General features: G+C 49.1%; 1 long non-coding RNA gene and 1 pseudogene across 1 annotated transcript; one reads left to right on the forward strand and one right to left on the reverse strand.

The window, feature by feature from the left end:
* Positions 1–3973: 3973 nt before the first annotated feature.
* LOC147109805 (uncharacterized) lies at positions 3974–15296 on the reverse strand. Its single transcript, XR_015080353.1, has 2 exons — positions 14701–15296; positions 3974–4378 (listed from the first exon to the last, which is right to left on the reverse strand). It is a non-coding gene; the product is annotated as an uncharacterized LOC147109805 (long non-coding RNA).
* A 6150-nt stretch (positions 15297–21446) lies between these two features.
* LOC147109806 (histone-lysine N-methyltransferase PRDM7-like) lies at positions 21447–84907 on the forward strand (annotated as a pseudogene).
* Positions 84908–113568: the final 28661 nt, after the last annotated feature.

Genomic DNA, 113568 nt, shown 5'->3' on the forward strand with positions numbered 1-113568 from the left:
TGTGATTTATGTTTTGGACAGTCTCCCGGGTGTGAGAGCCAGTTATGTGCCAATGTATTAGTTTTGCTTTCTGTTGCCATAGCTTTCTCATGTTTGAAGGAACCACATTTTGTGTAATGAAACACTTTCTTCATTTACAATGGCCATGCCTGCTATTTACAAGCATCTTGCCCTTCACAGGCTTGGGGGTATCAGACCGGCTGCAGATCTGGCTGAAGCAGCTGGTACAGCTCAGTCACCACCTCCTTTCTAAATCGCAGCCTTCTGACACACTGCTCCTCCGGCATGTTCATGTAGGAAAACTGCTGTCGGAAAACCCTGCCAGCGTAAGGTCTGCTGTGGCGATGTCTGTTGGCCCTCCTCCGTCTGGCCATGCCCGCCCCCCTCTCCCAGCGCCTCAGTGCCCTTTCCAGATGATTCAGCAGCAGGACGTTCCCCTCCAATGCAGGCCCCATAATAAGTGCCCACAGGAAGGTTCCCCGTTGTCAAGGCTCATCAACAGCAAGGCAATGGTCAGAAGGCTGCTGTTCCTCTGCCAGCGTGGGCCCAGTGGTCAAATGGCTCTCAGTGTGCAGGTCAGCAACTCTTTGTAGCTCTCGAGGAAGTTGTGCACCAGAAATGTGTGCCGTTTTTAAACCACACCAGTCCCCTTTAAATAACGCTCCTCCAGCCCGAAAACGACTTGGTAAGGCCCAGAAAAACTGTCACTAATAGCGCCAGGCGCTACGGAGGGGGGCGCCACTGAATTTCCCGTCTGGGGCGCCGAAAAGGCATTGCACACTCAGATGACATCATAATTAGCCTGCGTCCATGAGCGGGCGCTAAGCGTTAGCGCCGGCGCTAAATGCATACTCAATATGGGGCGAGGCGCTTAACGCCTTGCGCCCCACCGGAATTTGGCTATCGCCCCCTTTATTGCCCTCTTTAGGCGCTAATCCCTGGCGCAACCAACCGAATTTCTAGGCCATTGTGTCAAACCAGCGTTCGACACTCATTGGGCTGGATTTTCCAAGCCCCGAGGAGGCAGGCATGGAGGCAGGACGGCCAGTAAAGTAGCAGAAGTGCCAGGAGGCGGGAAGATGTGCTGCTTCGGGTCCTGTCTCCTGGAGGCGGGAAAGGCATTAAATACTTTTAACTGCCTGTTAACAGGCAGACAAAAGGATTAGTGCCATTTTACCTTCACAGCTGAAGGCTTCCCGACCTCGGAGAACCCCGCCGGGTTGGAGGTGATGTGGAGGAGGTCTTCGGTGGTCGGAGGTACCTGGAAGTAAGATATAGAGGTGAGTGATGGGTGCAAGTGTGGAGTGGTAAGTATGTAAGGTGAGTGACAAGTGTAAAAAAATGGTCACTTACCTTGTTTTCTTCCTACAGCCTTCATCCTCTCTGGATCAGGAGACCAGACATCCTTCTTGTCGATTTCACAGACTGGCTGTTGGATCCTCCGAACCAACAGCCATGTGAAATCCACAAATTGAAAGGTTTGATGAGTCCTGAACACAAGTACTCATCAAACTACAGAGAATGTCAGTGTTTGACAGCTTCACAGAGCTGTCAAACGCTGACATTTCTTCTTCCTCCCTAATTGGCCTGCTGAGCCAGCAGGGCAGGCTTAACAAGGTCAATCAGGGGAAAATCCCTCTGGTTGGTCAGGCGAGGGTAGAGGCGGGACAGCGACACAAGCAACAGTCCCGCCTCCAACTTGTCTCCATTGAGAAAATCCAGCTCATTGATGTGACAATCTGTCTCATCTAACTATCTGGGGCATGCGCAGGCAACGACAGCACTACCGACCTCGTAAAATGGCGGCCACCGCAGGACCCACCGAAAGCAAGACAGCCACCATTTCTCAGCAAAACCAGCCTGACTGGCCAGCGCTGAAACTTCGGAATTCGTGGCCACGGAGTTCAATAATTGCCTCAGCTGGCAGCGGGGTGGGGAGGAATTCTAGTGAGGGATTTTGTTTCAGAATGTGAACATGCTGCCTCAGCTGGGGACGGGGTGGGTGGCAGAGTTTTTATAAATAGTTGGGAGTCTGCTATGGCCTCAGTGGTGTGAGAGGATTTTTCTCTCAGCACTGACACTATCAGCTGTGGAGAAGGCGCTGTGAACTTTGATACACCTTTGGTCTCAGTGGGGTGAATTGCAATTGTTTCCTCTGTGGTGGTGTTTGGTGGGTTTCAGTCAGATAGAAGCATGTTTGCTTTCTCGCTTCCTGATGGTGGTGAGTCATGTTTGGGTAGTTCCGTGGCTGCTCCCAGCCCTACAATAAACACACCCAGTAATCCATTCTTCATTTGTGAACATTTCCATGTGTTGACAGGCTAGTTGAACACAAGAGGCCTCACAGCAAAGACTAATTCTGTCTTCACTCGCTGTCTACTTACCAGTAGGACTCACTGAGTAGCAACCAGGAATGGGAATGTTGGATAATTTATAGAAAATAAATTCCAATAAGTCCTGAACTTTTTTAGAAAATAAGGAACTTGATAACGACAGTAGTCACTTACCGCCCATGAATACCCACTGACAACCTCTGCTTCTTCATTTGATACTATTCCTTCATAGGGTCCAAAGTGAACGCCTTTGGGAATAACCTGCCCTTCATTCCATACACCAAGACCAGCTTTTCGAATTTTTGAAGTCGCTATGCTGAAACCCTCCGGAAGGGTTAAACGTGCTCTGTCTGGCTGACCGAATTCCACCACCGTGTCCTTTATGAACGCTGGAGGACCATGCACAGGGCATTCTTCAATAAAAAATGACTTGCAGTCTTCACAAACTAACACATAAAATACAAATTAAAGATGGATCAGGATCTCAATTCATTATTCAGTGTTCATGCTGGTACTGAGAAAGGATAGATTACCTATCGTAGATTGCAATTCAGTCTGCACACACAAGTATGATATTTCCATGATCTATCAGCTGGGGAAAACACTTGAGGCATCTTCCCTCTATGGAAATTACACCCAGTGCCAGTCAGATCTTCCCCCACTCTGTTGTATATAAGGGCTTGTTCTGGGCGAGATGTTCGGTTCTTTACTCCAAGAAGGCAGTACTGACCACAATTAACAACAGCATTGCAAAAACTGTCAACAGTATCTCCAGGCTGTGCTGCACCAGGTAAGATTGGAGTGGGCAGGAAGGGAATTTTGCACAAGGAGGCTGAATCACCTCCTATAGCTTCCTCATTCTTTGAATGAAGTTCAACCTGTATATCCAGTAACAAAAGTCCCTCTAAACTATCAGGCAAATCACACTAGGGGACAGTGTCACTTCTCAAATTTGCCCTTTCAGTTATGCCATCATCTTCTTCCCACACCCCTTCCCAAACCATGCTGACTCCCAACTTAATTCAGGCTGCACCGTCAATTCTTCAGAGATGGTCATTGTTTGCTGTTCATAAGTTTGAATGCTAGCTGCCGCTTGTCAGCCCAAGCCTGGATTTTGTCCAGGTCCTGCTGCAGGCTGGCATAGGATGCTTCAATATCTTAGACAAGGGGCTGCTATTCCCTGTAATCAGGGGCCATTAGTTTATAATTACTGAAAGTCCTATTCTATTTTATTACAAGATTCCAGAATTATTATCAATAGTTTGGGGATCATATTTGTGATTGTTTTTCCTCAGTCAAAAAGAACAATCGGTGCCTGTTTGTGGGCAAACACAGGCCTGCACTCCTGTCCCACCACTCTGACATGCTGTATTGCTCCACCAATCCTCTGGCCTACCAAGGCCATGTGTCATCACACCAAAACGCCCAATAAATTATTCCTGCTCTGAGGAAATGGATAGGTTACTTTTCACATACACAGGTAATCATCGTCACAAAGTTCCCTTTCTTCCATATAAACTTTTCTCTCTCTATTTCTGAAACTGTATCTTCTGCTTTCAATCTTTTTGGTTGTTTCATTTGCTGACCCCAAGATCTTTCCAGTATAGACAACTATGGAATAAATCAAAAAGATCATGAAGAAAAATTGAACCAATTAATTTTAATATTCTTGCATGTAAGGTTTGTTTCTGGTTGCACAGAAGATGCTGTAGACATTTACATAATAATGCAAGACATTGTGTTAATCTGATTTGAATGACTACGGTAGTGGTCACATTATCAACATAGAGCATCTCTTCCTCATTAAAAAAAAAAATTATTCAAAATAGTAATACTTTACTGAAATCCTTTATTCCAGGACAAATACCTTTATTGGATTCGCTACAAGATTCATTTTCACAAAGCAAGGTGCTCGTTTCTCTTTTGATCTTTTTAACTGGAGCTGTCTCTTCCATCGCTGAGGCATTGTCCTCAGTGAAGCTCCTGGAAACTTCAGCTTTATCCTCTTCTGAATTGCACGCCATCTGTGATGGGGCTTTTTGGTTCTGAAATGCAGAATGTGACAGTAAAACTGTATCTCACCGCTTCTGAATTAAAGAATAGCTGCCTCAAGACTGCCTGTATTACTAAAGAGATTGTGTACAAGTCAAAGTGTTTGTCTATTTTTCCTGTTCATTAGTTGTTTTCGAATATTTAATAAACAATGCTACCCAACTACACATTGGATAAATACAGTTGCTCTCCAGTGTAGTACTGAACCACACATATCAGAAAGTTCCCATGTTTGATACTGTACTCCTGTGTTAAGTTTGCTGATCTCAGCAAATGTGGTAAACTTAATAGAATCATAGAATGGTTACAGCACAGAAGTAGGCGATTCGGCCTGTCGAGCCCATGCTGGCTCTCTGCAAGAGCACTTCAGCTAGTCCCACTCCCTGCCCTTTCCCCATAGCCCTGCAATTTTTTTTCCATCAGATACTTATCCAATTCCCTGTTGAAAGCCACAATGAATCTGCCTCCACCACCCTTTAGGCAATGAATTCCAGAGCCTAACCACTCGCTGCGTAAAACAGTTTTCCTCATGTCGCCTTTGGTTCTTTTGCCAATCACCTTACATCTGTGTCCTCTGATTCTCGACCCTTCCACCAATGGGAACAGTTTCTATCTTCTATGTTTCTATGTTTCTCTCTATCTACTCTGTTTAAACCCCTCATGATTTTGAACTCTTCTATCAAATCTCATCTCAACCATCTCTGGAATGAGAAGAACAACCCCAGCTTCTCCAGTCTATCCACATAACTGAAGTCCTTCACCCCTGGAACCATTCTCTAAGGCTTTCGCATCCTTCCTAAAGTGCAGTGCCCAGAATTGGACTCAATACTCCAGTTGAGGCCGAACCAGTGTTTTATAAAGGTTCATCATAACTTCCTTGCTTTTGTACTCTATGCCTCTATTTATGAAGCCCAGGATCCCTTATGCTTTTTTAACCACGTTCTCAACCTGCCCTGCCACATTCAATGATTTGTGTACATATACCCCCCAGGTCTCTGTTCATGCACCCCCTTTAGAATTGTACCCTTTAGATTATATTGCCTCTCCTTGTTCTTCCTTCCAAAATGTATCACTTCACACTTTTCTGCATTAAATTTTATCTGCCACGTGTCCACCCATTCCACCAGACTGTCTATCTTCTTGAAGTCTATCATTATCCTCCTTACTGTTCAGTATACTTCCAAGTTCTGTGTCATCTGCAAATCGTGCCCTGCACACCCAAGTCTAATTACAATTTACCTCAGCACCCTTTTGCAAGGGAGGGAATAAAATTAGCCAGGATTCCCACTAAATGCTAACTAATAATCAGTTGTGGAAAGGGTCTCTGCGTGTATACAAAAAAGGGACAGATCTTCTCCAACAATGATGAGTCTAACACATGAAGAACAGCCATTTAGGAAATGCCAACAGGGCTGCACATTAAGTCAGCCTAGACTTAGGAAGCATGAATTAGTGCATTCAGGAAAATGGGAGAGGAGATTAGATGCATAGTTTTACTACTTCACCTTTGGTCTTCACAAACCACCCACAATCCCTAAAAGACAGGTAGGGCTCGAAATTCGGTAGCCCCCAAAAACGGGTGGTTGGGTTGTGGAGTGGAGTCACGAGCCAGGTGGTCAAGAGATAGCCCTTGTCGCCCAGTAGCCACCCACTGGTTTGTCTTGGTGTCTCAAAGACTGAGGGAGTAGCGGACTGGCGCAGAACAAAAGCATCATGACTGCTGCCAGGATACTGGGCATTCACCATCATGATATGCTGAGCATGGTCACACACCAACTGCACATTTAGCGAGTGGTAACCTCTGCGGTTGTGGTATAACTCAGCATTATACAGATTATTAAGTTAACGGCCAAAACTGTGGCAAATGGATTTCAATGTGGACAAGTGAGAGGTTATCCTCTTTGGACCTAAAAAGGATAGAACAGGATACTTTCTGTATTGATTTCTTTGTGGGTTCAATGACGAGACATTTATGAAAGAGAATGTCTTTTAATCTAAAGTCTGTTCAACTCTTTATACAGCTTTACAGGAGACACGGTGCTTGTGATGCATCTAGAACGAAACTGAAACTAAACTAAATTGCCTTGCTTGTCTCGGTCACATGCCCTCTGCTGGTCAGGCACAAGCAAATCAATACATGCAAACATGCTGTTAAGGCATCATAATCGAACAGGCAAATACCATCTCTATTTGCTGATATCATTACATCTCCTTTTCTTAAAACAAAAGTATTTTACTTTTAACTAACAACATGTTTTCTTTGTATTAATCTGCATTTTAACTGTAACACTTAATGAACTTACATTATCATTATCATGATCAAGGTTTTTTAACCTTGCTTTGTGTGTTCACATGAAATATGTCAATACACTAGAACTTGAAGAAAGAATAAGATAACATTACTTCCTTCTATAACAATAGTCCTTAAATTTGCTCAATGAGTCTCTCAGGAGGCTTCACGTGTCTTGAGGATTTTCTGATTGATTGTCCTTGAATCGGAGTTGTTGCCTCAGATGATGGTTTCTCAGCTGTGTGATCAGGTTGTTCAACAGTATCAGTCTCTTGACCTGCTGTGGCTGGTCCCATGAGAAGATCTCGACGATTTCTTCTCAGAACAGCACCCTCATCTGTCTGAATGGTGTATGATCTTGGTTGAACTTCACTCAGGACAGTTCCCTTCTGAGTCCATGTGTTTGTTTTGTCTTTCAACCTTACTTGGTCACCACTGTGGAGTTCAGGTAGGTTTTGTGTTCCTCTGTCATAGTAGTACTTTTGCTTTTCTTTCTGTTGTTCTTTGAACTTCCTCACTTTCTCCCCCTCTTTTGTTTTCAGGAGGTTCTCCGGGATGGGTAGGTTTGACCTTAGCCAACGTCCCATCAGGAGTTGGGCTGGTGACATACCACACTCGAGCGGCGTTGTGCGGTATACAAGCATGCTCTGGTAGAAGTCAATTCCACTGTCTTTTGCCTTGTACATCAGTCTTTTCACTGTCTGGACCGATTTTTCCACTAGACCATTGGACTGTGGAAAGTGAGGACTTGACGTTGTGTGGACAAAGTCCCACTCTTTGGCAAAGTGTCGGAAACTTGCATTGTAAAACTGGGGTCCGTTGTCTGTGAAGACCTTGCTTGCCACGCCATGTCTGGAGAATATGGCTTTCATACATGTTATCACAGCATCTGCAGTGGTGGTGTACAGTCTACAAACCTCTGGATACAGGGAGTAATAGTCTGTGACTACAAGATAGTCCTTCCCTTGACATACGAATAGGTCAGCGCCTACCTTCTGGTAAGGTCTGTCTGGCGCTGGGTGTGGCTTTAGTGGTTCTACCGGATTGCTTGCTCGATATTTCAGGCATATTGTGCAGTTTGACACCTCATTTGTCACATCTTGGTTGATTCGTGGCCAGTACATCACCTCTCGTGCTCTTTTCTTACACTTTTCGATTCCCAGATGTCCTCCATGGATCTTTTTTAACATCTCTTTCCTCAGACTCTTTGGGATAACTATTTTACTTCCTTTGTAGATGATGTCTTCGACCACTGATAGTTCCGCCCTGCAGTTCCAGTACTCTGCCATGTCAGGTGAGCAGTCTTGCTTCATGTTGGGCCATCCATCCAAGATGCTTTTTCTCAGTTGTCTCATTGTTTCATCTTTGTTTGTCTCAGTCTTTATGAGCTCCATTTTTGCATCTGCTATGTGCAGTGCACTTGTGATCATGTCCACGTAGGCGTTCACTTTTTCATCCATTGTGGTGTTTGTGGGCTCACTTGGGTCAACAGCTCTGGACAACGTGTCTGCTGTATACATCAGTTTACCCGGTGTGTACGCAACATTCAGTGTATAGCATTGCAGCCTGATCATCATTCTTTGTATTCTAAGCGGACAGCTATTTTGTGGCTTTTGGAACAATGCAATCAAGGGCTTATGGTCAGTCTCTACACTGATTGCTTGTCCTGCCACAAACTGGTGAAATCTTTCACAGGCGTATGTGATGCTGAGCAGCTCCTTTTCTATTTGAGCATATCGCGTCTCCGCGTCTGTCATTGAGCGCGATGCATATGCAATAGGTTGCCAGTAGTCATATTGTTGCAAAAGAACGGCACCGAGCCCACTCTGTGATGCATCTGATGATATCTTGATGGGTCTCGCTGGGTCATAAAACCTCAGAACTGGTTCCTCTGTGAGCAGTTTCTTTAGGTCGCTCCATGACTTCTCATGCTCATGATTCCATTCCCATTCTATGTTCTTTTCAGTTAGTCTTCTCAGTGGCGCCATCTTTTCTGAGAGGTTGGATATGAATTTACCCATGTAGTTGATCATTCCATTAAACCTCTGCATGTCCTTTTTGCATTGTGGCTTTGGCATATTCTCAATGGCGGACACCTTTCTGGGATCTGGTCTGATGCCCTCACTGCTAAGGATATCTCCCACGAATGTCAGTTCTGTCACCCCAAGCTGGCATTTCTCTCTATTCAGCTTCAGGTTTGTTTTCCTTGTTGCTTCCAGCACTTTTTTCAGTCTCTCGTCATGCTCAGTTCTCGTGGTTCCCCATACTATGATGTCATCCATTGATGTATCAACTCCCTCCAGGTGCTCATAGATCATATGGATAGTTTTGTGATACACTTCAGGAGCTGAGGCAATGCCAAATGGTAACCTTAGGAATCTGTATCTGCCAAATGGACTGTTGAACGTGCACAGTCTTGAACTTGCTTCGTCCAATTTCATCTGCCAAAATCCTGATGATGCATCTAACTTGCTGAAATACTTTGCATTTGCAAACTGTGCCATGATTTCCTCACGTGTAGGAAGCTTGAAGTGCTCTCTCTTTATTGCTCTGTTTAGATCTCTTGGATCCAGGCAAATTCTGAGCTTTCCATTCTTTTTGTCCACTACGACGAGGGAACTCACCCACTCAGTTGGCTCATCTATCTTCTGAATCACGTTCAGGCTTTCCATCCTGTCCAACTCTGCCTTCAGTTGCTTTTGAAGAGCAAACGGGACTTTTCTGCATGGATGTATGACCGGTGTCATACTTTTATTGACTCTGATCGTGTGTTCTCCTGGAATGCAGCCGAGACCCTTAAATAGGTCGTTGTACTCTTTCATGAGTTCATCATAGACTGTCTCTCCTTTGCTTTCCACAACGAGGACTCTCTTTACCAGGTTCAGTCTCTCACAGGCTTTTAAACCTAGTATGGCTTGCACATCCTTTGGCACCACGATTAATGCTAGCGTGTGCTCTCTGTCCTTGTGTGTCACTTTGACAATGCATCTTCCTTTCACTGGTATATCAGTACCTGAGTATCCTGTCACTTTCACTTTTATTCCATGTATCTTTGGTCTGGGTCTAATTTTCTTAAAATCAGTCTCTGATATCACATTAACTTGTGCTCCAGTATCCAATTTAAATGGAATGTGTATGTCATTCACTTTTAGTGTCAACATCCAGTCTCTTTCTTCTTTTTTGTTTTCAGACACAACATCTACATAGAACTCCTCTATGTCGCTTTCATCTACTGCATGGACCTTGCTTTGTTGCATTTGGTTCTTACAGCAACGGGCATAATGGTTGTTCTTGTTGCAACTATTGCATGTTTTACCATATGCTGGACACTTTCTTGGTGGATGCTGTGTACCGCATCGACTACATGACTTTCGATTGCCCCTTTCATTTTTGTTCGCTGGCCACGCCTCTTTTTTCACATTGGCGCTCTTTTTGTTAAACGGTTTGTAACCGTTCATTCTCACTGCATCCACGTTGCAGCTATTGTCACTGAACAGCTCCTTTGCCTGCAACTTCACAGTCTCTGTAGCCCTACACAGTGCTATGGCTTTTCCCAGGTCTAGATTGTGCTCTCTTAACAGTCTTTCCCTTAGACCATTATTCGGAATACCACACACCAGTCTGTCTTTTATCAGCGAGTCTGTCAGTCCCCCAAATTCACACGATTTGCTTCTGTTTCTCAGTTCAGTCACATACTGATCAATAGTCTCACTCGTTTTCTGAACACATGTGAAAAATCTGTGCCTCTCAAACGTCACGTTACGTTTAGGTATGCAGTAGGCCTCAAACTGTTCCATTATTTTATCTAGCTTCATTTTGTCTCCATTAGCAGCGAATGTGAAGTTATTATACACCTCCAGCGCTTCATCACCCACGACATGTAAGAACAGTGACGATTTCCTTTTATTACTTTTCTCGTCAGCTCCGATTGCTGATAAATACAACCCCACACGTTGTTTGAACCTTCTCCAATTTTCAGCCACATTACCTGTCAACTGAAGCGTCGCCAGTGGGAGTAAACCTTCCATTTTTCACTTCGTTAGCTATTCTCTAATGGTAAGTAACGATGTTCTCTTTCGGCTTGCTAATCTGTGGAGAGCTGATTTAACTTCAGATTTTTTCTCTTCATCTCTTTCAATCACTTCTGACACCATGTATTGATTGCTTTGTGGGTTCAATGACGAGACATTTATGAAAGAGAATGTCTTTTAATCTAAAGTCTGTTCAACTGTTTATACAGCTTTACAGTAGACACGATGCTTGTGATGCATCTAGAACGAAACTGAAACTAAACTAAACTGCCTTTCTTGTCTCGGTCACATGCCCTCTGCTGGTCAGGCACAAGCAATCAATACATGCAAACATGCTGTTAAGGCATCATAATCGAACAGGCAAATACCATCTCTATTTGCTGATATCATTACACTTTCTAAATGATGAAAAGCTAAAAACAGTGGCGGTCCAAACAGACTTGGGGGTCCAGGTACAAACATCATTAAAATGTCACGAACAGGTACAGAAAATAATGAAAAAGACTTATGGAATGCTGGCCTTTATATCTAGAGGACTAGAATACAGGGGGTAGAAGTCATGCTGCAGTGATACAAAACCCTGGTTAGACCACACCTGGAGTACTGTGAGCAGTTCTGGGCACCACATCTTAGGAAGGATATATTGGCCTTGGAAGGAGGGCAGCATAGGTTTGCCAGAATGATACCCGGACTTCAAGGGTTAAGTTACGAGGAGAGATTACACAAATTGTATTCCCTAGAATTTAGAAGGTTAAGGGGTGATCTGATCGAAGTTTTCAATGTATTAAGGGGAACAGATAGGGTAGATAGAGAGAAACTATTTCCGTTGGTTGGGAATTGTAGAACTAGGGGGTATAGTCCGAAAATTAGAGCCAGGCCTTTCAGGAGTGAAATTAGGAAACACTCCTACACACAAAGGGTTGTAGAAGTCTGGAACTCTCTTCCGCAAACAGCAATTGGTGCTAGATCAATTGTTAATTTTAAATCAGAGATTGCTAGCTTTTGGCAAATTAAAGGTATTAAGGGATATGGGCCAAATGTGGGTATACGGAGTTATGTCACAGATCAGCCATGATCTCATTGAATGGTGGAGCAGGCTCGAGGGGCTCAATGGCTTACTGCTATATTCCTAAGCATTTATATATGGTGCCTGCAAAGCGCCCTGCGCTATGGGGAAATCGTTATCATGGCAAAGTCAAGTGCATGCTCCATTTGCTTCTCTCTGGTCAGGGAGAAGACAATGAAGTCCCCTTTCCTGGTATAAAGAGCTCCTGTCACCTCGCTTGTGCAGCAGTAGACACTGAACTGTGAGATGTTACAGATGTCGCCTGCTCCAGCCTGGCAGGATCCTGATCTCAGAAAGTCACGGTCACCTGCACAGCCACTGCTGGCACTGTCCTTGCCCTGGAGTGAGGCTGCAGGTCTGGCTGCAAGAGGTGGCCGACTTCTGTGAACACCTCCTTCGTAAATCGCAGATGCCTCAAACACTGCTCCTGGCTCAGGTTTAGGTAAGAGAATTGCTCTCGGAAGACCCTAGGTGGTTAAGGCCACCTGCTGAGAGCCCTCCCTCTGTGAGCAGCTTGTCCTCTTCTTTGCTGCCTCTGCTCCATCTCCCTGACATGTTGCAGGCCAAGGGGGATGACAACTAGAGCACCCATGACTGGGAGCAAGTAGTCTGACAAGAACCCTTGAATTCAGAAACAAGGGGCTCGATTTTACCAGCCCCGAGGAGGTGGGTTTGGAGGGGGAACTGCTGGCAAAATCAAAAATATTGGAAGCAGGTCCTGAACCCGCTTCCAATCAATCTTCCCGGTGGTCAGGTCCCTGATTTGTGCAGGGACCCGACTCCTAGCGGCGGGAAGAGGATTATAGCCACTTAACTGCTTGTTAACAGGTAGTTAACAGGCAGTTAACAGGCTTTTTCCAATTTTGCCACTTCTACTGTGGGCTTCCCGACTTCGGAAAACCCCGCCAGGGTAAGTGTGGTGCGCTGTAGGTCTACTGTCATGTTTGTGTATAGATGACAGCTGCAGAAGTGGTGTGAAGGATCCAATGGGACACTGGTGAGTTGCAGAGGTAAGAAAAAGTGGAGAAAGTCATTTTTAATGTGTTTAGAATTTTCTGTAGATGACAAGTTTTGAAGTGCTTGTGCAGTCCCACCTCATTGGGAGAACCTCTCTCACCAGTGACAGATCGCTTCTGTAACCACACCTGCAGCTGCCATCTGTTTTACCCTAAGGAGAGAGTCACTGGAGAGCTTGAGTGCAAGGGCTCATCTTTGTACAGTGATTGTCAGTGTTTGCAGCACCTCAATGCTATCAAACACTGAAAAAATCATCTGTCAAAAAGAGTAGTGGCCCCTTTAAGAAAACTGGCAGATGACGTGTCATCAACTTACGTCATCTGACACCAGCTTTCTCTTAATTGGCCGGCAAGCCCGCAGGGCGGGCTTAACAAGGCCAACTGACGCAAAATTGGGTCTGTGTGTCGGACGTCTCTGGGGGTGGGACAAGAACCCGGAAGGCAGCTGTCCCGCACCCCCAACGCGCCCGAAAGGTAAGATCCCGGCCAAGGCCTTCTCCACTTGCAGCACTACTCCCCGTCACCTCAACAACTTTAAAAAAGCTCCAAACCGTTCCCCAAACTTACACAGTCAGTAGAAATCAAAAAGCAAGTTCCCTGAAAGTGGTTAATGATCCCTTGAAATATCGCTAGTTGGGGGATCCTTCCTGCTGCTGAACGCATGTTCAGCTGTGCTAGCTCCAGCGATGACGACGAAAATGGCAGCACTGGCGTCAAATCAGCATTGCACACTGATTCACGTCACAATCTGCCTACTTACCATACTTCTAGCGCACGCTCCTAACAGCCACACTCCGGCCCTCACCAAGATGGCATCTGGCATGGTCCGCACCAGAAGTGTGCGTGCGCTGCTCGGACGCCATTTTGGTCCAAATTTGGCACCCGTAGCGCCAAACACTGGGGAACTACACAACCAAATTTCTAGGCCGTAATATTTGACAGTGCCTAAAAACTAACATTGTATTCCACCGGATGTACACAAGCAACTGGTAACAAAGATTTTCATTCTGTGGAACATGAAATTATCTTTCCAAACTTTAGCACATCCACTCCACCAAGTGCTTTTGTGAAGGCTGTACACAGGAATTTAGAATACAAAAACAAAATCAGAGATAAGGAATTAACTGTATGAATAAATACCTATCAGCAACCATACTTCCTTTTCCTGTTTTCTCCCTGCTCGCCTGAAGGAACTGAAGTACAGTTCTATAGGTGCTAATTGTCCTCCAGTGCCTTGTCCAAGTGTCTAAACAGCAAGTATTGGCAGGGAACTCAAGTATCAGGAGGCATCACTACGCACAAGTACTTTTCCAGCAGAGCTCAAAACATAATAATCAAGAGCAAGGATCCTGGCTACAAACTAGGAACCTTGAGATCTTAGTGCTGCAGCAGGGACCAAAGAAGTTTGTCCTTGTGAACCAGTTAAATCCATACTATGGAGCCTCGTGACTAACATATAAAGTTTAATCCATGTTCCAATTAATTTGCCAATATTTCAAGCTGCTGGTGTTCACATATTTTGAGATGCTGATGGAGGATTTATCCACAAGCAGTGTTAAGGATAGTTCATTTCCAAATCTCCAAGTCATGAAATTCAAATAGGACAAGTAAGAAAGTAAGAAATATAATTACCAACAGAGCCAAGTTGCCAAGGTCATCGGCCGCAGATTGGGCACTCATCCAACAGAATTAAAAAGAAAATTAATTGCTGGAAATGAGAGATAAAGACAGAAAATGCTGGAAGTATGTAGCAGGTAAATTCATGTCTGAAGGAGAAAGACTGGTTAATGTTTGAGGAGGACCCTGTATCAATATATCTTTCAGATGCTGACAGGCCTGCTGTGAATTTCTAGCAGTTTGTTTCCACCTTGACACATTAGTCTGATAAGAATTTCTGTTCACACTAAATTACCTTTCTGGTGCTCTCTTTCTTAGTCTTCTTGGTATCTTCATTCTTAAAGGGAGGCTTAAAGATTCTCACCTCTTAAAAAAAAAAGTAATGTCAGTGATTTGGATAATCTCAGAATTTAGTTTATTTATGTTAACAGCATGATGATTCTAAAAATATCGAGTGTATTCCAGCCCAAAGAAGAATCAACACATTATGCAGATAAAAATTAGAAAAAGAAAACTTGCATTAAGTATATATTTCAGCCAGGAAAAATATAAGTCAATTTACTTATCTTTCCAGTTAGGCAAAACCTAAAAGTAACTGCCTCCTGACAACAAATTTGTACGAGCTCCTGGCCAAACTGGTTGCAATCAGGTTTTAAAAAATAAACACTTTTAATATTTTAATGAAGAAAACACATTCAATTTACGTGGTGGGTTTTTCACAAGAGGTTTAGGCGTCCAATCCTCATCCGAGTCACTCGATTCATACACACGAGGTTGGCACCCCCTGCTACGTCTTGACATGAATGCTGGCTTTGGTACATTCAATCCTGTGAAAATTAAAATATTCCAATCATCTACAGTTGATAATTGCTTGTATTTAACTTACTGATGTAAGGCATCTGTTGAATCTAACCACTTTAGAATAACATCAGGTAAGAGCAGTACAGAGGCTTTCCTTTCATAGAAACATAGAAGATAGGAGCAGGAGTAGGCCATTCGGCCCCTCGAGCCTGCTCCGCCATTCAATGTGATCTTTGGCTGATCATCCAAATTCATTACCCTGTCCCTGCCTTCTCCCCATATCCCTTGATCCCTTTAGCCTCAAGAAATATATCCAACTCTTTCTTGAATATATTTAATGAACTGGCCTCCACCGCCCTCTGTGGCAGAGAATTCCACAGGTTCACCACTCTCTGGGTGAAGAAATTCCTCCTCATCTCTGTCCTAAATAGCTTACCCCTTATCCTTAGACTGTGACCCCTGGTTCTGGACTCCCCGGCCATCGGGAACATCTTTCCTGCATCCAGTCTGTCCAGTCCTGTTAGTATTTTATAAGTTTCAATGAGATCCCCTCTCATTCTTCTAAACTCCAGCGAGTATAAGCCCAATCGACCCAATCTCTCTTCATACGTCATTCCTGCCATCCCAGGTATCAGCCTGGTGAATCTTCGCTGAACTCCCTCCATGGTAAGAACATCCTTCCTCAGATAAGGCGACCAAAACTGCACACAATACTCCAGGTGTGGTCACACCAAGGCCCTGTACAATTGCAGCAAGACATCCTTGCTCCTGTACTCAAACCCTCTCGCTACGAAGGCCAAAATACCATTTGCCATCTTAACCGCCCGCTGCACCTGCATGCTTACCTTCAGCGACTGGTGCACAAGGACACCCAGGTCTCGTTGCACTTCCCCTTCTGCCAATCTATTGCCATTCAGATAATAATCTGCCTTCCTGTTTTTGACACCAAAGTGGATAACCTCACATTTATCCACGTTATATTGCATCTGCCATGCTTCTGCCCAATCACCCAACCTGTCCAAATCATACTGGAGTTTCTCGACATCCTCCTCACAGCACACACGCCCACCCAGCTTTGTGTCGTCTGCAAACTTGGAGATATTACATCCGATTCCCTCGTCTAGATCATTAATATATATTGTGAATAGCTGGGGTCCCAGGACCAATCCCTGCGGTACCCCACTAGTCACTGCCTGCCACTCGGAAAAAGACCCGTTTATTCCAACTCTTTGCTTTCTGTCTGCCAACCAGTTCTCTATCCAAGTCAATCCCTTGCCCCCAGTCCCATGTGCCTTAACTTTACACGCTAATCTCTTATGTGGGACCTTATCAAAAGCCTTCTGAAAGTCCAAATACACCACATCCACTGGTTCTCCCTTATCTATTTTACCAGTTACATCCTCAAAAAGTTCCAGTAGATTAGTCAAGCACGATTTACCTTTTGTAAATCCATGTTGACTTTATCCGATCCTGTCACTGTTTTCCAAGTGCTCTGCTATTAGATCTTTTATAATGGACTCTAGCATTTTCCCCACTACCGATGTCAGGCTTACCGGTCTATAATTCCCCGTTTTCTCTCTACCACCTTTTTTGAATAGTGGGGTAACATTAGCTACCCTCCAATCCATGGGTACAGTTCCAGAGTCTATCGAATTTTGGAAGATGACCAACAATGCATCTACTATTTCTAGGGCCACTTCCTTAAGTACCCTAGGATGTAGATTATCAGACCCTGGGGATTTATTGGCCTTCAATCCCATCAATTTCCTTAACACCATTTCCCTACAAATACTGATTTCTTTCAGTTCCTCCCTCTCATTAGACCCTATGTTCCCCGACATCTCTGGGAGGTTATTTGTGTCCTCCTTTGTGAAGACAGAACCAAAGTATGTATTTAATTGGTCTGCCATTTCTTTGTTCCCCATTATAAATTCCCCTGATTCTGACTGCAAGGGACCTACGCTTGACTTCACCAATCTTTTTCTCTTCACATATCTATAAAAGCTTTTACAGTCAGTTTTTATGTTCCCTGCAAGCTTACTCTCATACTCTATTTTCCCCCTCTTAATTAATCCCTTTGTCCTCCTTTGCTGAATCCTAAACTGCTCCCAATCCTCAGGTTTACTGCTTCTTCTGGCCAATTTATATGTCCTCTCCTTGGATCTTATGCTATCCCTAATTTCCCTTGTTAGCCATGGTTGAGTCACCTTTTTTGTTTTATTTTTATGCCAAACTGGAATGAACAGATTCTGTAGTTCATTCATGCGATCTTTGAATGTTTGCCATTGCCTATCCAACGTCAACCCTTTGAGTGACATTCCCCAATCAATCCTACCCAACTCTCGCCTCATACCATCATAGTTTCCTTTATTTAAATTCAGGACCCTAGTCTCTGAGTCAACTACTTCACTCTCCATCTTAATGAAGAATTCTATCATATTATGATCGCTCCGACCCAAGGGGCCTCGCACAAGATTGCTAATTAATCCTTTCTCATTACATAATACCCAGTCTAAGATGCCTGATCTCCAGTTGGTTCCTCGACATATTGGTCCAGGAAACCATCCTGTAAACACTCCAGGAATTCCTCCTCCACAGTATTGTTACTAATTTGGTTAGCCCAATCTATATGTAGATTAAAGTCACCCATGATAACTGCTGTGCCCTTATTGCATGCATCTCTAATTTCCCTTTTAATGCCATCCCCAACCACCACATTACTGTTTGGGGGTCTATATACCACTCCCACTAATGTTTTCTGCCCCTTGGTATTTCTCAGTTCTACCCATACAGATTCCACATCATTGGAGCCAATATCTTTCCTTACAATTGTGTTAATCCCTTCTTTAACCAGCAATGCCACTCCACCTCCTTTTCCTTTTTGCCTATCTTTCCTGAATATTGAATACCCCTGTATGTTGAGTTCCCAGCCTTGGCCACCCTGGAGCCATGTTTCCGTAATCCCAATCATATCATATTCGTTTACCTCTATTTGCGCAGCTAATTCATCCACCTTATTACGAATGCTCCTCGCATTAAGACACAAAGCCTTCAGGCTTGTTTTTTTAATGCTCTTAGACCTTTTAGAATGATTATTTACTGTGGCCATTTTAGTTTAAACCCTCCCCCAGAGCACTAGCAAACACTCCCCCAAGGACATTGGTCCCGGTCCTTCTCAGGTGCAGACCATCCGGTTTGTACTGGTCCCAACTCCCCCAGAACCGGTTCCAATGTCCCAGGAATTTGAATCCCTCCACCTTGCACCATTCCTCTAGCCACGTATTCATCTGAAATATCCTTCTATTTCTACTCTGACTAGCACGTGGCACTAGTAGAAATCCTGAGATTACTACGTTTGAGGTCCTATTTTTTAATTTACCTCCTAACTCCCTATATTCACCTTTTAGGACCTCATCCCGTTTTTTACTTATATCATTGGTACCTATATGCACCACGACAACTGGCTGTTCACCCTCCCCTTCCAAAATGTTCTGCAGCCGCTCTGAGACATCCTTGACCCTTGCAACAGGGAGGCAACACACCATCCTGGAGTCTCGTTTGCGGCTGCAGAAACGCCTATCTATTCCCCTTACAATAGAATCACCTATCACTATAGCTCTTACCCCTCTTTTTCCTCCCGTCCTGTGCAGCAGAACCACCCCTGTTGCCAGGAAGTTGGCTGCTGCTGCCTTCCTCTGATAAGCCATCCCCCCCAACAGTATCCAAAGTGGTATATCTGTGATGGCATCTGGATTTAAATCCAACTAGGACTGATCAGATGAAAAGGAGCTTTTATGTTATGCTGGGGTGCTGGGAGCACAGCACTCAGACCCTGGACCTCTAAGAGTCTTCTTTTCACAGTTCTTCTTCAGTAGTATGTCACTGATCCCTGTTGCACCCATTGGAGAGTCCGAAGGAAGGAGCTTTACATTTGTGACAGCTGATGGTCACTCACAGGACCAATAGAAAGGCAAGGCAGTGATGGCATCTGAGATGCAGAGTTCACGTCCTTTATTCCAATATTTATTGATTTTATTCTTGGTTTAGTATTTAATGATAATAATTTAATGGTTTAGCACAAAGAATGGGGGAAAAGCCACACTGGATGGAGACCAGTCACACTTTTTTTAAAAGGGAACAAAAATGCAATCCTTATTTTCCTTCCAGTTTCACTCATTTCTACATAAAGTAAAACAGAACAGTACACTTCTCTCCACTGCTACTGGTTTCACACAATAACTCTGCTTTTGCTAACTCCAGCGATAATGCATTGAACATCAATGTGCTTATGATGCCACTACATATAGCAACCTTTTTTTAATTGATTCACGGGATGTGGGCGTCGCTGGCAAGGCCCGCATGTTGAGCCCATCCCGAATGGCCCTTCAGAAGGTGGTGGTGAGCTGTCATTTCAGAGGGCAGTTAAGAGTCAACCACATTGTTGTGGGTCTGCAGTCACATATAGGCCAGACCAGGTAAGGATGGCAGATTTCCTTCCCTAAAGGACATTAGTGAACCAGATAGGTTTTTATGACAATCCGGTAGTTTCATGGTCACCATTACTGACACCAGCTTTTTATTCCAGATTTATTTAATTAACTGAATTTAAATTCTCCAGCTGCCATCGTGTGATTTGAACTCATGTCGCTGGGTCATTAGTCCAGGCCTCTGGATTACTAGTCCAGTAACAGAACCGCTATGCAACCGTAACCCTAACCAAGGCAATCCCTCCCTTTATGAATGGGAGCATTGAGTTGTGGGCACATTCTCCATTCAGGGCAATTTCCACACAAATATGTTGCCAGGCTGTGTCTTGCAACTAGTTCTAAAGTTTAAACTCATGGTAATAAAGGGTAACCGGGGGCCACTGAATATGGCTTTGTGCTATCTATGAACACCATCATCTCATTGAGATAAATCATTGCTTTTGATTGCAGTGTGAAATCTCCAATATCTATCAGTTAATGGAGATTCTGTTGCAGGGTTGGTTTGGAAACTGTTCTCTCAGGGAAGGGAAAATGAAAGGGAAAAGTGTACGTATTCTATCGCCTGGTTCAAAACAGCAACAACTGGTGCATAGAATGGCACTCAATCGCCATTTTAGCGACATTCATTGCTTGCCTGGGAGGATTAGTGGGACTGGAAGGAATCCCAGAAGCTGAATACTATCAGGCTCTCCAAATAGCTTATTTGGTAAAATGTACCATCTAATAATGGAACAGGGTCAGAAAGACCAGAAAGACCCAGGTTTGATGCCTGACCTGTGCAGTTAGCACATCTCAGCCACAGTGACAACAGAAATGTTAAAAGTGGCCTCACTTCAGGTTAGGAAGGGGTAAAAATATCAGTCAGGAGTTTCACTCTTGGCCACTATCCAGTTTTTCTGATGAAAAATACATGTGTGCTAGTCAGATGAAGGCAGGTTCAGGATCAGCTTTGCTGTCCACCAACTCTCAGACAGGATTTTTTGTTTCAGCAATATTGGAAGGAACGTATGCCAGTACGTATGAAAGTATTCAGGAGAGGAAGGGAGAAATGTAGAAAGGAATTTTAAAAATGGATTCTGTACAAACCTATTGCAAGCATGGCTTCATAGTTCCGCTTCACATTCTTATAACGGATCTTTTCCCATTCACTCAGCTCTGCCCATTCATCTTTGGAAAAATGAACGGCAATTTCTTTAAACTTGTCTATAATCTGAAAACATAAAATGAATGTGATTCCTGATACATCTAGGCATCAAAATCTGTAATCTCCACAAACTAAAGTTCTACAAATGTGGGATTAGCTGCCCAGTCAGATCTGCCATTCTTTACAAGAATATCCTGCACGTCACTAGAGTGTGCTGGCACTACTCGCTGGTAGAAAATCACATAAAGGGCAGCCTCCCTACAAAACACGTCAATGTCATGATGGTGTGGTTGTTGTCCATATGATCTTTGTACTATGGTACACTAAAAATAAAGCTGGACAAGCTCAGTTCATTTTACCCAAAAAGCCTGCCTGGTAGAGAATGATATTATACACTTCATTCATGCAAGGCTCTGAGGGAACAGAGTAGTAGCCAGCTCAAATGCCAGGATGAATCTTCAGTAGTCATCTTCGAAAGGGAAGCATCTGTCACCAGCTATATTTGAGAAGGAAGTGACTACAGCAGAAACCTTTAGAGAAGGTTTTGATGCTCCAATCATCTTCAATTCCAGAGCAGAGGCCACCAGCCCACCTCTACCAGCTGGCCCAATGGAGATGGATGAAGAGACCATGGACAACACAAGTTCTGCTGAAGAGGTATCACAACAAAAAAATTGTATTTATATAGCTCATTTAATGTAGTAAAACATCCCAAGGTGCTTCACAGGAGCATTTTTAATCAAAATTTGACACCGAGCCACATAAACAGATATGAGGGCAGAGCTTGGTCAAAGAGGTAGGTTTTAAGGAGCTTCTTAAAGGTGGAAAGAGAGGTAGAGAAGCGGAGGGGTTTAGGGAGGGAAATCAAGAGCTTAAAACTTTGGTAGCTGAATGCACAGCGACCAACGGTGGAGCAATTAAAATTGGGGATGGCCAGAATTAGAGGAGTGTAGATGTCTCGGAAGTTTGTGGGGCTGGAGGAGAATACAGAGATAGGGAGGGGTGAGGCCATGTAGGGATTTGAAAATAAGCATGAGAATTTATTAAGTCATAGCATTGCTTAACAGGGAGCTAATGTAGATCAGCGAACACAGGGGTGATGGGTCACCGGGACTTGGTCCAAGTTAGGACACAGGCAGCAGAGTTTTGGATGACCTCAACTTTGAGGAGAGTGGAAAGTGCAAGGCTGGCCAGGCGTACGTTGAATAATCAATTCGAGATAACAAAGGCATGGATGAGGGTTTCAGCAGCAGATGAGCTGAGGCAGGGGTAGAGTCGGGCGATGTTCCAGAGGTGGAAATAGGCGGTCTTAGTGATGGCGCAGATATGTGGTCAGATGGTCATCTCGGGGTCAAAAATGAAACCAAGATTGCGAACAGTCTGATTCAGCCTCAGACAATTGCCAGGGAGAGGGATGGAGTCAGTGGCTCGGGAATGGAGTTTGTTTCATGGACTGAAGGCAACGGCTTTGGTCTTCCCATTATTTAGTGGGAGGAAAATTCTGCTCATCCAGTACTGGATATTGGACGAGCAGTCTGACAATTCAAAGGCTGTGGTGGGGTCGAGAGAGGTGGTGGTGAGGTAGAGCTGGGTGTCGTCAGTGTACATTTGGAAACTGACACTATGTTTTCGGATGATGTTGCCGAGGGGCAGCTTGTCGATGAGAAATAGGAGGGGGCCAAGGATAGATCTTTGGGGGGCCACCAGAGGTAAGTGTGGCAGCGGGAAGAAAAGCCATTGCAGGTGATTCTCTGGCTATGATTAGATATATAAGAATGGAACTAGGCGAGTGCAGACCCACCAAGCTGGATGACGGTGGAGAGGCGCTGGAGGAGGATGCCATGGTCAACCGTGTCAAAGGCTGGAGACAGGTCGAGAAGGACGAGGTGAGATAGTAAACTTTTGTCATAGTCACATAGGATGTCACAAATAATAAAGTACTTAGAATGACAAACAGAACATCTTCAGTCCAAGAACACAAAGGAAGCCCTGGTGTAATCTGAGTCTCTTCACACAAAAGCTACATCAGTATCTAAGTAATTGCGTAGTTATGGAGACTAGAACTTTCCTGGGGCTGTCTGATACAAGGCAGCTACAATCATTAGGGCTCTGTATTAGTTCGACGATGTCTCAATTAATAGAGAGTCTGAAATTCCAGGAACTTGTTCGCCTGTTGACATGGTGCTAGTTACAGCTTTATAAGGACTACAAGATAGACAGGCATTTCACATAAGCATAGCTAAATAAAGGTCAAAAAACACCATTGTGTGCTGGTATCTAGGACTCTCGAAACTAAACCCGAGGGATTTGTAAGTGGCAAAGCTAAATGTTATTCAAAATAAGTATCTTTTAGGTCAACTGTGCCCAGCCTGCATTGTAAACTTGCTCTGTAATAAACTTTTTCATAAGTTTAAGATCTAAGATTGGGCTGAAACATTCTGGGATTTTTTTTTGGCAGGGCGGGGAGGGGGTGCAACTGAGTAGAGCCCATTTGCTTCTTGATGGAGCAAACCTCCTCAATTATCACAGTTGACAGAAGACTGTATCTTGGCCACCAGTATTGTCATAGCTAATGCTACCTCAGAGATGTTTGAAATTAGTTCAGAGTAGGAAACAGGTTAACAATGCTTGCTGCACGCTCATAAATAAAGGTGTTGATAGAATAACTCCCACACCCACCAAAATCAGCTCCCGTCATTCAGAATGTACTATGAGAGCACTCAATCCCCTCCCCAGACTCTAGATCATGAAAGCACAGATGGCCCTCAGGAGTTGTAAAGAGCAGACTGACAAAAGGTGCCCATGAAATGGCAATACAAGACACAGAAAGGAAGTAAGCTTGTGAGGATCTTGCACTTCACCAACACAGCAGAGTTCACCATTCAGTAGAAGAAACCACTCAGTAGGACCTGAGAGTTGAATGGGATGTGTTCCCAAGTCACAAGCTTCTGCTGGGATCCAACGGCCCAACATTGGTCAGTTTGACAATGTGGAGCTCTCTGGGGGCAATCAAAGACCCAGCCTTGAATATCTATGGCACTGGGGAGAATCATTTACAGTCAAGATTTGCAGATATGACCTCCTCAGGATGAGACCAAAAGAGTGATTGTCTATTTAAGGGCACTGTCTTGATGGACGATCTGCTGGGGTCAAAGTCTTTGTACAATTCTATCATTCTTTGAGCCTGGTTCTTGAAGACATAATTAACAACAAATCCACTGGCATCCTTTTTGTCCAGTGAAGACAATGACATTTTTTCCAAGGGCACAGGCAATCTTTATTAGGAGCAGAGTAATCATTATTATGGCATCATGATGTTGAAATGTCTTGAAGGGTTGTCTCACAAGACCTTCTACAACCAATTGTGGTGTTAACATGCGCCAGAGGCAAAACAAAATGGCTAAAAATGCTTCCACTCACCACCACTTTTTAAAATTATTCTTCCTCTTTCTTTAAGTGCACACGCACATTCCACAGCCAATTGTAACCAAAATAACCTACAGCAGGATTTTGGTACTTGTTTTTGAGCAATTTAAGGACACCCATAGTGAATGCCTCAGATTCCTCTCAGCTCAGTGGACATTATTCACACTCACCTGAACGTCATGGTCGAGATCACTCTCGTAACTTCAAGGAATACAGGAACAGGAATAGTCCACTGAGCATGTTGTTAAGTATGTTAGATCCAACCCTTTAACCTCATTCATGTTTTGCCACTATCACCATTCACTTAATATCCTGACAACCCAAGAATTTATCACCTTTTAAATACCTGAATTAAATCTGCATCAATGGCCTCCTGTGGTAGTGCATTTCACATTCCCATAACATTTTGCTTTAAGAATATTTTCCTGGATTAACTTTTCAATAGCTTAGTTTTAGTTTTAAATTTATGTCCCTTTCTTACAGATTTCACGATCAGTAAAATTACTTTTGGAAATCATCTATCTTGTCAATTCCCTTTATAATTATTACACAGGATGTGGTCAATGCTAACAAAACCATCTTTAATGTCCATCCCCAGTAGCCTTGAGGAGCTGGTGGTGGACCTTCTTTTGAAACACCTCGATCAGATCACTCCTCGTGTTTCGGAAGATTTGCTCAGTCTCTGATCAGACCTAAGGTACTAAATGGAACAGGAAAGACAAATCCACAGCAGTACTTTCAGTTAAATTGTAACTACAAGACTAGGATAAACCTGGTAAAAGAGAAGTTCAGAACGAAGGTCACAGCAGGAATTATCAGTACCTGAAATGGTCACCTGGGGAGGGTAGTAAAGGCAAAAAACAAAAATGAATTAATTTAAGCAGTTAGATATTGTGATAAAGAAATCTTAAGTTTCTACTGGAAGGATAAGTTCGATGGGCCAAATGGTCTCACTGCTCAATACGAATGTTAGTGATCCAATCTAAACACTGGGGAACTCAGCCACTCCCTACTGACAGTATTAATGTGATTGGTATCTTTTGGGACTGAGCAGCTGAATCTTCCCCATCTCAAGTTGCAAACAACACATTTCTCCAGCATTTTCTTTCTGGTTTCCATTTGAAATCTGCCCTCATCTCACCTCCGATTTGCTCTTCTCAGACATGGCCTTGCCCTCTTCAGTATCTTCCCTGTCACTCTGAGTTTTGCCCATCCCTTCCTGAGGTTGGCCACCTTATTTACTCAACTTTTCCCTCGGATTTTTGTGCCCTTCTCGATCCCTCAGTCTTTTCAATGGTTTTGCCCCCGGGACGATTATTTCTTCCTTTTTTCTGTCACCTCACGGGGCTAAAATGAAGTCGAATCTGAGTGAAAGACTTTCTTGTCAGCAGCAGTGTTTAGTTTATGTGGCACTAATATCTGAAGCGGTCTTTTCTTCTGACTTTCCCTCAGACTAACACGACCTGAGTCGCTTTCTGACTAAAAGTAACACTGCCAGCTCCTGGTTTTCCCTCAGGATATTTTTGTTCCTTTCCTCCTACAGAAATAATTTGTGATCCGATTTTTTTTTAGCTGCAATCCCTCAGCATTTGGTCTAAAAGTGTGAAGTGAGTGAGAATGTGCTTTCCCCGCTCGCCCTGTGAAAGACCCGCCCAGCCTCACACCTCCTGCAGCCTCCCGCTTTCTCCCCGTTGCCCGGCGACGCCGCCTCTATTTATAGCCCCGCCTCCCCCCGGGGGCGGGGCCGACAGAAGGGCGACACGTGGGCGACGCTGCGGCCAATCAGAGCGCTGCGGCTGAGGGTTGAGCAGGGCGCGAGCGCCGGCGTGACGAGACAGCCCGCCTCACGCGCCCAGGGAGGCCGAGCACGCGCCCTTTGAACCAAGGCCCAAAGACAAAGGGCGGGAATAAGACCCCGCGGGGCCTCGTGTTTGCGTCGCAGCGTCAGGCGCGGCCCGGCCCCCCGGGTGAGCGGGGCGACTGTCCGCCATCTTGCTGAAGGATTTCTCCCCGGCGACAGGCCCGGGTTACCCCGGCAACCGGCCGCCATCTTGGTGAAGGAAGGCGGGACTTGTCCCCGCGCCGCCAAATGCAAAGCTTAAGCACGCCACTCAAGCCAAAATCAACACAGTCATCAATTGCTTAAACTATCGGGATCTGAGACTTCTCCCCACACCGCCTTGCACCGTTGCCAAGTTTATGCGCTTATGTATGGGCCAACCAATCCCCATAGCAACGGGGTGCACTTGTGCGACGTGTAGATGGGATTCAACGTTCCAATTGTGAGTTTAGCAGCAGCACATTTAAGTGAGACCTGCAAAGAAATGCCACTTTCGGTTAACAAACTAGCCCAAAAATTAGGCTCCTGCCCAAAGCCATTTTTCCCCACACAGCAAGAAAAAACCTAACCTAATTGTCTTGCCAAATCTGGCAACACTGACCCCAACCTAGTGCCATCAAATCCCAGGCTCATCCACTCCACACTACAAAATCCAGGTTGCTTATATTACTAAAACCCAGGACCTCCCCCTTACCAGTGCTGCTAATCAATTAGCTACCAACTACTATCTTGCTGTGTATACTGGACTTTAAAAAAAAGGAAAAATTGAGAGCATAGGTAAAGGTACATATAATAAAGAACACTGTTTTATAGTTTTTCATGGAAAACTGCAAATTCAATCCCCAAAATACTGGTAAAAATCCTGAAGAAGCCTTGGCGAGTTGCTGCAGTGCATCTTGTAGATGGTACACACTGCAGTCACGGTACGCCGGTGGTGGAGGGAGTGAATGTTTAAGGTGGTGGATGGGTTGTGAATGAAGCGGGCTACTTTGTCCTGGATGGTGTTGAGCTTCTTGAGTGTTGTTGGAGCTGTACTCATCAAGGCAAGTGAAGAGTATTCCATCACACTCCTCGCACACAGGGGCTGTAGAACTGGAAAGCAGAGGGAGTTAGAGAGTGGGAGAGGGGCAACGATATGGTGCAATGTGTAAGGATTTCAGGAGAGGGAGTGTGTGTGTGTGGGACAGGAATGTACAGCTTTTGGTGGAAACACGAGAGGAAAGATTGTTCCATAGGAACTAGAATTGTCTGTTCTGAATTTCTGTCCTGTACTTACAGTGATGACTTTTGTAATCTCCTTTTTCAGGGTATTAGAAGGGGAGGATTTGCAGACAAGAAACTCAAACCAAACATCATGCCAAGATATGACAGTCACTCGATTCATCAGGACCTGAATATCATCGGCCTTTGAATGCGGAAGGAGAAATCTTTCCCTGTTCTTGTGTGCGGGAAAGGATTTTAAACATTATTGTGACTGGGAAAGCACCGAGACCCATTCACACTTGAGCGAGAATGTTCCACTGCACAGACTGTTTAAAGAGCTTTAACCAGTTACACAGCCTGAAACCGTCACACCATTCACAGCGGGAAGAAACCGTACACGTGTTCTGTGTGTGGACGAGGCTTCAACCGATCATCCAACCAGGAGAGACGGATGGACCATGGAGAAACCGTGGGAATGTGGGGACTGATAGAAGGGATTCAATTATCCATCTGAGATGCAAATTCATCAGCGCAGACACACTGGGGAGAGACTGTTCACCCGCTCCGTATGTGGGATGGGATTCAGTCGGTCATCCATCCTGCTGAAACACCAGTGAGTTCACACTGACGAGAGACCGTTCAGTTGCTTTCACTGTGGGAAGAGATTCAGTCATCCCACCTCATTGAACACCAGCATGTTCACACTGGAGCGAATCCGTTCACCTGCTCCGCGTGCGAAGGGATTCACAAGGTCATTCAGTCTGTTGAAATACCAGGGAATTCACTCTGAAAGCAAACCTTATAAAAGTGCTTGTAAGTATTGGTGTGTATAGATTATTAAATAGAATACACTGGTTGACATATAGAATTATATCTATATTAAGATAGAATAACGAGGGATTGTTAGGTTAAAACACACTCCAGATAGACACACATCAGCTGCCGAGCCTGCACATCTGCCAATGCACTTTATTATGGTTATATTTATGTTAATATACTACAAGCCAAATGTATGTTGAATGTTTAAATGTCTTAATACAAATGTACACTCTTGGGAGCCGCAAGCCTACATTTCGTTGTACTGCACTTGTGCACTCACAATGACAATAAAAGTTGATTTGATTTGATTTGATTTGAGCATGGGTGAGTGTGAAGATTGAATTTAATGGCAGCAGGGTGTCTGGAGGACTGCTGGGGAGAGTGCCCAGAGAATCAGTCCCTTTTGTAAAGGACATTGGAAGCTGTGAGGGTTTGAAGGTTACACAAGCAGGTAATGAACACTCCTGTGTGGGAGTGTAAAGAACAAACTAATAGAGATTAATGGGCAAGCACAACGAATGATAACAGCTCACCGCCCCATTAAACCAGCAGCTCACTAGCCCACTAAACCAGCAGCTCACTGGCCCTCTAAACCAGCAGCTCACTTGCCCACTGGATCACAGTGTTACTGTGAGGGCTGTGGGGTATTTCCGTGTGTTACAGTGACAGGTGTCGGGCATATCAGTGTTACGGTGAGGGGTGTGGGGTATATCAGTGTGTTACAGAAAGTGGTGTGGGGTATATCAGTGTTACAGTGAGGAATGTGGGGTATATCATTGTTAATTTGAGGGGTATATCAGTGTTACAATGAGGGGTGTGGGGTATATGAGTGTGTTACAGTGAGGGGTGTGGGGTATATCAGTATTACAGTGAGGGGTGTGGGGTATATCAGTGTTACAGTGAGGGGTGTGGGGTATATCAGTGTGTTACAGTGAGGGGTGTGGGGTATTTCTGTGTGTTACAGTGAGGGGTGTGGGGTGTATCAGTGTTACAGTGAGGGGTGTGGGGTATATCATTGTTACAGTGAGGGGTGTGGGGTATATCAGTGTTACAGTGAGGGGTGTGGGGTATATCAGTGTTACACTGAGGGGTGTGGGGAATATCAGTGTGACAGTGAGGGGTGTGGGGTATATCAATGTTTCAGTGAGGGGTGTGGGGTATATCAGTGTTACAGTGAGGGGTGTGGGGTATATCAGTGTTACAGTGAGCGGTGTGGGGTATATCAGTGTTCCAGTGAGGGGTGTGGGGTATATCAGTGTTACAGTGAGGGGTGTGGGGTATATCAGTGTTACAGTGAGCGGTGTGGGGTATATCAGTGTTACAGTGAGGGGTGTGGGGTATATCAGTGTTACAGTGAGGGGTGTGGGGTATATCAGTGTTACAGTGAGCGGTGTGGGGTATATCAGTGTTCCAGTGAGGGGTGTGGGGTATATCAGTGTTACAGCGAGGGGTGTGGGGTATATCAGTGTTACATTGAGGGGTGTGGGGTATATCAGAGTGTTACAGTGAGGGGTGTGGGGTATATCAGTGTTACAGTGAGGGGTGTGGGGTATATCAGTGTGTTACAGTGAGGGGTGTGGGGTATTTCCGTGTGTTACAGTGAGGGGTGTGGGGTATATCAGTGTTACAGTGAGGGGTGTGGGGTATATCATTGTTACAGTGAGGGGTGTGGTGTAATTCAGTGTTACAGTGAGGGGTGTGGGGTATATCAGTGTTACAGTGAGGGGTGTGGGGTATATCAGTGTTACAGTGAGGGATGTGGGGTATATCGGAGTGTTACAGTGAGCGGTGTGGGGTATATCGGAGTGTTACAGTGAGGGGTGTGGGGTATATCAGTGTTACAGTGAGCGGTGTGAAATATATCAGTGATCCAGTGAGGGGTGTGGGGTATATCAGTGTTACAGCGAGGGGTGTTTGATATATCAGTGTTACAGTGAGGGGTATGGGCTATATCAGTGTTACAGTGAGGGGTGTGGGGTATATCAGTGTTACATTGAGGGGTGTGGGGTATATCAGAGTGTTATAGTGAGGGGTGTGGGGTACATCAGTGTTACAGTGAGGGGTATGGGCTATATCAGTGTTACAGTGAGGGGTGTGGGGTATATCAGTGTTACATTGAGGGGTGTGGGGTATATCAGAGTGTTATAGTGAGGGGTGTGGGGTACATCAGTGTTACAGTGAGGGGTGTGGGGTATATCAGTGTGTTACAGTGAGGGGTGTGGGGTATATCAGTGTTACAGTGGGGGATCTGAAATATATCAGTGTTACAGTGAGGGGTGTGGGGTATATCAGTGTTACAGTCAGGGGTGTGGGGTATATCAGTGTTACAGTGAGGGTTGTGGGGTATATCAGTGTTACAGTGAGGGGTGTGGGGTATATCAGTGTGTTACAGTGATGGGTGTGGGGTATATCAGTGTTACATTGAGGGTTGTGGGGTATATCAGTGTTACAGTGAGGGGTCTGGGGTATATCGGAGTGTTACTGTGAGGGGTGTGGGGTTTATCAGAGTGTTACAGTGAGGAGTGTGGGGTATATCAGAGTTTTACAGTGAGGGGTGTGGGGTATACCAGTGTTACTGTTAGGGGTGTGGAGTATATCGGAGTGTTACAGCGAGGGGTGTGGGGTATATCAGTGTTACAGTGAGGGCTGTGGGGTATATCGGAGTGTTACAGTGAGGGGTGTGGGGTATATCAGTGTTACAGTGAGGGGTGGGGTATATCAGAGTGTTACAGTGAGGGGTGTGGGGTATATCAGTGTTACAGTGAGGGGTGTGCGGTATATCAGTTTTACAGTGAAGGATGTGAAATATATCAGTGTTACAGTGAGGGGTGTGGGGTATATTGGAGTGTTACTGTGAGGGGTGTGGGGTTTATCAGTGTTACAGTGAGGGGTGAGGGGTATATCAGTGTTACAGTGAGGAGTGCGGGGTATATCAGTGTTACAGTGAGGGGTGTGGGTTATATCGGAGTTTTACAGTGAGGAGTGTGGGGTATATCGGACTGTTACAGTGAGGGGTGTGGGATATATCGGAGGGTTCCAGTGAGGGGTGTGGGGTATATCAGTGTTACAGTGAGGGGTGTGTGGTATATCAGTGTTACAGTGAGGGGTGTGGGGTATATCAGTGTTACAGTGAGGGGTGTGGGGTATATCAGTGTTACAGTGAGGGGTGTGGGGTATATCACTGTGTTACAGTGAGGGGTGTGGGGTATATCAGTGTCACAGTGAGGGGTGTGGGGTATATTAGTGTGTTACAGTGAGGGGTGTGGGGTATTTTCGTGTGTTACAGTGAGGGGTGTGGGGTATATCAGTGTTACAATGAGGGGTGTGGGGTATATCATTGTTACAGTGAGGGGCGTGGTGTATTTCAGTGCCACAGTGAGGGGTGTGGGGTATATCAGTGTTACAGTGAGGGGTGTGGGGTATATCACTGTTACAGTGAGGGATGTGGGGTATATCGGAGTGTTACAGTGAGCGATGTGGGGTATATCGGAGTGTTACAGTGAGGGGTGTGGGTTATATCAGTGTTACAGTGAGCGGTGTGAAATATATCAGTGTTACAGTGAGGGGTATGGGCTATATCAGTGTTACAGTGAGGGGTGTGGGGTATATCAGTGTTACCTTGAGGGGTGTGGGGCATACCAGAGTGTTACAGTGAGGGGTGTGGGGTATATCAGTGTTACAGTGATGGGTGTGGGGTATATCAGTGTCTTACAGTGAGGGGTGTGGGGTATATCGGAGTGTTACAGTGAGGGGTGTGGGGTATATCAGTGTTACAGTGAGCGGTGTGGGGTATATCAGTGTTACAGTGAGGGGTGTGGGGTATATCAGTGTTACAGTGAGCGGTGTGGGGTATATCAGTGTTACAGTGAGGGGTGTGCGGTATATCAGTGTGTTACAGTGAGGGGTGTGGGGTATTTCCGTGTCTTACAGTGAGGGGTGTGGGGTATATCAGTGTTACAGTGAGGGGTGTGGGGTATATCATTGTTACAGTGAGGGGTGTGGTGTATTTCAGTGTTACAATGAGGGGTGTGGGGTATATCAGTGTTACAGTGAGGGGTGTGGGGTATATCAGTGTTACAGTGAGGGATGTGGGGTATATCGGAGTGTTACAGTGAGCGGTGTGGGGTATATCGGAGTGTTACAGTGTGGGGTGTGGGGTATATCAGTGTTACAGTGAGCGGTGTGAAATATATCAGTGTTCCAGTGAGGCGTGTGGGGTATATCAGTGTTACAGCGAGGGGTGTGGGGTATATCAGTGTTACAGTGAGGGGTATGGGCTCTATCAGTGTTACAGTGAGGGGTGTGGGGTATATCAGTGTTACATTGAGGGGTTTGGGGTATATCAGAGTGTTACAGTGAGGGGTGTGGGGTATATCAGTGTTACAGTGAGCGGTGTGGGGTATATCAGTGTTACAGTGAGGGGTGTGGGGTATATCAGTGTGTTACAGTGAGGGGTGTGGGGTATTTCCGTGTCTTACAGTGAGGGGTGTGGGGTATATCAGTGTTACAGTGAGGGGTGTGGGGTATATCATTGTTACAGTGAGGGGTGTGGTGTATTTCAGTGTTACAATGAGGGGTGTGGGGTATATCAGTGTTACAGTGAGGGGTGTGGGGTATATCAGTGTTACAGTGAGGGATGTGGGGTATATCGGAGTGTTACAGTGAGCGGTGTGGGGTATATCGGAGTGTTACATTGTGGGGTGTGGGGTATATCAGTGTTACAGTGAGCGGTGTGAAATATATCAGTGTTCCAGTGAGGCGTGTGGGGTATATCAGTGTTACAGCGAGGGGTGTGGGGTATATCAGTGTTACAGTGAGGGGTATGGGCTCTATCAGTGTTACAGTGAGGGGTGTGGGGTATATCAGTGTTACATTGAGGGGTTTGGGGTATATCAGAGTGTTACAGTGAGGGGTGTGGGGTATATCAGTGTTACAGTGAGCGGTGTGGGGTATATCAGTGTTACAGTGAGGGGTGTGGGGTATATCACTGTGTTACAGTGAAGGGTGTGGGGTGTTTCCGTGTGTTACAGTGAGGGGTATGGGGTATATCAGTGTTACAGTGAGGGGTGTGGGGTATATCATTGTTACAGTGAGGGGTGTGGGGTATATCAGTGTTACAGTGAGGGGTGTGGGGTATATCAGTGTTACATTGAGGGGTGTGGGGTATATCAGAGTGTTACAGTGAGGGGTGTGGGGTATATCAGTGTTACAGTGAGGGGTGTGGGGTATATCAGTGTGTTACAGTGAGGGGTGTAGGGTATATCAGTATTACAGTGAGGGATGTGAAATACATCAGTGTTACAGTCAGGGGTGTGGGGTATATCAGTGTTACAGTGAGGGTTGTGGGGTATATCAGTGTTTCAGTGAGGGGTGTGGGGTATATCAGTGTTACAGTGAGGGTTGTGGGGTATATCAGTGTTACAGTGCGGGGTGTGGAGTATATCAGTGTGTTACAGTGATGGGTGTGGGGTATATCAGTGTTAAAGTAAGGGTTGTGGGGTATATCAGTGTTACAGTGAGGGGTGTGGGGTATATCGGAGTGTTACTGTGAGGGGTATGGGGTTTATCAGAGTGTTACAGTGAGGAGTGTGGGGTATATCAGAGTTTTACAGTGAGGGGTGTGGGGTATACCAGTGTTACTGTGAGGGGTGTGGAGTATATCGGAGTGTTACAGTGAGGGGTGTGGGGTATATCAGTGTTACAGTGAGGGGTGTGGGGTATATCGGAGTGTTACACTGAGGGGTGTGGGGTGTATCAGTGTTACAGTGAGGGGTGTGGGGTATATCAGAGTGTTACAGTGAGGGGTGTGGGGTATATCAGTGTTACAATGAGGGGTGTGCGGTATATCAGTGTTTGCAGTGAAGGATGTGAAATATATCAGTGTTCCAGTGAGGGGTGTGGGGTATATCGGAGTGTTGCAGTCAGGGGTGTGTGGTATATCGGACTGTTACAGTGAGGGGTGTGGGATATATCGGAGGGTTCCAGTGAGGGGCGTGGGGTATATCAGTGTTACAGTGAGGAGTGTGGGGTATATCAGTGTTACAGTGAGGGGTGTGGGGTATATCAGTGTTACAGTGAGGGGTGAGGGGTATATCAGTGTTACAGTGAGGGGTGTGGGGTATATCAGTGTTACAGTGAGGGGTGTGGGGTGTATCGGACTGTTACAGTGAGGGGTGTGGGATATATCGGAGGGTTCCAGTGAGGGGTGTGGGGTATATCAGTGTTACAGTGAGGGGTGTGGGGTATATCAGTGTTACAGTGAGGGGTGTGGGGTATAGCAGTGTTGCAGTGAGGGGTGCGGGGTATATCAGTGTTACAGTGAGGGGTGTGGGGTGTATCGGACTGTTACAGTGAGGGGTGTGGGATATATCGGAGGGTTCCAGTGAGGGGTGTGGGGTATATCAGTGTTACAGTGAGGGGTGTGGGGTATATCAGTGTTACAGTGAGGGGTGTGGGGTATATCAGTGTTACAGTGAGGGGTGTGGGGTATAGCAGTGTTTCAGTGAGGGGTGTGGGGTATATCAGTGTGTTACAGTGAGGGGTGTGGGGTATATGAGTGCGTTACAGTGAGGGGTGTGGGGTATATCAGTGTTACAGTGAGGGGTGTGGGCTATATCAGTGTTACAGTGAGGGGTGTGGGGTATATCAGTGTTACAGTGAGGGGTGTGGGGTATATCAGTGTTACAGTGAGGGGTGTGGGGTATATCAGTGTTACAGTGAGCGGTGTGGGGTATATCAGTGTTACAGTGAGGGGTGTGGGGTATATCACTGTGTTACAGTGAAGGGTGTGGGGTGTTTCCGTGTGTTACAGTGAGGGGTATGGGGTATATCAGTGTTACAGTGAGGGGTGTGGGGTATATCATTGTTACAGTGAGGGGTGTGGGGTATATCAGTGTTACAGTGAGGGGTGTGGGGTATATCAGTGTTACATTGAGGGGTGTGGGGTATATCAGAGTGTTACAGTGAGGGGTGTGGGGCATATCAGTGTTACAGTGAGGGGTGTGGGGTATATCAGTGTGTTACAGTGAGGGGTGTAGGGTATATCAGTATTACAGTGAGGAATGTGAAATACATCAGTGTTACAGTCAGGGGTGTGGGGTATATCAGTGTTACAGTGAGGGTTGTGGGGTATATCAGTGTTTCAGTGAGGGGTGTGGGGTATATCAGTGTTACAGTGAGGGTTGTGGGGTATATCAGTGTTACAGTGCGGGGTGTGGAGTATATCAGTGTGTTACAGTGATGGGTGTGGGGTATATCAGTGTTAAAGTAAGGGTTGTGGGGTATATCAGTGTTACAGTGAGGGGTGTGGGGTATATCGGAGTGTTACTGTGTGGGGTATGGGGTTTATCAGAGTGTTACAGTGAGGAGTGTGGGGTATATCAGAGTTTTACAGTGAGGGGTGTGGGGTATACCAGTGTTACTGTGAGGGGTGTGGAGTATATCGGAGTGTTACTGTGAGGGGTGTGGGGTATATCAGTGTTACAGTGAGGGGTGTGGGGTATATCGGAGTGTTACACTGAGGGGTGTGGGGTGTATCAGTGTTACAGTGAGGGGTGTGGGGTATATCAGAGTGTTACAGTGAGGGGTGTGGGGTATATCAGTGTTACAATGAGGGGTGTGCGGTATATCAGTGTTTGCAGTGAAGGATGTGAAATATATCAGTGTTCCAGTGAGGGGTGTGGGGTATATCGGAGTGTTGCAGTCAGGGGTGTGTGGTATATCGGACTGTTACAGTGAGGGGTGTGGGATATATCGGAGGGTTCCAGTGAGGGGCGTGGGGTATATCAGTGTTACAGTGAGGGGTGTGGGGTATATCAGTGTTACAGTGAGGGGTGTGGGGTATATCAGTGTTACAGTGAGGGGTGAGGGGTATATCAGTGTTACAGTGAGGGGTGTGGGGTATATCAGTGTTACAGTGAGGGGTGTGGGGTGTATCGGACTGTCACAGTGAGGGGTGTGGGATATATCGGAGGGTTCCAGTGAGGGGTGTGGGGTATATCAGTGTTACAGTGAGGGGTGTGGGGTATATCAGTGTTACAGTGAGGGGTGTGGGGCATATCAGTGTTACAGTGAGGGGTGTGGGGTATAGCAGTGTTGCAGTGAGGGGTGTGGGGTATATCAGTGTTACAGTGAGGGGTGTGGGGTGTATCGGACTGTTACAGTGAGGGGTGTGGGATATATCGGAGGGTTCCAGTGAGGGGTGTGGGGTATATCAGTGTTACAGTGAGGGGTGTGGGGTATATCAGTGTTACAGTGAGGGGTGTGGGGTATATCAGTGTTACAGTGAGGGGTGTGGGGTATAGCAGTGTTTCAGTGAGGGGTGTGGGGTATATCAGTGTGTTACAGTGAGGGGTGTGGGGTATATGAGTGCGTTACAGTGAGGGGTGTGGGGTATATCAGTGTTACAGTGAGGGGTGTGGGCTATATCAGTGTTACAGTGAGGGGTGTGGGGTATATCAGTGTTACAGTGAGGGGTGTGGGGTATATCAGTGTTACAGTGAGGGGTGTGGGGTATATCAGTGTTACAGTGAGCGGTGTGGGGTATATCAGTGTTACAGTGAGGGGTGTGGGGTATATCACTGTGTTACAGTGAAGGGTGTGGGGTGTTTCCGTGTGTTACAGTGAGGGGTATGGGGTATATCAGTGTTACAGTGAGGGGTGTGGGGTATATCATTGTTACAGTGAGGGGTGTGGTGTATTTCAGTGTTACAGTGAGGGGTGTGGGGTATATCAGTGTTACAGTGAGGGGTGTGGGGTATATCAGTGTTACAGTGAGGGATGTGGGGTATATCGGAGTGTTACAGTGAGCGGTGTGGGGTATATCGGAGTGTTACAATGAGGGGTGTGGGGTATATCAGTGTTACAGTGAGCGGTGTGAAATATATCAGTGTTCCAGTGAGGGGTGTGGGGTATATCAGTGATACAGTGAGGGGTGTGGGGTATATCAGTGTTACAGTGAGGGGTGTGGGGTATATCAGTGTTACAGTGAGTGGTGTGGGGTATATCAGTGTTACATTGAGGGGTGTGGGGTATAACAGAGTGTTACAGTGAGGGGTGGGAGGTATATCAGTGTTACAGTGAGGGGTGAGGGGTATATCAGTGTATCAGTGAGGGGTGTGGGGTATATCAGTGTCACAGTGAGGGGTGTGGGGTATATCAGTGTTACAGAGAGGGGTGTGGGGTATATCGGAGTGTTACAGTGGGGGGTGTGGGGTATATCGGAGGGTTCCAGTGAGGGGTGTGGGGTATATCGGAGTGTTACATTGAGGGGTGCGGGGTATATCAGTGTTACAGTGAGGGGTGTGGGGTATATCGGAGTGTTACAGTGAGGGGTGTGTGGTATATCGGAGGGTTCCAGTGAGGGGTGTGGGGTATATCGGAGTGTTACAGTGAGGGGTGTGGGGTATATCTGTGTTACTGTGAGGGGTGTGGGGTATATCGCTGTGTTACAATGATGGGTGTGGGGTATATCAGTGTTACAGTGAGGGGTGTGGGGTATATCTGTGTTACAGTGAGGGGTGTGGGGTATATCAGTGTTACAGTGAGGGTGTGGGGTATATCAGTGTTACAGTGAGGGGTGAGGGGTATATCAGTGTTACAGTGAGGGGTGTGGGGTATATCAGTGTTACAGTGAGGGATGTGGGGTATATCGGAGTGTTACATTGAGGGGTGTGGGGTATATCGGACTGTTACAGTGAGGGGTGTGGGATATATCGGAGGGTTCCAGTGAGGGGTGTGGGGTATATTAGTGTTATAGTGAGGGGTGTAGGATATATCAGTGTTACAGTGAGGGGTGTGGGGTATATCAGTGTTACAGTGAGGGGTGTGGGGTATATCAGTGTTACAGTGAGGGGTGTGGGGTATAGCAGTGTTACAGTGAGGGGTGTGGGGTATATCAGTGTGTTACAGTGAGGGGTGTGGGGTATATGAGTGCATTACAGTGAGGGGTGTTGCGTATATCAGTGTTACAGTGAGGGGTGTGGGCTATATCAGTGTTACAGTCAGGGGTGTGCGGTATATCAGTGTTACAGTGAAGGATGTGAAATATATCAGTGTTACAGTGAGGGTGTGGGGTAGATCAGTGTTACAGTGAGCGGTGTGAAAAAGATCAGTGTTCCAGTGAGGGGTGTGGGGTATATCAGTATTACAGTGAGGGGTGTGGGGTATATCGGAGTCTTACTGTGAGGGGTGTGGGGTTTAACAGTGTTACAGTGAGGGGTGAGGGGTATATCAGTGTTACAGTGAGGGGTGTGGGGTATATCGGTGTTACAGTGAGGGGTGTGGTGTATATCAGTGTTACAGTGAGGGGTGTGGGGTATATCGGAGTGTTACAGTGAGGGGTGTAGTGTATATCGGAGGGTTCCAGTGAGGGGTGTGGGGTATATCGGAGTGTTACATTGAGGGGTGTGGGGTATATCAGTGTTACAGTGAGGGGTGTGGGGTATATCGGGGTGTTACAGTGAGGGGTGTGGGGTATATCCGAGGGTTCCAGTGAGGGGTGTGGGGTATATCGGAGTGTTACAGTGAGGGGTGTGGGGTATATCTGTGTTACAGTGAGGGGTGTGGGGTATATCAGTGTTACAGTGAGGGGTGTGGGGTATATCAGTGTTACAGTGAGGGGTGTGGGGTATAGCAGTGGTACAGTGAGGGGTGTGGGGTATATCAGTGTTACAGTGAAGGGTGTGGGGTATATCGGTGTTACAGTGAGGGGTGTGGGGTATATCAGTGTTACAGTGAAGGATGTGAAATATATCAGTGTTACAGTGAGGGTGTGGGGTAGATCAGTGTTACAGTGAGGGGTGTGCGGTATATCAGTGTTACAGTGAAGGATGTGAAATATATCAGTGTTACAGTGAGGTTGTGGGGTAGATCAGTGTTACAGTGAGCGGTGTGAAATATATCAGTGTTCCAGTGAGGGGTGTGGGGTATATCAGTATTACAGTGAGGGGTGTGGGGTATATCGGAGTGTTACAGTGAGGGGTGTGTGGCATATCAGTGTTACAGTGAGGGGTGTTGGGTATATCAGTGTTACAGTGAGGGGTGTGGGGTATATCAGTGTTACAGTGAGGGGTGTGATGTATATCGGAGTGTTACAGTGAGGGGTGTGGTGTATATCAGTGTTACAGTGAGGGGTGTGGGGTATATCAGTGTTACAGTGAGTGGTGTGTGGTATATCAGTGTTACAGTGAGGGTTGTAGGGTATATCAGTGTTACAGTGAGGGGTGTGGGGTATTTCAGTGTTACAGTGAGGAATGTGGGGTATATCAGTGTTACAGTGAGGGGTGTGGGGTATATCAGTGTTACAGTGAGGGGTGTGCGGTATATCAGTGTTACAGTGAGGGGTGTGCAGTATATCAGTGTTACAGTGAGGGGTGTGGGGTATATCAGTGTTACAGTGAGGGGTGTGGGGTATATCAGTGTTACAATGAGGGGTTTGGGGTATATCAGTGTTACAGTGAGGGGTGTGGGGTATATCAGTGTTACAGTGAGGGGTGTGGGGTATATCGGAGTGTTACAGTGAGGCGTGTGGGGTATATCAGTGTTACAGTGAGGGGTGTGGGGTATATCAGTGTTACAGTGAGGGGTGTGGGGTATATCGGAGTGTTACAGTGAGGGGTGTGGTGTATGTCAGTGTTACAGTGAGGGGTGTGGGGTATATCAGTGTTACAGTGAGGGGTGTGGGGTATATCAGAGTGTTACAGTGAGGGGTGTGGAGTATATCGGAGGTTTCCAGTGAGGGGTGTGGGGTATATCAGTGTTACAGTGAGGGGTGTGGGGTATATCAGTGTTACAGTGAGGGGTGTGGGGTATATCAGTGTTACAGTGAGGGGTGTGGGGTATATCGGTGTTACAGTGAGGGGTGTGGGGTATATCAGTGTTATAGTGAGGGGTGTGGGATATATCGGAGGTTTCCAGTGAGGGGTGTCGGGTATATCAGTGTTACAGTGAGGGGTGTGGGGTATATCAGTGTTACAGTGAGGGGTGTGGGGAATATCAGTGTTACAGTGAGGGGTGTGGGGTATATCAGTGTTACAGTGAGGGGTGTGGGGTATATCAGTGTTACAGTGAGGGGTGTGGGGTATATCGGTGTTACAGTGAGGGGTGTGGGGTATATCAGTGTTACAGTGAGGGGTGTGCGGTATATCGGTTTTACAGTGAAGGATGTGAAATATATCTGTTACAGTGAGGGTGTGGGGTAGATCAGTGTTACAGTGAGCGGTGTGAAAAAGATCAGTGTTCCAGTGAGGGGTGTGGGGTATATCCGTATTACAGTGAGGGGTGTGGGGTATATCGGAGTCTTACTGTGAGGGGTGTGGGGTTTATCAGTGTTACATTGAGGGGTGAGGGGTATATCAGTGTTACAGTGAGGGGTGTGGGGTATATCGGTGTTACAGTGAGGGGTGTGGTGTATATCAGTGTTACAGTGAGGGGTGTGGGGTATATCGGAGTGTTACATTGTGGGGTGCGGGGTATATCAGTGTTACAGTGAGGGGTGTGGGGTATATCGGAGTGTTACAGTGAGGGGTGTCTGGTATATCGGAGGGTTCCAGTGAGGGGTGTGGGGTATATCGGAGTGTTACAGTGAGGGGTGTGGGGTATATCTGTGTTACAGTGAGGGGTGTGAGGTATATCGCTGTGTTACAATGATGGGTGTGGGGTATATCTGTGTTACAGTGAGGGGTGTGGGGTATATCAGTGTTACAGTGAGGGTGTGGGGTATATCAGTGTTACAGTGAGGGGTGTGGGGTATAGCAGTGGTACAGTGAGGGGTGTGGGGTATATCAGTGTGACAGTGAGGGGTCTGGGGTATATCAGTGTTACAGTGAGGGGTGTGGGGTATATCGGAGTGTTACAGTGAGGGGTGTGGGGTATATCAGTGTTACAGTGAAGGGTGTGGGGTATATCAGTGTTACAGTGAGCGGTGTGGGGTATATCAGTGTTACAGTGAGGGGTGTGGGCATCTCAGTGTTACAGTGAGGAGTGTGGGGTATATCAGTGTTACAGTGAGGCGTGTGGGGTATATCAGTGTTACAGTGAGGGGTGTGGGGTATTTCCGTGTTTTACAGTGAGGGGTGTGGGGTGTATCAGTGTTAAATTGAGGAAAGTGGGGTATATCATTGTTAATTTGAGGGGTATATCAGTGTTACAGTGAGGGGTGAGGGGTATATCAGTGTTACAGTGAGGGGTGTGGGGTATATCAGTGTTACAGTGAGGGGTGTGGGGTATATCGGAGTGTTACATTGAGGGGTGTGGGGTATATCGGACTGTTACAGTGAGGGGTGTGGGATATATCGGAGGGTTCCAGTGAGGGGTGTGGGGTATATTAGTGTTATAGTGAGGGGTGTAGGGTATATCAGTGTTACAGTGAGGGGTGTGGGGTATATCAGTGTTACAGTGAGGGGTGTGGGGTATATCAGTGTTACAGTGAGGGGTGTGGGGTATAGCAGTGTTCCAGTGAGGGGTGTGGGGTATATCAGTGTGTTACAGTGAGGGGTGTGGGGTATATGAGTGCGTTACAGTGAGGGGTGTGGGGTATATCAGTGTTACAGTGAGGGGTGTGGGGTATATCAGTGTTACAGTGAGGGGTGTGGGGTATATCAGTGTTACAGTGAGGGGTGTGGGGTATATCAGTGTTACAGTGAGGGGTGTAGGGTATATCAGTGTTACAGTGAGGGGTGTGGGGTATATCAGTGTTACAGTGAGGGGTGTGGGGTATATCAGTGTTACAGTGAGGGGTGTGGGGTATATCAGTGTTACAGTGAGGGGTGTGGGGTATATCAGTGTTACAGTGAGGGGTGTGGGGTATATCAGTGTTACAGTGAGGGGTGTGGGGTATATCAGTGTTACAGTGAGGGGTGTGGGATATATCAGTGTTACAGTGAGGGGTGTGGGGTATATCGGAGTGTTACAGTGAGGGGTGTGGGGTATATCAGTGTTACAGTGAGGGGTGTGGGGTATATCAGTGTTACAGTGAGGGGTGTAGGGTATATCAGTGTTACAGTGAGGGGTGTGGGGTATATCAGTGTTACAATGAGGGGTGTGGGGTATATCAGTGTTACAGTGAGGGGTGTGGGGTATATCAGTGTTACAGTGAGGGGTGTGGGGTATATCAGTGTTACAGTGAGGGGTGTGGGGTATATCAGTGTTACAGTGAGGGGTGTGGGGTATATCAGTGTTACAGTGAGGGGTGTAGGGCATATCAGTGTTACAGTGAGGGGTGTGGGGTATATCAGTGTTACAGTGAGGGGTGTGGGGTATATCAGTGTTACAGTGAGGGCTGTGGGGTATATCAGTGTTACAGTGAGGGGTGTGGGGTATATCGGTGTGTTACAGTGAGGGGTGTGGGGTATATCAGTGTTACAGTGAGGGGTGTGGGGTATATCAGTGTTACAGTGAGGGGTGTGGGGTATATCAGTGTTACAGTGAGGGGTGTGGGGTATATCAGTGTTACAGTGAGGGGTGTGGGGTATATCAGTGTTACAGTGAAGGGTGTGGGGTATATCGGAGTGTTGCAGTGAGGGGTGTGGGGTATATCAGTGTTACAGTGAGGGGTGTGGGGTATATCGGAGTGTTACAGTGAGGGGTGTGGGGTATGTCAGTGTTACAGTGAGGGGTGTGGGGCATATCGGAGTGTTACAGTGAGGGGTGTGGGGTATGTCAGTGTTACAGTGAGGGGTGTGGGTTATATCGGAGTGTTGCAGTGAGGGGTGTGGGGTATATCAGTGTTACAGTGAGGGGTGTGGGGTATATCAGTGTTACAGTGAGGGGTGTGGGGTATATCAGTGTTACAGTGAGCGGTGTGGGGTATATCAGTGTTACAGTGAGGGGTGTGGGGTATATCGGAGTGTTACAGTGAGGGGTGTGGGGTATGTCAGTGTTACAGTGAGGGGTGTGGGGCATATCGGAGTGTTACAGTGAGGGGTGTGGGGTATATCAGTGTTCCAGTGAGGGGTGTGGGGTATATCAGTGTTACAGTGAGGGGTGTGGGGTATATCAGTGTTACAGTGAGGGGTGTGGGGTATATCAGTGTTACAGTGAGGGGTGTGGGTTATATCGGAGTGTTGCAGTGAGGGGTGTGGGGTATATCAGTGTTACAGTGAGGGGTGTGGGGTATATCAGTGTTACAGTGAGGGGTGTGGGGTATATCGGAGTGTTACAGTGAGGGGTGTGGGGTATATCAGTGTTACAGTGAGGGGTGTGGTGTATATCAGTGTTACAGTGAGGGGTGTGGGGTTTATCAGTGTTACAGTGAGGGGTGTGGGGTATATCAGTGTTACAGTGAGGGGTGTGGGGTATATCGGAGTGTTACAGTGAGGGGTGTGGTGTATATCAGTGTTACAGTGAAGGGTGTGGGGTTTATCAGTGTTACAGTGAGGGGTGTGGGGTATATCAGTGTTACAGTGAGGGGTGTGGGGTATATCAGTGTTACAGTGAGGGGTGTGGGTTATATCAGTGTTACAGTGAGGGGTGTGGGGTATATCAGTGTTACAGTGAGGGGTGTGGGGTATATCAGAAGGGAATTGGATAAGTGCCTGAAGGAAAAACGAATTGCAGGGCTCTGGGGAAAGGGTGGGGGAGTGGGACTTGCTGAAGCGCTCTTGCAGAGAGCTGGCACGGGCTCGACGGGCCGTAAGGCCTCCTTCTGTGCTGTAACCAGTCTATGATTCTATAGAGCCAGAGATGTCCAACAACAATAACTTGTATTTAAATAGCGCCTTTAACATAGTAAAATGTCCCAAGGCGGATCACAGGAATATTTTAAGACAAACAATTTTGACACCGAGCCACATAAGGATAAATTAGGACAGGCCACTAAAAGCTTGGTCAAAGTGGGAGGTTTTAATGAGCGTCTTCAAGGAGGAAAGAGAGGGAGCGAGGCGGAGAGGTTTAGGCAGGGAATTTCAGAGCTGCGTGCCTGGGTAACAGAAGGCACGGCCACCAATGGCTGAGCGATTATAATCAGGGATGCACAAGGGGGCAGAATTAGAGGAGCGCAGATATCTCGGGGTTGGGGGGGGGCGGAGATGTGGGCTGAAGGAGATTAGAGATAGGAAGGGGCGAGGCCATGAGGGGTTTGAAAACAAGGATGAGAATTTTGAAATCGAGGTGCTGCTTAACCGGGAGCCAGTGTAGGTCAGCAAGCACAGGGGAGATGGGCGAACGGGACTTGGTACGAGTTAGGACACGAGCAGCCGAGTTTTGGATGACCTCCAGTTTACATAGGGTGGAATGTGGGAGGCCAGCCAGGAATAGTCAAGTCTAGAAGTAACAAAGGCATGGGTGAGGGTTTCCGCAGCAGGTGAGATGAGGCAAGGGCGGAGACGGGCGATGTTACGGAGGTGGAAGTAGGCGGTCTTTGTTGTGCTGCGGATATGTGGTCGGAAGCTCATTTCAGGGTGAAATATGACACCAATGTTGTGAACAGTGTGGTTCAGCCTCAGACAGATGTTAGGGAGAGGGATGGAGTCAGTGACGAGGGAACGGAGTTGGTGGCGGGGACCGAAAGCAATGGCATCGGCCTTCCCAATATTTAATTGGAGAAACTTTTGCTCATGTCGGTCAAGCAGTCTGACAGTTTAGACGCCGTGGAGGGGTCGAGGGAAGAGGTAGTGAGGTAGAGCTGGGTGTCGTCAGCGTACATGTGGAAACTGACGCTGTGTTTTTGGAAGATGTCGCCAAGGGGCAACATGTAGATGAGAAATAGGAGGGGGCCAAGGATAGATCCTTGGGGGACACCAGAGGTAATGATGTGGGAGCGGGAAGAGAGGCTAACTGATATACTGATCCTTTCCGCACAGTATGATCCCAGCCCCAGACTTATCCCTCACTGCGGAGAGAGAGAGAGGCAGAGACTGTGAGGGAGCAGATACGTAGAGAGGGAAAGAAACACTGGGGTAGAATTTGACTTATTGTAGGTGCTATGGTACAAACCAGGAGATTGTGAATCAGCCACTCATTTTACACTGATGGAAATAAAACTCGGGAGAGATGTAGGGCAGGGTCCCGGTTCATTCCTGGAGACGAGACTGATTGTACACCCTGTGTTCATGCCCAATGAGACTGCACACCAGGAGCAGAGCCTGGTCAATGTGACCCTGTGACACCTCAAGTGGGAGGGGCTCTGGCCACTTTGTGACATCGCTCCTTGCTGCTGTGTGATTGGCCCCTGGCTCCTGTGTGATGTCACCTGGAGACAGGGCCCCGCCCCTGGTTACTGTATCGATTTCTTTGTGGGTTCAATGATGACACATTGATGAAAGAGAATGTCTTTTAATCTAAAGTTTGTTCAACTAAGTTAACAGCATTACAGGAGACACCATCTTAGAGATCCATCTAAAACGAAACTAAACTGTCTCTCTCTCACATGCCCTCTGCTGGTAAGGCATAAATAATCAAACAGGCAAATATGCTGGTAAGGCATAATAATCAAACAGGCAAATACCATCATTATTTGCTGATATCATTACATCTCCCTATCTTAAAACAAAAGTATTTTACTTTTATCTAACAACATGTTTTCTTTGTATTACTCTGCATTTTAACTGTAACACTTAATGAACTTACATTATCATTATCATTATCAAGGTTTTTTAACCTTGTTTTGTGTGTTCACATGAAATATGTAAATACACTAGAACTTGAAGAGAGAATAAGATAACATTACTTCCTTCTATAACAAGAGTCCTTAAACTTGCTCAATGAGTCTCTCAGGAGGCTTCACGTGTCTTGAGGATTTTCTGATTGATTGCCCTTGAATCTGAGTTGTTGCCTCAGATGATGAGTTCTCAGCTGTGTGATCAGGTTGTTCAACAGGATCAGTCTTTTGACTTGCTGTGTGATCAGGTTGTTCAACAGTATCAGTCTTTTGACCTGCTGTGGCTGGTCTCATGAGAAGATCCCGACGATTTCTTCTCAGAACAGCACCCTCATCTGTCTGAATGATGTATGATCTTGGTTGGACTTCACTCAGGACGGTTCCCTTCTGAGTCCATATGTTTGTTTTGTCTTTGAACCTTACTTGGTCACCAGTGTGGAGTTCAGGTAGGTTTTGTGTTCCTCTGTCATAGTAGTACTTTTGCTTTTCTTTCTGTTGTTCTTTGAACTTCCTCACTTTCTCCCCCTCTTTTGTTTTCAGGAGGTTCTCCGGGATGGGTAGGTTTGACCTTAGCAGACGTCCCATAAGGAGTTGGGCTGGTGACATACCACACTCGAGCGGCGTTGTGCGGTATACAAGCATGCTCTGGTAGAAGTCAGTTCCACTGTCTGTTGCCTTGTACATCAGTCTTTTCACTGTCTGGACCGATTTTTCCACTCGTCCATTGCACTGTGGAAAGTGAGGACTTGACGTTGTGTGGACAAAGTCCCACTCTTTGGCAAAGTGTCGGAAACTTGCATTGTAAAACTGGGGTCCGTTGTCTGTGAACACCTCGCTTGCCACGCCATGTCTGGAGAATATGGCTTTCATACATGTTATCACAGCATCTGCAGTGGTGGTGTACAGTCTACAAACCTCTGGATACAGGGAGTAATAGTCTGTGACTACGAGATAGTCCTTCCCTTGACATACGAATAGGTTCGCGCCTACCTTCTGGTAAGGTCTGGCTGGCGCTGGGTGTGGCTTTAGTGGTTCTACCGGATTGCTTGCTTGATATTTCAGGCATATTGTGCAGTTTGACACCTCATTTGTCACATCTTGGTTGATTCGTGGCCAGTACATCACCTCTCGTGCTCTTTTCTTACACTTTTCGATTCCCAGATGTCCTCCATGGATCCTTTTTAGCATCTCTTTTCTCAGACTTTTTGGGATAACTATTTTACTTCCTTTGTAGATGATGTCTTCGACCACTGATAGTTCCGCCCTGCAGTTCCAGTACTCTGCTATGTCAGGTGAGCAGTCTTGCTTCATGTTGGGCCATCCATCCAAGATGCTTTTTCTCAGTCGTCTGAGTGTTTCATCTTTGTTTGCCTCAGTCTTTATGAGCTCCATTTTTGCATCTGCTATGGGCAGTGCACTTGTGATCATGTCCACGTAGGCGTTCACTTTTTCATCCATTTTGGTGTTTGCGGGCTCTCCTGGGTCAACAGCTCTGGACAACGTGTCTGCTGTATACATCAGCTTACCCGGGGTGTACGCAACATTCAGTGTATAGCGTTGCAGCCTGATCATCATTCTTTGTATTCTAAGCGGACAGCTATTTGGTGGCTTTTGGAACAATGCAATCAAGGGCTTATGGTCAGTCTCTACACTGATTGCTTGTCCTGACACAAACTGGTGAAATCTTTCACAGGCGTATGTGATGCTGAGCAGCTCCTTTTCTATTTGAGCATATCGCGTCTCCGCGTCTGTCATTGAGCGCGATGCATATGCAATAGGTTGCCAGTAGTCATATTTTTGCAAAAGAACTGCACCGAGCCCACTCTGTGATGCATCTGATGATATCTTGATGGGTCTCGCTGGGTCATAAAACCTCAGAACTGGTTCCTCTGTGAGCAGTTTCTTTAGATCGCTCCATGACTTCTCATGCTCATGATTCCATTCCCATACTATGTTCTTTTCAGTTAGTCGTCTCAGTGGTGCCATCTTTTCTGAGAGGTTGGATATGAATTTACCCATGTAGTTGATCATTCCATTAAACCTCTGCACGTCCTTTTTGCATTGTGGCTTTGGCATATTCTCAATGGCGGACACCTTTCTGGGATCTGGTCTGATGCCCTCACTGCTAAGGATATCTCCCACGAATGTCAGTTCTGTCACCCCGAGCTGGCATTTCTCTCTATTCAGCTTCAGGTTTGTTTTCCTTGTTGCTTCCAGCACTTTTTTCAGTCTCTCGTCATGCTCAGTTCTCGTGGTTCCCCATACTATGATGTCATCCATTGATGTATCAACTCCCTCCAGGTGCTCATAGATCATATGGATAGTTTTGTGATACATTTCAGGAGCTGAGGCAATGCCAAATGGTAACCTTAGGAATCTGTATCTGCCAAATGGACTGTTGAACGTGCACAGTCTTGAACTTGCCTCGTCCAGTTTCATCTGCCAAAATCCTGATGATGCATCTAACTTGCTGAAATACTTTGCATTTGCAAACTGTGACATGATTTCCTCACGTGTAGGAAGCTTGAAGTGCTCTCTCTTTATTGCTCTGTTTAGATCTCTTGGATCCAGGCAAATTCTGAGCTTTCCATTCTTTTTGTCCACTACGACGAGGGAACTCACCCACTCAGTTGGCTCATCTATCTTCTGAATCACGTTCAGGCTTTCCATCCTGTCCAACTCTGCCTTCAGTTGCTTTTGAAGAACAAATGGAACTTTTCTGCATGGATGTATGACCGTTGGCATACTTTTATCTACTCTGACCGTGTGTTCTCCTGGAAGGCAGCCTAGACCCTGAAATAAGTCGTTGTACTCTTTCATGAGTTCATCATAGACTGTCTCTCCTTCGCTTTCCACAACGAGGACTCTCTTTACTAGGTTCAGTCTCTCACATGCTATTAAGCCTAGTATGGCCTGCACATCCTTTGGCACCACGATTAATGCTAGCGTGTGCTCTCTGTCCTTGTGTGTCACTTTGACAATGCATTTTCCTTTCACTGGTATATCAGTACCTGAGTATCCTGTCACTTTCACTTTTATTCCATGTATCTTTGGTCTGGGTCTAATTTTCTTAAAATCAGTCTCTGATATCACATTAACTTGTGCTCCAGTATCCAATTTAAATGGAATGTGTATGCCATTCACTTTTAGTGTCAACATCCAGTCTCTTTTTTCTTTTTTGTTTTCAGACACAACATCCACACAGAACTCCTCTATCTCGCTTTCATCTACTGTGTGGACCTTGCTTTGTTGCGCTTGGTTCTTACAGCAACGGGCATAATGGTTGTTTTTGTTGCAACTATTGCATGTTTTACCATATGCTGGACACTTTTTTGGTGGATGCTTTGTACCGCATCGACTACATGACTTTCGATTGCCCCTTTCATTTTTGTTCGCTGGCCACGCCTCTTTTTTCACATTGGCTCTCTTTCTGTTAAACGGTTTGTGTCCGTTCTTTCTCACTGCATCCACGTTGCAGCTACTGTCACTGAACAGCTCCTTTGCCTGCGACTTCACAGTCTCTGTAGCCCTACATAGTGCTATGGCTTTTCCCAGGTCTAGATTTTGCTCTCTTAGCAGTCTTTCCCTTAGACCATTATCTGGAATACCACACACCAGTCTGTCTTTTATCAGCGAGTCTGTCAGTCCCCCAAATTCACACGTTTTGCTTCTGTTTCTCAGTTCAGTCACATACTGATCAATAGCCTCTCCCGTTTTCTGAACACATGTGAAAAATCTGTGCCTCTCAAACGTCACGTTACGTTTAGGTATGCAGTAGGCCTCAAACTGTTCCATTATTTTATCCAGCTTCATTTTGTCTCCATCAGCAGCGAATGTGAAGTTATTATACACCTCCAGCGCTTCATCACCCACGACATGTAAGAACACTGACGCTTTCACTTTATCACTTTTCTCGTCAGCTCCGATTGCCATTATATACAACTCCAAACGTTGTTTGGACCTCCTCCAATTTTCAGCCACATTACCTGTCAACTGAAGCTTCGCCGGTGGGTGTAGACCTTCCATTTTTCACTTCGTTAGCTATTCTCCAATGGTAAGTAACGATGTTCTCTTTTGGCTTGCTAATATGTGGAGAGCTGATTTAACTTCAGATTTTTCCTCTTCATCTCTTTCAATCACTTCTTCTGACACCATGTATCGATTTCTTTGTGGGTTCAATGACGACACATTGATGAAAGAGAATGTCTTTTAATCTAAAGTTTGTTCAACTAAGTTAACAGCATTACAGGAGACACCATCTTAGAGATCCATCTAAAACGAAACTAAACTGTCTCTCTCTCACATGCCCTCTGCTGGTAAGGCATAAATAATCAAACAGGCAAATATGCTGGTAAGGCATAATAATCAAACAGGCAAATACCATCACTATTTGCTGATATCATTACAGTTACGGCCCATCAGTGCGATGTCAGTGTCTATATCTAACCCGTGCTGTACCTGCCCTGAGAATGTTTGATGGGACAGTGTAGAGGGAGCTTTACTCTGTATCTAACCCCGTGCTGTACCTGCCCTGGGAGTGTTTGATGGGACAGTGTAGAGGAAGCTTTACTCTGTATCTAACCCGTGCTGTACCTGCCCTGGGATTGTTTGAAGGGACAGTGTCAAGGGAGTTTTACTTTGTATCTAACCCGTGCTGAACCTGCCCTGGGAGTATTTGATGGGACAGTGTAGAGGGAGCTTTACTCTATATCTAACCCGTGCTGTACCTGCCCTGGGAGTATTTGATGGGACAGTGTAGAGGGAACTTTACTCTGTATCTAACCGTGCTGTACCTACCCTGGGACAGTTTGAAGGGACAGTGTAGAGGGAGCTTTACTCTGTATCTAACCCCGTGCTGTACCTGCCCTGGGAGTGTTTGATGGGACAGTGTAAAGGGAGCTTTACTCTGTATCTAACCCGTGCTGTACCTGCCCTGGGAGTGTTTGATGGGACAGTGTAGAGGGAGCTTTACTCTGTATCTAACCCGTGCTGTACCTGCCCTGGGAGTGTTTGAGGGACACTGTAGAGGGAGCTTTACTCTGTATCTAACCCGTGCTGTAGCTGCCCTGGGAGTGTTTCAGGGACACTGTAGAGGGAGCTTTACTCTGTATCTTTCCCGTGCTGTAGCTGCCCTGGGAGTGTTTGAAGGGACAGTGTAGAGGGAACTTTACTCTGTATCTAACCCGTGCTGTACCTGCCCTGGGAGTGTTTGGTGGGACAGTGTGGAGGGAGCTTTACTCTGTATCTAACCCGTGCTATACCTGCCCTGGGAGTGTTCGATGGGACAGTGTAGGGGGAGCTTTACTCTGTATCTAACCCGTGCTGTACCTGCCCTGGGAGTGTTTGATGGGGCAGTGTAGAGGGAGCTTTACTCTGTACCTAACCCATGCTGTACCTGCCCTGGGACTGTTTGGTGGACAGTGTAGAGGGAGCTTTACTCTGTATCTAACCCGTGCTGTACCTGCCCTGGGACTGTTTGGTGGGCAATGTAGAGGGAGCTTTACTTTGTTTCTAACCCACTGTACCTGCCCTGGGAGTGTTTGAAGGGACAGTGTAGAGGGAGCTTTACTCTGTATCTACCCCGTGCTGTACCTGCCCTGGGAGTGTTTGATGGGACAGTGTAGAGGGAGCTTTACTCTGTATCTAACCCGTGCTGTACCTGCCCTGGGAGTGTTTGATGGGACAGTGTAGAGGGAGCTTTACTCTGTATCTAACCCACTGTACCTGCCCTGAGAGTGTTTGATGAGATCTTTACTCTGTAACAGAGGATTACATGGGATATACAGCACAGAACCAGGCCATTCGGCCCAACCAGCCCATGCCGGCATTTATGCTCTGCTCGATCCTCCTCCCGTCTCACCTCATTGACACTGTTAATTCTTTCTGTGTCTCTAGATTTGAACTTCTCTTTTACCAGGTTTATCCGAGTCTTGTAGCTGCAATTTAACTGAAAGTACTGCTGTGGATTTGCCTTTCCTATTCCAGTTAGCACCTTAGGTCTGATCAGAGACTGAGCAAACCTCCCAAAACATGAGAAGTGATCTGATCGAGGTGTTTAAAAAGAAAATCCAGCACCATCTTCTCACGGCAACTAGGGATGGGCATTAAAGATGGTCTTGTTAGCATTGACCACATCCTGAGTAAACTTAAAAAGGGAATTGACAAGGTAGCTGATTTCCAAGAGTGATTTTTCTAATAGTGAATTCTGTAATCAAGCGACATCAAATTAAAATTAGAACTAATCTGTTGAAAATTCAATCCAGGAAAACAATCTTAAAGCAAAATGTTGTGGGAATGTGAAATGCACCACCACAGGAGGCCATTGATGCAGATTTAATTCAGGTATTTAAAAGTGGATAGATTCTTGGGTTGTATGGGTATTAATTGAATGGAGAAAGTGGGGAAAATGAGGTTAAAAGAGTAGATCTACCATAGTTAACAACATGGTGAAACTTGCTGAATGGTCTTTTGCTGTGTACCTTGAAGTTACCAGACTGATCTCGACTATGACGTTCGGGTGACTGTGGATAATGTCACACTGAGGGGGAGGAATCGGAGGCTTTCACTATGGGTGTCCTTGAACAACTGGCTCAAAAACAGCAGCACCGAAAAACCTGCTGTTAGGTTTTTGTGTACAATTGGCTCTGGAATGTTGCATGTGAGCATAAAGAAGGTGAGGAAGAATAATTTAGAAATGGGGCTGGTGTGTGGGAGCATTTTTAGCCATTTTGTTTTGCCTTTCCAGATATCCTCTGGAGCATGGTAGCACCAACACTGATTGTCGAAGGTCTTGAGACAACTTTCCTTCAAGACATTTCAACATCATGCTGCCACGATATTGATGGCTTCCAATAAAGGCTGGCTGTGCCGGCCCATTCAAGTGGTGTGGAGGATATTCTTTTAAATATTGGCAGATCTGACAGGGTAGCTAATCTTACAATTGTAGTTTGTGAAGATTACAGATAAAATGCCTAGATGTATCAGAAATTACATTCATTTTATGTCTCCAGATTCTAGAGAAGCTGAAAGACATTGCCGTTTATCTTTCCAAAGACGATTGGGCAGAGCTAAGTGAATGGGTCGACATCCATTATAAGAAAGTGCAGCAGAATTATGAAACCATGCTTGCAATAGGTTTGTACAAGATCAATTATTTTCTTGCTTTCAACATTTATCTCTTCCTTTCCTGAACATTCTGATTCGTACTGCCATACAATTCTTCCAATATTACACCCAAGTCAATGTTCTCATATGTGGTTAGACATTTTGGTTGGGATTTTACATTTCACCGCCCCTGGCACACATCAGGAACACATATCAGGAAATGCAGCACCCCCAACCTGTGATTCACTGAATATTAATTTAATTGCCTTGAAAAAAATCCTGTCTGACTGTATGTAGGCTTGTGATGTGGGGACAGCGCAGCTGATCCTGATCTCACCTGACTATCAGAACACCTCCTGTTGTACCTGTGCGGCTTTCCCCCCACTTTTTGTACAAAACTACTAAATGATTGTCATTAAAACTAAATGAAGAATAAAAACAGTAAATATTGGAATAAGGGAGGAAAGCTCTACATCTCAGATGCCATCAAGGACCTTCCTTTCCCTCGGTACTGAGAGTGACCGTCAGCTGTCACAAATGTAAATCTCCTTCCTTTGGACTCTCCAATGGGTCCAATAGGGGTCAGTGGCATAAAAATCTGGGAGAACAAGGCTCTTAGAGGGCATGGGTCTGAGTGCTGTGCTCCCAGCTCCCCAACATAACATAAAAGCTCCTTTTCCTCTGATCAGTCTGGGCTGGATTTAAATCCAGATGCCATTGATGAAAGGAAAGCCTCTGTGCTGCTCTTACCTGATATTATTCTAAAATGGTTCGATTCAACAAATGCCTTACGTTAGTAAGTTAAGTCAAATTAAATACAGGCAATTATCAACTGTAGATGATTGGAATATTTTAATTTTCACAGGATTGAATGTACCAGATCCAGCGTTCATGTCAAGACCTAGCAGTGGGCACCAACCCCGTGTGTATGTTTCTAGTGACTCGGATGAGGAGTGGACGCCTAAACTTCTTGTGAAAAACCCACCAAGTAAATTGGATGTGTTTTCTTTGTTAAAGTATTAAATGTGCTTTTTTAACACCCTGATTATAACCAGTTTGTCCAGCAGCTAGTACATATTTTTTTGTCAGGCAGCAGTTACTTTGAAGTTTTGGAGAGCTGGAAATATAAGTAAATTGTCTGATCACATTTTCCCTTCTACTTGTGTAAGTTTTCTTTACTTTTTATCTGCAAAATGGGTTGATTCTTTTTTGAGCCTGAATAAACAAGATATTTTTAGAATCTTCATGCTGTTCACATAAATAAACTGAAATCTGAGATTATCTCAATCACACTGATGTCTTTTTTTAATAGTTGAGATTCTTTAAGCCTCTCCTTAAGAATGAAGATACCAAGAAGACTCAGAACGAGAATACCAGAAAGGTAATTCAAAGTGAACAGAAATTCATATCAAACTAATAAATCGAGATGGAAACAATCTGCTAGATATTCACAGCAGGCCTGTCAGCAACTGAAGGATATATCGATACAAGTTCCCACCCAAACATTAACCAGTCTTTCTCCTTCAGACACGAATTGAGCTGCTACACACTTCCAGCATTTTCTGTCTTTATCTCAGATTTCTAGCAAACAATTTTTCTTTTTCATTCTGCTGCATGAGAGCCCAATTTACAGTCCATGGTCCCTGGCAACTTGGTCCTATTTGTATTTCATTCTTGGTTACTTGTCCTTGAAATTCATGGCCTGGAGAGTTGGAAAGGTCTCTTAGCGCTGTTGGTGGATAAATCCTCCCCCAGCATCCCAAAATCTGTGAAAATCAGCAGCTTCAAATAACTGCAAATTAATGGACATCAATTTGATATGTTGCCCTTGAGGCTCCATAATATGGATCTAGCTGGTTCTTGAAGACAAAACCCCTTTGTCACTGCTGCTGTACTAACATCTCAAGTTTCTAGTTTTTCCTGTTATTATAATCCAGAATTGCAATTCTCATGTTGGGAACTAGATGTGAGGAACAAAATTTCCAGTGACGCAGGGCTGCAGAAACATCCGCCCTTAACATTGGGGACAAGCATGGCAGATACTTTAAAGGAAATTGTATCTGCTTCTAGATCCTCCATCCAGCAGCATTGATGACATCATCGGAGGCGACTTTCTGTATGAAAAGACTCATTGGGCCAGGGGTTCCCACACGCTGGAAATCAATTGCCCAATTAGGGCAACATCGCACTTTTTCCCCACTTCACTTCGGAGTCGGGGTCCTGAGATGAATGCCACCTGAAACGCCCCAGCCCACCCACACTGGCAAAATCAAGCCCATGTGTCAAATCTCCTCCTCTCCCATTTTCCTGAAGACACTGTTTCATGAGTAGATATGTTTCCTTACTTTGTGCTGACTTAATGGGCAGCCCTGTTGGCATTTGCTCAATGGCTGTTCTTCATGTGTTAGGCTCTTCATTGTTGGAGAAGGTCAATCCTGTTTTCATATACATGCATGCAGACCTTTCCAGAAGTGATGATTAGTTAGCAATCATTGGGAATCCTGGCTAATTTTATTCCCTCCCTTGCAAAAGTGTGCTGAGGTTAATTATATTAATTTTACCACATTTGCTGAGATCAGCGAACTCAACACAGCAGTACAGTATCAAACATGGGAACTTTCTGACCTGTGTGGCTCAGTACTACACTGGGGAGCGACTGCATTTATCCAATGTGTAGTTGGGTAGCTTTGTTTTGTTAAATATTCTAAAACAACTATTGGAGAAGAAAAATAGACAAACACTTTGACTTGTACATAATCTGTTTAGTAATACAGGCAGTCTTGAGGCAGCTATTCTTTAATTCAGGAGTGGTGAGGTACAGTTTTACCGTCACATCCTGCATTTCAGAACCAAAAAGCCCCATCACAGATGGCGTCCCATTCAGAAGAGGATAAAGCTGAAGTTTCCAGGGGCTTCACTGTGGACACTGCCTCAGCGATGGAAGAGACAGTTTCAGTTAAAAAGATCAAAAGAGAAACGAGTACCTTGGTTTGTGAAAGTGAAGCTCGTAGCGAATCCAATAAAGGTATTTGTCCTGGAATAAAGGATTTCAGTGAAGTATTTCTATTTTGAATAATTACATTTTTTTTAATGAGCAAGAGATGCTCTATGTTGATAATATGACCACTACCGTAGTCATTCAAATCAGATTAACACTGTGATGAAATATATGCCTTCATCAGCCCCTGTGTTTTACCTGCTTTGTATTGTGTGTACCGCCCCCTTTTTCCTATTGTGTGTATTGGCTACGCCCCTGTCTTTTGTCATATAAAGGTCTCAAGAGCTGTATGAGTCATTCTACCAGACGAATCTGATGTGGAAAGACATGCAAGGTTCTTAGTGATTAAAAGCCTTCTGTTGAATCCTTTAAACTCCTTGCCTTTGAGTTATTGATGGCACATCAATTTTAATCACTAAAACACCAAGATGGATCGACTCCTGAAACCAGAGCGCTTGGATCTGGACCCCCATGCCTCAGACGCAGCCACACAGTTCGGACACTGGTTCCAATGCTTTGAATTTTCCATCGAAAGCTCAGCCACCGCCATAGCAGCCGCGACCGCCACCGGAGACGTGAAACTGGGAATCCTGCGAAACTGGGTGAGTCATCGGGTCTCCCCTCTCATCCGAGATGCCACCAGCTACGGGGATGCCTGCACCATTCTGAAGGCCCACTACGTGCGGCCAATAAACGAGGTGTACGCCAGGCATCTTCTGACTACTCGCACGCAGCGGCATGGTGAGTCACTGGAGGACTTCATGCTAAGCCTAAAAGTACTGGGCAGAGACTGTAACTGTAAGGCCGTGTCTGCCATCGTGTACACGGAGGAGCTGATCCGAGACTCCTTTATTGCGGGCCTCAGTTCAAACTACATTCGGCCGAAACTGTTTGAAAAGGAGGGACTGGACTTAAAACAGGCTATGGGCATAGCGCGATCGCTGGATATGGCCCAGAGGAACTCTGAATCCTGTTCCTCAGGCCACGCGGCCCACTCCGCCTCGTGCGCGCCGTGGGGGCCGCCATCTTGGAAGCCATCTTCACCTCCCAGGTCTCAGGCCAGCCCAGCACCATCGGAGCCCCAGCCCCCACCCAGGAGCCCCACTACTGCTGCGATGCATCGGGGCCCGAAATGCTACTTCTGCGGCCAGGACAAACACTCCAGGCATCTGTGCCCAGCGAAGGGCACCACCTGTTTTAAATGCGGGAAGAAAGGACATTTCAGCAAAGTCTGCAGAGGGAACCCCGCCTCCAACTCCGCCACCGCCGCGTGCGCGCCGTGGGGGCAGCCATCTTGGACGCCATCTTGTCCACCCTCATGGAGTCCACCATCTTGTCCCGACTACACGGATCTCCAGGACCCACTGGTGGCCTCGATCACAGTGGATCAATCCAGGCCGCATCCGTTGTCTAGATCGATGATGGACATAGAGGTAAACGGGAACAAGGTTAAATGCTTGATTGACTGCGGGAGCACCGAAAGCTTTATTCATCCTAGCCTGGTGAAACGACTTTCAATAACGATAGTCCCCACACAGGGCAAAATCGCCATGGCTGATAAGACTCATACCTCAAAAATTACAGGTTTCTGCGCGGTTATGTTGTCGGTAAAAGGCACTGATTACAGAGATTTTAAACTATTGATAATGCCAGATCTCTGTGTGAGCGTGATCTTGGGTCTGGACTTCCAGTGCCACCACCAAAGTATCACGCTTACCTACGGTGGGTCCCAGCCGCCCCTCACAGTGTGCGGTCTGGCTACCCTGAAGGTCAAGCCGCCCTCTCTGTTCGCCAACCTCGCACCCAACTGTCGACCCATAGCGACCAAGAGTAGGCGGTACAGCTGGGAGGACAGACGGTTCATTGCGTCGGAAGTAGAAAGACTCAAGCGGGAGGGTATCATCGAATGCAGTACCAGCCCGTGGCGCGCCCAGGTAGTAGTAGTTAAGGGTAGCGAAAAGAAGCGGATGGTGATAGATTATAGCCAGACGGTTAATCTATACACCCAGCTAGACGCCTACCTTCTGCCCCGCATAGCGGATATGGTTAACCAAATTGCACAATACCGGGTGTTTTCCACCATCGACCTAAAATCGGCATACCACCAGCTCCCCATTAGGCCGGAGGACCGTCCATACACCGCCTTCGAGGTGAACGGACGCCTCTACCACTTCCTCAGAGTCCCCTTTGGGGTAACGAATGGGGTCTCGGTCTTCCAGCGGGAGATGGACCGCATGGTCGATGAGAACCAGTTAACAGCCACCTATCCGTACCTAGACAACGTCACCATCTGCGGCCACGACCAGCAAGACCACGACTCGAACCTCGCGAGATTTCTGAAAACCGCCCTCAGACTCAATCTCACCTACAACGAGGATAAGTGTGTCTTTAGCACCACGCGCCTCTGTATCCTGGGCTGCGTGGTGGAAAACAGGGAAATCGGTCCGGACCCCGACCGATTGCGCCCCCTACGGGAGCTACCCCTACCAAACACTCCCAAGGCCCTGAAAAGGTGCCTGGGGTTTTTCTCCTATTACGCCCAATGGGTCCCCAATTATTCCGACAAGGCCCGTCCCCTCCTGAAATCAACGTCCTTCCCGCTCACGGCCGAGGCCCACGCCGCCTTCAACAGCATTAAACACGACATTGAGAAGGCCGCGCTGCAGGCAGTGGACGAAAACATCCCTTTCCAGGTCGAAAGCGATGCGTCCGACTTCGCTTTAGCAGCCACCCTCAACCAGGATGGGCGGCCCGTAGCCTTTTTCTCAAGAACCCTCCAAGGGCCCGAGATCAGGCACTCCTCGGTAGAGAAGGAGGCCCAGGCCATAGTGGAGGCAGTGCGGCACTGGAGGCACTACCTAGCCAGCAAACGCTTCACCCTGCTTACCGACCAGCGGTCGGTAGCCTTCATGTTTAACAACAAACAGAGGGGGAAGATCAAGAACGACAAAATTCTCAGGTGGCGGATCGAACTCTCCACGTTTGAGTACGACATAATATATAGGCCGGGGGCACTCAACGAATCCCCCAATGCCCTATCACGAGGGATGTGTGCCAGCATCCAGGGGGACAGGCTACAGGGCCTCCACAATGGCCTCTGCCACCCGGGGGTCACCCGGCTATTTCACTTTATAAAATCCCGTAACCTGCCCTATTCCATCGAGGAGGTCCGGTCTATGACCAGGGACTGCCGCACCTGTGCGGAATGCAAGCCCCATTTTTTCAGGCCCGACCGAGCCCACCTGATCAAAGCTACACGGCCATTCGAGCGCCTGAGCTTAGATTTCAAGGGACTACTCCCCTCCACCGACCGCAATGTGTACTTTCTCAACATTGTGGACGAGTACTCCCGCTTCCCATTCGCCTACCCCTGCCCAGACATGACCAGTGCCACGGTCATCAAGTGCCTCGGCAGCCTGTTTTGCATGTTCGGCATGCCTAACTACATCCACACTGACAGGGGGGCGTCGTTCATGAGCGACGAACTGCGCCAATACCTGCTGTCGAAGGGGATAGCCATGAGTCGGACCACTAGTTATAACCCCCGGGGTAATGGGCAAGTGGAGAGGGAGAACGCAACGGTGTGGAAGGCGGTCACCTTAGTACTAAGGTCTAAAGGCCTCCCTACCTCCCGCTGGCAAGAGGTCCTCCCAGACGTACTCCACTCGATAAGGTCGCTACTGTGTACTGCTACTAACGCCACTCCTCACGAGAAGATGTTTGTTTTTCCCCGCAAATCAACCTCAGGAGTGCCCCTACCTTCGTGGCTCTCCACCCCAGGGACAGTCCTATTACGGAAGCATGTGAGGGGCCACAAAACAGATCCCCTCGTGGAGGCAGTACACCTACTCCATGCAAACCCGCAATACGCGTACGTCAAGCACGCCGACGGGCCTGAGGACACCGTGTCCATAAAGGACCTCGCCTTGGCAGGAAGCGACGACGACCCAGCACCACCACCCCCAGAAGAACCTCCACCATCCCCAGAGGTATCCTCACCACCCCCAGAAGTACCTGCAACACCTCCAGCACATGGGTATGCCCAGGAGGGCACCACGGACTCCCGGTCAGAACCCGAGGTACTGTTGCGACGTTCAGGAAGGACTATCACACCCCCGGATAGACTAAATCTGTAGAAGGGGTGAATGTGATGAAATATATGCCTTCATCAGCCCCTGTGTTTTACCTGCTTTGTATTGTGTGTACCGCCCCCTTTTTCCTATTGTGTGTATTGGCTGCGCCCCTGTCTTTTGTCATATAAAGGTCTCAAGAGCTGTATGAGTCATTCTACCAGACGAATCCGATGTGGAAAGACATGCAAGGTTCTTAGTGATTAAAAGCCTTCTGTTGAATCCTTTAAACTCCTTGCCTTTGAGTTATTGATGGCACATCAAACACAATGTCTTGCATTATTATGTAATTAAATGTCTTAATCTAAATGTACACTCTCGGGAGCCGCAAGCCTACATTTCGTTGTACTGCACTTGTGCACTAACAATGACAATAAAGTTGATTATTATTATTATTATAAATGTCTTCAGCATCTCCTCTGCAACCAAAAACAAACCTTACATGCAAGAATATTACTATTAATTGGTTCAATTTTTGTTCAATATCTTTTTGATTTATTCCACGGTTGTCTGTACTGGAAAGATCTTGGGGTCAGCAAATGAAGAAACAACCAACGAGACTGAAAGCAGAAGATACAGTTTCAGAAATAGAGAGAGAAAAGTTTACACTGAAGAAAGGGAACTTTGTGACGATGATTACCTGTGTATGTGCAAAGTAACCTATCCATTTCCTCAGGGCAGGAATAATTTATTGAGTGTTTTGGTGTGATGACATAGGGGCCTTGGTAGGCCAGGGGATTGGTGGAGCAATACAGCATGTCAGAGTGGTGGGACAGGAGTGCAGGCCTGTGTTTGCCCACAAACAGGCACCGATTGTTCTTTATCATTGAGGAAAAACAATCACAAATATGATCCCCAAACTGTTGATAATAATTCTGGAAACTTGTAATAAAATAGAATAGGACTTTCAGTAATCATAAACTAATGGCCCCTGATTACAGGGAATAGCAGCTCCTTGTCTAAGATATTGAAGCATCCTATGCCAGCCTACAGCAGGACCTGGACAACATCCAGGCTTGGGCTGATAAGCAGCAGCTAACATTCAAACTTATGAATGGCGCAATGAGCATCCCCGAAGAATTGATGATGCAGCCAGAATTAAGTTGGGTGTCAACATGGTTTGAGATGGGGTGCAGGGAGAAGATGATGGCATAACTGAAAGGGCAAATTTGAGAAGTGGCACTGTCCCCAAGCGTGATTTTCCTGATGGTTTAGATGGACTTTTCTAACTGGATATGCATGTTGAACTTCATTCAAAGAATGAGGAAGCTATAACCTATAGGAAGTAATTCAGCCTCCTTGTGCAAAATTCCCTTCCTGCCCACTCCTAATCTTATCTGGTGTGGCACAGCTTGGAGATACTGTTGACAGTTTTTGCAATGCTGTTGTTAATTGTGGTCAGTACTGCCTTGGAGTAAAGAACCGAACATGTCGCCCAGAACAAGCCCTTGTATACAACAGAGTAGGGGAAGATCTGACTGGGTGTAATTTTCGTAGAGGGAAGATGCCCCAAGTGTTTTCACCAGCTGATAGATTGTTGAAATATCGTACTTGTGTGTGCAGACTGAATTGCAATCAAAGGGCAGCACGGTGGCATAGTGGTTAGCACTGTTGCCTCACAGCGCCAGGGACCCGGGTTCGAATCCGGCCTCGGGCGACTGTCTGTGTGGCGTTTGCACATTCTCCCCGTGTTTGCGTGGGTTTCCTCTGGGTGCTCCGGTTTCCTCCCACAGTCCAAAGATGTGCGGGTTAGGTTGATTGGCTATGATAAATTGACCCTTAGTGTTAGGGGGATTAAATACGTGGGGTTATGGGGATAGGGTGGGATATGTGTTGGTGTAGGGGTTACGGGGATCGGGTGGGATATGTGTCGGTGCAGGCTCGATGGGCCGAAATGGCCTCTATCTGCACTGTGGGGTTTCTGTGATTTCTGTGAAACAATGAGGAAGATCAAATCTACGATAGGTAATCTATCCTTTCTCAGTACTATCCCCCTTCACCTCAATGATCACTGAATAATGAACTGAGATCCTGATCCATCTTTAATCTGTATTTTATGTGTTAGTTTGTGAAGACTGCGAGACATTTTTTATTGAAGAATGCCCTGTGCATGGTCCTCCATTGTTCATAAAGGACACGGTGGTGGAATTCGGTCAGCCAGACAGAGCACATTTAACCCTTCCGGAGGGTCTCAGCATAGCGACTTCAAAAATTTGAAAAGCTGCTCTTGGTGTATGGAATGAAGGGCAGGTTATTCCCAAAGGCATTCACTTTGGACCCTATGAAGGAGTAGTATCAAATGAAGAAGCAGCTGCTGTCAGTGGGTATTCATGGGCGGTAAGTGACTACTGTCATTATCAAGTTCCTTATTTTATAAAATTAAGTGTTCAGGACATTTTTGAAATTATTTTCTATAAATTATCCAACATTCCCATTCCTGGTTGCTAATCAGTGAGTCCTACTGGTAAGTAGACAGCGAGTGAAGACAGAATTAGTCTTTGCTGTGAGGCCTGTTGTGTTCAACTAACCTGCCAAATGAAGAATGGATTACTGGGTGTGTTTATTGTAGGGCTGGCAGCAGCCACGGAACTACCCGAACATGACTCACCACCATCAGGAAGTGAGAAAGCAAACATGCTTCTATCTGACTGAAACCCACCAAACACCACCACAGAGGAAACAGTTGTACTTCACCCCACTGAGACCAAAGGTGTATCAAAGTTCACAGCACCTTCCCCACAGCTGACAGTGTCAGTGCTGAGAGAAAAATCACACTCTCCACACAGACAAAGATCATCTCACCCCACTGAAGCCATAGCAGACTCCCAACTATTTATAAAAACTCTGCCACCTGCCCCGCCCCCAGCTGAGGCAGCATTCTCACACTCGGAAACAAAATCCCTCGCTAGAATTCCTCCCCCCCCACCCCTGCCAGCTGAGGCAATTATTGAAGTCCGTGGCCGCGAATTTTGAAGTTTTAGCGCTCGCCGTTCAGGCCGGTTTTGCTGAAAAATGGTGGCCGCCTCACTTTCAGCGGGTCCTGTGATGGCCGCCATTTTGGGAGGTCGGTACTGCTGCCATTGCCTGCGCACGCCCCAGATAGTTAGATGAGGCAGATTATGATGTCATTGAGTGTGGAACGCTGGTTTGATGCAATATCTGCCATTTTCGACATTGATGCTCCATTTTGTGCCTTCTTCCAATCACGCAGAGGGAGGAGGGGCAGGAGGGCTCTCAGCAGGAGGCCTTCCCCACCCAGGGTCTTCCAAGCGTACTTCTACCTGCGCTTAAGCCAGGAGCAGTGTATTAGGAGGCTCCGCTTCACCAAGGTCACAGAACTCTGCCACCTCCTGCAGTCGAACATACAGCCTCAGAGCAGAGCGGTTCTCCCAGTGGCCCTGAAGTCACCGTGGCCCTGAATTTTTTTGCCAGTCGGGACCAGGAGATATAGCTAACCTCTCCCAGTTTGCTGTCCATTGCAGCAACCAGTAAGTCACAGAGGCTCTCTATTCCAGGAGAAGAGACTTCATTGGCTTTGCCAGGCTAGCGGGCTTCCTCATGGTGCAGTGTGCCATTGACTGCACACATGTGGCTTTGCGGGCAGCACATACCAATCCTTGAGATGTTCCGTAACTGCAAAGGCTACCACTCACTTAACGTGCACTTCTTGTGCGACCACGTCCAGCACATCATGATGGTGAATGCCCGGTATCCTGGCAGCAGTCACGATGCCTTCATCCTGCACCAGACCGGTTTGCCAGCAGTCTTTGAACCACCACGTCAAACCCGAGGGTGGCTGCTTAGGGACAAAGGCTAACCACTCTGCCCCTGGCTGATGAGTTCCCTCCACAACCACGCCACTCATGGCCAGCACTCATAACGACAGCCATGCTGCCATGAGGAGTCTCATCGAGCAGACCATTGAGGTTCTCAAGCAACAGTTCCACTGCCTTGACCGCTCAAGAGGAACCCTCCATTACAGGCCGGAGCGGGTTTCCCATTTCGTGGTGGTCTGCTGCATGCTCCACAACTTGTCCACATGAGGGCACAGCCCATGCCACCACGGGTCCATCAAGCCTGTCCCAAAACAATTGCGATACCTTGTGTATCACAATATACACACGCCACCCCACCCAAAACCATGTGATGTCCTGGGAGAGGCAACAAACCATAAAATACCGAGGCCAATTTGGGAAAGAAAAATCTGGGAAATTCCTCTCCGACCTAACTAGGTGATCGAAACTAGTCCAGGAGATCACTCTGGTCCTGAATTCCCTGCAGTATCTACCTTCTGTAAGAGGTGATCTCTGCCCCAGCCAGAAACAAGTCCAGCCCTCACTTGAAAGAATTCAGCGAGTCCGTGTCCCCCACACGAGACAGCAGCCTGTTCCTGAGGTTCACTATTCTATGGGAAAAGAACCACCTCCTGACAGCTAACCTAGATCTAGGCCTAGAAATTCAGTTTTGCCAGTTTTGGGGCGCTAACGTTAGCGCCCGCCCGACTTTAGCGCCCGCCCCAAAGTTGCGCCCCCTTCGCCGAAATTCAGTTGCTTCGCCCTAAGAGGTTGCTGGAGCGCTAAAAGAGGCGTTACACGACTATCTTTAGGCGCTAAGCCGGCGGTGCAGAGGGATAGCGCCGAGGTGGGACGCAGCGCGGGTGCGGTCATTTTTTGATTGACAGCAGACCCCGTGGCGCCGGCCAGCTCTTAAAGGGGGAAGGGATGATTTGGTCTGCTGCCACGCCCTGCACACTGCAGCTTTCAAACTAGGCCTCAACACTGCTGCTGAGCCCAAGGAGCCATGGCAACGCATGAGAAGGCCCGTGAGCATGCCCTGTGCTTCTCAGAGCGTGATCTGGATATCATGCTGACAGCATTGGAGAAGAGGTGCAGGATCTTGTTCCCAGACAATGGCAGGAATCCCACCCACCGCGTCTACACCAAAGCCTGGAGGGAGATCGCCACCAGGGTGTCGTCCTACGGCGATGCCCCCAGGGACAAGGTGCAATGTCGGAAGAAATACAATGACCTGACCAGGATTGTCAGGGTGAGTACCCTTTCCACTCTCCTCCTCATTCTTGCATGTACACCTGACATGATGGGCAAAGGGACCTGAAAGGCCTAATGGGCAGCCCTCAGCCAGCAGCTTTGGGACAGTCATGAGCATCAATTGCACATTCTGCACTTTACACACTGGCCAAGCTATTCCACCATGAGAGGCAGTGCACACTAGATCAGGGCTACACTCTGGCCAAGCTATTCCACCATGAGAGGCAGTGCACACTAGATCAGGGCTACACTCTGGCCAAGCTATTCCATCATGAGAGGCAGTGCACACTAGATCAGGGCTACACTCTGGCCAAGCTATTCCACCATGGGAGGCAGTGCACACTACGTCACGGCTACACACCGTACTTAGAGCCCGTCCTTTCTCTTGCAGGCTAAACTTGCGAATAATCGCAAGCGCCGCGACATCACCGGGGGAGGCCGCGCCAAGTTCCAGAAGCTCACTCCCCTGGAGGAGCGCGTGAGTGGTCTCACGGGAGGCCACGTGATTGTGCCCAGAGCGTGCGGAGAAGCCGACCCTCTGCTGCCCGGCAATGGTAAGGACCTCGCCTTTTGGCCCTCTCTCGTCGCACTTGCGCATCCGAGCTACCTCCTTTGCCACTGTGCCACCAATGCGCTGAATGCCACCAGTCATGACTCCCTTGCTGACGCCCTCTCCTCACTCTGAAGCTACTCTTGTGCCTTCCTGCTTTCAGCTGGTGACGAAAAGCTCCCTGATGCTGCCAGTGACAGCCCCTCCGAACAGGAGGAGGAGGAGGAGGAGGAGGAGGAGGAAGAGCAACCCGGACCATCAGGGGAGGACTCAGGTCCCGCAGCAGAGGGCGAAGTGTTGGACACGTCTTCCCTGGACGAGAGCCTGGAGCAACTTTCGGAGGGGAGTGCAGCTGCTGGGACCAGTGGTGTCCAGCCACCCAGGAGGGCTGCGGGTGGGCCGCGGCCTTGGGGAAGGATCGGAGGGGAGTGCAGTTGCTGCGGACATTCGGCGCCAGCAACGTGCCAAGGGTCGCCTAGCTCGGACCCCTGCTCCCCAGCGGGAGAGTCCCGCCTCCAGTCCGGCCACCTTCACCTCAGAGGAGGTGCGCCAGCTGGACCAAATGGCCGAGGATTTGGACCGCCGCCACACAGAGCTCATGCAGGTGGTGGGACGGATGCCTGAGGCCATCGAGTCGCTGGCGACCAGTGTGCGGGAGTTTGGGGCATCAAATGCCGAGAGTGGCCGGATGATGATGGAGGTAGTGGAACGGATGCCTCCGGCGATGGAGCCGCTGGCTGATGCCGTCAAGTCAGTGGCGGATGTGATGCGGGCGCAGACCAGGGCAACAGGGGCCCTCACTGCTGCCACACGCGCTGCCTCAGCCAGGCATCGCCAGGACACCCGCCGCGCTGCAGCAGCACAGCGATCCGCCCTTCGGCTGATTGGTGCGGATCATGCAGTGCGTGCCCGGGCGAGTGCCAGCGTGCGACATCACCAGCCAGCACCTCCAATACGCCAGCTTGCCCACATTGCGCCATCCGTCGCCGCCACTCCCCCAGTGGAGCGTCAACGGCAAGCGGCTGGAGCTGATGGTGGGCATGCACATGTGCGCCAATCAACAGCCGGCCCCTCGAGGCCCAAAGCCCATGTAGGCCGCCCCCCAAGGCCATCTGGCGGAAGGACATCTGACCCTCAGGCGCCTTCCCCCAGCCTCGCAGCAGCCACTGGGCAGAGCTTGCAGAGGAGCAGCAGGCCGGGCAGGGGCGCCAAAAGGCTGGACAAGGTCTCGCCCTCGCGGGCCACTAAGTAGAGGGTGTGGCCAGCTTTCATTTTATATGGCGGTGGACATCTTTATTTTGCCCATGGTTGTTTTGTTTATGGGTATGTTTTTTGCGTTAAGGCCGAGGTTGAGGCCTGGTTTGTTCAAATGTGGAGTTACTCCTCCCCAGATTGTGGGAGTGAGTCGTTTGTTGCACTTTTTGTGGGGGCCGTTGATTGTTTTTGGGATTCATGTGGGAAGGGGTTTCATTTTTGTCAAATATAAATTTATCTTAATTCAGACAGTGTCCATGGTTGTTCTTGTTAGTCTTTGTTGCCTTCGCCGGCTGAGGGCTTGCGGAGCGGCTGCATTCATCTTGCTTCATGGCCACAAGGCATTCCCTGACAGGGGGCTTAGAAGTTACGTTCAATAAGCTGGCGACGGACGGCCCTTGGACCTTGTCGCTCCCTCCTGGGAACGTACTCCTCCTCCTCCTCCTCCACCTCCTGCTCCTCCTGCTCCTCCTCCTGAGGTGGTGGTCCAACGTCAGGTGGCAGTGCCTGAATCCTGCGGAGAGCCAGGTTGTGTAGCATGCAGCAAACTACGACAAATTGGGAGACCCGGTGCGGCGAATACTGCAGAGATCCGTCGGAACGATCAAGGCAGCGGAATCACTGCTTGAGGACCCCAATAGTTTGCTCGATGATGTTTCTGCTCCTTTGATGGCTCTCGTTGTATGCCTCTTCAGCAGCGGTCCTGGGCGCGCGGAGCGGGGTCATGAGCCAGGTACACAAAGGATAGCCTTTGTCCCCGAGTAGCCATCCTCTTGGGGGAGGCTGTGCCTCGAACATGTCATGCACAGTACTCTGCCGCAGGATAAAGGCATCGTGGCAGCTGCCTGGAAAGCAGGCATTGACAGCCAGGATGCGCTGCTTGTGGTCACACACCAGCTGCACATTGAGAGAATGGTAGCCCTTCCAGTTGCGATACTGCTCGCCATGCTCCAGAGGTGCCCGCAAAGCCACATGCGTACAGTTAATGGCGCCCTGCACCAAGGGGAAGGCCGCGAGTCTAGCAAATCCCACTGCACACTGATGCTGGCTCTCCAGGGCCATGGGGAAGGAGATGAATTGGCGTCTCCTTCTGAAAAGGGCATCGGTCACCTGGCGGATGCAGCGATGCACGCCGAACTGGGATATGTTAGCTATGTCCCCAACAGCGGATTGGAAGGAGCCGGTGGCATAGAAGTTCAATGCCACCGTCACCTTCACTTCCACCGACAGAGACGTCCTGCACCTGAGCTTTGGACGCAGATCTCTGTGAAGCAGGTGGCAGATCTCTGCAACCACCTCCTTTCGGAATCTCAGCCTTCTTACACATCGCGCGCCACTCATGGTGAAGTAGGAGCGCTGCTGGCGGTATACCCTGACTGGGTAAGGCCTATGTTGCCGACGCCTGTTGCCCCCTCTGCCTCTAGCCAGGGCTGCCCCTCTGACCCCGCGTCTGTGAGCCCTACGCACATGGCGCTGAAACTCTGCGTTGGCACCCCATGCAGCCCCCATCAAATGCTGGCAAACAGTCAAATTTCCAACAGGGCACTTGCAGCGCTTTGGCCTGAGTCCAAAAATAGCTGAGCTATTGCTGCACGAAACCACTTAGCTCTCCTCCTTGTTGTGTGTCCAGAAATCCGTTGCACAAGAGTGTTTGCTGCAAAATGGCTGCCCTTTATACTGCAGGGTACGTGCCCTTTAATTTGCGCTCCCCGGGGCCCGCGTCGGCTGTGTTGCGTTCCATTTTACAAACGCTCTGGCCGCCAGCCGCACAATGGAGCGGTCCGACTGAAGTTTGGAATCGGGGCGCGCAAAGGGCGTTGCACGAGGATGTGACGTCATTTTCTGCGCGCGCAGCCGGGCGGGCGCTAAACTTTGCGCCGGCGCTAAGGGTCAACTTAATTTGGGGCGAGGCGCAAACTGCGCTGCGCCCGGGCGCTACACGCATAGCGCCCGAAATTCACTTCTCTTAAGGCGCTAACTGCTGGCGCAACCAACTGAATTTCTAGGCCCTAGACTTGTACAACTTAAATTTGTGACCCCTAGTCCTTCCTAACCTATTTAATTGAAATAAACTATCAGCTGGAACACAATCATTCCCTTCACCCCTTCATTATCTTATGAGCGTCAATCAAATTCCCCTTAAGTCTACGCTTCCCTAAAGTGTAGAGCCCCAACTCTTTTACCCTATCTTGATAACAAAGATGCTATCCTGATAAATAAGAGAGGAGGAGGAGGAGGAAGTGAGCAGGCAGGCAGCACATCCCCGATCCAGATGGGCTGTCCATGAGCACCTCAACAGACTCTGGTTGCAGTGAGTGAAACCCCAGATCCCCGTTGCTCACCACTTCCCCATCTTACCATCCCTCTGTCACAGAACATCACAGCGTCCTCCTGGGCACAAAGCTGAAATGAGAGCCACCACAAAACACACATTTCAAACATAATTTATAAATTTATCAAATTCAAATCAAAAGAATAAAGTCAACTAATCATCCTTGTGCATTCCCTTAGTGTCTGCCTTTGCTGTGCCTTTTCCTACTCGAGTGCTCCTACGAAGTGCTCCCCCAGTGGCTGCAGCATGGCTGGTGGAAAGCTGCTGACTTTCAGTGGGGAGACTACAGATGGGCCTGCAGGATGACCTCGAGCAGCTCTGGCCCTAGAAAGCCCGGCTGTAGACTGCACCACCTTGGTATGGGCGGCAGAAGTCTGGGCTGGCTGGTGCAAGCACACTGGCAGGGTGGCAGTGGTGGGAGTACGAATGCTGTCTTCTTGAGAGAGGACAGCAGGTTCTTGCTCCACGGGGCCACTGCCACTCCCTCGGGATGGGGCCTCAGCACTATTAGCCATCTGTTGGAGCACAGATTGCTGGACTGCTGTGACAATCTGCAAGCACTTTTCCACACTCGTAAACCCAGCCACAATGGCATCAGTCTGAGCTTGCGGGGCAACAAGTTGAGACTGCAGGAGAGCAGTCTGCGCTTCCACTGCAGCAGTGAGACGTTGGGTCGCTTCCGTTGTGCTGCAATGGAAATGTGAGTTTGCCCATCACACCCAGCATCATGGTTGGGTCCACAAGTTCTCCAATGGAGTTGCCCATTATTTCCACCCTGGAAATCATGGGCTCCGAGCCAAGCACAAAACCCCATAATATTGGAACCGGACTCCTCCATGCTGCTTGACACTGACCAGAGGCTCTCTGGCAGGCTTGCCATTACACCAAGCATTTCTGTGTGCAGGCCCATCACCCTTCTTCTGAATGCCGCCCCATCAAGATCATCATCTGAGTCCTGTGCAGCAGAACTCGTGCGTAATCTCGCCCTGCGGTGAGCTGGCACCCAAGCTGCACTTTCCCCCTGGCTTGGCTGCAGTCCACTCATGCCTGGTGATTTACCACATGCAGATCCTGCCTCAATACTACTGTCTAAATTACGCACAGTGCCATTTGCTGAGCTGGTGTCTGCGAGTGTCAGATCCAATGCCGCTGTGTCTTCTTCTCCTCCATCACTATCCTCCTCCAGAACTTCAGAGACAGGCTGGGCTGCTGACAGTGCTTGGGTATCTGAAAGGAGAAATGCACAAGTGTCGGGTTGTGATGAGGGGAGGAGGGAAAGCAAGATATCCATGCATACACCATCAGCAGCGTGTAAGTGAGAAGGGATTGTGGGATGAGGGATAGTGGGCTGTGAGAAGAAGGATTAGGTATAAGCATACCGTCATCATCAACAATGTTTTTCACTTCCCCGCTCTTCACAGATTCTGTCACTGCCCCAACAATTACTGCGAGCACTACTTCCTCCAGGTCCATGAAGTTCTCAATTCTGGCTCGCCCTCCGCCCGTCTGCTGGTGCTCCTGGAGGTTGTGCGCCAACTTGGCCTGCAAGAGAAAGGGAAGTGTCAGTGAGTGTGGTACAATATGTTTGGGTGATGTGCCTGCCATGGTTGAATAGCTGTCAGTTTGTGCAAGGTGTGAGATGTGGGTGTAAGTCTTGCAGCAGTGGTAAGTGTGTGAGGTATGAGTGGTGCTGGCTAGAGATTGTTGGTAGGTGACTGATGGGGGTGTGGTGCATTGAACAGTGTGTGCGATTCATGGCACAGATAATGGGATATGGTATTTGAAGATGCATTTACTCACCGTGACCAGTCGTGTGAGGTCACTAAACATTTTGCAGCACTGGATCCAGGTTCTGTGGACAACACTCATCATACTGACAGCTTCAGCAGTCTCCACCCACAGCCTTCTTGTGTCCGCGGGCCTCCTGCCCCCTGTTGGTAGAGGACCTGAGGATGTCATAGAACCTCCAGGATCAAGGCCTCCAGTGCCACATCAGAAAATCTCCTTGCCCTTTTTCTTGGCTATTGGGCCATGGTTTTCTCCACAATGACAATGAGGTGTTTGTGTAAAAAAGCACTTCCCCTGTATTAGAGCCTTGAACAAACTTTATTGGCCACAAGACTCCACCCAATATTGGCCCCCGAATCAGCACTAAGACAGTCAGCAGCACATTTCAGCGCTACAATCATTATAATGAGCAGGCAGCATGAATTTTATGTGCTGCCTGCACTACTTTGAACGGGCGTGGGCACATCGTGCTGCCCGCGCCTGTTTTTGGGCCTTATCCAATTTCTAGGCCTCTCTATTGCATTCTTAGCTTGATTCCCCACTCCTGTTTTTGAGGAATAGAGCCTGTTGGGAATGGATGGCCTTGTAGCTGTTATCATTTTAATCCAATGGCTTTGTACTGAGCCAAGGTCAACTAAGAATGAGCCTACGTTCCAGTCCCTTGTACTTTGTTCACCTTCTGATTAATTTAGTGCTGCTGCTCTAATTCAGGTATTATCCTATTAAAGCAGTTCCAGGAGATTCCCAGAGCCTGCTGTCATTGTATTTATGGACAGAGGTGAGTCAGGCATCACCTCAACCAACTCTCATCATTCCTAGTTTCAGAATGTATTGAACAGCAGTTGCCAAATCCTGGGCGCTCTGACAATACAGTAATTCAGGGACCTTTCCCGACTTTACAAAGCTTCCTGAAACTGTTCAGCACCATTATACTATTTTTCGAGCTCCTATGCTGCATCATTTCAGTCCCAGCCATCGTGTTCAACTGGGCACTCGGATAAAAAGGTATAATCACAGAACACAGGTAAGAGGAAAGTCAATTTTTACTCAAAGACGTGGGAGGCGATGTAATAGAATCTTGCAATATGTGTTAAGCCTCATGACAGTCTAATATAAAGATAAAGTTGCTTTTAAAATTTTTATTAATCCAGTCTTTTTATCAAAATACTTGTCTGCAGATCAGCAAATCCAACAAGGATTTTGAATACATTGATGCGAAGGATGAATCTACATCAAATTGGATGAGGTGAGGGAAGACTGATACCGTATTGTGAGGATCACAAGATAGTAACGGATGAAGAAGATCATTTGTCCCATTTCATTTGATCCATCCAGTACAATATCCCACCCAACAACCAGCCAGCCTTTCATTCTGGGTAGCTGTGGCTGGGAAAACGAGCCAAATTATTTAATCAGCTCCAGGCATTATGTTCAACAGGAACTCCAGGAAACCCGTATTTCTGGATTACTGCACCTCCCCACCCCCCGTCAGACACTCCCTCCTTAGAAATATTGGGGCCATTGGGCTAGAAATTCGGTTGGTAGCGCCACCGATTAGCGCCTAAAGAGGCCGAAGAGTGGGGCGCTAGCTAATTTCCGGGCGGACGCAAGGCACATAGCGCCTCTCCGCATATTGAGCATGCATTTAGCGCCGGCGCTAAATCTTAGCGCCCGCTCATGGGCGCAAGCAGATTATGACATCATTTGAGTGTGCAACGCCTTTTGGGTGCCCCGGACCTGAAATTCAGTGGCGCCCCCCTCCGTAGCGCCTGGCGCTAATAGTGACGGCTTACCTGGAACCTTACCAAGTCGCTGTCGGGCTGGAGGAGCGTTATTTAAAGGGGACTGGTGTGGTTTAAAAGCGGCAGCCATTTTTGGAGCACAACTTCCTCGAGAGCTACAAAGAGTTGCTGAGCTGCACACTGAGAGCCATTTGACCACTGAGCCAACGCAGGCAGACGAACAACAGCCTTCTGACCATCACCTTGCTGTTGGTGAGCCTTAACAGCGGGGAACCTTCCTGTGGGCACTTATTATGGGGGCTGCATTGGTGGGGAACGTCCTGCTGCTGCATCATCTGCAAAGGACACTGAGACACAGGGAGAGAGGGGCAGGCATGGCCAGACGGAGGAGGGCCAACAGACGTCGCCACACCAGACCGTACGCTGGCAGGGTTTTCCGTCAGCACTTTTCCTACATGAGCATGTCGGAGGAGCAGTGTGTCCGAAGGCTGCGATTTACAAAGGAGGTGGTGACTGAGCTGTGCCAGCTGCTTCGGACAGATCTGCAACTTCAGATAAGGTGCAGGATATCTCTGTCGGTGGCTGTGAAGATGACTGTTGCCCTGAACTTCTACGCGACCGGCTCTTTTCAGGCTGCATCTGGGGACATGGCCAGCATCTCGCAGTTTGCAGTTCATTGCTGCATCCGTCAAGTGACTGATGCCTGTATAAAAGGAGGCGGCAGTACATCTCCTTCCCAATGACCCCGGACAAGCAGCGGGAGCGCGCAGAGGGCTTCGCTGCAATAGCGGACTTCCCCATGGTGCAGGGTGCCATTGACTGCACGCACGTGGCTTTGCGGACGCCTGTTTTCAATCCGGCGGAGTTCCGCAACCGCAAGGGGTTCCATTCCTTGAATGTCCAGCTGGTCTGTGACCACCAACAGCAGACCCTCGCAGTGAATGCGCAGTTCCCAGGCAGCAGCCACGACGCCTTCATCCTGCGCCAGACTTCTGTAGCAGACCTTTTCGAGGCCCCGGCTCACCCAGAAGGCTGGCTTCTCGGGGACAAGGGCTATCCTCTGTGCCCGTGGCTGATGACCCCGCTCCGGATGCCCAGTACCCCTACAGAAGAACACTACAATGCGAGCCATCAGGCGATGAGGAACATTGTGGAGCACACAACCGGCGTGCTGAAGCAGCAGTTCCGCTGTCTGGACCATTCCGGAGGAGCACTGCAGTACTCGCCTGAGCGAGTCTCGCACTTCGTGGCTGTTTGCTGCATGCTCCATAACTTCGCAATCCAACGTACCCAGCCAATGCCTGCAGACATTGACGCACCAGCAGAGGAGGAGGAGGACCAAGATGGGAGGGAGGTCCGAACTGGAAGGGCCGTGCGTCAGAGGCTCATCAGAAGTCGCTTCTAGGACCCTCTGACAGGATGCTTGTAGCCATTGCAAGAACAGGAATGGAACCAACCTCATACCCCCAAGCCTGTGAAGGGCAAGATGCATGTAAATAGCAGACATGGTCATTGTAAATGAATAAAGGGTTTTATTACAAAAAATGTGCTTCCTTCCAACATGATAAAACAAGACGGACAGAAATGTAAACTAACACACAGACACAGACACATTAGTCTCTCCCTCCCATGAGACTGGTCAAATGATAAATAACAATACAGACAACATTAGTCTCTCCCTCCCGTGAGACTGGTCAAATGATAAATAACAATACAGACAACATTAGCCTCTCCCTCCCGTGAGACTGGTCAAATGATAAATAACAATTGACCTCAACAGAGGCTTCAGGTCCTCCCTTCACTTTCTGGCCCCTGATGGGGATCTTGGTCTTTTGCGAGTCTGTCCCCGCCCCTCCCTGCAGCTCCTCCTTAAGGGGACCCCCCGCGGCTGCAGCAAGGCTGGGGGAGGCCTGCTGACTGTCCCTGAGTGCAGATGCCCCTGAGGTGCGGCTTGGACGACCTCTGGGCCTAGAGGGTCCAGCTGCTGACTGCTCCACCTGTGCATGGGTGGAAGCAGTCTGTCCTGCAGGTGGTGGCAGCTGCAGTGGAGAAGTGCCAGTGGTGGCAGCAGGAATGCTGTCATCTTGAGAGAGGACAGCGCCTCCCTGCTCCACCAACACACTGGCACTTCCACGGGGCAGCACTTCAGCATCCGGAGCAATCTGATGGAGCACAGATTTCTGGCCTGCTGTGGTGCTGTGAGGGCCCCGGGTAATCCTGCCTGAGCCATCGAGGGTGGCAGCAGTCACTGGTCGCGTGGCCTCAATTTGCGATTGCAGGAGACCAGAGAGTGACTGCGTGGCAGCACTCAGCAGTTGCGTGGCAGGTCCCAGTGCTTCGGCGAAGCCCTGGACACTCCTTTCCATTGCTTTGGCGAAGCCCTGGACACTCCTCTCCATTGCTTCGGCGAAGCCCTGGACACTCCTTTCCATTGCTTCGGCGAAGCCCTGGACACTCCTCTCCATTGCTTCGGCGAAGCCCTGGACACTCCTTTCCATTGCTTCGGCGAAGCCCTGGACACTCCTCTCCATTGCTTCGGCGAAGCCCTGGACACTCCTCTCCATTGCTTCGGCGAAGCCCCGGACACTCCTTTCCATTGCTTCGGCGAAGCCCTGGACACTCCTCTCCATTGCTTTGGCGAAGCCCTGGACACTCCTCTCCATTGCTTCGGCGAAGCCCTGGACACTCCTTTCCATTGCTTCGGCGAAGCCCTGGACACTCCTCTCCATTGCTTTGGCGAAGCCCTGGACACTCCTTTCCATTGCTTCGGCGAAGCCCTGGACACTCCTCTCCATTGCTTCGGCGAAGCCTTGGACACTCCTCTCCATTGCTTCGGCGAAGCCCTGGACACTCCTTTCCATTGCTTCGGCGAAGCCCTGGACACTCCTCTCCATTGCTTCGGCGAAGCCCTGGACACTTCTCTCCATTGCTTCGGCGAAGCCCTGGACACTCCTTTCCATTGCTTCGGCGAAGCCCTGGACACTCCTCTCCATTGCTTCGGCGAAGCCCTGGACACTCCTTTCCATTGCTTCGGCGAAGCCCTGGACACTCCTCTCCATTGCTTCGGCGAAGCCCGGACACTCCTCTCCATTGCTTCGGCGAAGCCCCGGACACTCCTTTCCATTGCTTCGGCGAAGCCCTGGACACTCCTTTCCATTGCTTCGGCGAAGCCCTGGACACTCCTCTCCATTGCTTCGGCGAAGCCCTGGACACTCCTCTCCATTGCTTCGGTGAAGCCTTGGACACTCCTCTCCATTGCTTCGGCGAAGCCCTGGACACTCCTTTCCATTGCTTCGGCGAAGCCCTGGACACTCCTCTCCATTGCTTCGGCGAAGCCCTGGACACTTCTCTCCATTGCTTCGGCGAAGCCCTGGACACTCCTTTCCATTGCTTCGGCGAAGCCCTGGACACTCCTCTCCATTGCTTCGGCGAAGCCCTGGACACTCCTTTCCATTGCTACGCCGAAGCCCTGGACAGTCCTTTCCATTGCTACGCTGAAGCCCTGGACAGACCTTTCCAATGCTGACCCAAAGTCCTGCGCACTCCGGGCCTGTGCTGCACCGATGTCTTGGACACTCCTCGCCAGTGTCTTGATGGTTTCAGGCAACCTTGCCACTGCAGCCATGAGCTCAGTGTGCATCCGGCCAGCCTGGGCGCTCATCTCAGTGAGTGCATGCACCTCCTCTGCGCTCTCTGCAGCAGCACTGGCGGCCTGACTCGCCCTCCGGCGAGATGGCCCCCGAGCTTCCCTACCCCCCCTGCGTTGCTGCAGCCTGCTGGTGCCTGGCAATGGGTCCCCCTCCGAGCTGGCCCCCCCACTCCCCTCTAGGGAAGGTGTGCCCCCAGTCCCCCATTGCGCTGGCTCGCCTGAGGCTGGTTCCGATGGGCTGGCTTCCTCCTGATCATCGCCTCTGGAGTCACTCATAGTGGCAGCTTGAGGGCCCGCCTCCTCACCGGATGAGTCAGCATCTGAAAGCAGGGAGGTACAGGAGTGGCTTTAGCCTGAGGACAGGGTGGCAGCGAGGGAGGCATGAGTGCTGCAATGAACTGTAGTGGATCGACAGACAAGAATCATGCTGATGGGGGGAACAAGTGGTAGGAGAGAGATCAAAAAGGTGAGAGCCTTACCATCGTAGGCCACTATGGGTCCGGCATCTCCAGAGGCGACAGGGCCAGTCAGCCAGTGTCACATGATCCTCTGGACCCTCTCCTCCAGATCGCTGAGGATGTGGCGGTCAGGCGGGCCTCCACCGGTGCGCAACTGGCCGCGCCTGTTGCTGGCCAGCTTCGCCTGCAACAGAAAGGAAGGGAAGTGTTGAAACATCCTGCACTAAGCAGACATCACCTGCCCCCCATGGTTGAATAGCCCATGCATCCTGCACTAAGCAGACATCACCTGCCCCCCATGGTTGAATAGCCCATGCATCCTGCACTAAGCAGACATTACCTGCCCCCCATGGTTGAATAGCCCATGCATCATGCACTAAGCAGACATCACCTGGCCCCATGGTTGAATAGCCCATGCATCCTGCACTAAGCAGACATCACCTGCCCCCCATGGTTGAATAGCCCATGCATCATGCACTAAGCAGACATCACCTTCCCCCCATGGTTGAATAGCCCATGCATCATGCACTAAGCAGACATCACCTGCCCCCCATAGTTGAATAACCCATGCATCATGCACTGAGCGGCATGTGCGCGTGTGTTTCCTGAAAGGGCCATGTGTGCTGGCTGACAGATGGCCTTTGGGGGTTCGGGCACCCTCTAGCCATGAAGTCAGGTGCAGGCGGAGGGATGAAGATGATCATGGAAAAGGCACTCACCCTGACGACCCGAGTGAGGTCGTTGAACTTCTTCCTGCACTGGACGGCTGTCCTGGGGACCACGCTACTGGATGCCACTCTGGTGGCCACTTCCCTCCAGGCTCGCCGGAACTCTGCAGGTGGCGCCCTCCTCCCATCCCCAGGGTACAGAGTCTCTCGGCAGCGTTCAACAGCGTCCACCAAAGTTTCGAGGGCCAGGTCTGTGAAGCGCTCTGCCCTCTGCCTCACCCTCTGCATGTCTTCAGAAGTTGTTGCGCCTCTGGTAAGTCTGCGCCGAATTTAAGGCGTGCCAGGGAGTGCTGTGTCTGGTGATCCTAATTGACCCGCCCCTTTAAGAGCTGTCCGGCGCCAGTGTGTCTCGGGGTCAGTAATTATTGACAGCACCTGCGCTGCGCCTGGCCGCCGCGAAATTGGGTTGCGCCGCCGGGTTAGCGCCTTAGGAGTCCCGTGCAGCGCCTGATTTAACGCCGCAATCACCATCAGGGGCGCGACTACCCAATATCGCGCTAGGTGGTGCTAAATTGCGCCTGGCGCTAAACTTAGCGCTTCGCCAGGACTAGCGCCCCAAACGGGGCGTTAACAAATTTCTAGCCCAATATTATCTTTCGTATCTACACTGAAGTGATTGGTCCCCACTGAGTGTCCTCTCCTGACAGTATGTTTGAAATTGAAATTTGTCCATGGCTAGGGCCATGTTCTCTCATTCTAACTTGCTATACTAATATGCTTTACATTCTGTATTCATTTTACAATTTTAACTTATTTTTGGCCACTTAAATATTTGTATGTTATGTTCCAGGTTTGTTAACTGTGCCAGAAAGGAGGAGGAGCAGAACCTTGTAGCCTTTCAGCACTGCAGCAAAATTTATTACAGGACCTGCAAGCCTGTTCCTCCTCGGTGCGAGCTGCTGGTCTGGTATGATGATGAATATGTCAAGGAACTCGGTATCAAATGGACCACAATGTCGGTGGCAAAACAAGAACCAAAATGTAAGGATTCTGACCAAAATTGGGAACTGTAGCCAAAGTAGCATTTATTTTCTGTTACAGTCTCAAAGGTGTTTGATAAAGTGCGATGTAATAGACTTGTTAGCAAAATTGAAGCCCATGGGACCATGGGATCAAAGGGGGAATGTTAGCGTTGATTCAAAATTGGCCATGAGACAGAAAGCAAAGAGTAGTGCTGAATGGTTGTTTATGAGACTGGAGGAAAGTATACAGTGGTATCCCCCAGGGGTCAGTATTAGGACCCCTGCTCTTTCTGATACATATTTGTGATCTGGACTTTGACAATTGGGGGCATAATTTCAATGTTTGCAGATGACACAAAGCTTGGAAACGTAGTAAACAGTGAAAAGGATAGTAGAAGTTTTCAGGAAGATGTAGATAGACTAATGAAATGGGAAGTCACATGGCAGATGAAATTTAATGCAGAACAGTGTGAAGTGATGCATTTTGGAAGGAAAACTGAGGAGAGGCAACATAAATTAAATGATAACATTTTAAAGTGGGTGCAGGAACAGACACCTTGGGATTCACATACTCAAATCTTTGAAGGTGGCAGGGCATATTGTTAAGGCTACTAATAAATCATTTGGGACCCTAGGCTTTATCAATAGAGGCATGGAGTACCAACGCAAGGAAATTATGGTAAACCTTTATAAATCACAGTTTAGGCCTCAGCTAGCGTATTGTGCCCAAATCTGTGCACTACACTTTAGAAGGAATGTCAAAGCCTTAGAGAGGTTGCAAAGGAGATTTACCAGAATCATACCAGGGATGGGAGACTTCAGTTATCTCATAGTAAAGGATCCTCTGGGAAAGAGTGATCATAATATGATAGAATATCACATTGGGCTTGAGAGTGAAATACTTATGTCTGAACTAGTGTCTTAAACTTAAATAAAGCCAATTACACAGATATGAGTGGTGTGTTGGCTATGGTAGATTGGGAAATTAGATTAGAAGATCTGATGGTAGATAAGCAGTGGCAAACATTTAAAAACATATTCCAATATTCCCAGTGAATATACATTCCATTGAGAATTAAAAACTCCTGTTGAAAACTGATCCATCCTTGGCTAACTGAAGAAGTTAAGGATAGTATTGGATTAAAAGAGTCTGTGTCTGGGGGCTGTGAGTGTTGTGTCGGTACCTTTCTACCTAGACACAATTTAGGACTCAGAACTCAGAGATTCAAACATGAAGTGCTTTATTGAGGAAGGAAAGGAAAGTTCTGGAAAGTTCCAAACAAAGAGAGCTAAACTTAACCAAGAGAACACCCAACCATTTATCTGCTATGACAGCGCCACCACAGGTGGGAGGAGAACACACAATACATAACATATTCCTCACCTCTTAATTGAAAGGTCCACATTATTCCTCAACAAATAAGTTACTTTCAATGCACTCACTAACCAAGGGTAGAGGTAGACTGCCTCAAACCCTGACTTTACCCTGGGGTTTATTCTGCCCCAGTCTTGTGGGTAAGTCACTAAGCCTACAGATCCAAGCGTCTTGGAGGCCGCCGCTCCCTGACAGGGTACCGGGGGTCATCGCTGGCTTCCACAGCAGTAGGCATTGACACAGGCCTGGATGGAGAAGGTGCCTGTGTCAGTCGAAAGTCAGGAGTTTGCACAGGTGGAACAGTCTCTATGACTTCCTGTGTTGGAGAAGAGCACTGTGGCAAAGGATGCTGGTTTGCGGTATCATCCGGAAACAGTTCAGGCCAACCAGCCGTTGGAGCCTCTGTGGCTGTCTCTGCTCCTAGCAACAGTTGATCTGTGTGTCTTCTCCCGACGACGTCCTCGGCAGTCTCAACCGTGTAAGACACAGGGCCTGTCTGCGCGATCACCGTAGCAGGAACCCATTTCGGTCCAGTGTTGTAGTTTCGAGCTAGGACGTGCTCTCCCAGATGAAACCGTCTCTCCTTGGCTCTTTTCTCTCTCTTTTCAACTTGAGCTTGTTGTTGACAATGGACAATCTGTTCTGCCCTTGGAGGTTTGAGTAAGTCAAAACTTGTCCGCAACTGCCTCTTCATCATGAGCGAAGCGGGGAAGTTTTGGTTGTGGCATGCGGCTCGTTCCTGTAGGACAACAGGAAGCTGTTCAGACGTTGGTGGATGGAGCCCTGACCTTGCGATGCCTTCAAGGCGTGCTTCAAAGTTTGCACCAACCTTTCTGCCAGGCCGTTAGTAGAGGGATGATAGGGCGCAGACCTGATGTGTTGGACACCATTCACATGCAGGAAGGTTGCAAACCCCTGTGATACAAATTGTGGACCGTTGTCACTTACGAGTTGTTCCGGTGAGCCATAACGGCTGAACATCTCACCAAGTTTCTCAATTGTTTTCTCTGCCGTGGTAGACCTCATCACAGCGACCTCCGGCCACTTGCTACGAGCGTCCACAACCACCATAAACATCTTCTCTTCGAAAGGACCGGTGAAGTCCACATGTACTCGCTGCCACACTTCTGCAGGCCAATCCCAGGGGTGTAGGGTTGCCAGCTGTGGAACATTCCGGACCCTTTGACATGGGGAACATGTTTTGGCTTTCTCCTCAATATTTCCATCAAGACCTGGCCACCAGAAGTAGCTTCTTGCCATTTCCTTCATCCGAACTATCCCACTGTGGCCTGTATGAAGTTGTTGCAGTATAGGTTCCCTCAGAGGTGGCGGAATGATGACACGGCATCCCCAAAGAAGACAACCTGCCTGGACGGAGATCTCATTTCTTTTTGAAACGTAAGGTTTCAAACTAGGAGAATCTCCTATAGCTTTCCCTCGAAAGACATCGTCCATTACCTCAGACAGGACTGGATCATTGCGGGTGTATCTTCGCACCTGAACTGCAGTGACAGGTGCTCCCTCCACTTGTCTAAAGTAGAAGATGTCTATCTGACGAGGCTCTGGGGGAGTAACAGGCAAGGGTAGCCTTGAGAGACCACCTGCGTTGCCGTGCAAGTCTGATTTGCGATATTTGATGTCGTATGTGTGTCCTGACAACAGTAAAGCCCACCTTTACATCCTGCTTGCAGCAAGAGACGGAATTCTGGTGTGGGGCCCGAAGATTGAAGTCAATGGACGGTGGTCTGTCAGGAGTGTGAACCTTCTCCCAAACAGGTACTGATGAAATTTTCAAATTCCAAAAACGATTCCCAAGGCCTCGCGCTCAATCTGTGCATAGTTACTCTCGGCCTTGTTCAAGGTGCATGATGCAAAGGCGATAGGTTTCTCTTCACCAGAAGGCATGATGTGGGATATGACTGCTCCCACACCATATGGTGACGCATCACATGCAAGCTGCATGGGTAGCTTTGGGTCGAAGTGTGTCAGGACCTCCGATTTCAGCAATGCTTTCTTTGCTTGGGCGAAAGCTTCGTTGCACAGTTCAGTCCATTTCCATGTTTTGCCTTGACATAGCAACTGATGTAACGGCTTCAGCAATGTTGCTAAGTCTGGAATAAACTTCCCATAGTAGTTAAGTAGCCCCAGAAATGAACGTAACTGGCTCACATTCTGGGGTGCTGGGGCCTCCACGATCGCCTTGACCTTTGATGGCGCCTTATGCAGGCCAGTAGCGTCAATCACATGCCCCAGGTACTCAACTGAAGACTAAAAGAATTCACATTTGTCCTTACGAACTCTGAGTCCGTACTCTTTCAGTCGTTGTAGTGTCGCATCCAAGTTCAGAAGATGATCCTCCTCATTTGTCCCAGTGACAAGGATGTCGTCCAGGTAGCACTGGACTCCTGGCAGTCCACTCAAAATCTGATCCATTGCCCTTTGGAATAGAGCAGGGGCCGACGTAATTCCAAACGGAAGGCGGCAGTACCTGTATAGCCCCTTGTGTGTCACAATTGTCAGCAGCTCCTTTGATTTGTCATCGACATGCATTTGTAGATAAGCCTGGCATAAGTCTATTTTGCTGAACTTTTGCCCTCCGGCCAGGCCCGTAAAAAGATCATCAATGAGGGGAAGAGGGTACTGTTCCGCAGACAGCACCGGGTTAATAGTCACTTTAAAATCCCCGCAGATTCGAACAGATCCATCCTTTTGCAGGACAGGAACAATGGGTGTGGCCCATTTGCTCACGCTCACAAGCTCCAGGACTCCATTCTCAACTAAGGCCTCCAAGTTAGCCTCAACTTTTGGCCTAATTGCATAGGGTACAGGTCGGGCTTTGTGAAACTTCGGCTTGCTGTCAGGTTTAATGTCCAGTCTCACGCTGATCTTTTTCATGCTCCCAAGTTCCCCATTGAAGAGTTCTGCATGTTTGTTTAACACTGCAGTCAGACCTGACTCCCCTTTTGACATCATGCGGACTGCAGGCCAGTCCAGCGTGCTTTTCTCTAGCCACGCATGTCCCAGTAGCGATGGGTAATTTCCCTTTACCACATATAGTGGCAGTTTCGCAGTCTGTCCGTTCAATTTAACTGTCACCTCAATGGCGCCTCTCATGGCCACAGGACCGCCGGTATACGTCTTTAGCACAATGTTTGTTGGCTGAAGGGTAAGATGCTTTAGCATTTTGTTGTAGACAGTGTCTGAAACAAGGGACACAGCCGCGCCTGTGTCCACCTCCATTAGCACTGATTGTCCCTCCACCAGTGGTGACACCCAGTAGCCATTTGAACCACCTGCAACCGTCAGTATGTGCACCTCTTCCTGCTCAGAGGTGTCGCTCCCTTCTGTTTTGCTTGTTCCATCATACTGCACTGAATGAACACACCTTTTCCTCTCTTGTCCAAATACAGACATTTTGCTTTCATGCTTCCCAGCTCTGTCTGTTCTTTTTTTACCTCTACAGGCGCGTTCAATGTGACCCTTTTTGCCACAATTTCGGCATTCCAGCTCTGTACACCAGCAGTCATTAGCTGGAGGAGCCTCTAAATTCACAATATTAACATCTAAAGAGCCCTGCGTTTACACTGAAATAACCACGAATTGTACTTCCAAAAGAAACTTCTAGATGATTCATTACACTGACAATTTCTCTTTCTTCCTTCTCCAGCAGGGCAACAAGTGCACCGAGATGAGTGCCATCCTTGCCCTCATTGTAATGTTGCTTTTGCCACTGCAGATTTTCTTCAGAAACACATCAGAAGACATCCAGAATCCAGTGGACAAATTTCAGCAGGACAATCTCCTCCTTCCAGCATAAAGTATCTTGCACAACGCAAAAGTGGGCAGGGATCGTTCACACAATCTGTCCACAGGAGAGAATGTATAAAATCAGGAGATTTTCACCTTGACCAGCAGATCCACACAGGAGAGAGGCCGCATAAATGTAGTGAATGTGGAAAGAGTTTCACACAGGCAGGGAGCCTCCAGATACACCAGCGGATCCACACAGGAGAGAGGCCATATAAATGTACTGAATGTGGAAAGAGTTTCACACAGGCAGGGAGTCTCCATAATCACCAGCAGATCTACAAAGGAGAGAGGCCGTATAAATGTGCTGAATGTGGAAAGAGTTTCACACATACAGGGGACCTCCACAAACACCAGCAGATCCACACAGGAGAGAGGCCATATAAATGTACTGAATGTGGAAAGAGTTTCACACAGGCAGGGAGTCTCCATAATCACGAGCGGATCTACAAAGGAGAGAGGCCGTATAAATGTGCTGAATGTGGAAAGAGTTTCACACATACAGGGGACCTCCACAAACACCAGCGGATCCACACAGGAGAGAGGTCGTATAAATGTGCTGAATGTGGAAAGAGTTTCAGAGTCAGGGACCCTCAAGAGCCACCAGCGGATCCACACAGGAGAGAGACCGTATAAATGTGCTGAATGTGGAGAGAGTTTTGCTTACATCTATCAGTTGAAAGCTCACACGTGCTTTGAAACCTGCCGTCATTGTGGGGAATTCTTCAAGGATTCAACAGCTTTCAAAATTCACCTGAGAAAATGTTCGGAAACATAATGAAGAGAACGGTAACCAATTTATAATTTGACTAAGTTTAAATATTTCTTTCTATTTGAATGGCCTTCAATAACCACTAGTTATCTCAAATATTACTCATATTTATAATTCTTTCCTTTCACTCTTCCTGATAATATTTGTGTGTGGATTAAGATGGAATATAAGGGTAAATTCCACAATTCCTCACTCCCACTGAGGGTTGGAGATTTGGGGCTATGTTGCTGTAGCCTAATGTCTGACCCACTCGCTCTGAAATTGTATCTTCCGAATTGGATTTCAGAATATTCCCTCTGATATAAACTGCAGCATCTGCAGAATGTGTTTAATCTCCGTGAGTGTTTGTCCCACCGAACTGTCACAGCCCCTTTATCCTGATGGTGAGAGATCGCTGGGATCGATGTTGTCTTTATTCAGTCTGGTTACATCTGCGGTGGTAAAGGTGCTGATCACAAAATATACTGTGTTAATAAATTTTGGCCTAGAAATTAGCTATAGCCCCGCCAGCTCGCTGGCGGCCAGAATTTACCGCTGGGCGCGGAGCCACTCGCGCCCAGCCGATATTCAGTTTCAGCGCCCAAAGTCGAGGACGGCCGCTGTTCAAGGGTGTGGCCGGCCCCGCTTGGGGCGCTGAAACTGAATATCGACGCGCTAGTGGCCGCAGCGCCACCCGCAGCGGAGCGGCAGGCTGCGGTACTGCAGGCCTTCCTCCCTCTCTTAAGGGGGAGGTGCCTGCAGCAGCCGGAGCCCCGATCGCGAGTGCCGGCAAAAGAGCCCGGCACAACGGAGAAGTGCCGGGCTCCCGGAAACCAGCCGGCAATGCTGCGGGGGGGGGGGGGGTTGGAGGAGGCCGGGGAAGGAGGTGCGGGCAGGTGGCCGCCGAAAAAGCGGCCGGCCGCACCTCCACCTTAAAGCGCCCCACTAAGGCTGCTGTACGGACCCGGTCTCCGAATGTTATTAGCGGCCGCCACGGAAGAGGCGGCCGCTACTGAAGATGGGGGTCGGGCCGGTGTCGGGGCGGTACGGGGCGCTGCGCACACCGATGACGTCATTGGTGGCGGCGCAGCGCTAACGGCTACCGCCGCAATTAGCGCGTCAATGAAGTTCGCCCGAAGTTTGCAGACTGGCGCAGAAGCCCTCTTTGGGCGGTAACTGGGCGCAAAGCCCACTGAAAATCTAGACCATAGTGACTGAAAAATTGTTGCCCAAGAGATTTCGTGAACAGATGTTCAGTAAAATGCTGTTATTGTAGTTTTCAAAGTTTAAGAAACTCTTGACAAAATTTTAAACAGAAGCTGAATTTGAAAATTGTAAAGTTGGTTGAAACGTGTAATTTATTTGACACAGGCTTGACAGGCCGAAATGTGTTTTAATTTGTATTATTGTGTATTGTTTATAAAATATTTCCATGCAAACTGGTTGATCTGTGTCTACATTGTCCAAGTAAAATCTATGTTGGTGCACAGAGTTATTCGAGCATTATTAAACAAGCAAATTGTGATCTGATTAATTGTCATTGAGCAGTTTATTTAATGCTAATATATTTTAGCCTCTAGCCGGTTAGAGATAGCGGTCAAGGGCACAAAATTGTGAAAGATCAATTGTTTTACAAGATGTCTCCTGGGCTGGCAGCTCCCGAGGGAGCTCCTTGGCCATCTGTTGCCATCCTTTGCTCTTTCTTCCCCAGTCTCCTCTCTTCTGCTGTTTAAGTTCCCCTGGCTCTAATAGTGGGTGCAACAAAAACACATGATCTGGTCATTATCACATTGCTGTTTGTGGGAGCTTGCTGTGCACAAATTGGCTGCCTCATTTCCCACATTACAACAGTGACTACACTTCAAAAGTACTTCATTGGCTGAAAAGCGCTTTGAGACGTCCGGTGGTCGTGTAAGGCGCTATATAAATGCAAGTCTTTCTTTTTATTCTGAAAATGACTGAATTGCCTCTGATCCGAGGGGAGTCAGGCGGAACATTTGTTGGCGGGGCGAGGTGCGCCGGCCGGCGGGTTTAGTGCAGGGACGCGGGGCCGGAATGAAGATGGCGGCGCCCATGTGAGGGGAAAAAGCGGCTTCTTGTTGTTTAAAAGAGGAAGCAAACCGGGTTTAAAAACCCGCCGGAGCCACGGAGAAAGAGCCGCCCTGGGAGTGGGCACCCGCTAGCCGCCGATAAGGCCCCGGGGTTGGGGTAATTGGGGCCGGAGAGGCACCGGGAGCGGGAATGAGTGGGCGGGCTGGGCCCTGGAGACTAGGCCCAGGTCCCCCTCCTCTCCCCTCCCCCAGCCTCAGGCCCAGGACCCACATTCAGCCCAGTTCAACCTGAGCAGCACTTTCACATTCCACTCAAACTTCTCATTCACTTCAGCCTCTTACACTTAGTTACACTTTTAAAAAATTAGCTCATTTTAACCCCTCTTTAATTTTATTGTAATCTATTTGATTCAAAAAAGACATGATTATAATCTTTTAAATATAAATTTATTTTCTATTTTGAAATCTAACCTTACTAAAAGAAAGACTTGCATTTATATAGCGCCTTTCACAACCGCCGGACGTCTCAAAGTGCTTTACAGCCAATTAAATTTCAACTGTAGTCACTGTTGTAATGTGGGAAATGCGGCAGCCAATTTGTGCACAGAAAGCTCCCACAAACAGCAATGTGATAATGACCAGATAATCTGTTTTTGTTATTGTTAGATCCGTGGCTCAGTGGGTATGCTATTATTCAATAATCACACGGATGCTGTACATTAACAATAAACAGGTCTTTACTGGAGGAGGGTAGTCTCTAGACTGAGGGTACAGAGGCATGCGCAAAGCTTATATACCGGTGTGGTCACTGCCGGTACTACAGTATACAGGAGCTGTAAAAGTAGTTCTGACTTAAAGGCACATACACTACAATTCCTCCCCTTTTAGATTAGTAATAGACCTTGTAAAGTCTGTGGGTTGTGCAGTTAATAAATACACAGACTTCAGAAGTAACAAACAAACAGGTCTTTACTATTCGAAGGTCCGGGCAAATCTGCCCCAGCAATCCGGCCACAACATTTATATACTGGTGTGGTCACTATCGGTATTACAGTATACAGAAGCCAAACAAATAGTGCCACACCTAAAGTAGTTCTCTTAAAGGTGAACGGTTACATTCAATAGTTCCCTTAAAGGTAGACGGGTACATACACTACAATCCTCCCTTTTTAGCTTATTACTTACAGAGTCCCCGTTAAACATACATACCTTCAACTTCCTATAAAACAAATTACAGATATAATCTCGGTGGAGTCAATGTCATATAAAACAATTTACAGATATAATCTTGGTGGGAACAGTTCACAGGTTCAGTCTCTGCGGAAACAGTTCATAGATTCAGTCTCTGATCTTGACTCGTTCCGAACAACATTTCTTTGGTGTAGCCGGTTCACCTGGCTAGCGTGACTCCTCCTTAGCCTTTTTCTTGATGTAACAGCTTGAACTTTCATCCTGTTGAACCAGCAGTGCGGACTTTTACAACCAACTGGCTGTCTTGACATTTTCCAGTTTCTCAACTAATTTAGCTCCTTTCGTATTGTCCCGCCTGAGATGGTAGAAGTGCTAATATTTTAGACAGTTATTATCTTCTGCTTCTTCTTTTTCTTTTCTGCCTTTTTGAAACTCTCGGAGCTCCTTTCTCGGCTGCCAGCTGTAGCGCCACCAACTCTCTATGTTCCTTAGACCTTAAGTGCTTCATCCGGATTTCAGCACTTTGGGAGTTTTCATCACAAGCTGGGCAGACCACATCCTCGTAATATTCAGTGTCACTCAACAGGTCATGGTAATATTCGGGTTCGTCCTGAGTTAGGCCAGCGAGAGAGCCTTCTTCTTCCTCCTCACCCGTCTGGACGTTAGCTGACGGTGGTTCCTTCCCTAGACATCTTTCTTGAAAAGACTTCTTCATGCATTCATATTCATCCAGCTCCTCCTGGGTTATCTGCCATTCCTTCACGACGGACCTCATTTGTGAGTTCAATACCTTCCCTTCCATCGGAAATTGCATTATCAGGCTATTTAATCCTTCTACTGAAGTAACGGTTTCCGCCTTCTTCTGTTCACCTTGACGTGATTCAACGTACTTTTGGCATCCTTGTAAAATTTGTGTTGCCACCTCAGCTATCTCCGTGACTTTTGAGAGCTCCGAACTCGTTCCCCCTGAAGATTGAAGCTCGTGTTCAGAGTGTTCCCCTTGCAGAGTCTTGTCCTTCAGCATATGAAGGAGTTGGCTGACCGTTAACTCTTCCCTGGGAACACGATGGATCAGAGTCTTCTCCATTTCATCCACCTTTTCCTCCAATACTTCCACCTTCTGTTCCTCTTGAACTTTGGCTTTCAGTGCTCGGAAAAGTTGTGCCCTGATGCTCTCTAGTTCATGTTCAGGGACCATTCTTACAGTCTCTGAGTTTCTTACCGTTTCCTTTTCTTCCACTGAAAGGATTCCCAGTTGAATCTGTTCTTCAAGTTGTTGAACCTCGGTCATTGCCGCCTCATATTTGTCTTGGGTGTCCTTCAATGTTTTTATGAGTTCTTGGACATCCTGTCTTTCATGCTCTGCCATGTTTTTCACCTCTAATTTCTCATCTATGGATGGAACTTCTACCGATGAGTCTGTCTTGGCCTTGAGCTCATCAAGAATTTCCTGCAGCCTTTGGACTTCTTGCTCATGTTCAACCTTTAGTTGTTCATATGCTTCTACTGAAACTAGCTTTTCGGAGGTTGCCGAGTTAACCCCCTCCAGAATTGTAGCCTGGGCCTGTTCATACTGTTCTTTCAACTTCTCACACTCTGCTTGTAAGGAGTCGTAGAGAAGAACTGGAATAAAATCCTGGCTTCCTGAAGATTCCTCTTCCTTTGGTTCGTTCTGTAAATATTCTAGTTCCTGAACAGCCTCAGGGGAATGTGATTGGTATTTGGCCACGATGGCTCTATGGTCGCTCTCTGCTTGAGCTAGCTGTCTCGGTTGTCTTTCCAGGTTCTCCCATTCGGTGTCCCAAAACTTTTCCATATTTTTCATCTCTTGTACGAGACGGTCACTCAACTGTTCTAATTGTTGTCGTACTTTGACATAAGTTTGCGTCCGAGCTCGGTATTCTTCCGTCGTGGATGAATCCTTTGCTTGAACAGGCTCAGAATTCTCTGTCAACCTGGAGTTCTGCTCTGCAGCTTTATTCTTCTTGATACCATAAGTCCTTCTGCATGTCTTCGTTTTCTTTCCCATCGTCGGCAAGTCCCTTTTAGCCTTGTCTTCCATATTCAAATTGGTCTTATCATCATCCATTTCAGAATCTGAGCTAATAGCTTGCACCGAGTCCTCCCTCATTATGGCTTTTAGGTAATGCCATTCCATGTCTATTTTCTTAATCCACTCCCGTCCTAGAAGTGGTGGTCCTCCCTCAGGTAATACGTACAAGTTCATTCTTGGGTGTTCTTTACCCCTATCTCTCACCTTGACTCTTATTTTCCCCACGGGGTATACGTTATGCCCCGTGTATGTCTGTAATACGAACTTGGTATTTCTTAAAGGTATGTGAGAGAATAGCCGGTGGTAGTCCCTTCGGTTGATGACTGATAGAGCTGATCCAGTGTCCAGCTCCATTCTTACTTGGACTCCAGCTATTTTTAGTATGACCCAGATGGTCTGTAGATCCGTTTCTTTACCCACATTGTGGATTCTCAGACTACCCAGCTCCTGGTTGTTTGGGTCTGAGTCTGAATTCTGTTCGTCTGAACTCTTCTCAGCCACCTTGTGTACCTTGTTGTACTTTTCTTGTGGTGGCTTCCTTTGATTGTTGGTCTTTTTCCCGGACCGGCATACCTTCGCGATGTGACCCAGTTTGCCACATTTCCTACACTCTTGGTTCTTAAACCAGCATTGATTCTGGTCATGCGTTGTCTTTCCACAACGGTAGCATTTTGTTGTGCTTGAAGTAATTTGGTCCACCCCTAGTGCCGCCGCCTTTAGCTGCATTTCCGCCGTTCCTTTCGCTGCGGCTTCGTGCGATGCAGCTATGAGGACAGCCCTGTCCAGTGTGAGGTCATTTTCTTCCAGTAGTCGCTTCTGCGTTCCTTCTTTGGACAATCCGCATACGAACTTGTCACGCAGTGCCTCTGTCAGATTCCCTCCGAACTGGCAGTATTTCGCTAGCCTACGCAGTTCGACCAAGTATTCCGCATTGCTTTCGTCTTTCCTCTGCGTTCTTGCGTAGAATTTGAATCATTCAGCCAGCATCAACGGTGTGGGGTTCAAGTGGTCCTGCAGCACAGCCACAATCTCTTCGATGGTCTGATCCGCTGGTTTATTTGGTGCTATTAGATGCTTCAAGAGCCCGTATGTTTTTGCCCCCATCGAGTTTAGCAATGTTATCGCCTTGTCGTCTTCCTCTATTTTATTGGCTTCACAATAGATCTCTATGCGTTCCACGTACGTGGCCCAGTCTTCTATTTCAGAATTAAAATCGTTAATATTCCCTCTCTTAGGCATCTTTCTTCCCTTGGGAGCAGCACCAGTATTTCTTTAAGTATTCTTATTTATTTGTTTATTTCTAAGATGGCGGTTTTCCCGCGAAAATGGCGGTTTCCCGCTCTTTCCTTCTCTCCCCGCCCACTTCACTGGTGGTATGTCAGTTAAGATGGCGGTTTTCCCGTGAAAATGGTGGTTTCCCGCTCTTCCTTTCTCTCCCCGCCCCCTTCAATGGCGGTTTCCCGCTTCTGTTGTCTCCTCCGCCTAATGGCGGCTTCCCGCGTTTCTTCCTGGTGGAAGGGGTACACTTTCCCCACAGCGGACAGGTTCAGCTGCTGGGCTGGCTCTCGCACAGCTCCCCTTACTCGGCTCTGTCTTTTCCTCCCGCCCGCACGGCTCTACCGGCGCTGGGTACACCCCGTTAACGGAGGACAGTTCAGCCACTGGACTGGCTCTCGCGCAGCCTCTCTCTCCGTACCCGGCTCTGTCGCTCTCTCTCCCGCACGTTCGGTTCTACCGGCCCTGGGTGCCCCGTTGGTGAAGAACAGTTCAGCCGCTGGACTGGCTCTCGCACAGTCTCTCTCCCCTTGCTCGGCTCTGTCTCTCCCTCTCCCGCACGTTCGGTTCTACCGGCTCTGGTTACCCCGTTGGTGGAGGACAGCTCAGCCGCTGGACTGGCTCTCGCGCAGTCTCTCTCCCCTTGCTCGGCTCTGTCTCTCTCTCCCACCCGCACGGGTCCTGTTCGCCTCCCAGCCCTCTCGCAGACCGGTGTTTCCCTCCCCGGCTGCGGCTGGGTTTCTCTTCCCGCGCCTACTCCCAGTCTCAGCGCTTCGTGGCTGCGGTCGCTGCCCGGCTTTTCCCGCCGATCGAGGTCCGACTGTCTCACGACGCCGTTGGACCCGACTTTCTGACCGGCTCCGTTCCCCCTCGACCGTGGTCGAGTGCACAGCCCTTATCCTCCGGATATTCTCTGCACCTTCCCCTACTCACAGTCTCCGCGGCCGCCTTGTTCCCTGCTGATCGGCTCACTCCGCACCGTGGTAGAAGGGTAGTCAGTGCCTGTTGCTAATGGAAGCTTTTATTGCTAAAAGTCTTCTTCCTTTCTATTGCTGCAGCCTCGTGTTTTCTTTCAGCAGCATGACGAGGGCGGTTGCCTCTCTTCGACGCTCTTCGTTGCTTTGGTAGTCTTGCCGCAGGGTACGATCGGACTCGTCGCCACTGTAAAGTCTGTGGGTTGTGCAGTTAATAAATACACAGACTTCAGAAGTAACAAACAAACAGGTCTTTACTATTCGAAGGTCCGGGCGAATCTGCCCCAGCAATCCGGCCACAACACTTATATACTGGTGTGGTCACTATCGGTATTACAGTGTACAGAAGCCAAACAAATAGTGCCACACCTAAAGTAGTTCTCTTAAAGGTGAACGGTTACATTCAATAGTTCCCTTAAAGGTAGACGGGTACATACACTACAGACCTAATATTCAAATAACAATTAACATTTCAACATGTACATTAAACAACAAAAGTCCATTTATAGATTCAGGGCTAGATTTTCAGTATAGACAGTTTTGGGGCGCTAACCTTAGCGCCCGCCCGAAGTTAGCGCCCGCCCCAAAGTAGCGCCCCGTTGCCGGAAATTCAGTGGCTTCGCCCTAAGAGGTTGGTGGAGCGCTAAAAGAGGCGTTCCACTACTATCTTGAGGCGCTAAGCCGGCGGTCCAGAGGGATAGCGCCCAGGCGGGGCGCAGCACGGGTGCGGTCATTTTTTGACTGACAGCAGACCCCGTGGCGCCGACCAGCTATTAAAGGGGGAAGGGACGAATTGGTCTGCTGCCACGCCCTGCACACTGCAGCCTTGCAAAGAGGCCTCAACACTGCTGCTCAGCCCCAGGGAGTCATGGCAACGCCAGAGAAGGCCCATGAGCGTGCCCTGCGCTTCTCAGAGGGTGATCTGGACATAATGGTCACAGCTCTGGAGGAGAGGCGCAGGATCTTGTTCCCAGAGAGTGGGAGGAATCCGAACCACCACGACTACACCAGAGCCTGGAAGCAGATCGCCCAGAGGGTGACGTTCACCGGCGATGCCCCCAGGACCCACAAACAATGTCGTAAAAAATACAACGACCTGACCAGGATTGTCAGGGTGAGTACCCTTTCCAGTCTCCTCCTCATTCTTGCATGTACACCTGACATGATGGGCAAAGGGAGCTGAAAGTCCTAATGGCCAGCCCTCAGCCAGCAGCATTGGGACAGTCATGAGCGTCAATTGGCCATTCGGCACTCTACACTCTGGCCCAGCTATTCCACCATGGGAGGCAGTGCACACTACATGAGGGCTACACTCTGGCCCAGCTATTCCACCATGGGAGGCAGTGCACACTACATGAGGGCTACACTCTGGCCCAGCTATTCCACCATGGGAGGCAGTGCACACTACATGAGGGCTACACTCTGGCCCAGCTATTCCACCATGGGAGGCAGTGCACACTACATGAGGGCTACACTCTGGCCCAGCTATTCCACCATGGGAGGCAGTGCGCACTACACGAGGGCTACACTCTGGCCCAGCTATTCCACCATGGGAGGCAGTGCACACTACATGAGGGCTACACTCTGGCCAAGCTATTCCACCATGGGAGGCAGTGCGCACTACATCAGGGCTACACTGCGCACTTACAGCCCGTCCTTTCTCTTGCAGGCTAAAGTAGCCTATAATCGCCAGGCCCGTGCCAGGGCCAGGGGAGGCCGCGCCAAGCTGCAGAAGCTCACTCGGCTGGAGGAGCGCATGTGTGTGCTCATGGGAGCCCGTGTGATCGTCCCCACAGCGTGCGGAGCAGCCGACCCTCCACTGCCCGGCAATGGTAAGGACCTCGCCTTTTGGCCCTCTCGCGTCGCACTGGCCCATCCGAGCTACCTCCTTTGTGACTGTCCCACCAATGCGCTGAATGCCACCAGTCCTAACTCCCTCGCTGACGCCGTCTCCTCACTCTGAAGCTACTCTTGTGCATTCCTGCTTTCAGCTGGTGACGACCAGGACCCTGAAGCTGCCAGTGACAGCACCTCCAAGCAGGAGGAGGAGGAGGAGGACAAGGAGCAAGCCGGACCATCGGGGGAACACTCACGTCCCGCAGGAGAGGAGGAAATGCTTGACACCTCCTCACTGGACGAGTGCCTGGAGGAACTGTCGCAGGGGAATGCAGCTTCTGGGACCAGTGGCGTCCAGCCACCCAGGAGCCATGCGCGTGGCCCGCGGCCTTCCCCCCAAAGGGGGGAAGGATCAGAGGGGAGTGCTGCTGATCGGCACACTCGCCGCCACCAACGTGGCAAGGGTCCCCTAGTTCGGCCCCCTCCTCCCCAGCGGGAGAGTCGCGACTCCAGTCCGGACACCTTCACCTCGGAGGAGGTGCGGAAGCTGGATAAGATGGCCGAGGATTCGGACCGGCGCCACACGGAGCTCATGAGCGTGGTGGGGCGCATGCCTGAGGCCATCGAGTCGCTGGCGACCAGTGTGCGCGAGTTCGGGGCAGCAACTGCCGCGAGTGGCCGCATGCTGACTGATGCCGTCAAGACCCTGGCGGGTGTGATGCGGGCGCACACCAGGACAACAGGGGCACTCACTGCTGCCACACGCGCTGTCTCAGGCAGGCATCGCCAGGGCAGCCGCCGCCCTGGAGCATCCCAGCGAGCCGCCCCTCGGCTGATTGTTGCGGATTCTGCAGTGCGGGCCCGGCCGAGTGCCAGCGCGCCACAGCACCAGCCAGCGCATCCCAGACGCCAGCTGGCCCACATTGCGCCATCCGTCGCCGCCATTCCCCCACTGGGGCGTCAAGGGCAAGCGGCTGGAGCTGATGTTGGCCAGGCTCAGGTGCGCCACTCAGCAGACGGCCCCTCGAGGCCCAAATGCCGTGTAGGCCGCCCCCCAGCGGCATCTGGCGGAAGGACATCTGAGCCTCAGGCGCCTTCCCCCAGCCTCGCAGCAGCCACTGGGCAGAGCTTGCAAAGGAGCAGCAGGCCGGGCAGGGGAGGCAAAAGGCTGGGCAAGGTCTCGCCCTCGCGGGCCACTCAGTAGAGGGTGTGGCCAGCTTTCCTTTTATATGGCGGTGGCCATCTTTATTTTGCCCATGGTTGTTTTGTTGGAGGGCTTATTTTTTGCGTTAGGCTGACATTGAGGCCCGGTTTGAAGAAATGTGGAGTGACTCCTCCCCAGTTTGTGGGAGTGAGTCATTTGTTGGGCTTTCTGTGGGGCCCGTTTATTGTTTTTGGGGATTCATGTGGGAAGGGGTTTTCATTTTTGTGTAATAAATAATTATCTTTATTCATACAGTCTCCATGGTTGTTCTTCTTAGTGTTTGTTGGCTTCGCCAGCTGAGGGCTTGCGGAGCGGCTGCATTCATCTTCCCTCATGGCCCCAAGGCATTCCCTGACAGGGGGCTTAGAAGTACCGTGTAATAAGGTGGCGTCGCGCGGCCCTTGGCCCTGGTCGCTCCCTCCTGGGAACGTACTCCTGCTCCTCCTCCTCCTCCTCATGCTCCTCCTGCTCCTCCTCCTGAGGTGCTGCTCCAATGTCAGGTGGCAGTGCCTGAGTCCTGCGGATAGCCAGGTTGTGTAGCATGCAGCAAACCACCACAAATTGGGAGACCCGGTCCGGCGAATACTGGAGAGCTCCTCCGGAGCGATCAAGGCAGCGGAACCGCTGCTTGAGGACCCCAATAGTTTGCTCGATGATGTTGCGGGTGGTTTGATGGCTCTCGTTGTAGGCCTCTTCAGCAGCGGTCCTGGGCGCGCGGAGCAGGGTCATGAGCCAGGTACACAAAGGATAGCTTTTGTCCCCGAGTAGCCATTCTCTTGGGGGAGGCTGTGCCTCGAACATGTCATGCACAGTACTCTGCCGCAGGATAAAGGCATCGTGGCTGCTGCCTGGGAAGCTGGCATTGACAGCCATGATGCGCTGCTTGTGGTCACACACCAGCTGCACATTCAGAGAATGGTAGCCCTTCCTGTTGCGATACTGCTCGCCATGTTCCAGAGGGGCCCGCAAAGCCACATGCATACAGTCAATGGCGCCCTGCACCAAGGGGAAGTCCCCGAGTCTGGAAAGTCCCAATGCGCGCTGATGCTGGCTCTCCAGGGCCATGGGGAAGGAGATGAATTGGCTTCTCCTTCTGAACAGTGCTTCGGTCACCTGGCGGATGCAGCGATGCGCGCCGTACTGGGAGATGTTTGCTATGTCCCCAGCAGCGTATTGGAAGGAGCCGGTGGCATAGAAGTTCAATGCCACCGTCACCTTCACTTCCACCGATAGAGACGTCCTGCACCTGAGCTTTGGCAGCAGATCTCTGCGAAGCAGGTGGCAGATCTCTGCAATCACCTCCTTTCGGAATCGGAGACTTTTAACACATCGCGCGGCACTCATGTTTAGGTAGGAGCGCTGCTGGCGGTATAGCCTGACTGGGTAAGGCCTACGTGGCCGACGCCTGTAGCCCCCTCTGCCTCTAGCCAGGGCTGCCCCTCTCACAATGCGTCTGCGAGCCCTACGGACATGGAGCTGCAGCTCCGCGTTGGCACCCCATGCAACCCCCATCAAATCCTGGCAAACACTCAAATTTCCAAAAGGCCACTTGCAGCGCTCTGGCCTGAGTCCAAAAATACCTGAGCTGTTGCTGCTTGAAACCAGTTAGCTATCCTCCTTGTTGTGTGTCCAGAAATGCGTTGCACAAGAGTGTTTGCTGAAAAATGGCTGGCCTTTATACTGGAGAGCACGTCCCCTTTAATTTGCGCCCCCCGGGGCCCGCGCTGGTTGTGTTGCGTTCCTTTTTTCAAATGCTCCGGCCGCCAGCCGCACAATGGGGCGGTCCGACTGAAGTTTGGAATCGGGGCGGCCAAAGGGCGTTGCACGAGGATGTGACGTCATTTTCTGCGCGCGCATCCGGGCGGGCGCTAAACTTTGCGCCGGCGCTAACGGGCAACTTAATTTGGGGCGAGGCGCAAACTGCGCTGCACCCAGGTGCAACACGCATAGCGCCCGAAAATCACTTCTCTTAAGGCGCTAACTGCTGGCGCAAGCAACTGAAAATCTAGCCCCCAGTCTTTGGGGCGGCTTCCTGACCCTTTCGGGATAGCGCCTTTCCGAAGGTTCTTGTTCTTGGTGCAGAGGCGATTCTGACCCCTTTTCATCGGGTAGTTCATCGGGTTCCACTGCTACTGGGTCTGAAGTAGATGCTACCGGTATGTCGGGTTCATCCCCAGGTACTCGAGACATGGGGTTGACGCGTTCCTGTGACACTAAGATCTGATCGACGCGGCGTCTCACAATGTTCTCCCCGACATCCACTGTGTACATTAATGGCCCCTGCGTTGTACATATCGTTCCGGGTTGCCATTTCTCTGTTCGATAGTCATGGGCCAAGACTGGTTGCCCTACATTGAAGCTCCTTGTCGGCTTCTCATAGATGTGCTGGAATTGTTTGTCCTCAACATTTCTTTGCACATTTGGTCTGAGCAAGTCCAGACGAGATCTCAACCTTCGGTTAAAGAACATCATGGCCAGGGTCTGGTTGGTAACTGCATGTGTCGCGTTTCGGTAGGCTAATAAGAAATTGTCCATCTTATGCTGTAGTGGAATTTCATCATCGCACATGGCCTTTATCGCCTTCTGAAAGGTTTGTACGAACCTCTCAGCTAACCCATTTGTGGCTGGATGATATGGGGCGGATGTGTAATGCCTTACCCCATTCCTTTTCATAAATTTTTGGAACTCGTCGGACACAAACTGTGGTCCATTATCAGAGCAAATCTGCTCTGGCAAACCGTTTCTGGCAAATATGGTCCGTAGGACTGCAATCATTTTCTCTGTAGTGGTTGAAGACATTTTTATCACCTCAGGCCACTTTGAATGAGCATCCACTGCTATTAAGAACATTGAGTCCATGAATGGACCAGCGAAATCAATATGCACCCATTGCCATGGAGAGGAGGGCCACTCCCATGGGTGTAGAGGGGCATGTGGTGGTGCATTTTGGACCTTCTGGCATCCTAAGCAGCTCTTAGTTAGGTCTTCGATTTGTTGATCGATTCCCGGCCACCACTCATAAGCCCTAGCAAGGCTTTTCATTTTCACTCCCCCCAGATGACCTTCATGTAGCTCAATTAGCACTCTCTCCCTTAACTTGGGTGGAATTACCACTCTGGATCCACACATCACTGTCCCCTGGCATACTGACAGCTGTTCTCTTCTGGATGAGAATGCTGGCAACAGTGAGTCGCCATGTGTTGGCCATCCCCTCACCGTGAATTCATATACCCGTGACAGCGTCGGATCATTGCGGGTCTCCTTCTCTATATCCGCGTTTGTTACTGGCAATCATTCTATTATTGACGAATAAAATATCTCGATAGGGTCCACTGCTGGTGCTTCCTCCACAGTAGGCAGTGGCAGGCGCAATAGCCCATCAGCGTTCCCATGCTGTTTCGTGCCTTTATATCCTATTTCATATTGATTCGCCCCTAGGAACAGGGACCATCTTTGTAACCGCTGTGCAGTCATCACTGGAACGCCCTTCTTAGGATTAAAGATGGAGACAAATGGTTGGTGGTCAGTCAGCAAGGTGAACTTCTGCCCATGCAGATAGTGGTTGAATTTTTTTACTCCCCATACTAGGCTGAGGGCCTCCCTGTCAATCTGGGCGTAGTTGCGCTCGGCTGAGGTTAGTGACCGAGACGCAAAGGCTACTGGCCTCTCCAACCCGTCTGGGAATTTGTGCGACAGCACCGCTCCATTACCATAGGGTGATGCATCACATGCCAAACGAATTGGTAGTGCTGGGTTGAAATGGGCCAACACCTCTTTTGATGTGATCAATTCTTTACACTTCTGGAAAGCTCATCTACGTTCGTCATCCCACTTCCATGGTACCCCTGTTTGCAGTAGGGTGTTCAGCGGGTGTAATACCGTAGACAAATTTGGTAAGAACTTGTGGTAGTAGTTTACCAGCCCGAGGAACGACCTCAGTTGTGACACATTTTCCGGTGCTGGAGCCTTGACTACTGCCTCAATCTTGTCAGGGGACTTATGTAACCCCTCTTCATCGATGACGTGGCCACAATACGAGATCTGTTTCTGGAAAAACTCGCACTTGTGGCGATTAGCTCGTAGCCCATACTCCTTTAATCTGGTGAGCACCTTCTCCAAGTTGGTGAGGTGATCACCGTCATTTTCGCCCGTGACCAAGATGTCGTCCAAATAACACTGGGTCCCTGGAATCCCTTGCAGGACCTGATCCATCGCCCTTTGCCAGATAGCCGGAGCCGAGGCTACTCCAAACTCCAGCCGGTTGTATTGATAGAGACCTTTATGAGTGTTGATCGTAAGGTAATGTTTCGAAGCTTCTTCTACCTCCATTTGCAAGTACGTCTGAGCTAGATCAATTTTGGTGAAGCATTTTCCTCCAGATAGCGAGGCGAAGATATCCTCAATTCGTGGAAGCGGATATTGCACCGTGTGAAGGACTGGGTTCACTGTCACCTTAAAATCCCCACAGATGCGGACCTTCTTTGGTTCCCCAGGCGTATTACTCAATGACCTCTTCATTACAGGAACGATGGGTGTAGCCCACTCGCTCCAGTCCACTTTGGACAGTACTCCTGAATGTTCCAACCCTTCCAGCTCTGCTTCAACAGCTGGTCTGATCGCATAAGGCACTGGTCTGGCCTTCAGAAACTTTGGGCTTGCATTTTCCTCTATTTTAATCATTGCTGTTATTCCTTTTAGTGTTCCTAGTCCCTCCTGGAACACTTCTTTTGCGTCAGTTAGCATTTTTGACAGTCGTCCAGGTGTGACGTCGTCATCCTTTTTGGCCTCAACCTTCAGTGCCTGTATGGAATGCCAATCTAATTGTATCTTCCGGATCCATTCACGTCCTAGCAGTGGTGGTCCTCCATTTGGCAATACATATATATCCATTTTAGGTATTTCCTGGCCTTTATATGTCACTTTCACCCTTATTTTTCCTTTGGGGTAGACTTTTTGCCCCGTATATGTCTTCAAGACAATCTCTGTAGCTTTCAAGGGTATGTGTGAAAATAGCCGCTTGTAGTCTCTTTGATTTATGACTGTTAGAGCTGACCCTGTGTCCAATTCCATTTTCACTTGGATTCCATCTATCTTGAGTGTAACCCAGATAGTCTGGTGATCCTCCATTTCTGTTACCTTATGTAGTTTCAGACAACCCAGCGCCTTGCTTCCGGAGTCTGTGTCACTTTTCTGTTCGTCTGAACCACTGTCCATCACCTGGTGTACCTTTTTGTACTTCTCCTGTGGAGATTTCTTACTGTTGGTTTTCATCCCAGACCTGCAGACTCTTGCTATGTGTCCTGCTTTCCCACACTGTCTGCACACTTGGTCCTTGAACCAACAATCTTTCTGGTCATGTGTTGTTCTGCCGCAGCGATAGCACTTCCCTGTTCCATAGGACATTTCATTGGTGCCATATTCTTGCGGTCTCCGTTGTATCTCTGCTGCACCCCTTGCGGCTGCTTCGTGTGATACTGCGATACTGAAAGCTTTGTCCAGCGTAAGGTCCTTTTCTGATAGAAGCCGTTTCTGGGTTCCTTCACTTTGTAGCCCACACACAAACTTGTCCCTTAACGTATCTGCTAGCCCCGCTCCAAACTGGCAGTGTTTCGATCGCTTGCGCAGTTCCGTGAGGTACTCAGCATTGCTTTCATCTTTGTGTTGGTTCCTTTTATGGAACTTAAATCGTTCTGCTATCAGCAGTGGTGTGGGGTTTAAGTGGTCCTGTAGGATTTCTACTATGCTTTCAAAATTCTTGTTTACCGGCTTCTCTGGGGTTATTAGATTTCACAGTAACCCATAAGTTTTTGCACCCATGGAATTTAACAGAACCAGTGCTTTATTAGCATCTGGCACTTCAGTCGCCCTGCAGTACACCTCAATATGTTCCACAAATGTCGCCCAATCTTCGACTTCATTGTCGAACGTAGAGATACTGCCACTCTTCGGCATCCTTGTGTGTGAGTTAACTGTCACAAATGGTGCCACCCGCGCTTCCCCTTCTTCTCCGCTGGCACAAAATGGCGTCTCCCGCGCTTTCCTTCCTTCCCGCGCTCGCCCTTCATCTCCGCTGCGGCTTCTAAAAATGGTGCCTCCCGCGCTCTGCCTTCTTCTCCGCGGCTCAATGGCATCTCCCCTTTCTTCGCCCTGCGGACTCTGTTCAGCCCGTGAGCCCTGGCTGTGCTCTGCGCGTTCTTCTTTTTATATTTTTCGACGCCGCTCAGTCTAGAACCCGGCTGTTTCTTTACCCTCTCTCTCTCTGGTTTGTTTTCTTTTTCTCGACGCCGCTCGGTGTTCAACCCCCGGCTGCGCCCTGCGCTCTTCACCCTCTGTCTTACCCCGTCGACGCTGCTCGGCTTTCTCTCCGCCGTCGGTCGGCTCCAGCCGCCGCTGCTTGGGAAGGGTCTGCGCTGGACACGGCTTCAAACTAGTTAAAGGTAACTCGGGCTGTTATCAGGAAGGTTTACTTCACACAGAGGGAGTGACCAACACTTGGAATGGACTGGCAGATAGAGGACTAGGGCACGAGGCACAATCCTGGAATGGGTTAAGGAACAATTGGAGGCAGTGATGGGCTGTTCTGGATGGGAGCATTAAGATGGACCGAATGGCCTGCCACATCCGGAATGATCATCTGGAGTAGCTCGAATTCCCAAATTCAGGAGGCGGGATCTCCTGGAGGTGTAGTTAAAATACTCAACACTGACCTCCGAATGCTGGTTTTTAATTTGGATTTTCAAAAGCAGTCACCCACAGGATATCGAAAGGGATCAAAGGAGGAGTCTCGTCCTGTGCCTGATCGAAGCATCGCAGCAGACAAAGGAACCGGGTCCCGGAGCAGAGACACACCCAGGGCCCAGTGCAGGAGTGTCCTGGAGAATCCCTGCAGGAGTGTCCAGGGACTGACCAGGGATGGGGCGCTATTGTTACATAGACAAGAGATTCGCATTTATACAGCGCCTTTCACATCCTTGGGACATCCCAAAGCTCTTCACAGCCAATGATGTACTTTTTGAAGTGTGGTCACTGTTGTAATGTAGGTAACACAGCAGCCAATTGCGCACAGCAAGCTCCCACAAACAGCAATGTGATGGGAACACCACCACCTCCAAGTTCCCCTCCAAGACACACCATCCTGACTTGTAGATATATCGCCGTTCCTTCATCGTCGCTAGGTCAAAATCCTGTAACTCCCTCCCTAACAGCACTGTAGGAGTACCTTCACCACACGGACTGCAGCGGTTCAAGAAGGCGGCTCACCACCACCTTCTGAAGGACAACTAGGGATGGGCAATAAATGCTGGCCTTGCCAGCGACGCCCACATCCTGTGAATGGATTAAAAATAAGACCAGACCATCTGTTTTTAGTGATTATTGGTTGAGTGATAAATATTAACCCAGGACACCTGGGATAACTTCCCCTGGTCTTGTACCAATAGAGCCTGCAGAGTCTTTTACGTCCACCTGAGAGGGCAGATGGGGCCTCGGTTTAACGTCTCATCCGAAAGATGGCAGCTCCGACAGTGCAGTGCTCCCTCAGTACTGCCCCTCCGACAGTGCGGCGCTCCCTCAGTACTGCCCCTCCGACACTGCAGCGCTCCCTCAGTACTGCCCCTCCAACAGTATGGCCTTCCGACAGTGCCCCTCCGGCAGTGCAGCGCTCCCTCAGTACTGCCCCTCTGAGAATGCGGCGCTCCCTCAGTACTGCCCCTCTGACAGTGCGGCGCTCCCTTGTTGTGTCTGTGTATAATAAGACACAGACGGCAGGAGAACGGTGCAACAGGTGTTTACTGAACTTGGGTTACACTGGAACTGAACTGTACAGATTACTACTCTGTGTTATATACAGGTGTGGTCACTGCTGGTACTGCAGTATACATGAGCTGTAAAAGATAGTTCCCCCCTTAAAGGTATGTACATTACAATTCCTCCCCTTTTAGATTAACAGTACTATAACACTCATTTAACAATTAAATATCAAACTAATTACAATTAACATGCAACATTAGCTGAAAATAGTCTATTTATAGATCCAGTCTTTGGGGAGGCTTCCTGATCCTTTCTGGATAACGCCTTTCCCGAGTGTCTTGCTCTTGGTGCAGAGGCGATTCTGGCCCCCTGTCGTCGGTTGGTTCATCAGCTTCCGATGCTATTGTTTCTGGGGTAGGTGCGACCTGTACATCGGGTTCATCACCAGGTACGTATGGGCGAGGCATGGGGTTGACTTGTTCCTGTGACTCTAGGATCTGGTCAGCATGGCGTCTCACGATGCTCTCCCCAACGTCCACTGTGTACATTAGTGGGCCCTGCCGTGTGCATATCGTTCCTGGCTGCCATTTTTCTGTTCGGTAGTTGCGGGCCAAGACTAGTTGTCCTACATTGAAGCTCCTTGTTGGCTTCTCATGGATGTGCTGGAATTGCTTATTCTCAACATCTCTTCGTACGTTTGGTCTGAGCAAATCCAGGCGAGATCTCAATCTTCGGTTAAAGAACATCATGGCTGGGGCCTGGTTGGTGACTGCATGTGTCGCATTCCGGTAGGCTAACAGGAAATTGTCCACCTTGTGCTGCAGCGGAATGTTGTCATTGTACATAGCCTTTATTGCCTTCTTAAAGGTTTGTACGAACCTCTCAGCCAATCCATTTGTGGCTGGATGATACGGAGCAGATGTGTAATGCCTTACCCCATTCTTTTTCAAGAACCTCCGGAACTCTTCGGACACAAACTGTGGTCCGTTGTCGGAGCAAATCTGTTCTGGCAAGCCATTCCTGGCGAAAATGGTCCGTAGGACTGCAATAGTTTTCTCCGTGGTGGTGGAGGACATTTTGATGACCTCAGGCCATTTCGAGTGCGCACCCACGGCTATTAAAAACATTGAGTCCATGAATGATCCAGCAAAATCAATATGCACCCGTTGCCATGGAGATGAGGGCCACTCCCATGGGTGTAGAGGGGCCTGTAGTGGTGCATTTTGGACTTTCTTGCATCCTGAGCAGCTCTTGGTCAGGTCCTCGATTTCTTTATCGATTCCCAGCCACCACACAAATGCCCTGGCTAGGCTTTTCATTTTTACCCCTCCCAGATGACCCTCATGAAGCTCATTGAGCACTCTATCCCTCAACTTGGGTGGAATTACCACTCGGGATCCACACATCAAGGTCCCCCGGCACACTGACAGCTGTTCTCTCCTTGTCGAGAATGCTGGCAACAGTGAGCCGCCATGTGCTGGCCATCCCTTCACTGTCAAATCATATACCCGAGAAAGTGTCGGGTCATTTCGGGTTTCCTTTTTGATACACGCATTAGTTACCGGTAGGTGTTCGACGATAGTCGAATGGAATATTTCGATAGGATCCACTGCAGGTGCTTCCTCCACACAAGGCAGTGGCAGGCGTGATAGCCCATCAGCGTTTCCATGCTGTTTCATGCCCTTATATTCAATTTCATAGTGGTGCGCTCCTAGAAAAAGTGACCATCTTTGTAGCCGTTGCGCAGTCATCACCGGAACGCCCTTCTTTGGGTTAAAGATGGAGACAAGAGGCTGGTGATCAGTCAGCAAGGTGAATTCCTGCCCGTGCAGATAGTGATTGAACTTTTTCACTCCCCACACTAGGCTGAGGGCCTCCCTGTCAATCTGGGCGTAGTTACGCTCGGCTGAGGTTAGTGATCGTGACGCAAAGGCTATTGGCCTCTCTGAGCCGTCAAAGAATTTGTGCGACAACACCGCTCCAATGCCGTAGGGTGACGCATCACATGCCAACCGAATTGGTCGTGCTGGATTGTAATGGGCCAATACCTCTTTCGAAGTGATTAGGGTTTTGCTCTTCTGGAAAGCACGTCTACATTCGTCACTCCACTTCCATGGCACCCCAGTTTGCAGTAGGGTGTTCAGTGGGTGTAGTATTGTAGACAAATTTGGCAAGAACTTATGATAGTAGTTTACCAGCCCGAGGAACGACCTCAGTTGTGACACATTTTCCAGTGCTGGAGCCTTGACTACTGCCTCAATCTTCTCTGGGGACTTATGTAACCCCTCTTCATCAATAACGTGGCCACAATATGAGATCTGTTTTCTGAAAAACTCGCATTTGGGGCGGTTGGCTCGGAGCCCATATTCCTGCAATCAAGTGAGCACCTGCTCCAGGTTGGCAAGGTGATCACTGTCATTTTCGCCCGTAACCAGGATGTCGTTCAAATAACACTGGGTCCCTGGGATCCCTTGCAGGACTTGTTCCATTGCCCTCTGCCAAATAGCCGGAGCTGATGCTACCCTGAATACCAGCCGGTTGTACTGGTAGAGACCTTTATGAGTGTTGATTGTGAGGTATTTTTTTGATGCTTCTTCTTCCTCCATTTGCAGATACGCCTGGGCCAGATCAATCTTAGTGAAGCGTTTCCCTCCAGATAGTGAGGCGAAAATATCTTCAATCTGCGGAAGTGGATATTGTACGGTGTGAAAGACTGGGTTCACAGTTACCTTAAAGTCCCCACAGATGCGAACTTTCCTTGGTTCCCCAGGCGTGCTGCTCAATGACTTTTTCATTACAGGAACGATGGGTGTAGCCCACTCGCTCCATCTTGCAATACATACAGGTCTAGTTTCTGTGTTTCCTTACCGTTATATATACCGGACACCCTTATTTTTCCTTTGGGGTAGACTTTTTGCCCCATGTACATCTTCAAAATAATTTTTGTGTCTCTCAAGGGTATATGTGAGAATAGCCGCTCGTAGTCCCGTCGGTTTATGACTGTTAGGGCTGATCCTGTGTCCAATTCCATCTTTACCTGGACTCCTGCTGTCATGAGAGTGACCCAAATGGTTCGGTGATCCTCCATTGTGATCACATTATGTAGCTTCAGACAACTCAGTCCCCTGCTTTCGGAGTCGTTATCACTCTTTTGTTCGTCTGAACTATTCTCCGTCATCTTATGTACCTTCTTGTACTTTTCTTTTATAGGTTTTTTATTGGTGGTTTTCTTTCCCGACCTGCAGACTCGTGCTATGTGTCCTACTTTTCCACACTGTCTGCACACTTTATCCTTAAACCAGCAATCATTCTGGTCATGTGTTGTTCTGCCGCAGCGATAGCACTTCTCTGTTCCATATGACATTTCATTTGTGCCATATTCTTGCGGTCTCTGTTGTATTTCTGCAGCGCCCCATGCTGCTGCTTCATATGATACCGCAACGCTGAATGCCTTTTCCAGCGTAAAGTCCTTTTCTGATAAAAGCCGTTTCTGGGTTCCTTCACTTTGGAGCCAGCACACAAACTTATCCCTTAAGGTATCTGCCAGTCCTGCTCCAAACTGGCAGTGTTTTGATAGTTTGCGCAGTTCCGTTAAATAATCAGCATTGCTTTCATCCTTATGCTGGTTTCGTTTGTGAAACTTGAATCTTTCTGCTATCTGCAGTGATGTAGGGTTTAGATGTTCCTGCAATATAGTTACAATATCTTCAAAACTCTTTTCCATTGGCTTCATTGGGGTTACTAGATTCCGTAATAGACCATACGTCCTTGCACCCATTAGATTCAACAATACCGACGCTTTCTTTTCCTCGGACACCTCATTTGCCTTGCAGTACACCTCTCTCTGTTCAACATATGTAGTCCAATCTTCGACTTCATTGTCAAATGTGGTGATACTGCCACTCTTCGGCATCTTGGGTGTGGTTTAAAATGGCGTCTCCCAATGGCTTAAAATGACGTCTCCCGCGCTTTACTTCCTCCCCCGCTGCTGCCAACGCCGCTCCCGGCGGTTCTCATAGCAATGGCGGTGCCCTGTGGATTTCACGCGCTTCTCCTGCGCTGCTGCCAACGCCGCTCTCGGCGGTCCTCGTGGCAAATGGCGGTGCCTCGCGGTTTTCTGTGCATCTCTCTCTCCCTCTCTTCGACGCTGCCCGGCCCCTGAACACCGGCTGCGCCCTGTGCGCTCTACCCTCTCTCTCTCTCTCTCCCCGTTGACGCTGCTCGGCCCTTTTGCTTGTGCCGCTCGGTCGGGCTCTAGCCCGCCGCTGTCCGGGAAGGGTCTGCGCACTACCTGTTGCCAGCCCGATTCGCTGGACCACCTTGACTGGAAAGCCAAGCCTGGCTCTCGACAGCCTCCCCCGCGATTCTCGAATCTCTGCCGGATGACTGGGCGGTTGCCCGTGGTCGACGCCCGTTTCTCTGGCCTTGACCTCCAATCCACTGATCTTCAGGAACGAATCCCCGGGAGGTGATGCAGAGTTGCAGGTAGGTTCGAACTTGCTCGTCGCCAATGTTGTGTCTATGTATAATAAGACACAGACGGCAGGAGAACGGTGCAACAGGTGTTTACTGAACTTGGGTTGCACTGGAACTGAACTGTACAGATTACTACTCAGTGTTATATACAGGTGTGGTCACTGCCGGTACTGCAGTATACATGAGCTATAAAAGATAGTTCCCCCCTTAAAGGTACATACATTACATCCCTCAGTACTGCCCCTCTGACAGTGCGGCGCTCCCTCAGTACTGCCCCTCTGACAGTGCAGCGCTCCCTCAGTACTGCCCCTCTGACAGTGCGGCACTCCCTCAGTACTGCCCCTCTGACAGTGCAGCGCTCCCTCAGTACTGCCCCTCTGACAGTGCGGCGCTCACTCAGTACTGCCCCTCTGACAGAGCAGCGCTCCCTCAGCACTGCCCCTCCGACAGTGCGGCGCTCCCTCAGTACTGCGCTGGGAGTGTCGGCCTGGATTATGTACCGAAGTTTCTGGAGTGAGACTCGAACCGACCACCTTCTGACTCGGAGGCGAGAGCGAGTGCTACCCACTGAGCTAGAGAGGTGACTTGAGATCCTGTGACTATTTGCACTGGAACAGAGAAGGCTAAGAGGAGATTTAATAGGGATTTAAAAATGATAATGAGTTTTGATGGAGTGAATAGGGACAATAAATTTCCTGTGCTTGGGGAATCAGTGACGTGAGCCCATCAATTTAACGAGTGTTCTGAGAGGCATTAGTAGAAATTTCTGTACACAGAGGTGTTGAAGCACAGAATGGAGGAGCTGGGATTGTTCTCCTTAGAGCAGAGAAGGTTAAGGGGAAGATTGTATTCAAAATCATAAATGGTTTTGAGAGTAAATGAAGGAAACTGTTTCCAGTGGTAGGAGGGTCGGTAACCAGAGGACACAGATTGAAGGTGATTGGCCAAAGAACCAGAGGGGAGATGAGGAGTGTAAAGTCCGCACCTCAATAATACACGGACTTCGGGAGAACAGTTTAACAGGTACTTTACTGAACAGGAGGGCACTCTTTGGTTTGGACCCAACAAAAAAAACCCAAAACAAATTGGACTGTAAATAAACAAAAGTTCAACTAAAACTTAACAAATCAAATTAAAATTCGGTTTTCCGGGTTGATGATGCACTTCAGTCCCCGCTGCGCCCACCGGTCGCGGAAATACTCAAGCGTGCCGGCGGACACCGCGTGCTTCATCTCCAGGGCCACCCGGGCGCGAACATGGCCGCGGAAGAGAAGCAGGCAATCCGGCCGGACGACCCCCTCGACCGCCCGCTGCCTGGACCAATTGATGGCTCTTTTAGCCAGGCCCAGGAGCAGGCCTACAAGGAGGTCCTCCAACCTGCCTGCACCCCTCCGCACCGGGTGACCGTAGATCAAGAGCGTGGGACTGAAGTGCAACCAAAAATCGAGGAGCAGCCCTTTCAAGTAGTGAAAGAGGGGCTGCAACCTCTCACACTCGACATAAACGTGAAACACGGACTACTCCAGGCCGCAAAAAATGCAGGCGGCCTGGGAGTCCGTGAACCTACTTAAAACCATATTGCACGGAACCGCTCCGTGCAACACCCTCCAGGCCAAGTCCCCGATGGAACAAGGGAGGACTCCCGCGTAGGGAGCCTTCCATTGGGGACCTCCGCCGGTCGGCAAGACGCCACGCCAAGGCATGTCCGGACGGCAGACGAAGATGGCAAAGTGGAGAGTGTGCAGGAGCAGCCCGTACAGGAAACCCCTCCGCACGGAATGAAAAGGCACGGAGGGCATTTCCTCGAGACGGCTCAAGTTGTGAGGCGCCGGTTCCCGAGGGGAGTTTCGGGGCCGGGCGCCGATGAGGAATTCCGTCCGAACGGGGGTAAGCTCAGACGGGATCGCCCCACGTGCTTGAGCCGCCTCGATACACCTAGTGGAGTCGGGGCCCAGTGCCACTTTCACCGACTCGATGGCTTCGACCGCGAGCCGGACGTTAGCCCAGGACAGGCGCCGCGCCAGCTCCTCCGGCACCATCCAGCCTGCTCCTCCGTCATCGAGCAGGTCCCCGACTCTGGTCACCTTGCCAGGCACAGCCCTGCCCTCCGCCAGCCGCCCGAACCCGCGGTCGAGGAGGTGCGGATTCCTGAGCAGCAGCTCCCGAAGGAGAGCCGCCGCTTCTGACGGGGGAGAGCTCCGCCTGGAATCGACGTAGTTCCAAACCCATAGCAGTTCCTGGTAGAAGACAGGCAGCTCCCGCAGGCCGGCACGCCTGCAGCGCACTTTCACAAACAGGAGCTGCGTGTCGTAATTGAGGCCGTGCAGCTGGCGGAAGAAATACGTTGCCAGCGCACACCATCTCGGAGGATTCTCGACGTACAGGTATCTCTGCAGCGTCTGAAGACGGAAAGTCGCAGCCTGGGTGCGAAGGCACACCAGCGCCTGACCGCCCTCCCTAAGCGGGAGACTCAGAACCGCGGCAGAGACCCAGTGCTTCCTTTTGTCCCAGAAGAAGTCAATGAGCTTCTTCTGCATCTTGGCGACAAACGCAGGGGGAGGGATCAAAGTGACCAACCGGTACCACAACATGGCGGCCTCCAGCTGGCTTATGACCAGCGCTCGACCCCTGTAGGACAACACTCGGAGCAGTCCTGTCCAGCGTCCTAGGCGAGCGGTGATTTGGCCTCCAGCTCTTGCCAGTTCGCCGGCCAGGTGTCCTCGGCAGGGCTAAGGTAGACTCCCAAATAGAGGAGGTGCATGGTGCTCCAGGCGAAAGGCCTGAACTCCTCCGGCAGGGAGTCCACCCGCCACTGACCCACCAGGAGTCCGGAACATTTCTCCCAGTTGATCTTGGCGGAGGATGCGTCCGAGTAAATCTGCTGGCATTCCCGCATCCTCCGCAAGACAGCGGGATCCGTGACCATGAGGAGCACGTCATCGGCGTAAGCCGAGAGGACCACCTCCACGCCCGGCCCTTGCAGAGCCAGTCCAGTCAACCTCTTCTGCAAGAGGCGCAGGAATGGCTCCACGCAAACGGCGTATAACTGACCGGACATGGGGCATCCCTGACGCACCCCCCTCCCGAAGCGAAGGGGCGCCGTCAAGGACCCGTTAACTTTAATCAGACACTCCGCGGTGGCATACAGAAGTCGGATCCGGGCGACGAAATGTGTCCCGAACCCGAATGCGCGCAGAGTCCCGAAGAGATACTCGTGATCCACCCTGTCGAACGCCTTCTCCTGATCCAGGGAAAGGAAGGCGACCGACAGACCAGCCTTCTGGGAGTGGTGGACCAGGTCCCGGACCAGATGGATGTTATCGTGGATGGTCTGGCCCGGGACCGTGTAGGACTGGTTGGGGTGGATCATGTGGGCCAGCACGGTGCCAAGGCGAGCAGACATGGCCCTGGCAAAGATTTTATAGTCCGTGCTGAGGAGGGAGACCGGGCGCCAGTTCTTAAGGAGGCGGAGATCGCCCTTCTTAGGCAGCAGGGCAATGACTGCCCTGCGCCAAGAGAGGGGCATCTCCCCGGTCGCCAAACTTTACCCCAGGACCCGCGCGTAGTCGCCCCCCAAGACGCCCCAGAACGCCCTGTGGAACTCCACGGTCAGCCCGTCCAGCCCCGGGGACTTTCCCCTTGGTCGACCCCTTCGCGTACTCCTGACAGAAGAGACGGACGTGAGCCTTGCCCACGTCCCACCATAGCCTCAAGGAGGGGAAGCCCCCCCGCTTCCTTCTCCAGTCGGCCCAGAACCGACGAAACGAATCCCGGAACCGCGCGTCCTCCAGCAGCAAGTTGTTAAAATGCCAGTACGCGGAACCCCCCCGCGCGTGCAGCGGAGCGAGCTCTGCCCACACCAGGTGGTGGTCCGTGCACGGCACCGGCCGCATGGAAGCCATCGGAATGCAGGAGACGTACGCCCGGGAAATGTAGAGGCGGTCGATTCTGGACCTTCCCGCCCAGACCTGACGCTAGTGAAGGCGCTGGAGTCGGGGTGGAGATTTCGCCAGACGTCCACCAAGTCGAAGGACCCGACCAGGTCCCTCAACTTCTCCATCGCCGCCGGGCTTCGCGGGGGACCCGAACGGTCCCTCGCCTCGAGGGTGCAGTTAAAATCCCCCCCGAGGATGACGCACTCGCCCGCGTCGACGGAGCCCAAAAGAGCGGACACTTCTTCGAAGAAGCGCACTTGGTGCGCACCGGTCTGAGGGGCGTACACGTTCACTAGATGGAGCGGCACGACCCCCAGGTGAACAGTGACCTGGAGCAAGCGGCCCGGCACGTGCTCCTTGACCCCCAAGATCTCCGGCTGAAAATGCGGGGCCAGCAAGATAGCCACCCTGCTGGAATTGTTGGAGAGGTGACTCATGCTGACCCCTCCTTGCCACTCCAGGAGCCACGTGGCTTCGTCTCCCGGAACGGTGTGGGTTTCTTGCAGGAAGCATACCGCATACTTCCCGTCCCGAAGGACCGAGAAGTTATTGAATCTGCGGCGCGCCTCCCTGCTGCCGTTGATGTTGAGGCTGGCTATGGTTATCTTCATGTCAGAAGCATAGTGCAACCTCTACCTACACCTAATGGGGGGAGGAAGTGCAGCCGCTGGTCAGCCGCCACTTCCTCAGCAGCCCAGTGAGAAACATTCTGAGCTGACGCAGCTCCCATGAGCGCCCATGATTTTAACGGCGGCGCGGACAGACACGATGAGCAGCGCCAGCTCCGACCACCTGTCGAGGGCCAGCCGGATCTTATTGTGCTGACCCTGGCACGTGGCCATAAAGTCCCGGAGTTCCCTTACGGGAATGAGGAGAGACTCGGCGAGGGGCACGAGTTCATCCAGCGCCTTGTCGACGGTGGAGTCCAAATCGTCCTCCGTGCCCATCACCGAGTCCCCATCCTCCTCCAGGGGGTCGTCACCAGCGGCCGACCCGTCCGTCGCGCAGTGCGCAGCGAACGGCTCGGCCGCACTAGCCGGCCCCGCCCCCGCCCAGATCCCACCCCCAGGATCGGCGGCAGAGGATTCCTTCCTGGGCTCCTCTAGGGGCGCCCGGCCAGAAGACAGCGGCGGTTCAGAGCTCCCATCCACCCCAGATGCCGGAACGACCGGAGAAACCGGGGAGAGAACAATTCCCAGCTCCTCCAGTACGTCCGGCACCAGAGACGCAGCCAGGGGGCCATCCTCCTCCCCGCCACCAACCTCCGACCCAGCGGGTGGGGTGTCTTGAATTAAAACCTCGGCCAGGTCGAGCAGTCCCTGGGAGATGTCCGGGTCGCATTGGGCGAGCTCATTTTCTTCAAACTCGCCCGACCCGGACCCCAGGCCGCCCGACCCGGCGAGGGGTAACGGCACAGATAAAATGTCAATTTCCGCGGGTTGATCCGTGACCCCCCCCACGGGCAGGGTCTCATCCCCATCCCCGGGAGGCACGTGCTGGACAGACACATCTGCCTCAGCCTCCCGAGGGACAGGCAACCCCTGCCGATCGCTGGTGATGACGACAGCGGGGGGGAGGGGTGCGCAGTACCCGCGGCGGGTGACGACTCCCCCTGCTCGGAGGGACCTTCCTCCTCCCGGTCCTCCTCCTCTTCCAGGGGGTCGCGCCTTTTTTTTAGCACGGAGGGAGCGAGGGAGACCTCCATGTCTGCAGAGGCCTCCTCCTCTGCTCCCTCCTAGCTGGCCCCGCCACCGGCGATGAAGCAGAGGCCATTATGGGGTGGTTTTTAAAAAAGAGCGACACTCACCCCAAGTCACAGGCCTGAAGGTGTTAATGGCCTCGGGTTATTTTAAAGTCCTCCCTTGAGCAGAGGGAGCTGTTAAATTGAAGGCACACCTCTCCCCGCTATTGATTGGAATTGGGAGAGGGGCCTTCTCCCCTCTGCTCAAGTGGCAATCAATAAAAAGATTAATAGAGGTGCCTCTTGAGAGAGAGAGCAAAGAGAGAGAGAGAGAGGGGGGGTGGGAAGGAGGGAGGCCGCAAGGGCAGGGTTGCCACTCAGGATGGTGGGTGGGTGGGTGTCGGCAGGGGTGCACTCTCCGATGGAATAAACAAAGTCTCTGTTGGTAGTCTTCTGGCAGGGGGAGAAGATGTCGTCGCCTGGGAAAGCTGGAGATGCCCAGACTCAGTCCTGCACCAGGTCTTAACGATGTTTAATGGAAATTAACCACTTCACCTAGGCAGTTCCAGCTGTCCCAGGCCAGGCAATAGAAGGGGGTGCTTATTAGTGGTGTGTGTGGCCTAGTGTTCTACAAGAGCCACACACACACACAGACACCCCTTGGTGTTCCGGTCTTCTTTCCTACCCCCACCTACAGTACAAAGTCTTTTGGAGAGTGCACCAAATAATACCCACCTGCAGATGTT

The sequence above is a fragment of the Somniosus microcephalus genome, chromosome 12 (assembly GCF_052327205.1).
Source record: "Somniosus microcephalus isolate GS21.2 chromosome 12, FLI_Smic_1.0, whole genome shotgun sequence".
Classification (NCBI taxonomy): Eukaryota; Metazoa; Chordata; class Chondrichthyes; order Squaliformes; family Somniosidae; genus Somniosus; species Somniosus microcephalus.